Source organism: Homarus americanus, unplaced genomic scaffold, assembly GCF_018991925.1.
Source record: "Homarus americanus isolate GMGI-L3 unplaced genomic scaffold, GMGI_Hamer_2.0 scaffold31037, whole genome shotgun sequence".
NCBI classification, from domain to species: domain Eukaryota; kingdom Metazoa; phylum Arthropoda; class Malacostraca; order Decapoda; family Nephropidae; genus Homarus; species Homarus americanus.
In genome coordinates, this window is record NW_024722227.1 from 5886851 (window position 1) to 6031029 (window position 144179).

Consider the following 144179-nt stretch of genomic DNA (forward strand, 5'->3'; position numbering starts at 1 on the left):
AAAGCAGCAACAAAGGGGAGAGATATTTATGGTTACGTTTTGTATAGAATTATATTAGGGGAGATAGTCTACTTGTGCACGGGGTCCCTTCTCTGCTGAATGAAAGTGGAGTCACCGCAGTGAAGGGTTAATATAAAAATCAACAAGGTAGAAAATTAAATCAAAGAAAATGAACACTGCTTTAACGAAACACAAACCCAGCCACCAAAACTAACGAAACAAACACAACTGACAAGTAAAATAAATGGGAAAAGTAATATGAATGTGACCAAATGAATAACCACACTTGGCTGCCAGGAACTGAGTTGAAAAAGCAACGAAGGATAAGTTTTCAGCGTGACACCAGAGGATCTACTGACTAAGTGCCGGTAAATTCAGGCAGAAGTAAGCTTTAGTGTAAATCCCTGCCGCCAGGGATTTACGTCGCCTGAATGCAGGTTGAACTATTTTACGTTGTTTGTGATCTAAAGTGTGTGTGGTGCTTATTAAATTGTAAGCCGGCTCAGGACAACTAAGGGTGGATATGGGTCAAGAATGTGCAGTACATAGTACAGGTATACAATGTCCATAGCATAGACAGTGCCGGTATACAATGACCATAGACACTGCCAGTGTACAATGTCCATAACTTAGACAGTGTAACCGCCAATCAGAGGGTTAGAGGGTGAATAATACTTCTCACGTCGTACACGAACATTATAATTCGGTCAAACCTGTTGAATACAATTCATTTAGTATTTCAAATAAGTCATACATAGGCACTCTTACATAAATGTTTAATCCAATATATATTTACATAACAATCATGGCTATGTAATTAGTCTAATCTTAACACAAAAACAATGACACAGTCTACCTGTGTACACAATAAGTACTAGTTAAACTTACGTGTTGAAAGTCTAGAGAGAAGCCAGGGTAGGTGTTGACTCTAAGATATGGGTAGCTATACTGAAATGCCCACCCTATAGCCTGGCCCCCTGGCTGGTCAGCTATGGCTGAGTCAGGTGATTATAATTATACATAAACAAACTCCCTTCACACCCTCCAACCTCCTTCTGGGCCTCTCATCTTCAACCATCTCAACACTCTACATTGTGAGTTACAGCCTAACATAACATTTGTTTATATGTCATCATAATTATGTACCGCTTGCGGTAACAGACAGTGCCGGTATATAATGACCATAGACACTGCCAGTATACAATACAATGTACATAGACAGTGCCGGTATACAATGACCATAGACAGTGCCAGTATACAATGTACATAGACACTGTCGGTATACAATGAAGATAGATACTGCCAGTATACAATGACCATAGACACTTCCAGAATACAATGTATATAGACAGTGCCAGTATACAATGAACATAAACAGTGCCGGTATATATGGAACATAGACAGTACCGGATATACAATGCTCACAGACTGTGCCGGTACATAATGTAGATAAACAGTGTAGGAATACAAACAATGATATACAGAAGTGGATTCAACCAAGAACAGCCCAACAAAGTCATCAAAAGCATATTTCCAAAAGGGCAATACTCTCACTGCGTACCATATATACCTTAAGTACTTTCATTACCACTTTCATCCTATAAAAGACCCAATGTTACCCACCATCCTTTTATGCGCAACAGGTCAGTCACTCTCATCGTGGCCAAGTTCTCATATTCAAAGGTAAATGAAACTGTCCTAAGCCTGTGTTGTAAGTTATAGTATCTTGTTCGTGTGTGGGGAACGAGTGAGTTTTAACCCAGTGTCAATAAAAGATGGTATTGCCTCTCGTCTTACTCTCGTCGGACGTCAAGAGCACCGACAAGCCTAAACACAACATCATCCCGCCAATCGTAAAAAGCTGGTGGGAGGTAAACAAGTCATCTCTACTGAGCAACGAATCACCCAGCTCAAATCCAATCATCCAATTATAATCCTTCAAAACTAATCACTCAACTGTATTCCCCTAACACTAGCACTGGATTTCATTATAACCAATAGGTGTAACTCTCTTGATTTTTAGGTGTTGATTATTTACAGTGTATTTACTAATCTAGAATGTGCACTCAAAGACCTTAGTTGTTGAAGCACAGTGAAATATATATATATATATATATATATATATATATATATATATATATATATATATATATATATATATATATATATATATATATTTCATTAGCCCATAAAGCGGGCGGACTTCTACATATAATCAACAACCTCACCCTGCCAGAACTCGAACCCACGATCTTATGTGTGTGAGATCTTATGTGTGTGAGATCTTATGTGTGTGACCGGGGAATGCTTTTAGTGTCCAGGTGGTCTAGAGGTAGCGTTCCCCGGTCACACACATAAGATCGTGGGTTTGAGTCCTGGTGGGGTGAGGTTTTATATATATATATATATATATATATATATATATATATATATATATATATATATATATATATATATATATATATATATATATATATATATAATGTATATGATCACCTGAAGAATATCCACTCTAGCTTATATCACCTATAGATTAACCACCCTAAAACTATTTGGAGGGGGATAAGGTTAGGTTAGCGTTAAGTTTGGATTGGTTAAATTCGGTTAGGTTAGCGTTAAGATGGTTAATCTTTAGGTGAAATAAGCTGGGGTGGATATTCTTCATGTATGGTTTGGGTAAACGAGTGATTAGTGTTCGGTTACTTGAGGATATTCTTAAAACATTATTAATTAGTAAATCTTAATAGGGATATAAAATAACATAGGTATTGTATTTCAAACAAACTTTATGATTTTTTTTTCTATTTTGATTTCCCTGTTCAAGGTTTAAATTTTGTTGTCAGAATCTCCGTAAGTCAAATCAAACACTACACTATTTTACATTTCTATTCATAAAACATTCACTTATAACGTATAGATATATGGGCTACAGAATTCTTACTCAAGTCTACATATCTACTGAGGTATAGATGAAAGCAAAAATATACCATGAAAGTAAAAGATAAATAATCCTCTAAATACGCCTTGCATCTCAGTGACAACAGTCAGTGTACACAGTAAATGCACTCTTCCCAAACACACTCAGGAAATTTCAAAATAACATACCATGAGGTGTCAGGGTGTTAATTTGCTTTTAGGAGTCATTATTTTATTTCAGCAAATGTCAGAAGGCCCAACCTGTTCCTGTTCACTGGGTGGAAAGACAACACGGCCAGACACGCACAGTGGCTTTTGCTCACGCGATCACAATCTGTTAGACTTAGTGGGTATTATTGGCAACAACTTTATAACAGGAATAACTAAAATTTCGATTAAAATACATATTTATAAGTAGCAAGAGATTCTAAGATGAATGTGGAGGTAATGCGCCACTATAGTTGTATTATGAAGTATATTTTACCACATAAACCGCAAAAAAGATGAATTTGTCTTATTCTTATCACGTTGTTCAAGTTATCAAACGGTAAATTATAAACAAAATCGACCGTTATCATGTTTCATCCACTAGGCGGTGTGCAACTGAAAATTGGTTAGCTGAAGCCAAGTTGTCTTCAGAGAATACTTGGAATATTTCAATGACAAATTCATTAGCTATGATTAGGACAGCCATTTGTGAAGGTAAGGGAAGTTAACCTTTTAGCAGACGAAACGAAGTAACCAGTCTGTTTACCCTTCCCGCCTACGTCACTATACTGTTATGAGACGAGTTAATAAATACCTATCATAAATTTATGCTATATACGACTTTAGTTATGCCCTAGGTACAGTATTACAGCGCAGCATTTCTACCTACAGTACTGTATGTTCTTCACTCTGTAGTTGATGGAGAGTTCACTGTTATTTAGGGCAACAGTATATTCTAATAACTCGGATTAATTATATCTAAAACTCCCTAATCTGAACTAGTGTAGATGACAACTCAGTCCTCACTAGAGCACAGGGTTAAACTTCATACATGACTTAACTAGGACACATTTATGGGATTATATATACTGAAACAGACAGACAGTTTTCTTCTAAAATAAAAAATCATCCAAAATCAGAGAGCCTAAAGCACCGCCGCATCACCTTAATGACCCAAGTGTCTGATACAGTATTCCGCCCACAACTCAAGCCAATCCTTTGTACTGGAGGCACACTAGATTGTTTCCATGTAGTACCAAAACAATGAGGTAAATCAGACCGACATAATGGTACATTGTGGACTACAGTGCTCGAGACCTCAGCTGGGAGCCAAACAAATATGCAACATCTAACGTGGGATTAACGCCAGTGGTTACGCCCGTACAGTACAGTGAGGCACCGACGGCTCAACCCCATAAAAAAGTGACTGGATATATACACGGTGATAGGAGTAAGGTTAAAGGTGTTTTATCTCGCAAATTCCGGGAGTTGAAGAGGGAACAGCAAACCGTAACATCCGAGCACCAACAACGCCACTCCCACCCTTCAGTAGATAACTATAAAACGCTATAACTGAGAAGAAAAAAAAATGCTGTCACTGTGGTGGTTTAGTCTGGCAAGTGTTTTACATTTGGATGGTATATAAATTCTTCCTAAAACGCTAAAGAATGATTGATATTTGAAAGTGCATCGAAATAGTTTACAGCATATATCATACCTGACATATAAAACCAATAATGTTTTAGTTTGATAATTATTTTCATTTACATACCGTCAGAATTCCCGCCGGCGCATTGTATAATGTTCAATACTGAAAATTAATAAAAATACTGGACTGTACTTTATTACATACCGGTACTGTATTGTGTTATAATGGCATTGTTCCACCACTCACACTGTTTTAATCCGAAATTTAACTCAAAGTGAAAAAAAGTCATGTCTGATGTAAAAAAATGTATATAAAAAGGACAGTTGACATTAATAGAAAATTCACCGTATGTGACACAACGGCAGGTGCCAAGTATGATATAGTGGGTATAATGTAGATGGTAGTGTAGTGGGTATAGTGTAGATGACAGTGCTATCCCTCAAAAACAAACCCAGGTAAATAGTGATTGTCAGCAATGAAGCCTTAAAGCCTAAAGTAGTAGCTATCTTCTATTATTATCTTGTAAGAAAAAAATCCATTATGAAAGCAACCCGCGAATCCATCCACAAATCAACATTACGCACAGATGATTTTACACCCGTTAAATGCACACACCATTATCACACACTCTTACACCTACACCATTATCACACACTCTTACACCTACACCATTATCACACACTCTTACACCTACACCATTATCACACACTCTTACACCTACACCATTATCACACACTCTTACACCTACACCATTATCACACACTCTTACACCTACACCATTATCACACACTCTTGCACCTACACCATTATCACACACTCTTACACCTACACCCTTATCACACACTCTTACACCTACACCCTTATCACACACTCTTACACCTACACCATTATCACACACTCTACACCATTATCACACTCTTATACACACACCATTATCACACACACCTACACCTACACCTACACCATTATCACACACTCTTACACCTACATTATCACACACTCTTACACCTACACCATTATCACACACTCTTACACCTACACCATTATCACACACTCTTACACCTACACCCTTATCACACACTCTTACACCTACACCCTTATCACACACTCTTACACCTACACCATTATCACACACTCTTACACCTACACCATTATCACACACTCTTACACCTACACCATTATCACACACTCTTACACCTACACCATTATCACACACTCTTACACCTACACCATTATCACAAACTCTTAACTTGTATAAATTCTTCCATTCTCTTCATAGATTTTGTGGTTATTTCCTTTAACTGTATGAAAATGTCTAGTTGTACCAGTAGAGTCAACCTGGTAGAGACCTCTTATATAAATGACACATACTAACAAAAGGATCCATTGATGTGTTTCCCGATGAATTGGATTGATGATACAAGGTGAACAAAAATAAAATTACCCGGTATGAATCATTACATAATATACACATTTAGGTTAGGTTAGGGGAAGTTTTTATAATGGTATGTAACGTTATATTTTTCGGGTGATATAAACTACTCACTTGAGACGACGATAGAGGCTGTATCATATTTTCTGTTATACCTTCCTCGAGCCAGAGACTGTTCTGATTAACACTTTAATGTGAGGACCTCATAAAATATGAATGTCTCCCTCCCCCTCCCCCACCCCTGAGTATATTATTTGCCTATAAATGAACAACTGACATGTTTGGGATATCGTACAAGCAATACAGTATATGTATATTTTTTTTTTGTAAGATACGTACAGGATACAGGAGCCGAAGGGAACGAGAGAATGGAAAGGCGTTCTTATAAAAGGGAGGGACGCTCAGAACGCAAATCCTCGATACAATAATGGCTGCCAAACCACCCTCCTTTTAAACAACTGCGGAAAGATTTTTTATTTACATACTAACAACAGTCGAGTAAACGTGACACAGAAGCTTAATATAAAAGAAATCCATTCAACAATTGATGCTGATAACGTAAACTAGAAAGAAGAGAAGCTCCTTAAATCGTCTCTTTTGGCTGATAAGGAACGTAAACAGATGACCCTTCAGGCTGTCCCTTGATGGCGCATCTGACGACTGAGGAGTGTGTTGATAAAGTTCAAATCTTGTGTTGTCAATATAGGTTAATTGAGCTGAAGATCAAATTGACTGCTTTGACGGATCAGTACGAAGGGAATTTTGCTTTGCCCTCCCCTCAAAACATGCCTCGTAGCCCCACTTCATGCCTCGTAGCCCCACTTCATGCCTCGTAGCTCTTACCTCAATGCCTCTTAGCCCCACCACATGCCTCGTAGCCCTTACCTCATGCCTCGTAGTGCCCACCTCATGCCTCATAGCGCCCATACCACATGCCTCGTAGCCCTTACCTCATGCCTCATAGCCCCACCTCATGCCTCGTAGCCCTTACCTCATGCCTCGTAGCGCTCACCTCATGCCTCATAGCCCCACCTCATGCCTCATAGTGTCCACCTCATGCCTCATAGCCCCACCTCATGCCTCACAGTGCCCACCTCATGCCTCATAGCCCCACCTCATGCCTTGTAGCCCTTACCTCATGCCTCATAGCCCCACCCCTGCCTCATGCGCCCCCCCATGCCTCATAGCCCCACCTCATGCCTCGTAGCGCCCACCTCATGCCTCAGCCCCTCATGCCTCATAGCCCCACCTCATGCTTCTGTAGCCCCACTCATGCCCTGTAGTGCCCACCTCATGCCTCATAGCGCCCACCTCATGCCTCATAGCCCCACCTCATGCCTGTAGCCCTTAACTCATGCCTGTAGGGCCTCACCCAGCCCCACCATGCCAGCCCCACCTCATGCCTGTAGCGCTTACCTCATGCCACATAGCCCCACCTCATGCCTCATAGCGCTCACCTCATGCTTCATAGCCCCACCTCATGCCTGTAGCCCTTACCTCATGCCTCAGCGCTCACCTCATGCCTCATAGCTCCACCTCATGCCTCATAGCCCCACCTCATGCCTCAGCCCCCTCATGCCCGTAGCGCTCACCTCATCATGCCCCACCTCATGCCGTAGCGCCCACCTCATGCCTCATAGCCCCACCTCATGCCTCATAGTGTCCACCTCATGCCTCATAGCCCCACCTCATGCCTCACAGTGCCCACCTCATGCCTCATAGCCCCACCTCATGCCTTGTAGCCCTTACCTCATGCCTCATAGCCCCACTTCATGCCTCATAGTCCCTAGTCGCAAGTAACGTGATCACCAGTCTAGTTCCTCCTGATTCTCCCCTCCTCCCACCTCATGTTAGCGAAACACTGGAAGGAAAGAATATACATCAATTACCAGCTTTGACTTATACGTGAATGTCAATGGGTCAGAGACTACTTTGTACTGGTTCAGGAAATGTTGTTGTAATATTATTACTGCGATCCAACAACGAACGTCTTAAAGCTCGTAACATGGTTAATAATACACTAGTCCACCAACGATAAAAAATATGAGATAACTCTGAAGTGTAATTCTTTCATGCATGTGGGAAAATTATTTATTCATTTTAATTCACGCATAATTCGTTTCTGGAAGACAATAAATACCGGTATCGTTTTATACTTATACCAGATGAACATCGATGCCACAGAAAAATCCGACTGCGAGAGAGATTTAGGAGTAATGATAAGTAGGAACCTTAAGCCAAGTAAACAATGTGTTTTTACTCGTAACAAGGCTAATAAAGTACTTGGGAAGGAGTGTTAGTTACAAGACTAGCGAGGTCATCCTAAAACTGTATCTTGCTCTTGTGAGACCACACCTGGATTACGCAGTTCAGTTCTGGTCACCGTATTACAGAATGGATATAGAATCCTTGGAAAGAATTCAGAGGAGAATGACAAGACTAATCCCGGGCATTAGGAACCTTGAGTATAGAGACAGGTTAAAGCATCTTAATTTGCACTCCCTCGAGAGACGTAGAGCGAGGGGCGACCTGATAGAGGTGTATAAGTGGAAGGCAGGGCTAAACAAAGGGGACATTACAAAGGTACTCAAACTATCCAACCAGGAGCGAACTCGTAACAATGGTTTTAAATTAGACAAATTTAGATTTAGGCGTGAAATAGGTAAACACTGGCTTGGAAACAGAGTAGTGGATGAATGGAACAAGTTACCAAATATCATCATTAACTCGAATACGCTGAATAGCTTCAAACATAGGTTGGATGCTTATATGAGCAACAGGGGTTGGGTGTAAACGGAACTGCCCAGTATGGGCCAATAGGCCCGCTGCAGTTTCCCCCATTCTTATGTTCTTATGTTATGTTTCTCGCGGCCTAAGCACTCCTGTGGCCTATTCATCTTTCGACCTGTACGTCTTACGGCCTAGATTTGTGGCTTAACATGCTACCGGCCTAAATGTTCATAAATCATTATAGTGCAGGTGTACAATAGTAAAACAAAAACAAAAACATGATAAACAATAAGCAGATTCAATCAATAAATTTAAATTTAAATTTTGTGATAACCTTGAAGAAGTGCAAGTAACCTAAATATAATTTCCAACAGTGAAGATTTCTTTAATATAATGTGAAAAAATCCAATAAGCTTTTCTCAGCCCAAGTAGAATGCTTACCCCTCTCAAGTAAGAAGTCTTTTGAGGGAACACTTGAGTTCTCGCAGAAAATGGAACCATTTACAGGCAAACTAAATTCTTCTTCACAAATGATTCTTTTGGACCCTCTGTTTCTAAAAGAGGTAATTTACTCATAAAAATGTCCTTCCAAGCTAACATCATCGGAGGTGACGCAAGGCCACAGATGGTGGACATACTTTATTGTAAGATACCTCCCCAAAATACCTTATCATAATTTTCTTAAACTTCTAGTATAGACAGATACTTCACATACATGCTGGACTTTTCATATCTATAAATGTATGAAAGTGAGAGATGAGAGTACACTCACCAAAAAAAGTGTACATAAATATAAAATAGCTAAATAGTAGTTTTAATAGAAACAAAAAATATATACCCCTGTATTCACAACAGTTCAGTTTTCCACAGACAACAATAATATTCCGTCATGTGTTGCCTGAACAAACAACAGCCTACACTATTTCACCTGGTTTCTCTTGTATCAAAAAAGATTTTTTTCTATTTGCCCAAACAATCAATTTCACTATAAAATCCAAACACAGAGGCTAACTGAATACTGTATTCTGAGACACTAAAAAAAATGTATTCGAGATTAATTACATTACGCCCTTGTAAACCAACCCGGATCTACTTTCTCGTAACACGGGAGAACATAACACTTAACTAAGCCTCTCTCTCCTCCCCCAATCAGCTGTGGTCGTTACGGAGAGAAGCATTTTGTCAGGGCTAGAATCTCTGAAAATCAATCTATCTCCCCTTCATCTTCCCTCATCCCAAAGTCTCCCCCACACAGATGGCTTCCTATGTAGCAAAATTACACTTTTATTCCCACTCTGGCCAGTGAAGGATAGCCTCTAAATCCTTCACTCAGAATGCACCCCCCCCCCCATTTCCAGTTTCAATTTCAAGCCCAGTATAGGTACGGAGGAGAGTTGAAGAATATGAACTAGAGGTAGAGAGGGTTGAAGGCCAGTTAGTGGTAGACAAAGTGAAAAATTGGAAAGTGCGAGGTGCACCATAAGTAACTGCAGATATACTGCCAGACTGGGGGTCACTAATTCTAAGGGTAAATACTTAACTCTAATCTTAATTTCTAAGGGTCGCTGCCACCAGACCCCCTCTGGACAGCATGTAGCTCGTTAGGTAGCGTGCAGAGTGGACTAGGCATTGGGTTAGGTTTTTCATTGACCAGATCGATTAGGGGAAAGAAGGGTGAAACCATAACATGTCTTAATTAATTTGTTCCTTATAAAGCATACTGGTAAAAAACATACAACTGAATTGGCCTTCCTCAGAAGAACAACGAAAACGTTGGTTACCCCGCTCGGCACCAGACGTCTTACATTAATGGCGTGTCATCCACATACTTATTGCATAACAATCTGTGACCACCTTACCTCGGTCATTCCTTACACTACCCCTTAACACATCAGACTGCTCCACCTTTATGGAGTATAGCGCCGTGGATTATCATACATAGTAGCACCATCTCAACACACCTGTTACACCCCACACCTTGTAATTTTTAAGTATATATAACAGGCGCCTCGTTCGCACACCACCCTCGGTGGGTAAAGACGGTGGGTAAAGACGAGGGCTTCACCAAGAGACATACCAGTACTATTTCTACGCCTGGTATTATAGGTCGCTCCAAGTGACGACCGCGGAGTTTCTCACGGTCTCCTTATTTGTTACTACTCATTTGGAGTGGTGTGCTGGGAATCCACAGGTTCACAGTGGATTGGCATAGCTGGGAGTAGTCACCACCTGGTGGGACGCTCACAGGGATAATGGCTGCCGCACAGCAAGGCACTCCGACCGCATGGGACCTGAGGTGACGGTAGAACGGAGGGTACTGAGAAATAATGCCTGACGGGCGGTTATCACACACCCTAACACATTATTATTATTATTACACTTATACATCAGGCAAAGCTTTAAACTGTAATAACTTCTATATAAGCCTTAATTACAGGGCGGGATATAGCCCGATAGGACACTGACCTGAGGTGACGGTAGAATGGAGGGTACTGAGGGCAGAGCCCCGCTGCTCGGCACCGCGTAGGCCTACAGTTTCCAATCTTTAATTTTTACTTTTATTTCTTACGGATCTCACTTGAACACTTTTCGGTACATTGTCACTCATGCCATATAAACACATATTTTAAACCTAAATTACAAACTAAGGTAAGGTTCTGGTTTGCTAATTCGTGGGTAAATTCATTGGGTTATAATATCAACATGGCACACTCACACTCGAGGCGGGTACAGGGCGCTCCCTAAAACAAAGGCCGAATGTTCATGGCGTGGGTGTATCCACTTCACTTAAAACTGTAATTAGGGATCCTCCTCTCACACATTGCACTATTTGAACGCAGGCATAAGATTCTCTGATCACTGTACCTGTCGTGGGTATATGTCACGTGAGGATACGAGGTGTATTAAGTTCACACCGACACATACAAGATATTTCCTTTCAAGTATAGTTTCTGGGTCACTTCCAACACCTCACATAGTTCTGACACATTTATCCTTTTTCCAGATCATTGTTCTCATATATTTTCATATGATATCTGTGGAAATTATGTTCGCTACACGTTCACAGACGTAAATAGTGTGACTTTCAAATCATGATCCACACTTAGTCCTACAGTACTCTAGTCCAGCTCAACTGGACTTTCCCAATAATCTTATGGATACCCTGAGTTCTCCTTAATGCTATGAATACATACAATTAATATTATATAACTGTACCTGGGTACAATACAACACATGGTCTAGTAACATTGAGTAGGTGAGTTATCCTTTCCACAACTTACATTCTCTCACTTACCAGTTGTACTTCTCAATTGCAACACAAATATGCAAAACATCACTCTTCACCATGCACATCAACAACCAATGCATTCCAGTCAAAGGTCTACAACCCTTTAAAGAAATCTCGGCAACACTGATGCCAGTCTCTCACATAACTAGCAAGAGAGGCATTCCACACTCTTCTCTCCTTATACACTTCCCTGTCCATCAGCCCACACACCTGATGAAACAACTGGTGGTGAGACCCGGGTGTCATTCCTGTGAATGAACATGTCTCCACCCACATACTTCTCAACTTACTGGACATCGGTTCTGAGCTGGCTGCCCTGAACTGTCCTCTTGTGATGGCCATCATGCTTGGAGGTCACAACAACTCACTGTACTACACAACATGGGCACAGTGCACACCTTCAAAAACAACGGATTACTTCCTAACTGACCTTCTAATACACAAAAAACTCTTGAGATACTGTTCAAAAATACTGCTCAAATACTACTCAACTTATTACTCACTACCCTAGTGATAATACTGGAATGTGAACTTTACTTTACTGCTTCACTGATGAATGCAAGGGAAAAACATCACTGTACTCTTTGGTCACTTTTCAAGACTCACTGTGCACACTCAAAGCAATGGCACTTGTTATGGTCAATCTCTGTTGGGTGCAACACTGTACTCTGGCAAATCAAACAACTTAAAAAAGAACCAAAGACATTTCCATTACTGAGAGTCTTACTCACAAAAAATAAAGTGGTAATACTGTAATACTTTACGAGACTGTCCCCTCGGTGCTCAACAAGTATTCACCGTCTTTTCAACTGCAATGATTTTAACACTGTTATCACTTCACAATGTGCTCTGTTGTACTCACAAATGGGGGGTCCTTACATGTACTTTCAACAATCAATTTTCAAAGATTGCGTTCTTTCACATGTCCATATCACCACAGAGTCCTCAAACCACCAAAGCAATTGCTGAAATTATACATGCACTAGATCTCAAGTAAACATAAGACACACTTAATGACCATGCCTGTCAATCTACACTGCTAGAACTAATGCCCTTGGCATTAAAATCATACTCTAATAGAAACAACACAAAAATACCATATGCTCGGAAATATATAACACAACTCGTGTTATACAAATAAATTCACTTGTCAAAACTGACATTAACTGAGAACTAAAATAATTCCAATTGAAATCAAAACAAATACATCCAAAATATGTCACAATTTCAAATAACACTCAGCTACATAACCTTAGTACAATTATGGCCTTCCACTGCCACTCAGAAACAAACAGTTCCAAAACTCTTAACACGGCAGACATTCACTGTTCGCTCATTGTCTGTAAATATCAAAGTATTAACTCGAGTGATCACAACAATTGCTATGTTACCAGTGCAGAAAAGCACCCAAAAAAAAAATATTACCTTGGCATACAACCAACACTTTCCTGAGATTTCACAAAAAGACTGCAAAAAAAAAAATAGGTAGCTAACCTCTGTTTTTCAGACACTTTTGAATACTCTGAACATTACAAGTTTCAACATTTTACTGTACACTTTACTTTAAAACAGATTTCTAATTTCCTTGAAGCAATTGTTCTAACCTAACTTCAAGTAAAGTATTTACCGTGAACTGTTTCAACTTCGTATAACCACAGAAATTTTTTTTCACAGAATCACATACTCTACTGTACACTGGAAAAATTACAGCACAAAATTATTAGCAATCTGGAATATTCATTAGTTACAGTGAAATGATTAGGTACCTGTACAGAGAAATGGTTAATACAAATCACACTTAAACAAAAATTACCCACAGTATCACATATATTCCTCCTGACCTGATACCATGTGAATTACATCCCACAGCTGCGAACCAATGTAACGGCGGCGGTTTCTCTCTCTACTCGTACTCTGCCCTTTTCTTTTACTCTTACTTCTCTTGTCTTAGTTCTTTAAAGCAATTGTTCTGTCTACTTCAATGGTTACTGCATTACCTTAGTTCCTTTTTGGTACCATGTCGAGGGTCTAAGGCACATGGGTATTGTAATTCTGATATCAGGGTCACTTGGACGGAAATAACGGTGAACTACTGGGGGGAAAATGAATACAGGTACTCCTAAAATACTCTAAGAACAGGTTTATTATTATGAAATCAAAGGGAAAAAGAGATATTATTAACATATAACTTCAAGGTGCAACTCCTCGCTTATTCAACTGTAAACTCAGTATTTTCTTATTGCACACGACCTTACTGGTGTTACATAACATTACATAGCAGGACAAGTTCCTTGGCCCTATTCACAATACATAGTTACATGACAACTCCTTGCAGATTACTTTACTTCTCACACCTACTGGTGGAACGTGGTATTACAGTACAGTTACAAGACAAACTTACTTATGATATTTCACAGACTGTTGGTAGTGCATATGAGATGCACTCACAACATACAACACGTTAATACTGAAACCAGCAAATACATGGGTCCACTACTCAACATGGGATAATTATTTCCAATTAATTATCCCCAAGCATATACATCAAACACTGTGGGCCATAACTTCCAGGGAGCATCCCAGGGTAGGACACTGGGGCTCACGACTGTTGCTGTGATCGGTGGTAGCCAGACACATGGAGAGTCTGGGGTCTAGCTCACGAGGCGGACCTGCCGTCTCAATCATGTTGAATTACCGACATCAATGCATATATTGATCCCTGCTGGTTACCCACCGGCTCAGCAGTCGATGAGGTGTTCAGAGGACACCCTGGAATCTGTAGGACAACGAAGTTGACGTGAGGAGAGAGGGAGGCCAGGGACTGGGAAGCATGATGACAACACCATCACAACAAATCTCTCGTCTGGAAACGACAGACGACATTTACTTTATAATACTTCTTACACTGGGTGAATGATAATTCAACTGTTAAAGCATGAACACGGATATTCACTACAATTGACTGAATCAAACTGAATGGCTAGGGAACACTGCTACACACCTGTAGGAAAACGAAGTTGACGTGAGGAGAGAGGGAGACTAACTCTCCTCCTCGCACTGGTTTATATACCCCTGAGTTGCCAGTGATCGCTACTCACGCAGTGACAGAAATTACAAACAACCCAACTGTTACTCATTCAAAGAAGACCCTCAGTTGACAAAGGTCTGGCGAATTACTTGAGTTGATTTACACAGACTAATTCAAGATTGAGCTGGCCAGCATAAATGGAAAAGACGTATTGACAACTGTGTTCGAAGGCGGGACTTACTGGGAGGGATCATAAGTGTAAGCGTCGACGGGGAAAAACACATCTTCTCAGGGATGGCTAACCCACTCAGGTTTTGCGTTCGTGGAGTATAATAAGAACCATTAGTGTTAAAACAGACTAGCAGTCAACGTGACCATGACACTCGTCTTGTTGGAGGTGTTCAATTTTGGCGTGGGAGATCACTCCCACATCCAAATTATCTTCTTTATGTATTTCTAATTTGATTTTGGCGTCGTTGATGAATTTGACGTCCGCCACTTGCCTGGCCTCTCCCCATTCGGAGAAGGTGACCATAAGGCCACTGCTCAAGGGCCCTGCGGACGATCTTTGTAACCCCCTTGATCCCTGAGGAGTCGAATAACTTCCTCAGGACAAGAAGGTTTACTTTCTTGGGGATGAATTCGACCGGGTACAGTCAAACCACCTTGCCTTGGTCCCATGGCAGTGCCATGTCCACGTGGTACCTCAGGAGCAGAGAGAGAGAGGGGTGTAAAAAAAAGTGGCAATCGAACGATACATAACACAAAGTTTGAGCCCCAAAGCTGAGGACCTCCATTGAGATGATGATCGAGTGTAACGGTCATACCAAATAAATTTGCAAAGATTGTTATTAGCATTGAAAACAATGGGTGGTCCAGAAGAACCCTTATAATTTTTATCTGGTCCCCAAACTTCAAAAGTTTCCCCATCCTTGCCATACATATACTGTACAGTATACTGCACTGTACAGTATATAGATAAAAGGACAACTGAATTGTAAGTCCTAAGGATCTTGTTGAACTATGAAAGAGATAATTAAAGACACCGTTAAGAACTGTAAAATATTTTTATATTAACCGGTAGACTAACATAGCCAATAATTGTCATACCCCAAATTCCGTTTCATTCATTCTCTTAGAGAAAATTACTGTGAACAAGTCATGGTAACTTATTCAATTCGCATGTTATAAATTTCGTAATTTTAAAGTGTACGAGAAGGCCAGCAATCTGACAATTTGTAGAGAGATTAGCCACTATGGTAAAGTTTAATGGATCAGTAAGCTAATGATTATCATTTAGCTAGGCTGCAGACACTCTTAAAGCAGCAACGGTATGGTACTCGACTAAATATGTCTGTAAATGACAAAGTTAAATATACAATGATGGTGGGTGAGGTACTGCTTGACTGCATTTTGAAGTTGACAATGTCCCTATTATCAAAAACCTAATATTTTTGTGAAGATAGTATTGTAGCAAGCCTAATGAACACTGCTGGGGAAATATAGCAATTTTTCACAGTATTGCCTTACCCCGTTGGCTGGAAGGCAACCAAATTAAACTACACAAATCCGAGCAATGCAACATCGTTAGGCGACATGTCCCACTTATTCAATGGATGAGTTGTCGGTCATAATTTTTTCGTAATGCTATTTTTAAATAATAAATTGGGCCAAAAAGTGCAAAAAAATAAGGGTTAAAGAAGCTAAAAAGTCACGTGACTGGAAAATGCTCTGATTGGTTGTGACGTCACAGGTTGGCTGGAGCCGCCGAGCAGGAGCCTGGGCCCTGGAGGCATCTAGCTGTGGTGTATGTGTTGTTACCAGCAGAAATACAAGACTTATGGCCATATACAATGTTGATATACACAGTCATACCTTATTTTTAGGTTAAAATAAATTACTGCTCAAGTATCATCGTGTGTATTTTGTAATGGGCCCCTGTCTCATCAACAGAACATATTATATAAATGGGTCAATACATCTGATATTATATTCAGATTCACCACCCTGTAACTTTCCACTGTCTATGAGTAAGACATCAGTTGTACACGTGAATGGTAGCTTTTCCAAGAGGGACAAGCCCATATGTCAGCATCTTTGTAAGCGCGCACCAGCGACGCTCCATGCTCAGTTACTCAGATCAACTAATATCGAACGGACGTGATCTACGTTTATATTTACATAAACGCCGTCCTCTTTCTCGTTCACTCATATACAGTGGAACTTACGGTTGATCTACACTCAGGAATTATAGACATAATCCTTTTATAATAAAACAAAGGAACTTCGTTGGGTCTCGTTACTAAAACCCCAATATATAATTTATGTGAACAACCCGGTTAATAGGGGGATTAACGGACAGATTCAATTTACTTGCTGGATGCCAAAATGATGAAAAAGACCGAAAACTCCAACGTGGAAGTTTTCGTCACTGATGTCTATATTTAATGTTGTGGAAGGACGAGGGACGACCATGGCCAGGGGATGGGCTTGAGATGATCAGATGACAGATGTAAACAATAAAACACATTATCTCTACGGGTTTTCTGTTGCAAAACATTTTTCGATCGCATAAGAAAATACAGTACAGGTCATATGTTAAGTTAGGTTAGGTTAGGGTATGATGAGTTATAAGGCTAGCTAAACATACATCGGTAGGGGGGGGGAGGGGTAGTAACTCAAAACTAGTGATTTCTGATAGAAATGAAGGTCACAATCGTTCATAACACATCGCAAACCACCAGAAAAAAACATAGTCTGCATGTCTAAGTACAGGGATGACCAAAACTTAAAATTTACCCAATATAGTCTATCTTGTATCTAAACATCCAAATACTTATGGTAGTTAAAGTAAAATTTTACCCATTAATTAATATACATGATGATAATCCCAGTGGTTCATTAGTGAATCATCAAAACAATAACAGCACTATGTTGTCATGTTTACCTAGCATCAGGCATTCTCAAAACAAAGTCCAGACGATGTCATTACTTCTAAATTTTCTCATATCTCCATCTAGTACTGATATGCTCCGTAAATATACTGGAAAAGAAAAGAGTCTACCAGGTAAAGAATACATGACAGCTGAGCTGGTGTGAACATGGGAGTTTTTTATGTCCATAATCTGCTCTTCACGGATCATTTCTTCACTTACGAAATGTCCATAACTTAGACCATAAAAAAAACACCCTTAAAACTTACCTGAACGTGGCATTTGGGGTCTGAAGAGGCCATCTTTGTACTACCTCCGACTGCAGCGGTGAGTTTGTTGGAGAACTTCGTCTGCAGGGTAGGTGGTGACGTCATTACAAATGGCGGCCCTGTTTCTCGAGAAATAAACTTATCTCGACTATTATAGCGGGACTTTAAACTTTTATTACAAATTATATATACCGTATCACTCTACGAACGTGGCAGAGTGTATTTCTTGTGTTTACTCAGAAACGACAACTCGTCAATTGATAGTTGGTCAAGCGGTACTTCGGTGAAAGGAAATAAAGTCACACTTTTGGCCAGGAAAAAAGTCACTGTTTTAATACCACTAACAAGTTAGGTTGGGTTAGTTTAGATTGGTTAAGTAAGGTTATATTGAGTCGGGAGAGGTTGGGTTGGGTTGGCTTAGGCTAGGCTGGGTTGGGTTAGGCTAGGTTCTTAACTATATATTCCAAACCTAACCCTTATGTCTCTAGTTATACCCTGTGACTTTTTCTTGTGACCTATTTCCTACATTCGGTAATACTTGCAGTGCGAAATGTAAGCAAAAAAATATGAAGACAGGGCTGTTTGCAGTGTAAGAAAAAAGCACAGGCTGTTCTATACAGCACGTGACTTCAAAAATCAGTTGACGGTTGGTTTGTTTACGAAGGGTGGAGCGACCCGCTTGTTCCTAGCAATATGGTGTCTTTAATTATACAGTACAATACTCACCAAGTTTTTCACTTGTGTTCTATTTAATTTACATACATACAGGAGAAAGTCCAGTGGATATCATTCTAATGTTGCCAACAAATGTACAGTCACAGACGCATTGGATATCCATAAATAAAAATAAAAAGCTGGGCATCGATTGCATTTACACGAATGTGATAGTATTTTGATGAAAGATGCAATACTACAGCTGTACAGTATACTGCATTAACAATGTGAAAATCTTTCAAGCTAATAATAATTATATCAACTAAAAGGTTTCTAAACGGAAAACTGTTTATACGGCCAAAATACTAGTATTAAAATGATCTTACATTTAAAAACCTTATTAGTCAATCAGTGGTTTACATTATTATTCCAGAGCTTTGAGTAGTTATGGAGAAACTGTCGGCAATATACCATCAATTCCGTTTACCTCCAGTTTATCTCATCACTGCTGTACACCAAGTGCAGATGGTCCTACCACTCCATGTTGAATTTTACAGGTCTCGTGTTACCGTTCGATGTATCCAAGATTTTGTTATTGTAGTTAAATGATTTATAGTTACATTATTCTCTTTCGTTATTTTTCGTTGGGGCAAAGCACATTTCTTTCACCATCAGTGTTCAAGGTAGAAATGGGCAATGACTGAGTTTAGGACAATATTACGACAAGATGATTCTCCTTTCCATTTCCTCCTCTGCCCCTTTTCCCTTCTTTATGTATGATTTCAAATTATTCCTTATTTTTTTTTAATTTCCGCATTTTTTCATTAATACGTGTAAAATTGTGCATATTAACTAAGACCCAAGGAGTTTATAAACTGAACTAGGAGTTATAAATGTTTTATATTCTTACCTTAATTAACTCGTGCAGCGCAATATGCTTTTGATCGGGGCTGGAAACGACAAGATTTTATTCACATACCCAGCTAAAAATTTTATCTACACATCTAAGCTCTTTAATATTCATACAGTTTATCTCATAAAAAAAAATGGTTGTAACGTGAGATGATACAAGTCTGGGTACATTGACAATTTGGTCATTTAGTAATTTATCTGTATTTATATCTCGGGAATACATGGCCTAATTTATGAAAGGTATTTACGGAACACCATATATATATATATATATATATATATATATATATATATATATATATATATATATATATATATATATAAAATATATATATATATAAAAATATATATATATATAAAATATATATATATATAATATATATATAAAATATATATATATATATATATATATATATATATATATATATATATATATATATATATATATATACACTCAAGTTCCTGGGTTGTGGAGCAAAGATCGTATTCATAATCTACAACACTGTAGGTATGGTGGGAAGGAAGATCCATAAATAACAAATCAGAAATAAGGTAAAAGGCAAATTTTAACTCACTAAAATCACGTGGTGGAGCCCCTACCCTCTGAGCTCAACCTTCTGTGTGAACACCCAACAGTCGCCACAAGGCTGATGTCAACACTCGCATGTGTCTGTGCTCAACGGTTGTTAGAAAAATGCCGTAGTGTATCTTTTGCCCTTGTGGGGTACGGGATGTTTGGTTCGAGACTCAAAAATCACGATGTGCTCTCTGTATACATGTTGTATTGGGTGTACAATGCAGCTTGGTGCTGGGAAGGCAGCATGGTTACAAGCGTGATGTTGAGAGAGCTGGTTGGTGAGGGTGCTCAGAGGAGGACAGCTTGTGGGTGGCCATGCTCGCCGGCGGGAGCGAGGGCCGCCAGGCAGCGGCGGAGGAGGTGGTGTTGTTGGCTGCGGCTGTAGCGAGAAGAAGAGAGTTGTCACCACGAGGTCAGGTCTTTTATAGCGGAGGTAGGCGTGGCTTAATAGTTGACCTCCGTCATGTACAGTAAGGCGGCGCTGGTTGACCTAGACCACGAGACATACACTGGAGAATTCCCGGGGTCGGCTACTCGGCGACAAACAGCGTTTGTAGGGGAGAAATCCACTACACCCTGCGATGTAGCACTTCAGCCCTTTGTCCATTAACTTAAGTTTATTTGGGCAGATTCTTCTTAAATTGTGAGTGTTAAATGAGTATAGTATTAAAATAGATGTTGTGGGAGAAATAGTATAAGCCTACTCAGAAATGCATTCACATATACCTTCATGCATGTACAGTGTAGTGGATTTCTCCCCTACAGACGCTGTTTGTCGCTGAGTAGCCGATCCCGCGAATTCCCCAGTGTATGTCTCGTGGTCTAGGTCAACCAGCGCCGCCTTACATAACGGAGGTCAACTACTAAGCCACGCCTACCTGCCTACCTCCGCTATTTAAGACCTGACCTCGTGTGACCACTCTCTTTTCTACCTACACCAACCAGCCAGCAACACCTCCTCCTCCTCCGCGCTGCCTGGCGGTCCTCGCTCCCGCTGGCGAGCATGGCGACCCGCAAGCTGTCCTCCTCTGAGCACCCTCACCAACCAGCTCTCTCTACATCACGCTTGTAACCATGCTGCCACTTCCCAGCACCAAGCTGCATTGTACATCCAATACAACATGTATACAGAGAGCATATTGTGAGTTTCCATTCTCCATCCCATCCTGAGTGTGAACCAAACAATTTAGCCCCCACAACAGTATGTACAGTCACCCAAAAAAGTCCTGTCGCGAACCACGAACCCCGAGATTCAGACTCGTAAACCCGAAGCAATAGACACTGATACATTATTCTGTCCATAAATGAATCTCGGGGTTCATGGTTCGCGACAGGACTTTTTTGGGTGACTACCACCCACTAAAAAATTATACGGCACCCGTGTTACATTGTATCACGCCATAAGGGTGCCGAATAATTTTTTGTGGGTTGTACATGTATGTATCGTGCATATATACATTGTGTGTATACAAGTATCATTGTACACCCACTGAAAATTATTCGGCACCCTTACGGCGTGATACAATATGACACAAGTCGTGTCGCGGTTTTGTCCGAAGATTAAATATAACTCGTGAAGCATTATGAGAGCCCCCTACCACAAGGCAGAGCACACCAAAAGTTTACCCTTCGGCATGATTATGTTTTCACCAAATTTCACGACATGACTTTTGTCTTTCATTGTACACACACGTGTGTTCATGTGTGTACTTTGAATTGTTGCGGTTAAGATTCTGAAAAAGGCTAACCACGGAATTTAATATTGATTTGTATTTTTATGGAGGGAGATGGAGAAAAAGAATACTGTATTCAGCTTTACTCTATGGCGGGATAAGTCTGGTTTCTCGATCTGGTTAGGTTAGACTTTTATTATTATTATTTTTGTTTTTTTACTGGGATTAGCCCACCCGGGTACAGGTCACTGGCTCACATCAGGGCCTGGGAGGCGAAAATAATAATAATAATAATACAGTACAGTAATAATAATAATAATTAATAAAAATTTATAAAAATTATAATAAAAAATTAAATAAAATATTTAATAGACTAAACAAATGAACCCCCCAAAATAAAAATAAATTGGGTGGGACCGGTCCGACTAATTACCCAAATGTAGCTGCAATGAAGTCAAATAATGGTCCTACATGAATAAATCGGACTGCTAATCACTTCTCGACTAGTATTAGGTGTCACAAAGTCACAAAAAATTGGAAAACTTACTTTAATCTGAGTTGTGTTGTGTTAGGTTAGGTACATGCACTCGATCTATTAACTCATATTAAATTAAGTTTACCAATTTCTTGTGACTTCGTGACACCAAATACTAGTCGAGGTTAGGTTAGGTTAGGTACATGCACTCGATCTATTGACTCAGATTAAATTAAGTTTACCAATTTTTTGTGACTTCGCGACACCTAATACCAGTCGAGAAGTGATTGGCAGTCCGATTTATTCACGTAGGACCATTATTTGACTTCATTGCGGTTACATTTGGGTAATTAGTCGGACCCGGTGGGACTATTAAAAGCTAAGACAATAAGATCCTATTTGTGGCAGAAGAGGTAAAAATGAGAGCTGGGCAGAGTACGTAGAAGAACTATACTGTGATAAATATAGAATAGAGGCAAGAAACAAAAAGGAAATTATGATCGAATTGCCAATTTTGGAAACAAGTTGAGGCAGCTGTGCGTAATGAAAGATGATAAATCATGTGGGGTTGATCAGCTTCCAGCAGAATTGACAAAAACAATTGGGCAAGAATTGTAGAAAATGTTTGACTGAAATATGTAATTCTATATACTTTACTTTAAAGGAACCCTTCCCAGTGATTAAAAAACAAAATCAATAATTTTATGATTACCTTAAAAAAACCCAGGAGCATTAGTGTACCCAATTTAGAATAATTTGCTTAATATGTCATGCCTGCAATGGTGGTATTTTGGTTAAATCATTAGGAAAAGGAGTAAGAACACAGGACAAGTTGGCAATAAGGATTGAAAAGATATCATGAAACATAGGAATGGACAGGGAATTTTTAACTGCCGAGACTCACTGTACAACCATAGATTGTTGGGGCTCATACCACCATCTCTGGTTATAATATATACTGTATATATATATACAGTATATATATATATATATATATATATATATATATATATTTTTTTTTTAGGGTAGATTACTACCCAATATGGGGACTTTATTCCTCCATGGCATAGATATGTAGATGATGTTCTTTGTCTTTTGCCTAGAAACAGTGACCCATTGGAATTTTTAGACAAGCTTAACGATATTGCCCCAAGTATCACATTCAAAATTGAAAGAGAAATAAATGGATCCCTTCCATTCTTTGATATGCTTATCATTAGAAATGGCCATAACTACAAATTTAAGGTGTACAGAAAGCCTACACAAGTAGACAGTTTCTCCGACGTGTCTAGACATGGGGGGGGTCGACACGGGCAACTTACTTCCATTCCAGTAATGAGCTCCTATTCTCGCCGAGCTTCTAAACTTGGAACGTGTAGAGGCATTCAACCTGGAGGCCAGCGACACGCAGCACCTTTTCTAACGAAGCTCCTGCACAGCTACTCCCTTCAGCACGCTACTCACCCAACGTGACTTCTGAGCAAGCTTCTCACCACACGGCATCTGCCTAGCACTGCACTGTACTTACAATATATAAAGAAACCGCAATTGTGAGTTTCTCTCCTACCTCGTCCCGAGTCTGGGATATTTTCTGGCCACACATCCAGTACACAACAATACTAAAGCAATTTATTAATCAATTAGTGATCCTGTGACCACAGAAAAATTTAGATGCATTGAAATGCATTGTATGACTAGGCAATTTATTTATATGGAAAGATATCTAATCACTTTGCATTTGTTCTTCACAATGCTGGCAAAAATCTTATTCATGTAGAATAAATATTAAAAAAAAATGCAACGGTTTTCATTTATGCATAATAGGCAGGGCCACAGTGACTCAGACTTGCAGAGGTAATTATAAGAAGCGTATTGCCGACGGCTGTGTGTTTTTCACAAATCAGCTTGTAAGACTAAGGAAAACTGCCACACTAAACATGGCAAAGAATAGTTATGTACACAAAATGTTGGATAACTTTCATACCATGTTTTAAATGTGTAGCTTCCCAAGGGTACTCTACAACCACAAAATACAAAGATTTTGCATCCACTGTACCTCAGCCTTCTTGCAATAGAGATCTCCCCAGAGTAACAACAGTAATGATTCAGAAAAGGTCAACCAAGGAACTCTATATACTGTAGTACTTTCCTTAAGGCAGTTGAGATTTATTGCTTACATCCTGACAGTATTTGCCAAGGTCACCATCAACACATCCCCGATTCAATTTGTCACCAACGACTCAAATGCCGATAGAATATACGGTAGTAGAGAAATTTAAGAAATGGAAAGATGGAATCGAGTGAATGTGGCAACAATAAATGAAGAGATTAGTGGTGTGGGTGAGGGACGTGTGGTAGAAAGTGGGAAAATGGCCATGTGCAGTTTTTAAGAGTTTGTTGGCAGTTACAGTATGTGCACGAGTATAGTAGGTTGTATGCAAAAGATGCACAGCCAGTGGTGTAAATGGCAGACATTAGTGTTCTGAATGCAGGAAGCAGTGGATATTGTATGGATCTGCTCTGGCTGAAGATAATGCATCTCTGAAATGACGATTTCGGTAGTGATAATAAAGGTACGTAGTAGTGATGGGGGTGAAGGAGTGCGTTAAGTGGTGATGCATGTATTGACATCTTTGGTAAAAATGGCTGCAGCACTGCCAGACACTATTGAACAGCTAGTGTGTAGGACGCCACCCTCAGGAGGCTCCACATTGTCTCGCTGTTCAGTCCCCAAAACTTCTTCCATCAATAGTTCATTAACGGTGTATGCAAGTTCCACCATGTTTTTCACTACAACAGTACAACAAAGTATATTTTTTAGCATTAAACTGTTATTATTTTAATGTCTAATCATCACTACATTTAACATCCATTATCACTACATATAGCACCAGTACCACAACAGCAAGGTCTATGTAGGTCTACCTATATTGTCATGTTTCTGTACATTTTAAAACGAGTACTGTATAGTGCATTAAAATTTGCAAATACTGTATGTAAAATTAAACTTCCTGGATCCTTTTCCTTGTAATACTGTACCTATTACCATACAAACTTCCTTGCATTAATTTACAGGAAGGAGTGAACGACAATGTAACTATTTCTGTTATGTTATGTGATGTGATGGGGGGGGGGGAGAGAAAGGTGTAAGCAGTAGCATGATGTAAATCTGGTATAGCTTCCCTGGGTAACTAATACACAATGGAGAAAGTGACAAAATATTCATGTAGATTCAATAGACTATGATACAGGACTACATTAAAACTACCAATTGTGTAATTTGGACTACCATTTATTAAGCACTATAATGTGGAATGTACTGCAAATGCACAAACACAGATACAAACATTGGTATGCAAAAATAGACATTCAATTAAAGTCACGGCAAAATTAAATGGCACTTTATTCAAACGAGGCAAATGTCAAATATAAAAATTAGCCTTAATCCTCATTAAACTTTTCCACATTTACAAGTGCCTTTTATATGCTTTGCTAGAAGAAGAGCTATAAATAAAGGTTTCCTAAGCATAAACAAACACCAAAACAATGAAAGCCAAAAAAAATAATGAAATTTTGTCTGTGCAGGGGAGCAAAATCTGCACGAAAGTGTTACTATTAAGTTGACCCTTTCAAAAAAAAAAAAAATATTTTCCCAGAAGTCCCTGTAGGATACCTAAACATTGAGATGCCTTTGTCTCAATTTCAGGAGGAGAGATTGCCCATACTGTATTTCACTAAAACGTAAAGAATTAGGCACAACCTTGTACAGAAAAAAGTAAACATCAATTATCAACATCAAAATTTTGGGATAACTAGGAAATACACTACATATAATGCTCCAATCAAAAATAAAATGTTCTGTAAAGATGATGACTGCAGTGGAGAATCAAATTAATCTTATTTTGTCATTTTCTATTTTCACCTAGTTTGCTCTTTTATCTTTCACCAGTAAAGCCCTAAAGAACAACTGGACACGGAGCTGGTCTAGAATGAACCGAGAAGCTTCAAGTGCTCCTAGTCTGGATATTATTTTAAAAAGTATCAACTCTTTTTGGTTCTTCTTAACAAGTGGCACTGAACATGACAATTCCATAATAAAAAACTAGTATTTCTCTATGTTGCTGCTCAGCTATCAATATAATCTTAATACAATGACCAGGTTGTCATACATCTAGGTCTTGTGATGACTCAAGTGAGTTTGAATAATCAAAATTTACTGTAAACATAAATCAACAGAAGAGATTCCCACATAGCAAAATTTTCTATATTTGGATATTCACACTAATTATGGAAAAAAAAAATCAGCACTGGAACTATTATTAGATTAGGACATCAGTACTTTGATAAGCATACAGTATTATTGGTGCTGTCAACTAGCACAAACCTTACACTACATACATTCCTTATATTAAAATCCAAATCAAAATGTCAATGGTTGCTAAAGCATTCAAATTTGATTCCTTTGAACTAACTAAAATATTTTTACATAATGTACAAAGATGAAAACCAAAATCTGTATTCCTAGTGATACAAGGCAGTCTTAGAATACAGGCTTTCAGTTTCAATCTAGGCTAGAAAAATCCTTAAAAACTAAAGACAGATCACAAGACTCTTAATGTTAAATGTTTAATTGAGAATATCACTGGATATTGGAAACAGTTGGGAAGTCAAGGACACTGATGTACAGTAATGTAACTATTGCAGGAGGCGCTAAGGATGTGATTGCCGCAAAACACGAGACAGCAGAAGGCAGTATGGACAGGTTTTGGGAAGAAGTTTATTGGGTAAAGGAGGGGAAGGGGGTATCTCTTATCCTGGGACAACTACTGCATTGTTATGAGGTTAAAATAACTAAGGACCTCCGTTCACCATGTTCACCCACTCATCCAGCACCCTACACAACATTGGAGTTTATGAATCTTAATAATCTATATTCTCTACATCATTAATGCCTACTTCTGTTGGTCAGTGCACTGTCAATAAAATTATCAGAAACATGTGACAGACAGACCCAAATTATAAAATTGGCAGTAAGAGGCATTATCTTCTAAGTATTCATTAACCTTAATGTTACCTATCACTCGTAACCCAGCAGTAAATATTGAGACATTAATGTTCAAGCTGAGCATAGGCATCATGTACAAGCTAACATCACTGCATGTGGCATTATAGCAGATTCATTAGGAATCTACATCAGAAGGCAAATTAGATTTGGGGCGATTAGCTTCAAGGGGAACATCAAATCTGCGAGAAATCTGAAGACGATACTAACCAACATTCGCCCCCGAGGGCGAGACTTGAGGATTTCACTTGCTCAACTTCTGAGCCATGAGAGAAAAACAAACAAAAGAGAGTCTTCTAATGACCCACTGTCCTAATATCTATTCAAAATGGGCAACACTAGGATTGTGAATGGATGGGCAGGGACAGATTAATGGTATAATTGGCCAAAGCTTGACTTGTTCATGAAGGCGTGCTGTCTTCTTTAGCCTGTTGGCCTGCAATTCAGATCTGACCCTACTAGGATGATAATCTTTGCTTGTAGGCTCCTTAGTGAATGATCATCAATACAGTAGCCTAGTGGGTTCCTTGGGCCGAATGGGTGGGTGGGTGAGAGGGTTAGCGAGGTTTAAGGAAGGGACTTAACCAGATGAGGCAGTATCATGCTTCTCAGCAGCCATAAGTCGTTCCTTGTTAGCACGAACCAGCTCGGCTCTACGATCCTGTGGGTGAAAAAAAATATTGAGCATTTAGTACATACAATGAAACTACAGCAACGTGTGATGGACCCAAAAGCAAAGTAATAATATGAACCAAATAAAAACTAAAATTAAAGAATCAATAATTTGGTTTCAGGAACTTAGGATGTGTGTGGATAACCAAACAAAAACATTTTAAGTAATGTACAAGGTGTACCCAACAAAGGAGACAAATATTTTAGAAACTAAATATAAATTTTAAGAAACAATATCATTGCCAGTTTCACCCCACTCACACTTTCTTCCTTAGCCTTTTTTGCCCTTTCTGCCAACTCCATTCGATTTTTATCTGCAATTTCAAGCTTTTGCTCCAACCTTTCTGCAGTCTTCTTTTTTAATTCCTCTTCTTCCTTGCTGCGGTTTACTTGGGCAAGTTCCAACTTTTCTGTGGTGATCTTTAAGATCTCTAGCCGTTTTGCTTCTTTCTCCTCAGAAATTTTGCGAAGACGCTCTTCTTTTGCAGCGACTTCTTGCTCTCTCTGTTTCATAATTTCTTCATTTTTCTTTGAGACCAGTTCTTGTGCTTCACTGATTTTATTAGACTGCCGTAAAGGGAACAATATTATGTAACTTCAGATATACCAAACAAAATTTAAAGTCAAAACAAAATAACAAATGTAAAATTAAAAAGAAAACCTATTTAAAAAAATAAGAGAAACTAAAAACAAGAGGATAAAACCGAATTTGTTTAGACAAGTGATAAGTAATTATGACAAAATTATGTTGTGTCCCAAAGCTTTGGGACTGAAAATTAAACATGGTAACAATGGAAGACAGGTTTCGACTTTCTAATAACTTTGTACTCTCTGCCTGTCTTGGCATCAGCAATACAGTACTGTATTTAAAATCTTCAGGACCAAGTAAATTTAGCCCCAGTCAACATTATAACATACCCTTAAGGACAAGGGAGGGTACCGGAGGTTCCTAACCCAGTATAATACTGTGGAATTGCAAACATCAACTAGATAATCTCATTTTTATCCTGGGCAATAAATCTGTCTTAAGCTAATGAGATAAATGGAGGGAGCTGTAAAATATCCTGCAAGTGCAAACCAAGGAAATCCAAGTACACAACTACAGTTAAGGTACAAAAACTTTAACCAGCCAGGCAGTCCAACTTTAGTACCTCCTCTTCAAGGTTGTGAATTAACACGAGGCATCTCTGTAGAAGCAACTCCAAGAATATGTTTTTCAGAAGGCTATTTTTTTTTTTATATTACATCAAGAACTGCAAGAATGCAGCTTAACTTAATTGTGGCTAGAATAATAACTGAATCAACTTGCATATTTAAACTTGGAACCTCTAAGAAGTGAACTGTAACTTCAAAATTAGAGCCTGTTAATGAAACTGCTCTCCAAGCCTTAGCTACTGTATTTTATGACACACACCACCCCATATTAGCAGGGAGAATTTAGGAAAAACTTGTACTGCACTGCATTTTCCTCCTGTACCCATAGTCTTCTTAATATACAGTACCAGTAAATAAAAGCCAAATGAAAGTTTAACAGTTGCCATTTGCATATAATAATAATGGAAGCCCCTCAAAATCGAGGATGGCCGGTCCAAGGGCCTCCTAGTCGTGAATTTGTTAAGGTGTAGAAGCTGTCGCCAACAAAACAACCACACCCTAAGTTAACGAGCTGCACGACACAGTCACGGAATAGTCCGAGAAGACTGGACAACTCACCAACAGCACTGGCTATCCATTACTCCGGAATACAATCCACAAATCGATTAACATCCAGGTTCCCAGTTACTGCTGGGTAGACAGAGGCAAATGGCAAAGAAACTTGCCCATAGTTTCACCCTGCCCGAGGATCGAACTTGGGTCCGCTCGCTTGCGAGGATACTGGCCATTGCACCACAGGTGCATATACACCCTAGCAACAGATTCCCTAGCCTTGCCTCTTCCCACTCCCCCACTAAACCAACTAACTCCTATAGAAAGAAATGCATATTCCTTTTGTGTGTTTACTCTTAGGGCAATCATTTTTTTTTTTACTTTCACAATATGTATGTAGGATGGTGTGTGCTTGTAACGGAGTAAAAAATAAATGGAAAAAGCTATGTATATCTACCCGAAAATACTAGTTCAAAGACGACCATAACACCTCACAGCTTGGCCTAGTAGCCTCAGTAACAAGTCTAAGCCTGGCTACAATGCCGCCAGCGATGTTAACAGACGTAAATGTGAAAAGAAATTTATCTGGAAATCTTCAGTTGTATCAGGTATTTGTAGCTTTAAAAATAAATGTTGCAGGTATGACATTAATAAATAATAATGCTTGTTTAGAAATGGTTACTACCCAACTACCTCTGAAGAGTTGGGTGTCTGCTGTATTAATTGTCTCGTGTTATTATCAATACTGTAGTTATAAATCGAACTTTTATATTTACAAGAATAATTATTTTAATTAATAAAAAAATAAGTGTTTAAGTAAGCAAAAACACTTAATTTTGGAGTTGGGTTAGGTAGAATTTAGCCTATTGGAAACGCCAACTGGGGAATTCATGAACTTGCCGGAGACCTCAACTTCACATACAGGACACAGGCCAATTCGAGCCTTTTTTTTTTTTTTTTTTCAGAAAAGAAAATAGTGTCTTGTATGCCATAAAATAGGGGAATTACACACATTACTTTCACTTGACAATGGAAATGGTTAAAGCGATTCTCCTCCTCCCAGGATGAGAAATAAATGTCCTAACCATTGGTATCTAGGATTTGCCTGGTTGTGATCTATAGAGCAATTATGTAGAATTCATAATTAACAGATGTCATCATGAAACAAATCCTCTGCCAGTGGTACAGTATTTAAAGAAAAAAATATAAAGCAGGTACCAGTTATCATGAACCATTTATTGTAGTACGTTTAGTGAGAAGAAAAAGAAAGCGATTTTGATTTATATTGTTGTAATGCGACCTGATATTTAGGGAGACAATGTATGGCACTGGTAACCGAGTGGCAATGTACTGCTGTATAGTACCATACTGTGAAAAAATATGTCTAGGATTGCTGAAAGATTCACCTAGATTTATTATCCAGGTTGGATATTATCAGCAACTATTACTTTTTGAATGCAGGTTTAGAATCTTATCTATTTGAACCTTTTGAGATAAGCATGGAAAGAAGAAACACTCCAGGTGTGCAGGTAACAGTAACCATTTTTTTTAACAGTCAATTAAGGTAAGTGTTAAATATCATGCAAGAAAAATCATGACTACAAAAAATCAATGTTCGACTTCTTCGCCAATGCAATTCATCAACATTACAAAAACTATTTAATATCAACAAATTGAGAAAGGTAAATTTTTATTGATCTAGTCAAACAGAAAGGAAGTTCAAAAAATCAATCAAACCTACATGTTCCCGAAGGGTTTCAAGTTTCTTCATTATCTCTGTCTCGCGTTTTGCCTCTGCAACCACCAACTTGGCCTGAATCCTCTCCTCCAGCTGCCGAATGGCTTCTTCATGACCTAGGCGAACCTTCTGAGCATATTCCTCCTGTAAGACAATATGTATATGCAACTTCAATATTAGCGAATATTTTCCCACAAATGACTGTCCTCACTACATACAGATTAAATTAATTTTAAATTACTAGACAACAATGAATTAAAATTTGAATTTTTAAGCCAAGACTAAAATTGTACAGTATTGTTATGGCCATAGTTGTCTTCAGTACATATTAACACATTCTTATTCATCACTCACATGATCCTTCAGCTTCTCCAGCATCTTGCCCATGTTCTCAATTCGGTTTTCTTCAGCTGAGCGAAGCTTGTCCTGAATGGTTTGGCGCAATTCATTTGTCTGAGTTTCCAACTGCTTACGGACACCATCAACATTGTTCAGCTGAAACAGTTTTAAAATATTAAATACAAACCACTATACACATACATCTACTGATGGTTAGCAAGGTGTTGTACCTCACCCTTTCCCCCTCTCGATCACTCGCTTTAATGCTTACATAAATACTGTACTGTACATACATTCTTGTTCTGGTAAAGGTAAGTATTTTCTAGCTAAATAAATACAAATGAATTCAGTTGTATTCTTGACAAGTTCCAATACTGTATACTGTTTTATATATAAAGGCATATAAAGTACATAGATAATTAATGCAGATCAAAGGCAGAAAAACTAGCAATTAACACAGCCTAGTAGCAGAAAACGTGATATGGAACAAAATACTGTACGTATATGGCAAATGTTGATAAAATCACATCTGCATAAAATTTTGGTATACAATACTCTTGTTATTCTAAGCTAATAAGCATCTCGGATCATCACTTGAGAAGTCTGCCCAAACTGGGTCCATAGTAAGACATTCCCTATTCACAAACTTCCTTCTAATATTTGGTTATTAGAAGTCCAAACTTTTCCCAACCTTACACGTACAATACAGTTAAATTAAGACATTGGAACATCTCGGGCATGAGAGAGCAGTAATTCTGTACAGTACTGTACTATGCATTTAAGCACTTACAAGCTACAGTTTATACACCAACAGATTTGGACTTGACGGGTGAAGCTTAAAAGAATGCTCAACATACATTCTCTAGTAACTTGAGCCTTTTAAAACTGAGGTCTGGATTCCTTAATTCCCATTGTAACTACAGTACACTCATCCATGGTAATTATATGGCGATAGAAGTGGCCCTCTTATCCTGCTTCATTTATTAACTTACATTACTCGCAGCACTATCAACCTCTAAATAAAAGCAGTTATATTTTTCCAAGTACAGAATACTGCATTTAAATATACAGTATAACTGTAGAGTGAAGTAGGTTATTTTCCTTAATCATTTCCTAGTGCTTTTACAACATTGATACAAATTTGATCACACAGTTGCCTACTTTGTGTGTACTTGCACATGTGGACTGTACAGGTGTGTGTGTGTGTGTGTACAATGAAAAAGAAAAGTCATGTGAAATTTGGTGAAAACATATGCCGAAGGGCTAAACTTTTGGTGCACTTTACCTTGTGGTACGGGGCTCTCATAATGTTTCAGGAGTTATATTTAATCTTTGGACAAAACCGCAACACAACTTTTGTCTTTGATTGTACATGTGTAAGTGGGTTATATACAGTTGTGAGTGCACGTGTGTGGGGTCTGCATGTGTGCGACAGAAAAGGTACAAGGATACCCTTAGGACAGTAAAATTCACACATGCAAAATAACCTTGCTGTACATGAAATAAAGTCTAGGTACTCGGCTGTTCTACCTTGTCCACCACATATCAATCCACTGAAGTTCTAGCCAGAAATACATTGTAAAAATAGGCGCTGGAGTAAAATATATAATTAACTATAAACACTCACGTGATCAGAAATCTTGGCACGCAGTCCATTAAGGTAAGCCTCACGGTTATTGGAAGTAGTGTCTAGCTTGTCTTCCAGAGCAGTTTGAGTAGCAGAAATGAAATCTGCAGTGGACTGTTCTCTCTTACGGCTAGCTTCCTCCAGGCGGGTCATGCGCTCTCCAACACTTGCAAGGCGGGAGGCCTCCACTGACTGTAAAGATAATCGATCTCCTTGTAGTCTGTCTATTTACAATAACTTCTGATGAAGTGGGTCCATAAAATTATCTTTTACTACAAGTACTTACAATCTACCAACACTGTACTATTCAGTTGTAATTTTCAATTACATTTGGAATTTGTCTATATTAAGAATTTGCATGGAGAAATGTGCTTTAAACTTACCTTCCTACGTTCTTCAGCTTGCATAAGCTTCTGAGAAATTTCCTCAGCAGTCATACTCTTGGGTCGGGGAGACGTTAATGCAGTTGCAGGCTTGTCAGCAGATGGCTCGGCAAGGATGACCTCATAGCACATACCACCTCGGGACTTCTCCTCACACCTGATCTCGGTGGCTGTAAGAAAGCAGAATCCTGTTTAAATGTGCATTAGAAAGTACTACTGTACTACAAATACTTTACCATACCTAGTTAAATGTCAAACTTTTTCACATGATGGTACAAGAAATGATAATGAAGGCAATGTTCATTAATAATGAAGTCGTGAGATACTCATCTGAGACCAGCATGCATGGGTGGTTCCAGGAATATCAGGGAGGGGGGAATGTGTGTGAAACAGACTAATATGTGCATTTTGAGGCCATGTGCACTTGATCACGAAATATTTTAGTCAATATTAATTACTTCTACTATACAAAAACGCCCAAGTACAATACTGCATCAAATAAAAAATACTGGAATTTCCCGATGGGGAAAAAAAAGGGAGGGGCGACGGACCCCCCCTGGCATGAAGTACAGTATAGTATTAAGGTATTGATACTGTGTTGTGCCTTACACTTACCACGAGTGAACAGTGGTTATGTAACCTGCAGCTATTGGATTATCGAAATTACAAATACACCACCACCCATCTAACCTGCAGCTATTGGATTATCGAAATTACAAATACACCACCACCCATCTAATTTTATTTCGTATTATGTAGTACCGAGAACTAACCAGCATCAATAACATGTCCGAAATGGAAAGCAACTCTTCACACATTACTAGAGCATCTGTCTGGCATTCCCAAACTTCGAGCTCAAAGACTCCATATCTATGACCAGCAAAATAACGACGGGGAATAAAAATTCAATATGCTGGGCACAAGGTGAAGTTTAGAAGAAACTTTCAGGAAGTTGTGAACAGTGGTGAGCATGAGGCAGTTTCCTTCCACACCAGTTTTTAAATGGTGGCCTGAGTGTCACACTCAGTGTGTGCAAAGCTGACGAATTTAACGGTTCATGAGGTCGAAAGTGATAAATTTAGATTAATAACTTCGGCTCAGAGCAAACTATCATCAAGGGAGTCCCATGTAATAATAATATACTCCATTTCATACACACGGGCTCGTCACAGAACTAGCTAGCCATCGGGGAGTCGATATTAAACTGGTCTCCTGTTCTTATAAACCATTTGCAATTCCAATGATTCAATAAATTCTGGTGCTGGGTTCGTAGTTCAACTCGGTCGGTCTAGTTATTTCGTATACCAGAAAACTAGTGCAGTAAATTGGATTCTTTTAATAAGACGTTCTCCAAGTAATGAATAGGTAGTCAGGTCTCAAACATGGGTCGGTGACCATAGGGCTCTCCACAACTGGAATTACAGACGGCCCTGGGGTCAGCCTCAATTAGTCAAAATGGGAGAGCCCACACGGCTTCAAATAGGTGTTGCTGTTCACCTGACATTGAGCCCGAAAACATTTAATGCATCACAGTCACAACTGCCTCACTCGCTCTGCCAGTTTAACTTCCTTCCTCTACTACAAATTTTATTTTCCGTGGTCTTAACCAACTAAGTTTGACCGGGAAAACTATAAACCAGCGGCTGAATCATGCGTGACAACAGTTTAAATGGAGGAATTATTTTTGTTGGCAACAGGTACCAGTATTCAACAAGTGCTGTTGCCGAGTGCTAGTCGGCGTGCTGAGTTGACTAGTCCTTGTGTCGCCCAGACGGATCAATGCATATATCACTGACAACAAACCACAGAAAACTTTCCGTAAATAAAAAAATGAAATAAATAAATAAAAGGTTAGTAAACAAAAATCTAAATGGGGGTTAAGCTGCAGCGCAGTAGCTAAAATGAAGAAAAGAAATCCAGTATTTGAGTTTAGTCTAAGACGGGCGAGAAGTGACGTGACGGAAGTAAGGAAGGAAACAGCCGGGCCTACACCACCGCCACCGCCTTCACCTGCAATGCGACAGTGGCACCATGGAGTTGAGGCTCCCACAACACTCCACTCGTACACTTTATGCAGCCAATGGTCTTGCCACATTATTACATTACGTCACTACTATAAATTACAACTGCCACCATCAGCGTAAGATTAAATCGTCTGCTAAAATAACAGTGGCAGATGTATTCATTAACACAAGTTTCTGAACCTGTTGAGTAAGCGCCTCTGGGTTTGTTAGGGTATTTTTGTAAAAGGGACTTAAAAATAATTGGATAGTTATGAGAAGTCAGAGTTTAAAAACTAGTTGGCAAGGAAAGTAAAACGGAGGAAGACGGAAACTGGGAGGAGAATGGCGGCAGCGTGTGGGTTCACTGTCCTAGCATTACGTCATAGCCCCGGGTAAACAGTCCCATCCCCCGTCTGTGAGCCCACTACCACCATCCTCGCCCGATTCACCACAACCTAGATGGCAGTCTCTACATTTCGAGAATACACTTTAAACGGCGAAAGCTGTGGGACACGGCTCCTGCTGGTGGAGGAGACAGCCTGGCAGCAACATTGACGTCATTGGCGGGGCCACCAGAGCCAAGGCGGCGCCCTGCTCCTGACCTTGCTAGTCCCAGACAACCCCCCCTTCCTGCCTCGCCCACATCCCCAATCTTCAGTCTATCAAACCGATTTGCTACCTATTGCCGACAAAAAGCGTCCTTCAACAAACTATCAAGGAACATATTCCAGAATCAAACTTTAAAAATTTCTTTAATAATGTTAAATTCAGGTAGTTATAGCCAAGGAAAAAATACTAATAAAACTAGAAGCAAACATTTCCTCACTTATGTCTATAAAACGTAGATCACCAAAATTACCAAAGCACTTATCCTTTACTATCCTCACGGGATCGAAATCTAAGATAAAATATTTGGAGGATCTTAACAGCCACAACTTCATAAATACTTAAAGTGTCACTGATGATGTGCAGATGCCACTTCACCTTCCTTACACCCCCCTCCCCCACCCACTGTCTCCTCAGATCCCAGCGGCGAGACAAAACACTTCATTACTAACTACAGTAATAATTGCAGACATTTAGGCAAGTTTCACAAAAGGGTAACTCGAATGAACATTATACGAGTGGTAGTTAGTGTTTACACAACAAATATGGATGAATTATATAGATAAATATACATCTTGGCTAAATATTCCTGGTGATGGGTAAACCAAGTGCGAGAAATTGCACGTGTTAGGTAAAGGGAGTGAGACGAGGCGGCGGCGAGAGGGAGGGGAGGGATGAGGTGGAGGCGCTGAAGTAACGAGTTTAACTACCCTTAACTTCAGCCCATTACCTTGGTTATGTAGCTTCTCCCTCGTTACGATGGCGACGCTCGGAGGGACAGGAAACTGTGTCGGGAAACACAGGAGCAGTAAAAGGCAAAAGTTGTAGTATCAAGACAACTGTTCAGTGATAAAGACCATTAACTGAGAGAAGGTGCATTTGAGTGAGTGAGTGTGGTGTGTGTGTGTAAGTAAAACCGGTTGGTCAGGAGGCAAGAGTCAGGTGTGTGGAGAGGCGTAATTCAAGATGGTGTGGCGAGGCGTATTACGTAGTTATCATCAAAGGCCACCACGCCGATCTTCCCCCCCCCCCTTCCGGACCACGCCAACATTCCCCTCGGGGCCACCCCCCCCCCCTTCCAACTTCCACCAACATGCTCCAGCGGCTGACAAAATTTTACGTCCAGTTCACCTGAAAAGAAGATCTTGAAAATTGCGTGCCGAGAGAACAATCCTGCCGGGAACTGTTTACCTATAAAAATCCGGATACTTCAGGTCTGCTGAGAAACTACCATCACGAAGTCTGCATCAGCAAGGGCACACTTCCCCATGAAAGAACTCGGGATAAAGCCTGGGTAATATCCGTCATTTAAAACATAAGCAAGAATTATTTATAAACCTAGAAATCTCAAAATGGAAAACTTTTAAAGGCAAAAAGAACTCGTGAAAACTCAATTTATTAATATTTCGTCAGCCACCTGTCAAAACCTTAAAAAACAAAAAACAAAAAAAAAGGGGGCTCGCGCAAGAAATACGAACTTACAACGCAGACAAAATAAAAATTCATTTTGGAGCAGAAAAATAACAAGATTATGAAGGGAGAAAAAATAGTGAATGTAATGAAGGAGCTGGGAAACGAACCCTGGGAAGCCGAGACATTTGTTATATATACGATGGTGAAAATGTACGGCAGGGGAGGCGGCCTCTTGTCAACCCACCACCGACGACGGCAGCTCAAAAAACGACGAAGAATATTTTACACCAACACAACGGTCAACCAGAATACAACAAATGCCAACCAAGACACTACCACAACTAACCATCCAAAAGACTACCATAACTACCAATCAAAATACAACCACAACTACCAAACTTTCACAACCCCAAGCCCACCACACCCGCCATCTCAACCAATGAACTCAGAGATAAGAAAGGGGAACAATAACACACGGAGGAATTTGGGAGGGGGGAGGGGAGGGAGGGAGGGGAGGGGGAAGGGGAGGGAGGGGGGAGGGGGGAGGGAGAGAGGGAGGGAGGGGGGGAGGGAGAGGGGAGGGGGAGGGAGGGAGGGAGAGGGGAGGGAGAGGGGGAGAGGGGGAGGGAGGGGAAGGGGAGGGGAGAGGGGGAGGGGGAGGGAGAGGGAGGGAAGGGGAGGAAGGGGAGAGACAAAGGAGAGAGAGAAAGGGGAGAGAGAAGAGAGAAAGGGGAGAGAAAGGAGAGAGAGACATAGTAGACCACCACAACATTGTGCACCACCAAGTCACAACACGGGAGGGAGCAAAGCACACCCAGTTGCAAAGGGATGACCCAGCTTAAACAAGCAGTGAGGACGATGAAAAGTGCAGAGAGAGACCCGGAGTAGATAGTGCAGAAAACAAGAATGGAAAGGCGAGGGGAGATAAGGAAGAAGAGAAAAATAGTAGGAAAAGGAGAAGCGAGAGAAAGGGGGATGAAAAACCTTACGGAAAGAGGAAATAAAAACCAGAATTAACGGAAACCGAAAAAAAGTAGAAAAGCGTGTAAGGAAGGGCGACGAAAACAAGAAAACAGGAGAAAAGAAAACGAAAAACCTAGAATGAGAGAGAACCGATAACGTGGGAGGAGGATGGGAATGAGGTGGATGAGGAGAAAGGAGGCGGCGGAAGAGGGGAAGGGGACTAAGGATGCGAAATAACAGCCCAAGGGGTCGTTACTGTTGATACTCTATCTCTCAAACCACCACCATCCACAGAGCCATCACCACTACAACCCCACTACCACCACCACAATCCCCAGAGCCATCACCCCTACTACTACCACCACCTCCACCATCCACAGCAATCACCAGCTAAGTATTTCTTCATGAACATTAACACCATAGCGCTGAGCACCACTATACCGCACCATTGAGGACGTTAAACAACCCACAAAGACAATGAAATGGCTGAACGAATATACAAGTACAAAATAATGTGTACATGACCCGAGGTGTATCGTGGGTCGAAGACAGGAACACAAACGAAAAGGTGAAAATATGTGAAGGGGAGAAAAAAGACCCACATGTATACTTGAACCTGAGGAGAACACATCGCCTGGAGTAGAGAAGTCTTGACGGCTCCTTGATAGTAAGGGGAAAATAGAGGGGATCACAAGCACCACAGGGAGATCCGCCGTCGCCGATACTTTTCTTCTTCACCAGCAGGGACAGAAGCGCCCCAACTAGTGAGTCTTGGCATTCTGTCCATTACACCAGGCGAGGGAGGAGGGGAGGCAACAGACAAGGCCGGCAACAACCACAAAAAGTCAGTTGGTGAAATCACAGTAAAAACAGTGGGGGACTAATTTAACTGGATAGAGCGTAGGCTAACCATAATGGTAGACCTTTGTGGGGACAAAGCAACTTATTGAAGAGTGAAGAAGCAGAAGTCGGGGGGATGGGTAGCTGGCAATTTTCTGTGCTGTAGGCCTATATAACAACGTGGAGGGCAGGGTGGCAGGTGGCCCGCGGGGAAAAAGCACAACATGCGACAACGGGGGGACCAGGAATCACCCCCGTCCTTCCTTCAATCCAAGACACGACAACGTCAGGGAGAACACAGGAGGGAAGTAGAGGGTAAAATAACCTTAGCTGAAGGATGTCTTCATAATGTCATTATTATGAACAAACGAGTAACAAGAACAATGCATTAAACCATTTTTATTTTTGTAGAACATAATACATAATAAAACAAAGCGATACTTACCTTTTTTTTAATCCTCCATAATTGTGAACATTACAGCAAATTAGGAACAAAACAATGATGTGTCTATTGGTTGGTCAAAGTTTTAATGGCAGTGGAATACAACAAACATGCAAACACAGGAGATCAAGAGGTACAGCGAGGCGTGGCAGGGAGCCCCGGGCTACCATACTCACCAACATACTTCCTGCACTTCTTGGGCTGTTTGCACTTGGGTTTCTTCTGGCCCTTCTTGATGGGTTTCTTATGATACCGGCCTATAAGTAAACAAAGGGACAGACCACTTGAGTCATCACTCAACACCAATGTGTGGACTGCAGGTCGGAACTTTCAGATTTGAGGTGCGATTTTTTTTCTTCGATAAATTAGTTGCTAATAATTTGTTTCCGTTATACTGATCAGAAGTGGTTTTCACGATTTCGTTTATACACAAACCTACTTCATCGTCTGCTGCCAATGCGTATAGTGAGGATTCACATATTGTACCGAACATTATCATTTGTTATCAGTTTGATAACCTTTGCGTCACGTTAACATCCGACAGCTATCATCCCAGTGGACATTATTCACTGCAAACCTCACCAGAACGAATCCTTCACTGGGCATTTAAAAAGACATCCTGGTCTTGGATTCTTAAAGTTTGGTAAGTTGGCCCCGTCCCCCTTCCTAGATGATGCGAGGAGGCAACTGGTTGGCTTACTGTAACGTCGGCACAGGGATAGCGTCAAAACTGCAGCAATATATTTGACAATTATTCTGGACATACACTAAGCTCTAAAACCAATACATCCTCAATCTTTAACACGGAAAGAAAAAAGAAAAAGAAAAAAGTCAGATTACAGGACCCCACGACGACCAGGATCACATACTGTACTGGGTCTAATGCACCAATTCAAAGTCGAAACTAATGGGTGCTATCTGCCCCTCCCTCGTCACCTACAGCCCTCACCACCAATCCCTTGTCTTAATCCCCATTTACGTCAACCCACCGTGTTAACAGTTACCCAACTCCTGCTCCATAAAATACATCTACTTTTAAATGACATGTTCTTAACTTTGCTACATAAACGGTTTCCATATCAATAACATCTAAAATTCATTCTCGACAAATATGCACCAGTTACCGGGAGTCACTATGCCGAATACACACTTGTTAAGAAAATATATTGATGTTAAGGATTAATTGTATTACAACTTTCCCGGATATTCCACAATACTTCTTGAAACTCAAAACAAAACTATATAAATTTACTTTCGAAGTTGCCCGATATTTTTCTGGCTCTCCTGACCAGTTACAACCTCACTTCAATTATTCACCACCAATAATATTTAACCTGGGAACAATCACTACCTTGGACACATCACCCCTCCACTACCTGACTTCTTTAGTAAAATCTTTATCATGATATTTACTCCACTAAAGGTTAGATCTTCACACACACTTCCCCTTTCCCTGGTTCTCATAAATACCCCATAAAATCCCCGACTAATTGACTGAAGACTTCCAATAGTATTTAAAAATGATTTACACCTGACGTGGCTGGCTAATAAAATATCCAGCTTTACACGTCATATGGGAACTAAAGGTAGTTACAGAAACTTGGCTAAAATACATAGTTACATTCCAAGCAAGCTTCAATGTAAAGCAATACGGTTCAAGATGGGGTCTAAGCAGTTTCTTTCAATGTGTCGCAATCTGTTTAAGTTCGGAACAATCTTACTGAAGCTTGTACAATACTCGGCGCCTGGAAGACTACAGAACTCTCTTAACTGCCTTTCAGGTGGATTAAGAAACAAGAGCTGATAGAAGAGGTATGGTGAGAGCGCGGCCGAGGGTAAGAATGGTGACATGTGCGCCCCTCGGGTTTATGGCCACTTCCCAGAACCTGGGCGTGGAGTAGTCGGTCTGGTGGGGGGGCCCTGGCCACCCCCACCAAGGGGGAAACACACTGAATCACGACTGAAGGAGGGGAGGGAGAGGGAGGCGGGGAGGGAGAAGGGGGAGAAAGTGCAAGAGGGGAAGGGAAACCGGTAACGTAAAGCACCTACAACGAGGGGAAACCAGTCAAAATCAGGGTGGAAAGCGGGTAAGTTGTGGCAGGGCAGTAAAGCTGCGGGTAAACAAGGTAAGAACGGAGGGGGTCCAGTTATACGGCAACGAGGCGAAACCCACAGTGTTTGGGAGAATTCAAAAGGCTGGGATGCAGGGGAGGGCCCGCAGCTCTCACCGCAAGGAAGCTGCTTACGAAACACTGGCGGAGTGGGGTGGAGGGCCGAGCTGGAAGCAAAGTAGAGAGGAGGAAGAGAGGGTAATGCAAGGGGGGTTGGTACTTGATGGTTCCTTGAAGCTGTAGTAGAGGGGGGAAGTGTGTGGAGGGGAAGCAGCAGCACCTGTCATCATAAGTACAACAGCAGAAAATTGTATACACGATCATTGAGTAATTAACCGAACTATATCGTTAACTACAGATATTAAAAAAAAAAGCCCTTCAATTCCAATGCTCGTAAGACTTTGAAGTTATCAAATGTTTACTGAAAATACAGCAAAAATAATTTTATTTGCAGTGCACAACTACGACCAATTCAATAATACCATACCGTACTTTAAAAAAAAGTTGAGAAGCAATTTGATTAAAGTATAAATCTAATTCGACGGAAGAGCAAAGAGGAGGGTGAGATGTGAGGTTGTGTGCTAGAGTCGAGGAAGACAAGTAGGAGGGAGCAAAGACTGGTGTCAGCCGTCGTGCATACCGAGTGTGGGGATCAATAGCAACATCTACACCACAACCGCACCTGCTGCACCAACCTAGGCTGGCCCTCTTACTCCTCCCTCGCCTCCAACACATTACCATTTTTAGCTTGCATCCTTAATGAGCTTAACACGTATTTTATACATCACACTATCGGCAGAAACCATACAGGCCCGAGTTTCCATGTTCTGTCCGAAATCAAGCAACTAATATTTTATTCTGGATGTTACAAAACAAATTAAGTGTCCCACATTGTGGATAATTAAATCCTCGAGAACGATGATAAGCAAACTAATGTGTAAAAATGGCATGAACTCCCACCCACCACAACCGTGGGAACAGCGCACTATAATCAAGGGTACGAGTCACTACACTGTCACTACTACGAACACTAACAACAATAATTCAACAGTGCGCCAAATGTCTAACTTACCAATTGGTGTTTTAACACTCCTTAACCTCTACAATATCACTGACAGTTAGTAACCTTCAGAACAAGAACTGTTTGGGTATTTCAGCTTTAACTCGAAGCATCACCTCCAAATGCAAGCCCAGAGGTGCTCACACACACACCACAGCCAGTCCCTACCTACAACACCAAGGTGTCCCTGCCCACACCAGTACTCCCTGCACACAAAGAATGCACATTAGGAACAGCGGGTGGGGGGCGACATGCAAGGTGGGTCACACGACGACGGGAAGTGCGAGCTCATGGTAGTATCTGACGAAGCACTACCCTCTACCACCACGAACCACGCCCTCAGGAGCAGAAGGAAGAGCAGTAGCAGTAAAAGCAGGAACAAGAGAAACACAGCAGAATAAGAAAATGAAAACAGCAGCAGCACTGGTCCGCTTGTACTTCCTGTTACACATTTTCAGTAAGTTGTCCAGGAACGATAAAATTTAATACGTTTATAACAATTTACAGTGTTGTTGGTGTATATCCGATTATCGTATTCCCCAAATTAAGTCGTAACCACTCGACTCGTACACTAAAGTACTTCCCATTTAAGGGCAAAGGCAAACCACGATTCTCCCCACACCAAGAAAATTTTCATCACAACGAAACTTTCACCATAAAAAATAATTCCAATCTAATGGACAGATTTTCGTAATTGGGAATAAAAAAAATTACAGGTTAGTGTGTGTGTCCAATGTGCCTGATGTACTGCGCGCGAGCACACACAATCTTGCCGGCTGTGCCAAGAAAGTTGGGCCACAACAGGAAATATCTTCGTTATCCTAACATCGCCATGATCATCCCGCCGGCATTACGTCCACCTTAAACTAACATACAACTTCAACCATTATCCCCGGACGAATAACCAGGCGCACCGATAAGGAGATTTCCCGGATTAAGTAACCAAATCCCCCCTGATTAAGTATCTAGCTTACCGAGGTAACATAACACTTGAGTATGTTGCTGAAGGGAGCTTAACACGAAGGAGTAACATTTTAATACTCAAGACTAAAAACAGCTGACAGTTCAAGGTATCCTAGCAGCTGTGTGTGTGTGTGTGTGTGTCATCGCGGGGGAGCAGGTAGGCCTGTTGCCCTCATTACCTGCACTAATTATGACATGCAACTGATCCATTATCCAGGTGGAACTCTTCCACATTTTTTGACATTTCCAGCATATACAAGGAGAGGGGCTCGGCGTGGGGGCTTGTAAAGGGCTGGACATTTTACACTGTTCGACCTAAATGATAAAATGTCAACTTATGACAGGGTGGTGAATTTTCTTCCTTTAATTTGATGCAACATAATTTGTTAGTGTTACGGACATTATTATCGTAAATGGTGTAAGGCATAACAAGACATTTCCACAAGACGAATAGCGACGAGTTTACTGGGCTTACTTATTTATGAGAAGCTGACACGCAAGAAACAATCTAACAAAGATCTTTATCTTACGTTTGGTTGGCACGTGTTTGCTGCCATTAGAATTTAATGGTTAAACACCGTAGACTGAGCCGCTGCACATAAGCAAGGAAAATTTTTTTTTCTTATGGATATGTAAATTTGGTTCTAAACGTCTAATCATTAATGAAAAACTCCCTTCTCACACCATAGCGACAATGGGTTAGCAGTGTTGTTCAAATCTGCACGCAACCACCCAACTCACTGTGGCAGCTCGAAACCGCCTATTGAAGAATGAAGACCCACCCACCTTTCTGAAAACTCCATTTCGGCACCTACTGCAACCCTCCCCCCCCTTCAGCACTAACTCCACCAGACAGTAATAAACCAAAAGGTAATCCAAAGTTTCCCGTAATAAGATTTGTGGAGGGCGCGTCTGGTGTGGGTGTTATCACAGGGCAGGAGGCGACGGCGGGCGGGGCGGTACCGCTGACCTTGACACCAGCCAAGGTCGCTCTCTCCAGTGCATGGTGGCGGCGGCCCAGTCTGGCCTCATACACGGATATAGAACTACCAAGTGAAAGGGACATCCAGCATAGATTCAATAAAGTCAAATGGGCGCTTGTGATACAACTTCATACAAAAAACTTTCTTCCCTTTATCCAACAAATAATGAATATTAATGTTTGAGAAAAACACGTACACCAGTGTTATCAGTAACGTCATATGATCGTCGGGAGTTCAAATCAGTGAAGATTGTTATCCGTTGATTTCATTAGGTGTTAATGCGTGTGTTGTAAGAGTTCTGGTACCTCGCATCTGAATATCCTGGCACGAGATGCTATCGTGCCCCCACTGTTTCTTGTGTATTGGATTAAGCTTCTATAGTGTTGTGTATGACCCAGGGAGGCATACACAGCTTCCTATGGTACAATATTTTGACTAAATAACCATGTTACGTTGTCTCACTTCATGATGCCTTTGCCCGAGGTTTTGACGGTTTATTTACTATTTTTCTTTATTATCTTAGGCGATTAATGTCCGATTAAAGTATATCCAACGACAAACGAGCTATTAACTGGCGTGTTAATTCGTTATGATGATAGATTGAGAAAAAAAAAAGGGGGAGTGGAAATATGGGAAGGGGAGAGGAAACATTGGAAAGGGAGGAGTAAGGGAGGGGAAACCTGGGAAGGGGTGAATTATGGTGGGCGCGATGACAGGTATCCAGGAGGCGGCGCGGCGGCTACCAAATTACTGCATGACGTGACTGGAGTGCACGAGACGCCCCCAGCCAGACGTGTACACCGCCTCCAGGTCCTGCCGATACAAACCAGGGAGTGCCCTGGTGGGCGTGGTGCACAAGGAGAGGACAGGCTACTGGGCGTGGTAAGATGAGTGCCAGTTTTTAGCCGATGAAGACAATCACCAATGTATTGTGTACACTTGACATCGCTGAAGACAATGAAAGGTCTGATGCCAATGCCATATGGTAGCGGAGAAGACGCCGTGTGTGTGTAAGTATGTAGTTGCAGGAGGTCTTAAACTGTATGCCAGACCCATAAAACAGGGATGGGAGTGACAGGTATGAAGCTGGTTGTCAGCAACAAGGTGGTGGCGGCGGCGACGGAGCAGCAGCAGCTAGTGCAGACCGCGCCCTGTGCATAGCCCGCCAGAGATCAATACCTTGGTCGCGGGCGTGGGTGATACTGCCTCGCCGGCCATGCCTCGGTTATGTGGGCGGCTCCTTTCACTTGTGCCCTCCATACTAATATACTAGCACTCAGTGGGTGAACAGACGTGTGCCAAGTACAACAAAAGGGAAACCAACAAGAAGACAATCAAACGACACGAAGCTGACAAACACGTGGTGATGTACAGTGAGTCATCACTGAATAAATTTGTTAAATTAGAAAGAACGGGGAAAATATAGAGTAGGGCAGAAGGTGACGTAATGGGCAGACTAGTGAAGCAGGGCCAGAGATAGAAGAGGCAGTGTAAAGGTCAAAAAGCTGCCACCACACAGGTGCGGCCCCGCCATACTTGTCCATCTAAATAACATCTCCCACAAGTCACACCCTACTAAATCTGGAACAATACACATGTTTTCCCCGGCACTCTGAAGGAGCGAGTCAGGCGCAGGAAACTGGACGATATACTACCAGCAAGAATGTATCTCTGGAACAACAGCCGGGACACTCGTTAAGACCACAACGGATGTGTTGCTAGAACTAACGTCGTTATCTCTGTACAAACACATGAACGTCTAATGAAGAGGAAACTTGTGTTGGAGGGAGTGGGAAATGAGAGGCGAGGCTGAGAAAGACTGGAGGAATCCCCGTCCTAACACTAGATCGTCTCATTATCGTCTCAAGTAGAGGCCATCACGGCACCCCAGCGGCACCTAGGTAATACTACCAAACCACCTCTACTTAAATAAATAAATAAATTAATAAATAAAAATAAACTCCCCCTCGGCCACGCCAAAGTTAAGTGAAAACGGAACCGATAACAAAATAAAATACCTTTACTCCATATTTACACTTGTGAAAGAAACACGCCCACACTACACCGCACTGACTTCCTCCTCCCCTTCCTGTCAAGAAATCATTACTTCACTGATGAGAACAAAGGTCAATAAGTTTATATGAATGTGGTGTGTAGGTGAAGGGTAACTCGGTGCTCAAGAACATCTCCGGCAGATAAAGGTCCCAACACTGCACCTCCCTCTACTTAAAACTCTCAGCACCGACAACTTCGAATATCCAGAAATATCTCCCTTCACTAGTCTATTTAAAATGCGAAATGAAAGAGTGCAACCCGCTCTTTTTGCTCTCAGACTCGCTCGACACAAACAGAATGGCAACCCTTTTACCACCAGGAGACTAATGAAGACCCCATTTCAGTAATGTATCTCTTTATATCACTCTGATAATACCCGTCTTAAAATAGCAATGTCCTCTGCGTCAAAACAATGATTGGTAATGAAATTAACCCATTTATTCCCAGTCACAGGGTTGTCAAGTAGGAGCTTGCCACTATAATAATAATAAGCATTTAGTTCACTCCTAGGGTCCAAGATACTGTACTGTACTTGCCAGATGCGCCAATCAACGCCCATCATCCCAATAACTACCTTCACTTACGTAATTTCCGTTATTCAACAATTCTCACCCGAAATTGACCGCACAATTTGTTTAACATTTCTTAATACTGTCCCGCATTCTTAGTCTTTTACATCAGACACACCGGTGCAGTTAGCCAGCTTCTACACACTTGTGGCCACAAGATCAATAACATCACCTTACCATCTTCCCGAGCTCGCAAGATTACACGAAAAAATTGGGCTGGCAGTATACCCCCAGGCAACCCCGCTCCTTATACCAGGTCCAACTGACACGCTGGTTTAGTATTCATATGAAGCTTGAGGGAGGGGAGGGTGGCCTCCCAAAAGAAGAACAAGACGGGAGGCGGCCAGAGGTCAGGGCCACGCACGTCTGCCGCAGCCTCCCGCGGGAACCTTAACTGACGGCCGCAAACCCCACTACTGCTGCAGGAACGCTATCATTATGATTATCCTCATCCACCAAGTTTATGATGAATCGAGAGAAAAAACTTAAATTGTTCGTAACACAGAAAACCACAAGGTTTTATATAAAAGCGTTGTGGACACGCGACAATTATGGTAGTTAAAATATTTGGTAATTTACCATGAGTGGGTAAACACCACGAGAACTGGCGACAGCAAGAATACGAACTGCTCTAGCGTATCGTCACAATTATTTCCTTAACCAGTACAGTACCGAATATTAGAGACCAAATACAAAGTGCAAGAAACTATAACTACAGTCTATACTCTATAACATCCGCTTCCCCAAGATACTCAAAATGACACGTGCAATAGTGATAGAACCGAGACAGAACAAGTAACCATTAAGGGCACGGTCAACAAACATTAAAACCACACCCACTAATAATAACCTAACAGCAGTGGGTAAAGTGTATGGGGCAGCACCTCCCTTGATTTACCTGACAACTCTCCACACGACCAGGAGCCCAAGTACAGTAGTAATGGTCGAGTTGCACGTTGTAGCAAGTCTCAAAAAATTTAGCATTCGACTAAAAGAAGAAAATACTGTACAACTAATGTGGCTCCGAAACACACAAAACGTTTATTTCTCCCATACAATGAAACTCAAAATGCTTCATCTTCCCTTAACCGAATCTTAATGTGGATTGTTTTCTAATCTAGTAAAAGTTTAGACAGCGCATAGAAAATCCGTAGTCCAATATACTTCTTGTCGTAACAGGAAGAGAGCAAGAGGAAATGTATATCGTTGTCGCAGACGAGTTTCTCGACCTCATTAAGCGATCGTCCGACCTCATCTCTGAAAACTCTCCTCCAACACTGAAAAGTTTAAACCAACTTTTCACTTCCTGTTATCCGACGTGGATCACTCAGGCCGCCCCAAGTTAAGAAAGTGATGTATCGAGGGAAGGTGAGGGAAGACCAAGGGTGTGTGGGTCGACGGGTAGATGTACATGTTGCAGACGTTTATGTTACTTGGATGTAGAAGCACGTTGCAAAGGGAGGGTGGGTGGGTGGGTGGGTGGGTGGGTGTGTTGCAGGTGTGTCAGGTTCGCAAAACTACTCCGCCATAAGCCATAAAAGTGGCAACACGGGGGCTACAATTTTCGTATAAAACCTGGAAGGACGAGCCATAAGCCCCTCACACTGCCTCGTTCCTCACACTTCCTACACTTTAATGGCGGCCTCGCTCCAACCCCTCTACCCGTCCCAAACCAACGCCTGTCTAAAACACCACCACCTGTCCAAATCCGTAGCATCTGCCAATCACCCAATCCCGGGTTCTGGGGATTAACTAACTAGCAATCTGCGACACAATCCGATTACCAAGTCCCAATCGCGTATTGTTCTTGCCATTTACGGTATATTTTGCTGTCCTTTTAACTTTTATTCTAAGACACGAGGTTTAACGAGCGTGTGCGCTGTAAGTTCAGCGCATGTACGTGCCAAAACACACTACGTTAACCACCAGTGTGTGTGTGTGTGTGTGTGTGTTCAATAGTACCCTGTGCGTGCAACAGCTGACCGGCCACCTCTTAACGACAAGTCCTCACGCCACTGTCGGTACTACCTTTATCGTTACTCTCCCCTATTTGCCACATATTAAATACAGTAATAAACCCGCATTACAAGCGACGAAGTTGAGCATTACATCATCTGACACACTCGTCCGCAGGGGTGGTGTGGGGGAGCGGGATACGTGGCTAAGACTCCATTACTATACTGTTAAAATATCAACCCCCCATAACAGTAGATGGCTTACTGGAAACAGTCACTGAACACTGCTGGCAAATAAAATTACCTTATAATCTCTCCTTCACTATAATAACCAGACAATGATGGCACCCTGATTGATGATAGGCATAATTTTCATCTCTATACTCAAGTAAATGATTAAATAAACTTTGCACTGCTATACAACACTACCAGAAGATAACACGATAAATTAACTAAAGTAAAGCTCGCCCAGGTGTTGAGAAGCCAAGTGCGACCTCTCGTAATCTCACTGAAGTTAAAACTAGTATTTTATGCCGTACAATCTTTTCCATCCCCAGCCAGCCTCAGTATCTGGGCTATACCAGCGAATGGAAGGACACACTCCCTCGTTATTATTCAAAGCCTTTATCGAATTATTTTAGATACGAAGAAAAACCAGAGGGACAATACAATCTCATTTGTTCCATTTAGTATAGTAAAATTTTGGCCCCGAACTGGTCCTCTTGTACTGTATGTGCGTCATGGTAGTCGGTAATAACAGGTTGTGTGAATCCCAGTGTGGTACTCCTCGCCGACCCCGCATTGAGCTCCTCGAGTCAAACTAATAACATTCAATTCAAACCCAACCCAAATAGTTTACCACCACAACACCAAATTCTCCCCATAAAATGTCCAACATAATGCCAAGACCTAGTAATACTACCACTACTGCTGCTCTTGGCAACAATCTGAATATGAGGATATTCTGGTATGAAGGAAAAAAATAAAAATACTGCGGAAGGCCAGTGGCACGCCGCAACAGCCACCGGCGCCACCCTGTCTGACACTAATCGATCTAGCAAACTCCGCTGGCCTGACCCACCCGGCCCACCAGGTGAGCTGAACCTGCCCAGGTGATGTCCACTGCCAAGGAGAGAGGGGGGAATGAGCAAGCAAAAATGAAAGAACTGGAAGCAATGTCGAGGAAAAACTTAAATAAATACGAGAAGGGGAGGAAGAGAACAAGGAGTATGAGACAAGAACTTCAGTAATTATTTGGAGAAGAGACGTGGAAGGAATATAACCAATCCGTAGGAAAGTGAGAAATCAATACGGCGGGAAGGGGAGGTGGAGGGGGAAGGGGAGGTGAGGGGGGGAAGGGGGGAAGAGGAGGTGAGGGAGGGGGGAAGAGGAGGTGAGGGAGGAAGAGGAGGTGAGGAGGGGGAAGAGGAGGTGAGGGAGGGGTAAGAGGAGGTGAGGAGAGGGAAGAGGTGAGGGAGAGGGAAGAGGTGAGGGAGGGGGAAGAGGAGGTGAGGGGGTGGGTTAAGGGTATCCACCGAAGCAATATTTCAGAGTATTTAGAATGGTCGAGGAGTTCCACACAATTTTCCACTCCACACGTAATTGCAAGTGGGCTCGTGGTCTGTACAGTATATGAAGACAAGACCCATTTTATCTTACATGACGTTAAAGTGCATGAAGATAGTGTACTGAGGGGGAACAACAGAAACGAACGCTCGCAATAATAAAAAAAAAAAAAAAGAACGAAAAAAAAGACGAAAAAAGAAGAGCAGATAGAAAAGTAGTAATAGAGACGGGAGGCAGAGACGTGACAGAAGGGATAAGAGAAGAATAAAGGAGAGGAGGGAAAGAGAATAATAAGAGGGTATTACCAGTAGAGAAAGGACAGGACCCAAGACTGGATAATGGCAACAATAACGGGGCGAGGGGAGGCACAAAGGCAGTGACGGGGGGGGGCTCACATGTGCTGTAATAGGCGAGGCACCGCCTAACACAAGACTGACCAGAAACAAAAGACTGTGGGGACGTAGCAACATGACCTGAACACACACACACACTTGCTTCAGCATATCCTACACTTCGATCAGTTCACCAAGCCATTTTAGCCTTTATTATAGTTAGGTTGTGATTCGAACGGCCATCCAGCACTCAAGAAATTCCGCTAGACTTTAAAACTCCTAGACAAGTTACAACTAAAATATTATTTCAGGGGAATCCAAGTGTGTAGCGATAGGCTGCGCAAGTTAAAATATTAAAATATGCAAAGCCCAGCCTCCCATCACGAGGACGGGGATGACCTCAACGAGGCGACCTGAGCCAGTGTCTCCCCAGCCACGAGACCCCCACTAGTTTGGGGTAACAGCCGCCCGTTAGCAACATTCACAGCGCCCACACCTGTATTCATTGTGAAACTCCCAGTCTTAACACAGTTCTACGATTTATTTATCGGAAATCGAGGCTTTACGAGATATTCCCGAACTCGTGTCTCCAACGTTCCGAGAAAGTCGAAGAGTTAGAACCGTTCCAGTTGACACTGTAAAGCACGCAAGTAAAGCCAAAGTCAGTGATTTAAACCAAGCAGCAATTTCCTTCGTCTCCCCTTGCATATTTTTCGTCCTTTATACATTGATGCACCGAACCTATAACGGCTAGACATGTATTCCCACCAGGCCAACACGGAACATTACCCCTTTTGTAGCCGGGCCATGAGTGTGAAGTGGACAGTTACGACTGCTGCTCCACGCACTGGGGATTTCGCCTCAGTGACCACCTGTGTCAGGGTAGGTAACTTGCTGCCTCACCTGTGTGTCCCAGCGACCTGACTACCCGGGGACGTCACATGATTACGCTATAACCTCTCTTAATGTCCAGTCCAAACTTTATTTATCCAGAAATAAAGGGGGCGAAATCCTGCACTTTAATCTCCATATAACAATTAATATATTTTACAAAGTGTAGTCTTATTTATAAATATATCCATGTGTTCCCTTACAACTAGACATTCAAGGAAAACAATTCACATGGGCGAACATATGATACAACGCCCAAGACACGAGTCGCCAATAGTTGACGGTCGATCAACGTGCAGTGGTGCGCTCTTATCAGCCCCCACACAAGAGCAGCTGCAGCGCCATCACAACTTGTGGTGGCGGCCTCCACAACCCACCACACCTCAAATAACTGACACGTAAATATAGCAGTGCTTCAACTTCAGGCCAAAGTGAGAAAAAATAAAAATAAAATTCGACAATCAACATTTCTAAAATCCTAATTGTTTCAACCGCAACCTAAGTCTACGGATATTGCCATTCAGATTTCACTATCTCCCGATATCTTCACTAGAAGCATCTCCACGGTCTTCCAGTCATCCGGTTAAATTAAAGTGTAATTATCACGCCTTCCTAATACAAGATCGGGAACACTAACACCTTTAATTAATGACCAAAACCACTTTTCCAAGACTTTCGGGTCTGGGAACGTCTTGTAAATACCGAGCCAACGTGAAATTCAAGACTACTTACAATTAAAGCCTAAAAAGATAAAACAAGTGGACCAAGGAACCTGGAGACGTTTTCCTCAGTGTTCCATCTTGGGCGGTGTACGACCATGTCAAGACAGGGAAGAAGGTCGAGTGAGGAACATTTCCATCAAATGTCAACTAAATACGATTGGTGGTTCTGACCAATAATTCATTTAAACTTTCTATTTCCAGTAACGGCGACCAGCCTGGATGACGCACAATCATGCAAGAATTCCGAAAGGGTCTCACAACGGTCGCGAGATGTAAAAAAATGAGCAAACCTGAACCCGAGACATTCAATGGAGGTAGAAAAATGAACCTTTATCTGACGCGGGCCTTATCGCTAAGTTTCATTTAGACATAACCCAAGAAAACGCCAAAAATTCCTGCTGGAGAACATAACATAATTTGTTATATACAGAATCTAAGTGAATGAACTAAAATCGTTTCTACTGCAGCCACCGTTCACTCAGAACTACAGGCCTCGCTGCGTCAGCTGTGTTGGTATAATACGACCACGCCCAACACCACCTAACTCCCCGATGACTTTTTTAGCAGATTGAATGACTCGATACAAACTGTAATTTAAAGAAAAGAAATATTTTCAATTCAGTTGTCTTCACTTATTTCCGTAATCAACGAGGATCTTTTTTTTTTTTCGAACAAGAATTACAGGTAGGCAGAATACAGGGCGTAAGAGCTATGTATTACGATGTGCAATCTGAGTTACGTTTATGTAAAATATTATTATACAATCGTTAAAAATTCCATTTTCTCTAAACAAATACAGTACCAGTAATGTTTGCCAAACCTTTACACCAGTACGGCCGTCTCCCCAGTCTTCAAGTAGCCCCAGACATTAGACCCTCGTAGGGTCCAGTAAGCCAGGAGCTCGCCAGTCCAACAAGCAACAAGGCCCACTCTTCTCCAGCCGCCGCAACACCACAATTTATGAGGCCATTTCCCTCTCGGGCCCGAGAAATAAAGCCCTGGATATGTTTACTAAATCAACCCGCCAATTCTGGAGGCCCGCCCTCCATACCCAATTTCTTTTTCAAGATTAAACAGATTCAGCACCAAGGGAATCCGATCACGTTCTTAAGCTTCTGGTACCTTACCCTCACACACTTTCCTGTACAATTACCGAGAATCAATATCGTTATTAAACAGCACACACACAGTAGTTTATGAAAATACAGTAAATGAAGACGTGCATTGCTCTGGATATAGCGAGGACAACCTACATTATGTGCCTTTTCCCCCATTAGAACAAGGAAAGGTATTCTGCACCATGACCATGGCGTTCATCAAGGGAGGCGCTGTCTCCTCGAGGGAAAACCACCATAAATAGTGAACGTCACCTTCAGGAACACGTCATGCCTCCCTCCATCCCCCCATTGCTGTAACCACAAACAATCCTATCACGCCTTCCAGAAACCTTGTCACAATGTACACTTCATATCCGTATATTGTACTAATGGACAGTAACAAACAACGTAGGTGGTTTCCAAGACTTCTCTAACAGTACACACGTATATCTGCCTCTACAGTACCAACAAACCACAAAGTTCCCAGACATGCAAGTACAATATTAGTTTAGTCTAAATACGTATCCCACAAAAGCAACAAACTGTACAATAAGGTAGGAAGGTGGTGTGTGGTGGAGGACGGGAGTGAGTCATGATAATTACCCAGGCACCGTTATTTTCCCCATGTGTCAGCCATCCCACCACGCAGGAGATTTACCCGTCTCGCCGCCGCCGCCTCCCTCGCCTACACTGACACACTTCCTCCTCGACACACTACCGAATTATTCACGATTCTCTTAACACTTTGCCACTATTTCTTGGGGCCATAGTGTAAATCGTGTAATATTTAAGCCAATGAGATATCCCCATTTTTCCAGTGACACGACTAATAAATCCAACCCGTCGTGATATATTGGCCAAATACACCTTATCCAGTGACATGTATAAACCCTGGAAATTACAATAACTATTCCCAAATGAGGTAAACTCTTGTGTCTGGAGCGTTAATGTCACAGGAAGAGAAGCGTTCGTATTTATTTACAAAGGACTGTTTATTAAAGCAGACACCCTAAAACCTACTCTTGGTTTATCTAGATGTTAGAGTAATAAACGTCTCGACAATGGTCATGAAGGTTTCGTGGACGGCTGAGGTTGATGAAGAGGTGCTTAAGATTCTACAACGTCATCACAACATTTGGTCTAACACTCCTGTTTCAAACTTAAACCTGTGGAATCTGTCATTTCCCTCAACAAAAAACAAACACTGGCACTTTCCTCAACAAAAACCCCCCACAAAACCTGGACCAAAACCAACAATGGTACTTCCTTCAACAAAAACCACAAACACTTCCCTGGATTACAGCCAAACACTGGCACTCTCCTTAATTCCCGAGAAAGCCGCCACAGATACTTGATCGGTTCATCTTGTGCCTCAAATTCGCCGTCGACAGAAATACTCGGCTCCTCTGATCCAGCGGTTTCCACACAACTTTTTTCGCTACATATTCTCATCCACCTCAAAGAAACGCACCATCATTTTCATATCACACGAGTTTTGAGGAAGGTTGGAAGATTACATCTGGGTTTTATTCTCCCACCCTTATTTTGGTTTAGGCAAGAGCTGACTAATCCACTATTATCAAACGCCAATCCACGAGTATCAAGAAACCCTCCGACAACCAAGGAAGATCCATCCCTTCCTGGTTGTCCTCACAGTAACGCCTCTGGCCTGGTCCTAAAAGGTCCACCAGGCCCCCCTCCCCACCATCATAGTACCGTAACAGAAATTAGGCCTAGAGGGTCGTTATCTGCCATAAATATTATCACTGGGACATCTCCTGTGTCAGATTCTCTCCACTCTTCCCGTTCTTGTCCAATTTACATCATCTTCCTTCCATTAAACATTTATGGTCGGTATACCCCCGCCCCCCACGGCGTATCTACACCATCTCCCCTTCCCTAAACCATTTACACCCACTACACTCCTTACGCTTCCCTTATCTACACAATCTCCGCTTCCATGATCTACACTCTCTCCCCTTCCCTCAACCATACTCCATTATCTACACAAAATACACTCCCAGTAATCTTCACTCCCTCAACTCCCTTCACCTACTGCACCTCCTATGAGACAACCAACTCCACCCATGTCAACTCTCGACCTTTAATTATTATTTTCAACCACTACACCCCCTAAGGACCTCTAGTTTACAGTACAGTATCAACACACCCACCACTACACACCCTTTGACCTCCCATAGTACCATTACCACTTGGACCCTTCTGGCGGGCTACTTTCACCCCAACTATACACAGTTCACCACCCTCTTGCAGCTTCCCCCTCAAACACCATTTTCACCCTCCATAACCAGCGGTAATCGAGCCTTACAACAGCCATCAATATTTAATAAGCCATTTAGCGCGCCACTGCCTCAAAATAACCCATCACTACGGCGGTGTTATCTATCCTGTCCAAGGGGTGTTAATGAGAAGGGAAGAGATGATGGGGGAGGGGATGGGGAAGAGAATATTAGAGGTAGGGGAAGAGGGTAGGGGGGAGTGTCGAGTGAGAGGGGATGGGGGCAAGAGAAGATAGTTAGGTATTATTGAAGTTTCATTTAATAAACATTCTTTTATATATATATATATATATATATATATATATATATATATATATATATATATATATATAAACCATCACAGCCCTAACTGCTTCAGCGAGCCTGTCTGTACTCGAGGTGTGTTTACGTCGGGCAAATTACTGGTTTAATGAAGCCAGCTTAACTAACGTATTACCTAGAGACTTGGAGGAGGGAAGACAAAGGCATGGAGGTGATACAGAATAAAGAGGAGCAGGACCAAAACGAAAGAGGGAATTACTAAAGCGACTCGAAAATTCAACAAGGCATTAAATAACGTGATCGTGTGGGAACAATAACTTTCCACACACGAGAACTGATGGCTACTCATACAGATCTCATGGCGAAAGACTCCTGGCTCATTGCATCGCCATTATCCTGATGATGTCCTTGATATACACTAAATGCCCATCGAGTTATGTCAGTGATGTTACTACCACCTCGGCCTTCCCCCGAGGAAGACGGTGAATAATATAAAGCCCAACCACTAGGGGAAAGGCAGGGACACTCGTGCAGCAGCAACATGGGCGACGCGTCACCGCCGCCTCACGGTAAATATTGCCATAACGCCGCCACCGCTCGCCTCCCTCTTCCCCAATCTACTCGATACACGCAACCATATTGGAGACGGCTGATTTATGTTGCCTTCGTGCACGTCTAATACCTTTATAATCAGTAATACCCATGGGAAAAACTTAATACTTAAACCATCAAGATAATATCAGCAATATTTACAACAAATTAAAAGTCCATAATATTGAACCTGTGTATTTAAGGTACATCAGCTGACATGATTACCAACAATCCCTGTCACGTGCCGGAGTTCCACGTGGTAGTGACCCCCCCATCTGGGCCAAGGAGGACCCGTAGCACAAGGGGGCTACCTCACCACCACACTAGACTCAACTGTTACAGTATTTTAACCATCCTCCTCCTCGAAACAAGACTTTCACGGATTAGTATCATGCATTTATCTATTCTTTGATCCATACAACAATCATACTGTACTCCGTACGTTCAACCATTTACCAAAGACACAAACCTAACGACAACATTTTTCAATACAAGTGCAAGAGAAACGGTATTGACCTTTTCCTTCACTACTGATAAAAATACTACAATAACACAAGTCATCCTCACCCAATACTAAACTACTTATAATTGCAACATACACTAAGGCACTGGTATCAAGTGCTCCCCTGACGTTAACTTTAACACGCGAGCAATTCAGCCTGGAAATTGTATTTAATAATCCCTACTAACCCGGGGCCAGACTCGCCACCCACACTCACGCCTTTGTACATGTGAGGCTGAAGTCTTATTCCATGTAAGTGATTCAGCCCTAAAGACCACCACCCAATCTAATGTCATTCTATATCCCTACAACACGTCGTGCTCCAGAACCAAGTCCCAGATAATCTTCACCTCCACTGTTCCCGCGGCCATTAACGGAACCAGTCCCAGTTCCATCATTAAATACCGGTAGCATTAAAGTCCTCGACACGTACAGACAACCGTAATGTCACTAGTAATCCAATTTATATCAAGCCGCCAACGAGGTACGGGAGTTGACAGCCGCCCCCCCCCCTCCCGGCGACAGCGTGCAGACCCCGGCGAGGGAGGTCTGCCACACCCATCACCGTCCCAATGGTACCGGCGGCCCTGGGCGGAAACATAAGCGAAGTGGACCGTGATAACCTGGATCTCATCTTCCACGGTGATCTGCCCAAGTAGGAGGTCTTCACGTGCTGAACCGCTTACTAAGTCTGGACTACAATACCTCAGCTTCTGTTTTTACTCTAAATCCTCAACTCCGCATATCAATTTTTGTTTTACCAACTTGATTAGAAGTATTTGCATATACGTTTTAAACTAGTAACGTATTATGTTATCCACGCAAAGTAAACAAATTAATCCCATTGCTCAAATTAAAAGTGACGAGCTGCAAAACAAGAATTAACATACATTAATAGGATTATGGTGTCAAAGAATTTTAAAAAGTAAATATGCAGTAAAGCACAAAGCTACGAAATATATACAAGAGGATTAATGAATGTATTCTTCCCTTCCCTCAGACAGGTCAAGAGACAGGTATACTCATCAAAAGAGACTGACACACCCACCCGCATACCTCGTTCTCACACAATTCCCACCCTAGTAGTGGCCAGGCAGCAGATGACGCCAACTAAACAACTCAAAGTCCACAAAAAATAATTATTTAACAAGAACTTTCAACTGTTGACTGCAGCGTTAGGATTCCACGCAAGCAATCAAAATTCCTGTTGATTCATCCACCAGCGAGTGTGAAGGAAATCACCAGACTGTAACTACCAAGTCAGTGAGCACGTCGGTGTAGCGGCCACAAAAGTCACTGGTTGGAGTCCCTGAGTCATCTATGTAGGGGAGGTTAAGGGGAAGGGTGAAGCGAAGGGAGGGAAGGTAGTGGTTGGGTTTTAAAACCTCAGGCAGACATGCATAAAGTTATAAAGTTACAAATGACCTCCCCCGAGTCACCCAAGGAAGAGTGTTAATAAGAAGTAGCGGAGGGGGGGGACGACGACGGGAAAAATAAGGACGGAAAATGAGGGCAAGAAAGAACAAGGGGAAGGAAAGGGGAGAATCAAGTCTCAGGCACCAGTCACCAGCTGGAACCACCCACTGACTCACTCATGCAAGGGGAATTGGAAGAGGGGTAGTGAGTGGGAGGGGAGGGAGGGAGGAGGGAGAGGGAGGAGGGAGGGAGGGAGGAGGCAGAGAACAGTGTCAGGCACCACGTGTATTTCCAGCCCTGGGTCAATACTCTTACAATAAAAAAGTCAAAGGCTCCACATCGGCGCCTCGGTACCGATCTTGTGCATCCTCCCGTTAACACGTCGCCACTGACTGCCACGAGGAGCCGTCTGCCCCTCACACATACCCAGCTTAACACTTACATTGGCTAAGGTCTGCCTCAAGAGTACACAATATACGGATACAAAATGCATAATAACGTCCTATCGCTAAGTATAACCCCCTCCAAATATCTTAAATATGTAAAATTACCTTAGATAACTTTCGAGACAATCGTATATCATATGTATTGATTAAACTAATAAATCTTTGAGAATCGTGAATGAAGCCCAGCCTGGATAACCACCCGTACCAGGTTTTTATTCTTCCTACCGGTGTGTTCATCAGCGTCAGCACTAACTCGCTACTACTGGTGTATGACGTCAACACGAAAAAAAAATCTCATCCTTATTTTGAAAGCGGCCTCATTAATTCTAACTTCGTAATCTCGGGTAAGCTAAGAACTCTTTTCGACTTCCAAGATATTCAACAACTTAGCCTCGTAAACAAAAGGCAAAGAAATCCAAGACTTACCGATTTTAAGACTGGTTACATTAAATAATTTTCAACGCTGCAGTTCCCAAGTCTTGTGGGCACCATCGACTGTGATACCGCTATCCAATTTCACGGCAACAGAGAGGTTAACTACTTCCCGGCTCTCAGTAATCTGCTCCCCCGTGTCTTATATTAGTACATCACCTTAAATTATTACGATTCGTCTAGACTAGTGGTTCTCAAACTCGGGGTAATTACCCCAACTGGGGCAAAAACTACATTTTGGCTGGGGTAATATGCTTCTGTTGGCACGGTGGGGTAACCTAGTATTTAACACTTACATTTGCCGCAACTCGTGAAGTATTCGCCTCACTATAGATAGTCTATAACAGCACTAACTGTAGCACTATTATTGATTTTTGTACAAGACTATAATTGTATACTTGTGTTTTGTATAATACACTTTATTGGGGGAGTAAAATTTTTAAGTACATTTGTAAGCTCGTGTTTTGTATATTAAACTTTATTGAATAGAATTAAGGAGTAGCATTATGTCGCACAATTCTTTCCCGAAACTTTGCTATCCAGTGTAAGAATATATAAATATTACAAGAAAACCTAATTCTATAGAAGTGACCACCAGAAGACTTCTCGCATTCTAGAAACATATGTTTGGTTAAAGTAAAACCAGTGTGACGATAAAACCATTAAAATACATTACAAAGTCCAGCTTAAAGTTGGTCCAAGACTAAACATGCAGTAACTGGGATATCGTGATGTTGATGTTTGTGACAAGACACGGCGCCTGGGTGTCCAGTCCCCCTGGCACCGCACCGCACCACACTATTGTTCAGATCAATAACACCTTGAAAGCGACAAAAATGAGTCATCAGTGCCACTCCCGACGCCACGCCTGGGGTTCCTCAGTGGCATGACTGAACAAATTTTAAGTAAATGGCAATTTCCCCTTGGGTGCCTCACATATCCGGCAAATAAACAACTATTGTTGTATAAGAGTAAAAATAATCAAGAAAAACCAAATCACTAATACATAAAATTATTCGGTCTATTTTTTTTTTTTTTTACATTTGTAGTATTTTTAGAGTGAACAACAGCCGACACACAACTCCCCTACTTAATGTAACGGTAAAACTAACCGACCTCTAGTCCACGGCTAAGAACTTTTGTGTGCACTGCCGCCAACCCAGGGAGGTTTAGCGGTTTAACTCCCCACACTTTCTACCAGATGAGATACCAGGCAGATTCATCCACACAATATATAAAAACCAAGCCACACCCACAACATCTAAAAAAAACCCACACCATTCACACGTGGAAGAGGGAGGAGGTTAAAGCCTCTCAAAACCACACAAAGGAGACATACCTATTCATAAAGCATACTTCAAAATTCGGTGAACCTTAACGTTAATACAGCTCTACTTATCTGAATCCCCACAACTACACCTTCCATATCCAAGCAACCCAAGACAAGTCAGAGATCTGATAAACTATTTGTACTGGGGAGAGGAGGAAGGTCGACGAGTTCTAAAATGAACACTGCGACTCCTGTTGTCTCAGTAGGGTTGTCAAAATCCGTAGTCTGTTGTGTTAATGTCTCGACACAATTTTGTATAAGTAGTTTTGTTGAGCGACTTGAATTTCAAAAGCTTAAGATGATTCTGACAACCACGCTATATTCTGCTTGACGTAGTTAACATGTCCTGCTATACCAAGTCCGGCCTTCTATTGGCTGTTTGATCCACCTACAACACCCTAAAGATGAGTACAAGACAAAGGCGGTTTTATATATAATTTAGATTTATACAATGCTTTATATCCACATTTACAAGAAAATACAGGTCAAAATCAGTCCTAGAAACACTTTATATTAGTTAAGGCTAGTTTAAAGGCATCTAAATCAATACTTGGGACCAACACGGGCCCCTCAGAAAACAAAGGAAATCACAGTAGCAACATCCCAACTGTTGCTCCTTCAAGATGTTTTACTGTGTATATAACTACAAGGAATTCTATTAACCCATGAACACCCACATAGCAGTTTCACCCTCAGTATCCGTGTCAACAGCTGCCTTCCGTACATTACAAGGGCTCCCACCTAAATACCCTTCCACGTCACCCCCCCCCAACATGAAGCTTGTTTCCTATTAATATCCCGCCTCATTTCTTGTATAGGCTGAAAATAATCCCGGAATCTGGTAGTCCAATAACCGCGTGCCGCTTCCAATATGAGGGAGGCCTACACAACCTAATACTGACCTTTATACGGAAGCCTAACTTACAAGCCATGAACGCCTAGTTAACAGCAAATACAACCCCAGAGTACACGTAACACTTACAACACTATGTAAAATACAATAGCACACCACCGATTAGTACACTAGTCTTATATACAGAGATTCCCAGTATTTTACAACAAAACTATACAACCTTATTACTATACACGAGACTTATCTTTAGCAGTAATAGTATCCAATCTCCAAAAAACCTACCTGGTTCGTTATTCCCCTTCAGAGGATATAAAAGCCTCGTGTACACTCGCCGCCCCCAAGATTTCCTGCTACCAATAAATGTACTATGGCTGTATGTACTAGTACACCAGTTGTACCCTTAAAACCATGGAGCGAGTTCATAAAAGTAGATTTTGTAATGGTTTAATCGTTCTTGTATTCAGTTTAACAACTATAAATTCTATAGTAGTACACGAGACAGTCTACTCAAACTCGTGGCATCATGATGTACATGTGTTCGGTACTTGTTAGTGTAAAATGTATAAAAGCAGGTTGACAGCCATTCAGAATTTATTCACACGAGTCGATAACCTACATCCGTAGACGAGTACCATTACAGCAACATAATCTAGATTGCACTTGGGCTAGATGCCAATTCACGTCTGGCTACCCTTTTCCTCATACCAAAATGTTTAAACTTTTAACCCTACAAAACATGGCTCTGCTCTAGAGGCTGCCAAGTGAAGACTAGAGCCAAGCTTTCTTTTAGAGACTTCGATCCAGTCCTGTTGCTATAAACTTGTGGAGATCGGGGTTGTAGTGTAAAAATCACAAAAGATCATTGGAGACAAGAGGGAGGAACGTGCCTCACAAAGCAATCCCAACATGGCGGGAGGAGAAAAATAGGAACACGTCATTAATTTTCATAGAGGTTTTCTCGATAAACTCTACATACGATCACCATCCATGGCGCTCCACCACGGAACAAATCTAACCACTCGGCTGAGACCCATAAACATATTCCCATAAGCGAGCAATAACGACAAATTACCTCTACAGGTTCATAAATAAGCATGCAGCTATAACGTGGTAGAGGATGCAAGTGAGGCGGTGTGGAGAGGCTGACGACAACAACAGGAGCCAAGCAAGGCGGCGCGGTGGGTTCGCCTGGCCGAGCTGATACTGAGAAAAAGCCTTTTGCTGTTGCCTGGTCACGTCCGCTAGGCCACCCCACTCACTCGCTCGCTCGCTCGCTGCACCAACCATGGTGGCGTTAAGACCCAGCAGGAGAAACGAAGGAGGGGAGAGGAGATGAACGAAGGAGGGGAGAGGAGATGAACGAAGGAGGCAGGAGGGGAAGAGAAAGTTAATGGAGAAGACTGAAGTAGTACACATCAAACCTGTTTTACAACAAACCAGAACTCCACGTTAAGAAGATTGTAACTACGTAGAACGAAACGACACACCTGTCATGTTTTCTCAAACGTGACCATGAACCGACAAGTCCAGTATGTCACATCATAAAGACTATTATTTAACTCCAATTATAGGGAAGCGTGGTAAATTAAAGTAAATGTGCCAACTGGGAAAGGAAGCAAGATCAATACTAATCTCAACCCTGTTTAAGTAAATAACTGAAAACAAAACCCGCAGTACAATTGAATTATTGAAAATAAAAAAGGCTTCATTTTACATGGCAAGTCGAGATGTGTTGGTGAGGGAAAGGTCCCCCCCCCCCCTTCCATTAGTGAAAGGAAGGAGAGAATAAGATCTTTCTTCCCTTTCCACATCGGGCCCAAAAATCACGAATAATATCACTAAATCCCTCGAGACGTCCACGATAAGTGGAAAAAAGTAAAAGTGTCTCTCGTCCCCATCCATCGTGACCCCTGCAAGAGGAAGACGCTGGTCGTGGGAAGCAGACGATACTTCTCACACCCTTGAAAACAGCAAGTGGTGTCGAGTTTCTTTAAGGCAGACAAGAAGGGGAGGGCGAGCGAGCCTCCAGCTTCAAGAACCTGGCGGTGGTGGTGGCCCAAGGTGAGGCTCCCCATCAACCCCACACTAACACACTTAAAGTTCCCTTTCGCACTGTTAAGCCGCCTCAACCTGCCTCCCCACGAACACCTTAATGCAGGGAGGGTTATGTACCAACTTAGACTGTCCAAGTTCACAGGAAGCCGACATTTTTTTTACCAACTATCATTAAGCTATACAGCTTAATTATCATGCAGCATTAAATTGGCTCTCACTGTACAACTGACGCTGACTGACTGGTTTAGTGGGAAATCTCAGGTGTTGCTGCGCTCAAGTACCTGGGGAATAGGATAAGCTACAGGTATTCTTGTGCTAGTTATCGTGTTGTCAACTAAGAAAGCAGAAAATATCTTGATACGTTATATTTTAAGGGATGATTAAGTAAAAATAATTAAGATTCTAATGAGAAATAAAATATCCATCTGTTCCTCCAAAGGTTACTTCAGCTTGAACTAGTTCACAGGTGCATTATAATAAAACACCACCCATACTCAGTCACCACCACCTGCATGGTCATGACCCATCAAGCACCCCCCTAACCATGCGTCCACTACACTATTGATTCACCTGCATCACCACCAACTAACACCCATGCTCCCCTTACCCCCTTCCATTCCCCTTAAATACACCCCCCACGAGCCCCTAAAAACCATTTCATGGTTTCATGACTTGAAATTAAAAATTTACCATCTAAACGTCTCTTACTCCCCTGGTTTGGTTTTACTACCCTGTAAATATCATGCAAACAGTTACCTGACAAAATGAACAATGAGCAGTATTGTGGAACATGATAATGCTCAATTATTAGGGCGAGCGTCTCTAAAAGGGAAACTGGCAACAGGGGAGGGACTGCCACCCCAACTTTACACTTGACTGATGGTGGATATAACGCCAGTCTCACGGATTCCTCCTCAACCCTAAACAAACTCCACAATATCCCTAATCTATACTACATCTTCAACACGCATTTCCCTGGAACTGCCTCATCTGCGAGTTACAAATTGGGTCTGCTGCCTCTTCTGTCCAGTTTAACTCACAGTGGAAGCAGATAGTGTGCAATTTCCTGAGTGACTACTGGCGTTTACCAGGAACTGTGAGCATCCAGCTCCTGTAGCCTCGTGTGAGTAATGTCCCACTCAGCTGTAACTACCAGCAACCTTCATGACTAACCCTCTCTAAGAATACTTCAACTATTACGGTATTGCCTTTCTTAAAATTATCTTAACAGTCCAATGAACTTCAGTTTCTTGTGCTTTATGTAAACCAGCGTTAGTGTAAACATAGGAGGAACGATGCTGACCTCTACCGCCCAAACTACAGTTAAGGCTCGTCGTAATACTTTGTTAACACCGTAACGAAGCTAAGTTTTCCCTGGTGTATACGGACAACTTACTGTACACCCACCGTCGTCCGTCTCATCTCCAAGTTACCGTGCCCTGGTAGCGAGACCCGAGTCCCCCTATTATCCACACGAGCGCGGGTTCTCCCAAAGGAGGTGGCAGTGGAGAACTATAGTTCAGAGCGTGGGTCCTTCCATATGGCGTGACAGTGGGCTCTCCTACAATGATGGAAACTTGCCCCCACCACCCCCAAGTACTAAGACGAGACCCCCAAACAGTGAGCTAAGTGGTGGACAGGACCCCGAACAAATGAGGTAGACGGTGACGAAGGGCTCTGACAGGTCCAGTAGATTACATTAGCCAGACCCATCACCTGGTCATCACGGGAGACATACTGCAGCTAATTTCATGATCCGGTCCTACCATACGACCCACCATCCAAGATCCATCACTTAGGCCACCATTAAGCTAGACACGGAGCCGAGAGGAAGAGGATGATGCGGAGGGAATAGTAAAAGATAGACAGGGCAATTGGAGATAAAATTAAATAGAAAAGGGAAAATTAAAAAAACAAGGCAAAAATGACAATAGAAGAGGTAATATCTAGGTGTACAGTAAAAGGTGGTGAGAGACAAAGAAGAAATGTAGAAATACAAACCATATTAATTTCCCGAATAAGAATGATAAAAAGGAGAAAGCAGAAAACGAAGAAAGGGGGAAAATACCCGATAATGAACATGGACATTTAAGACGATGGTGGGGGAAAAAGTCAACTAAATACAACTAACGGAAAGGGGAAAGTTGAGAAACGAGGAAGGAAAACCTGCAAGATCCAAATATGAGAAAAGTATAAGAGAACAAGGAAGAAACCCACCGCTAGATATGGAACAGTGAGGAAAAAACCGGCGGGAGGGGAATTGGTAGACCAAGGAGGAGAGTAGAATGTGTGGAAGGAAACGGAAGGGATAATCTGAAAGAAAGGGTAAGAGGGAAAATAACCAACAAGGAATATGGAGGAAACAATGAAGTACGAAGACAGTGGGAAGAGATGGGAGAGAATAAGAAGATTAGGAATGAAGGAAGAGAAGAAAGATCGGTAAAAGGAAGGAATGGGATAAGAAAAATGCGATGTAGATCAAAAGTCGAGAGAAAAATATGAAAGCAAAGATAAAGAAGGCAACAGATGGGAGGGGATAAATAGGGCGAGATTGAGGAACGAAGCACTAAAGAACAGATGGTCGACGAAAATGGGATATAAACGAGACTAAGGAAGAAAACGCATAGGAGTGAAAATGAAGAAGAGGAAGGTGGTTGTGTCCAAATACAGAGGGGCAAGGTAAGGCCAACCCACTGTGGAGGATTACATGACCACAACACGTGAAAAGAACCGAGGATACAAACCATGGTCTATACGAGGATTCATTGATCACCTGCCACATGGTTAATTCTAGGACGTTATCCCACCCTGATGGAAGATGTTAAAGCATCACTAATTCTCTCATTCCTGGATTCACCAGCATACTGTTCTAAGCTTTCCCTTAAATCAACGACTGCTTGGGCTATTCATCGACTTGAAACCGCTGTTCCTGTAAGCTTTGTAACTTTCTCCAGTTGAAGTTTTAAGCTCCCATCGGTTTATGGTGAAAGGAAGGAAAACCTGGGTGGGTGGGGTGGGCCAGGGTGGAAGAAGTGGGAAGCAGTCATTCAGCGTGGTGGCCACCCAGCCGGATATTGATCGTCACTTTCATCCTCAACAACCCAAATAAAGATTAGTGGCACCCATTTATCTTCCTTGTCCGGGTACCTTCAGCATGTATTATCAATTATTCACCTCGTCTACCCCGTAAGTCCCACGACCTAATGGGCTGAACTACCCCCCCCCTGACTACAGCAAGTGAGGTAACAAGAGGTTCACTCGTAATACTAGGACGCGAGTCTTGCCAGCGTAAACTGCTACAATAGGTTGCTGCTACTACTACAACAAAAATGTGCTTGCGAGACACTGCAGCATTCGGCTTCCTGTCGAGCGCAGGAAGGTCGATTGGGACACTGCGGCCCTTGGGAGCAGCGCCCTTGACGACATGCAGCTCGACGATCGATCGGTAGTATGGGCGATGCTGCATTACAGGAACACGTAACGTTCGCCCTTATTTACATCCCGGCCAGTGGTAGTGGGCGCGGCTCACAGAAAACGGAAACAGAAAACGAGACTTTCGGCAGCTCCGAATTCTGAATGGGGCAGCGACTGAATCACCACTTCCTTCAGTCCTTATTTTCAGTTTTCTTGTATTCGCCTCAAAACCTTAAACTGTTTTGTTATCAAATACTATAAGGTAATTTCAACACCATCTGAAAGTTCCGACATTGCAGGCTTTTCAAGTCTTCTAAATGTAAACAAACCATTTTAGATATTATTCAACAAAGATTTACTTGTAATTCAAAAACATTCAAAACAGACTTGATTGACTTCGTTGAGGCTAACCTGGAAGAGCAGAGTTGACGGAGCAGGTCTGACAGAAGCAGCGGAGGAAGGAATCTCGAACAAGACCGATGATCATCTTGGCGGCGGAGAAGGTTCACCTTTAGGAGAAGTGTTTTGTAGATGGGATGGGTGGAGGGTCGGAGCGGCCTGGGTAGGTCCCCGGGCAGTGCTATAGCTACAAGACGCGTCTACACCACTGCTCTACACCATGTAGATTGCCCCGCAGGTAGGCCAGCTCGAGGGTGCCAACTGGGGGTATCGTCGCTGCAGGACCAAAACCTCGTCAGAGCCAGCAAGGGATAGTTCACATTACTGTCAACATCCCTATACCACAATGATGGCTAAACCTGGCAAGGTGTTGGCCCTGGTGCGGCGCTAAAGATATTATCCTCCACAAAACAACTACTGTATGAATACAAAGACTACACGTGGCCCTTAAGGGTTCTCTGAATGTGTTTGTTCTGCACAATCTTATGTTTAAAACTCAAGTGATAAGTTACAATACAACAGGGTCACGAGATGTCAAGTGAGTGTGACTTGCGGTGGAGGGTAAGATGTCAGGGGAGTACACAGTGCCTGCACCAATAACTGAATGCCAACTGGCTGAGGTACTCGTCACCACCAAGGCCAAACACGCCGCCCTGCACCGCCCTGTGTCCACGCCTCTGCGAGGCAACTCCAATCGTTTACCTGAAGACTTGTAATACTAAATAGCAGATGTACCTTTATGCTTAATCTCACAAACACAAGAGATGGCACTGAAGTAGAAGCATGTATAGTACAGGTTAAACTGATACTTTAAATGATTTAATGTAGTCAAATCACATGGTCCAACCTCTAAACAATATGAACTTTAACTATTGACAGTCCAGCAGGTATTGGGACTAGAGCACTGTGGTGGGCGTGAGATACAGGGCGCTGATGGCGGGCGTTTGGTGCTTGGTCCAAAATGCTTGGGTGGACGATATGCAGGCACTGTCAGTCTACCGCCACTATCTTGAACACCAAGAAAAGCCAACCACGTAATTTTACTCGGTACGTATGTACTGTGTTAAGAGTTGCCTCACCACTGAGGTGCTGTGGCAGAGCGGGAGCCTAAGGCAGTGTGGTGTGGGCGTAGAGGTGATGGCAGTGGTTGTAAGTAGTGGTGGTGGTGCGGGGGCCGGGTCGACACTGACTACCTCTGTCGTCTAGCCGCCGCTGCTTGGCTGGCCTCCCTGGGTGTGGTTTTCGGACCTGCGCGTTGCTGTCAACACTAGTTCAGCCCCTCCTCCTGCTATCGCCGCCGCCGCTGCTCATCCCAACACCGCCGCCGTCCCGTCCGCCACCTGCTCGCTTGTATGAACAAATGCTATTATGTAACGATGATTTGCAGACCCAGGAATGCATAACCTTAAAAGGATACATGAAGACCACACAATAAGCCACGTTATTGTGTACAAGCCATGAACGACATTCACACCCGAGTAGTGCACAGCCAACAGCACCATATGCCCACAATAAATTCAAAATTTCCTTCTGCCAATCCACATAGATGAGCGAACGTCCCCCCATCCTCTGCAATTACCTAAAAACTTGTGTACGAAATAAAATGTCGGCTACACCAGAGCGGCACAACACCCATCCCTATAGTATAGTTAGCACTCCAACACCATAAGTAGTTTAAGTAGTTAAGTCAATACAAATCACATTTCTTTTTTTTCTATTTACGCTGATTAGACGATCCATTCATTCTTCCCAGCTAACAATGCCAGAATACCGAAGTTAAAGCTTGAAAATTAACGTTTCATAACATTCGGCTCGTCTTTTCCAGTGACTGGAAGGAGTAGCATCAAGCTCTTGGCAGGCTACCAGGAAGAACATAAGCGTGGGCAGTATAGTGCTGTGGTTCCTCAATCTACTTTGTTGTTGCACACATGTCAACTCGCAGCTGGTGACGACGCCCCCCCCCCCCCTCTAGAACTTCCTTTCCCATCCAGGACAGATTTACATAAAATGTAGATGCTTTGTCCTGGTAACGTGGAATTATTGGCCACTTAAACACCAGCACTACATATACAGTACTTTACATAATTTCACTCGTACACCTTCACAAAGCCATCAGTGATACTACCATCAACCGAGAAGGAAAACAAAATTTACACTTTGGTAAACAATATTAGGTTAGAGATGTAGAAAGACGAGAAACAATGGAGATAAAAGGCTATGTGGGCCACCTTGAGATGGGTTGACCCACACGAGCAGTGCAACATACTGTAGCTCATCAAAACGTCAACCCCTCCTGCACCACGTGGCCCACCCATTACCGATTTATGGGTGTACAGTAGAGTAGAACTACATTGTGGACAAACATTGCTTTGGTGAAACAAAGCAGAATTTTAACAGCGATCACAATCTAGTTTTGAAGATTAATGTTCTGACATTTGCCAAGACTTAACCGAGTATTTTCTGCATTAAGTGTACACTACACTCTTATATAAGGTTGACACTTGTTTTGAAGCCGTATGGATTAGAGGTATATAAACCACAGTACAACCCTTTTAACCTATTTTAAGACTCAATTTTAAGCTATCCCTGTAGAGAACACCGGATTAGAAATTAGCATTTTTCTTTCCTTTCACCATATTTTTTAAGCCTATTTTGTCTCGGTTACACCCGAGACGAAAGCTTTGTAAGTAACTTACACATTTCGTTTCTTAGTAATTTTTAGGGTCACAGGTTTTCCGTAAGGTAGGTAAGGCTACCTTAAGCCAACATGCAGGTTTCGGGGCTCCAGGGCTCTACTTTCGTCCTACCCTGCATCTTTAATTTGCTTCATTCGTTACCTTAAGTAATCCCTACCTCAGTTACTGATACGCCAGCTTTGTTCTACCAAAAATAACTAGGCTAGTAAATCGGCAAGAGTAAAATACCGACTGCTCATCCCTACACAGGCATTTTCAAAGTCCTGAAACTGGGTGTGTGGCAACAAGGGTCAGACCCAAAGTCTTAAGTGTGGAGAACATGACCAGAACGGACCTACTGAATATGAAACTCCAACCTCTTCCAAGATAACACACTGTTGGATAACAAGTAAAAGCGAGACAAATAATCCTACATCAGTTCTAATATTTAAATTGTCCTTGGATACCTGCATACAGTCGTCCATCTGCACATTGTATCTCCATCAACCTTAATGACGGACAAGTTTTCATAATACAGACTATAGAGCAAATAAACATCTTGCTGTGGCTACCATGTATAGCTAACCAACTCTGACCTTTGGTACATGCAAGACGTCAGCTCTTATGTCTTGCTACACATGCACTATAAACTACATTGTTCCCAACATTGAATAAAATCTGATACTCCTGATGTTTCTGTTGTGTATGCCATTTACTTTACATTAAAGCTGCTTTTAATTTAGGGTAACAACGAAAGGACACAAACTGTTAATACGGAATGCTGTGTTAAGTCTCCGATGGTGAGGGGCTGTCTAGTACAGACCAACTCTTGATTTTTTTTTTCACTAATCAACATTATCTTCTGGCCAAGAGCCTGTTAACACACTATACTGTACGTCAGGAGCTCCGGTGTCACACGACGCACTAGCGTTACACCACGCCTCATTAACATTATTACCAAATATTTAGCACAAATAAAGGCCAAGTCAGTCAGGTACCCTCGGCTAGTCATCCAGGATAAGCCCACAACGGGTTGCCTTGTCGCGTTATTCAGATGACTCACCGCTATCGGAAAGCTGGTTCTCAGCTCCAGATACTGCAAACATCCGCCACGTGTATTTCTCCACAATCATGTAAACTATATACACGATACTTTTACATAAACGACGAAATAAATATGAATATGCACACACGAAGAATTTAGCTCATTACTTTCAAAATAAATAGCATGACTAAATATTAAATATAGTGAATATCAACAAAATTTCGATCAAACCTATATATATATATATATATATATATAACCAAGTCCATTAATTTAGTTATCAGCACACGACTCTGGAGTATTGTTTGCTGCACAACCCATTTAAGAGCGAGTCATGATATCTAATCCCGTTTATCCCCTCAAGTGGTTGTTGGCCCACTAAACTGCTCACCTACTGTAAGCTACATTAACAACGGCTCTAGTTCACATGTTCCGTCTCCAGAATACACTACTCGACTCCCTAATAATTAGTCGATCAAGAACTTATGCCCACTACAACTTCCTGACAGCACTCGCTAAAGTAACCCTGTAGGCTTCACTATGATGCTATAATTAACGACTTATACAGTACACCAGTTATTTACGTTTCATCTGGGTTTGGGTTTAATATAGATAACTGTCAAGCTTTAGAACAATTAGGTTCTATAGTTACCTCAGCGCCAATTATAGCGACTCCCTTCTACCAGCATCAGTTGCTCACTGGCCCTGATGCTTCTCATTATCCCACAGACCACAGTTGCTGGCATCAGTCGCCCGTCCAAAGAACGTAAACAGTTCGCGTGTTGCTCATCTCTAATCAAAACGGCCACAAATGACAGGTACGTGGAGTAAGAAAGGCGCAACCCGAAAAAGCAAAGGCTTAAAATTTTTATTTCTACGGTATTATTTAGCGAGGTTGAAACTGTTCCCCCACCCCAGAACAAAAAAACATCTACAAAACAACCAGGTTATGTAGATTTGTCCAACCGAATACTGAAATAAAAAAAATCGACCCTACGCTTCTCGCCTTGACCTTGTTGCATGAAGCTGTCCTATCAGACAAGTGCACACACGCGCTGTGGGATAATAGGGAAGCTTGCCTTTAAAAGTAGGCAAGTACTGCCTACTGCAGCACAATGCCTCAACTTGGCGCTTATTTTCAGTTACAATTGTCCCCGTGCAAAAGAACCATACTGAGCATTCAGTTAAAATTTGTGTTGAAGACAGTATGAAAACCTCGTGTGCTGACTTGGCATGGATCACGATCTCATTTTGTAAGCAAATCACAAGCAAAATGTGGCTGTGTCGTTCGCACTCTCCCAGTTCACACTCCTGCCTTGTGTCTCCAGCTTTTCAGACATTACAGTACCGCGTGTACACGGACCACAACGTGGATATGAAGACACATGGATATGATCAATCAGAAAATGATACATAATGATCAACAGTTTCCCCATTTGGTGACACTCTGGAATTGTGTCCTTCCCTCACTCAAAGGTGGAAAATTGTATACAAGCGCCCAGTCATTTTTTTTTAATATATATAAAACCATCATGAATACCATAAGTGCATTTTAACACGAGTGCCACAGGACACTGGCAAACATCCACGCCACGCCTCAGACAAATTCAGCGGAAATAAAGGATAAGGATTTGCGAGGGTAGGTCACCACTCTGCACAGTGACCCCTTTCCCAGCCGGCTTGAGATACTTGTAAGGTTGCAAACTAGTTCCTTGCACGGAGGAAGTACTTATTTGCTATGAGTGAATACTACTACATCCAGTTCACCTACAGTAGAGAAGATAACCTCAGTTATCTAGACATGTGTAAAAATGGTTTTAGCTAAACAAGTTTGAGTGAGCGCTTGTGCGCGCGTATGGTGTCTGTCAGTACAATCAATACCAGACACCGCCGCCACCGTCTGCTGTCTGGAGGGCGCTGCTCCATGCCTCTCCTCGCCCTCTCCCAGTTACTCACCACACACACAGATCTACACCACCATGCACACATTCTACAACTCGTCTAACAATTAGTCTTTATTACTCGCACGTTCTACCCTTACTTATACGTGTTATCCAAAATATAAACCGGTTCAGATCTCACTGGCGGGGGGAAGCAACAACACGGGAACTTAAAGGCGTATCACCAACACAACCTCTATTAACCAACCACGAAACAAATCACTCCGTCCTTCCATTAATGCGAATCGTGCAAGACAAGTATCTATGCAGTTATACAGGAGTATATGGGGGATTCTCTGCCCACCACGGCAATTGGCAGTTAATCGTGTTGGCCAATTCTCTCACCCCCAAGGTTAACCTGTTAAAAGAGGTTGAAACAAGGCCGGACTCCCTCTCGACAGCCAGACTATCTGCCGCAAGTCTGTTCTTATGAGGCACATAATACTTTACACATTATCATACATAAACTTGATTTCTAGTCAGTTGTGCACATAACGCTGACGTCTGGAGACACTCCAACTGCGGGAAGCCTCAAACACAGGTGGGGTGAAGGGCGAAGCCTCAAACACAGGTGGGGTGAAGGGCGAAGCCTCAAACACAGGTGGGGTGAAGGGCGAAGCCTCAAACACAGGTGGGGTGAAGGGCGAAGCCTCAAACACAGGTGGGGTGAAGGGCGAAGCCTCTAACAGGTGGGGTGAAGGGCGAAGCCTCTAACAGGTGGGGTAAAGGGCGAAGCCTCTAACAGGTGGGATGAATGGGAAAAGCCTATAACAGGAAGGGAGAAGGCAGGTGGCAACACAGGTGGGTGGAGAATGGATGCATGGGGGAGAGTGGTGCCACTCCTACAGACATCGAGGAGCCGCCGGAACAGTTTGTGGCCCTCAGGTGTCGCCAGGTAGGCACCAGTCACGAATACCGATATCGCTCCTCGCCACCAACACAAACCTGCTACAACTTCACAGTGCAAGGCGCTAGGTCTTCCAGCCGTCTAAATGCATAATCAAATCCTTATTCAAAGTTAATCGACGTTAATAATGCCCTAGGTTAAATTATTGACTATCAAAATATTCTCTGAAAATATATTTAATATACATGTATGAAAGACTATTAAAAAGCTATGAACTAGACATATGCTGCGAGATTCCCTGACGGGATGCGCTACCGGAACAGACAAGTGTATGGTGTGGTAGGTGTGTCCTGGCCAGGGATTGTTTTAGCGGCGGATTATCGTACCTCGACCAAGTGGCGGCACTGTGGGATGAGTCATGGGGCGGCCCGCGCCCGGCTGCTCACAGCCCATCTCCCTCACACCCACACACCAGGAGGCCAACACAAGACTAGAAATCTAAAAAAAAAACATGCCGTAGACCAAAGACCGACACTCACACACGCATACAGTGGACAAAGGTCCAAACGCCCTACACACAAACACTGAAGTCAAAAAGATCCGACACAAATCGACCAGACATACACAAAAGCCAGATACAAATATACTAAACAAAAACACCAAATATACAGAACAAACACGACAGGCACACACAAGATCAAACACACACACACACACACACAATAGACAAAACAATCAGATACACACCGACTCATCAAGGACATACTTGTATATCGCGCTGGCCAGTAAACACTAAACCTAAACTACGTCAGATTAACATGATTCACAATGAAGAAGGACTCCACGTGCCAGATTAAAAGGGGAGGGGAAGAGTGGTCATGAAATGAGATTTAAGATAATGGTTAGGGAATTCACCAAGATGCATAAAGTACTCCTGTATAAGTATGCCGTTTAAGAGTCAAGTGTATAATTTGAAAGGCGGTGAGCAGTAATAACTTCCTTATAATTAATGGAGAAGGTAATCTAGCTTCGATCACAAAAAATTTTAATACTAAAACATGACAAATTAACTTAAGTGTCCTCTTAAGATGGATCACATTACCGTATTCGATCTCCACGAACTAACCTTTCCCCCTTTAACTGTACTCCTTAACGGGATAATACTGTACGAACACGATATTACAGAAGGTTTAAGATGTGGTCCTGTATCGTCAAACTACCAAACTACATCGAAGTATCCCAATACATGGTGCTTAAAAGTTCTCCCCTTATCTTTACACTTAATTCTTCTCACGTACCAAGACTCATAATACCTTTGGGTGAACACAACGGAACCCGCCCTTGAACCGTGGCTGTCACAGGAAACTTCACTCCATAGAAAACGGATGGCATCGATTCAAGTGGAGCAATGTGGGAACGTAGAGTTTATAGTCCTGATTCCCCACATACTAACTCACTCAGTCTATTCCAGTAGCACCACTACAGTAAGTTCTCGGCTAAATATATCACTATTCTTTACATTTGAATAGACCATGAACCGGCTTCGCGCTGTATACGTGAAAGCTTACATAATCCCATTCACGTGCCTGACAGCATCTGTTGTGAGGCTGAATCACCAGCTCTTGGAAACTGGGGAGCCCTACGCCAGTATTCAGGGAAAACCCGTTGGTAAGAGATGAAACGGGGTAGAGCAGGACGGCTGGGGGGATAGTTGAAAGGGGGAGGGAGTGGCTGGACGTAGACATCACAGGAAGGAGAACTTTAGTACAATACAGTTTATATACCAGAAGTGTAAGAACTGTGTGGGCGTGGCATACGATCCATAACATTTAATATATGCGAACATGTGTAAATTGCAAATAACATTCTTGACAGCTTCCCATAAGCCTCAAAAGAAAAAATATATAATGAAGAACAGCATCCACCAAGTATATACCAGTGATTATCTAGCTTAGAAACTATTATAAAGATGTGGGCCGGGCGGCTTATTAATAATTCAGCTAAGATAAGAAATCATTAGGAAGTTCATATACAAGATAAATTTACCAAGTTAAAGTTGAACCGTTACAACTTTTATCAACCAAATATAACCACTAATTGTTTCCCGTGTGATATTTGAATTAATCCTTTCAACACTATGATGCTAATGATGAAATGCTCTCCTACCTACATTTTAATTCATTCAAGAAATACTTTATCTTTAGATCTGTAACGAAACAAGTACGGTGACCAAGCTGGTTATAAAAGCATCGTCTCGAGAAATCAACCTTATCCCAAAAGATAATCATCAGAAATTTGCATACTTATTTTTGCTGGAATACTTTAAGAACGTTAATTCACGATATTTTCAAGTCCTGTACAGATATACGTGGAAGTTCTCGTGTATTAAATATTGTATATAATAAAGCCAAATGCCCAACTCTACAAGTATACAACCACTACTTCCACTAAAGTAATGAGCAGCCACTTCAAGCCACCTTCACAGTAACCAACTTTCGCCAACAACCCTGGCAACATTGAGGCCAGCGCAGGCGGTCGCCACAACCTTCGCCCACACCTCGGCCTCATCTCGTCAGCTTCTCCCTACTCGCCTATCACAGTCAGCAAGGTACACCCATCATGCCAGGTGCCCGTCACAGTTTTTGGTCAAATCAAGGGAACAAACTTTTTTTTACAGCTTCAAGTTTCACTACTGCTTGGATAGCGGGTTATGTTACAGTCCTGTACTTGTACTGTATACAGTACATCACCTTTATCATGCACGAAGTAGCAGCCATTTTTTTGTGAAAGTTTAATACAGTATCCCATGCTAGCCGCAAAGATTATCATTATTTTATTATATTACTTCAAAGGTGCTACATTCCACCTAAACCGTACTGTTTGTTACATAAAGTGCTTCAATCCCATGTGATGAGTGTCTTTATGATCAGGCTAAACTACACCCAACAAATAAAAGGGGGTTTCAGTACATCCTGAATTATTTTTTTTAATATAAATCTTCGATAAAATATTGTTTTAATGAGCACTTTGTATCTATTCTTAGTTGTCATCTCCGGCATCTTCAGTCGCTATTTACCCAGGGCATTTGTCATACTTCAGAAGTACATAAAAAAGTTAACATAGGAAGCGTTACAATATTAAAGATAAAATCTTAAGTGTACATTGTTTCTATTGCATCATACTCAAACTATATTACTCTACAGGAATAAGAATGTTCAACGTTAATGCAAATTGACGAGGCAACGGTCACTATATTCGTGTTCATACTAACCAGATTCACTGCCAATTCCGTCCAAAACCATGAACTCCTGTCAGCACCCTCCCCGTTTATCTCGCCTCCAATAGTTTAAGTATTCTGCCCAATGACATTTCCCTAACATTCTGCCTAAACCACCACTGCCTAATCGTACTAATCATGTGTAACACCATAGTATTGCCACCTCTTCCTCATTCTCTGACTGTTCCGCGAGATTAAGGCGAATTATTCACGTTTCCGGGGGACAAAGACATTAACTCACAATTAAACCAGCGACCAGGAAATAACCCGAGCAACCCAGTCACCCAGGGAGAGTAACCGTATGGTTTATTCAAATACAGAAAACACTGGATGGAGAGGAACATCTAGCTGGACTAGGTCAGTGGATGCCTACATGGCCAGTGGCAACGGCACTTGTGTAAGAAAAACTCTACCAAGATTCTTTTGTCAAAACATTAAAACACTCCCGCTGTCTATTTAAATTAAATAGTTTTGACCTATTGGAATGTCTCCCCTCCCGAAAGAAATATATTTGATATTGAGGTAACATTGAACAATATCGAGATAGAAACGGTCTAGAACTCTTACACCAACATCGAAAGAAATCCTTCAGGCACCTCTGCTATGGAATATTTCAGTCTCGGTGAAACAAAGACGAACAGGTCTACCAAAGGACATAGCACTCCCCTCCTGATTAAGTGTCTGTTGTTAGGTCCCAGTCCACCCTACTGTAAAGGTGTCCCTAACTTTACAGTTGAAGTGAAGGCTGTCGAGTGCAATGCCGGCCACATCGTTTCCTTGCGTACCAAATGCTTAGTATGCACACTCCAGAACAGCTCTTGCCTATTAGACGTTTCCCACCGAAAAAGTGACTAGATTCAGCAGGTCCTTCACAAATTTCATATCAACATCCGTAGTGAACCCCTACGATAGTCTACGCTATCCTCTTGGGTCTGTTTCTGGCCATTGCCTCCCAAAATGAACCCGAAGATTCCAATGTACAAAATGCTCGCCCATATACAATACTGTAAGGGTCTACTATTTGAGCACCGGTGTTTCACAAGGCTACAGGTCCTATCATTTTAATTTCACGCACCCGTTAATACAATTTCCAGCACTAACCAACCTCTCAATCTAATTATCTAATTAAACCACCTCATTCGCTCAAGCAGAAGCGGATGTACTGTTTACAGTAATATAAATACTTTACTAGAACTGAACTAATTGTGTAGCAGTCTGAACGCCATCAGTTGCATAACCTAAAACACTATAAAAATACTAAGTTATATTTCAAAAAATATTTTAAATGGCAATAGTATGCCACAACCAATAGCACATCAGCAGAGTTACTTTCCGCCTCGTCAAGCTTTCCCTCAAATAAGACTTGTTACCACTTGACCTCACCGCAGCGTCCTTTTCACCCTCGGTCAACCCTAAACGTCTCTACCATTACGAGACCTATTCCACTATATACCTTCCAAACCAGCTACTGTACTCCACTACCTTTGATACCGACTCGTCTCGACATCATTCATCCGAAAACGCGACCTAATTCTCCCCGTGCGTCACCCCCCCCGGGTTCCTCAATGCGGCGGCGCCAACTCTGCGCCATATAAGGCAGACGGGACCGTTGGCTGGGCGGCTCTCCTGCCTTGCCCGCCGTCTTAACCTTGTGGTGCAGGTCAGCGGGCTCCCTGGGTTGCACTTCTCGTTTCTTTGAAAAAATTTCCAAAAATTGTCTCGTCTTGCCTTAAATTCTTTATCAATTCACACTTCTTGAGCTTCTACATACGAAATACGAAAAGCAAAATATTGATCTCTAACAATATTTTATTACATTGCAAATTCCATTTTTCAGTACCTTTCGTAAAAAGTTCTATATAAAAACGTTTCCCCTCTACCTTTAGCAGCGAGGATAATCGTAAACTACGATATTTTGAACAATGGAACAGGTCACTTCCTGATACAGAGGTAGAGTCGACATGCCTTTGGTTGTGGCCGAGGTCGTCTTCCTTACGGACATTCATGGCACAACAACACGCCACCATTACTTGGAGGAACTCAAGTTACATAACCTACCAAAGTTGCTCAATACAGGAGGATCCTAAATGTTCAGGAACTAATAACACGCATATTACTCGAGAAGCTTCAATGCACCATTATACAAACTTGTTTACTACTGATGGACCCAATAATCCCATAACCGTAGGCACAATCGTTATTAGACTCCTAACGGCTGCATTACTAAAGAAAATAGATAAGTCACCATAACGAAGCTATTATACACCAGTTACAATCAGTATGTTAAAAATAATTGCAATAAATAAATAAAATAAAGAGCTTATCGTGCAGCCAGAGTACCTTGGTTACCTTATCGTCAAACCGAAATCGCCTTCTCCAAGGCCAGTCTCGCGTTTCATCTGTCAACCATGTTCATAATTCGCTTTTCAAGAACAGTCTTTTATAGATAATGTTTATCGATTCCACCATTCCAAGAATACTATAAACAAGCTAGCTACAGTATATACAGAGTAAGCCAGCAAATACAAGTAAAATAAGCTGACTGGAGAAAAATTGCAAAAGCGAGATAGCCATATTTTTTTTTTCCAGTTTAAGAATTCCAAATCTTCAATAAACTGATAACCATGAAAATATGCCTTCACAAATATTAGATCCAGCAAGATAAAGAGAGACTGCCTCCTCCACTTACCAAAACCTGGATGGGTGAAATTAATAATCCATTAACCATTAACAAATACTCTATATACGGTACGTTTAGAGGCGCTCCCTTGTGTATGCTTAGTTTAGCCAGTTTTGGGAATTCAAAGTTCCATTACGGTTCAATACCAGTTTTACACTACTATAGAAATTTTAGTAATGTTTAGTATTTTCTCTATTTTTAAGGCACAAACCTCTGGGTGGGTGGCTGGCTGGGAGACAGACAGAAGGGGGAGAGAAAATGAGACCCCGGCCTCCCCTACTACGTAAATCTCCCCTTTTCAAACATTAGCGAAAGCCCTTTGACATGCAAAATAAAGCAGCTTGGTGCTTTAAATGCGCGACCCCAGGTGAGGTCTGCCACCAGGGCAGTCGGGTACATGACTCGTTCACCATCCCACCCGAACCAGCCTTAAGGTGTACAGGAGTGGAGATAGATAGATAGATAGAGATATATATATATAATAGATAGATAGAGATATATATGATATATATATATATATATATATATATATATATATATATATATATATATATATATATATATATATTACTGTACATAGGATAGGGCAGTGTGTGTATCTGGAAAAAGTAGGCCGTTTAACCTTCCCACTTACAAGTGTTCCTTCCAGTCCAATACATCCCGACGGAAGCATTAAGCTGAAATATACATTTAATAAATTCTCTACACCACTCCTGTACGTATTTCCAAGATTTTGCCAGTATCTAGTTACAGTCACTGTCTCCCTGTAATTAAGTTACACCCAAAGCCTACCCATGTATCGAAGTTACGGCCACATGCTCTGTATTTAAGCTACAGCTACATGTTGCTCTGTACCTAAATTAAAGACATATTGCACTGTACCTAAGCTACAGCATGCCCTGTATCGTATTCCGTAACCTCTTTAAATTACAGCCGTATAACTGCCTGAGTAACAGCCATAACCTCCTCCACATCTAAGTAACCGCCATAACCTCCTCCACATCTAAGTAACCGCCATAACCTCCTCCACATCTAAGTAACCGCCATAACCTCCTCCACATCTAAGTAACAGCCATAACCTCCTCCACATCTAAGTTAAAGCCACATCCTCCCCTGTATCTAAGTTACAGCCGTGGCCTCGTCACCATCAATGCCAATAGTAAGTCCACCATGAAGGTCGGGAGGTGAGGAGTGCCGGGCCAGACCACAGTGAATCAATACCCGTGACCAGCAACAACCTCCACCCCACCCGATGCCAAGTTGCAACTTTAAATCAACTGACCGTGGTCAGCATGTCCAACCTAGTTGCAAAACCTTAAAACTGGATTTCGTTCGGACGCCTCGGGAACAGACGGCGCAGCGGGTACAGACAAACTTTTTGTGGAAGGACATAGGGTCGCCTGGCGCGACATCAACGGGGAGATAATATGAATCTGATGGAAATGATATGCTGGCGATAGTATGCAATGATGGACATTGATTGACAACTACCGGTATGACAATAACATTCAACTCGAGAAAATGGGTTTAGTACTCACATTCCTTATCGGCAGCGTTTGAAGACATCTTGGTTGATTTGTCTGAAAAAGAAAGAGGAATACAGTTTTCATCTCGGATAGCACCGTCAGTCCATAACCTTCTACCATACTATCAAGTTAACCAGTATATTTACAACTTAATTAAACCATTCTCAACTGGACAGTGAGGTTTTATCCCTGCTGATACACTGTACCTCATACACTAATCTATATCAAAACAAACCATCACCGTTATTAAATGACAACTACAAATTACCACCATATATTAAGAGAAACTGGCCAATATTGGAAAACAAAATCCATCTATAAACTTAAACCACAGCAGGCAGGAAAATATTAATAGGCAATACATGTAAATCATTAAAACCCACCACGTCCACAAACCACAACACTATAAAAAATCAGATTTTAAACAAAAAATCTTTAGAGGGCAGAAATGTACATCGACTCTCACACAAATAGCTAAAATCACCATAAACAAAAGGGCACAACGAGGTCTATTAGATACTGCACCAACAAAAATATTCCCGTTTTCGGTGCCCGAGCAGCTGTCACGACCCTCGACGACTGAACAATAATTTGACACTAGTGCAACACACGTTTCCGTCCCACGGTAAAGTCCACGGCGGCACACCACCTGCTTTTGCCAAGTGTCAACCTTCACTCGGAAATTCTAAGACTGAAGACTATCACACTAAATAAAAAAAAAAATAAGACTTCTACTAACACTGGCGACCATCGCACCATCTAACACTTTTTGCTGGTGACGATAAGTTACCTGTATCTAAGACAACGTCTACTCGCAACGACCTGCTAAAGTCGACCACCTGCACTAGGCGACCACCGTCCATGACTGTTCGCTTTATTGGGCCCCCAGCACGTGGTCTTAGCCCTCTTCCAACATGGCGGCGCTACAACACTATCTCGTTGTGTGGACCACGCTATTTTTTCCGGTTTATATCCGCTTAACAGGCGAAAGATTTTCTAACTCAAACAAAATTATTAAAAAAATAATTACCTACTCTAAAAATATTCCCTTCCATCACAAAATGTGGGAAATAGTCTGACAACTAAGAATATACTAATAAGCGGAACGTACTGTACCTGTGATGCGGAAGAAGAAGTTGAGGGGGAAAGAGCGCGAGGGAGGGGGGGTGTCTAGATATGCCAATAAAGACTACAAGAGTTACTGAAGATCTTGAGAGCTGTTCTTATCGAGCGTATTAGGTGATATTAACAAAGTACAAACTGGTGATCAGGTTTATGCATAGAGGTAGGAGGGAACAAGGGAGGGGTTGCTATGGAGGCGAGCTGGGGTATTCCAGAGGCAGAGGGGGAGGGGCTGGCGGCACTGCGGCAGGAGAACCGGCACCACGTCAGGAGTAGCAGAAGGCGGGGCGCTTCTGTGGTAGGCCACACGCCCCTCCCGGTTTATATACAGTACCCCGGCCCGCCCCTCGCCCCCCACACGATACACCTGCACATGACCCACGCGGGCTCACATACCTACACCTGCTAGATTACCCCGCAAGGCTTTAAGCGACAAGTGCTGTCCGCTACCACGATCAATTAGTCGTGTAGGAATTTCGAGACCGGCTTTACGTTGATCATTAGTTCCATATAACAATAATAAAAATAAGTAATAACATCATTGTGTATGGGTACATAGCGAGTGCCCAATATCCAAGAATGAACAAATTGCATTCATTCTAACCTAAGTACTTTTAAATTTTTAACTTTCAACATTAACCTAATGGCTTCTCTAACCACTGCCCCCACCACCACATACTACATGAATATCTATACTATCCTAGACCACCTCTAGACGGTGTTCGTCACATGCTTGCGGTACCTCCTCCATGATCAATACAATGGGGGCAGTATGCAGTCAAGCCCAAGGGATTCACCTGCCCCTTGCCACACCTGCAACTACTAATCTAAGACGACCGGCACCAATTACACCTGCCGGCACACATCTTCACACCACACAACCAGTAACCTCACTGCATGCTGTTGAAACAGATTTTTCTTTCGATGGAATAGTTGTACAGGAATAAAACTATTTTATGCCAGATATTAGAGGAAAAGAATGGCAAATATCACCATCGTTTTACGGCCATTTTCCATCCGCATAAAAAAAATTACCTGCATAGCTTTGTAACTGACAGTTTTCTGCTCACTGCTGGTTTCTGATTCGCTTGTTACTTGATACAGCACCGTACTTACAGTATCATGACATCCCAGACTTTGACATAAATGACCTGGCCCCAATGTAATTACCAAATCAGAATACTGTAGTGGTCTTCCGTAGCTAACAAAGAAAGAACGATCGACTTCATTCAATATCTACTCGGAAGTCCGAACTGCTCTATATAAAAAAAAGAGTATTTTCACTAACAGTGGTACAATAAAATTTAGGCCACTATATAAGCGAACAAGAAGTCCCGAGAACCTGTATGGTTCTGCTGGAGTATGATCATACCAGAACCATGAAACCTGTCTGAACAGTCCACAGATCTGAGAACCCTAACCCAATTACTGTACATGCGAATGAAACGGCTATCTAAAACCAAGTCCGTCTTAAGCTTCGACACTGGCAATTATAACGGATTAAAGTCAGACTAAATATAAAAAAGCTTGCTAAAAGCATTCACCCTTTATATATATATATATATATATATATATATATATATATATATATATATATATATATATATATATATATATATATATATATATATATATATATATATATATATATATATATATATATATATATATTATATATATATATTTATATATATATATATTTATATATATATATATTTATATATATATATATATATATATATATATATATATATATATATATATATATATATATATTTATATATATATATATCTATATATATATATATATATATATATATATATATATATAATATATATATATATATATATATATATATATATATATATATATAATTTACAAAATGGTATATATTTTTTACTCTTAACTCAAACAATAATAGTGTAATTCCTAGCTTCATTGATATCCTACTGATTTCTGTCGCAAGAATTTCACCCAATGAGGGGAAGCCCGACTGCCTAGTCTGGGTGCCTGAACCTCATTTACCATACGGATGTTGTTAATGTCATCTAAATGTACACTCGCCAACAAAAGTCCTGTCGCCTCACCTACCTCGGGGTTCATGTAGAGGCAGGTGAGGCGACAGGATTTTGTTGGCGAGTGAACAGCTATGAAATTCTGCTGCTTAATAAACTTGGCTTCCAGTTTAGATTTACCCAACTAGGAACCAGGGTGCCTAACCATCATGCGTATATCCACCTCATTACATCATAAGCAGTTAAATAGTTATACATGCTTGAATCCGATGTTGTATTCAAATTCACCGAAATACCCCAAGCTATACCGTAGTACGAGAAATTTCTTAAAACCTCAGTAAAAAAAAATTGCTGCCACAGCGACCATACTGGACATCAAGCACAGGTCTTAAGCTTCATTAAATCAAATCAACCATTCATATAAATACAGGTCACGGTTTCAAATAAAATAAAGCAAGCCGAGCAACACGACCTTGACTTACAGTCAATACTGGTCACATACTAAGGAGACAACAAGCATATCCCAATAGCTATCGTCCGTCGTCTCCTTGTTTCACACAGTAAGCAGGTACTTTTTTCAGCTACTGCACAGTACCCTTCACTAGTGGGTTTACAGGGGCTCGTCAGGTTTTGTGACGTGTGGCAGCGGTGTTTTACACTCGACAGCAGTCGAGCAATAGTAAACACTGTGGCATCTAAGTAAAACAATATTAAAACAAAGTAATGATTTGACGACCCCCTGAAAACGCACCAGTAAAGGAGACAGAAATATTATATTAATCTACACAACGCAAATGTCGGAAAACCAGCTATTAACACGCCTTACAACATGTAGAAACGAGATTAGTCTCGATAGAAAAATACATCACTAAATATTAACTTGTCCTTTTTTGTTTTTTACTTTTGATTAACCACATATGATCTAGTACATAATCGTAATACAGTACGTAATTATAAATTAAGTTAATTTAATACCTCGCCTAACAATTTGGCTATCATGGTGGTAAACGATGCCTTAAATGCAGCAAACATTACCTTATACAAATTAATTTATTTTAAGTTGTAGCAATAAAAATTTCTATCGTTTTCCCTCCTTGTGAGCATTTAGTCTAGGACACCCCTCGTAACACTCAAGGCCACCACAAAATTCTGACGCCCAGGGTCGCAAAATCCATCTATTTTTATTGGCCTTCAGTTTTATAAAGACCAAGGGTTAATACTTCATTAGAAAATATGGACGCTATTCGGGTAACAATGTGTTGAACTTGTTGATTTATGCAAATGTTTTAAAGGGGGGCGAACGTCGACGCGAGTATGAAATCTTACTCCACTAGACAGAGGTGTCAGTCAAAGATATAGTCACACCTAAAATGTACGGTTACAAATGAGAACTACAGCACGTACGGTAACTCAAAGAGGTTTCATCATGTGGTCCACGAAATACAAGCTAAAGTATCTACGGTAAATGCCGAAATATTATTAAACGACAATGACTGCTAAACGGTGCAGATTAATTAAGTGTAAATATGATTCAGAGCCTCAACATTTGCCACGACTGTGAATGAACACGTTTTAGGCGGGTGGCGGCTGCGATACAAAGATCGGCTGCAGGGAGGGGATGTCAACCTACTCACCGCAGACTGGCGGCTGCTAGTTGCCGGCAAGCCCTGCAAGGGTTGCTAGGATACAATGAAGACGTTTCAATACCAATTCACTATACTAGCACCAACTTACTTTAAGGTTTTTTAAATTTTAATATACAGTATACACATTGCATAGTTGCAAGTAGACCGTAAACTTAGCTACTGTTCACTGCTTCAGCATTTAATTTATAGTGCATTATCCTACAGCAATTTCATTAACTGCCCCAAGTATAATTTTTTTAATGCATTCATCACTCGCAGTCTGGCAAGACAATGTCCATCTAAACTTTAGTCCAGTCCTTATTCTTCAAATGAGCTAATTTGGGAAGTACAATGTGATTAGTTAATTCTGCTTCCACCCATTTCTTCACATCCACTAAATAGTAAATTCCACCATTCATTAAATGTGCCAACAACAAAAGATTACATGAAAGAAAATTAAATAACACTCCATCGTAAGATCAGGGGGAGGACAAATGCTAGATTTTACGGAGTATCGGTGTACGGTATGGCCAAGATAATGTATGAACAGGGAGTAGAAAGGAATTGTGGAAATTAAGTATAATCGACAGCTAGGACAACTGTAAGGGATTTCTTACTGCAGTTAATAATCAAAAGTCAACGCTCACTGCATTCCTGCAGTTGCCGATCAATGAAGGCTAGACAGCAGCGCATGGTGACTAACGGTCCTAATGCAGCATCACTACAATGAATGAATACAAATCCACGTTAGAAAAATAGTTAAAACTACGACGCATAACTTAAAAGATCGACAGTATATATGGCTAATGAAAGGTAAGAATAATTCACCTTTACGAGAAGTGGAAATGATCAGTTAAGTAGAATTTAATGAATGACGCCTATAAATGACGAGGCAGGACGTGGCTATGTGTTACCATGCAGCGTTTCTCCCGGGAGGGCATCAAGGTGAGTCAATAAGGTAAGTGGGGAAGAAGGCGGTGATGGTAGGAGAGAGGGAGGAAGGTCAGACAGGGCAGACGAGGCCAGAATCTCATGGTGGCGGCTGTGGGCTTGGGTCATTCACCTCTCCAACCCGCAGTCTACCTTCCAGTCATACTTTACCTGCTTCACAGCCACCTAGTAAACCCCTCTAAGTCCTAAGAATATTACCAGTCAGTTTATGCATGCATCCATTAATTTTTTAGACTGCATTTATATATAGGTTTAAACCGGAAAACTACTCCAATCATTAACTTATCTAGTAATCATTAATTGCACAACTCGCATTAAAGATTATCAAGGTTACCCGCAATAGTTCAATGGATCGGTATCAAACCTATTACACAATATTCTCTTTATAACTGGCCAATAAATTAAGGAACTATCAACCTAACCATTCCCTGTACGTAATGGTGGAACTGCAGCCCAATATTACACGTAAAAACCTAGCACCATCAGGTACCAACACACTTAAGAACCCCCGAGGAGGTCCACCAGTGATATACGCCCTGGGGCTGGGAGATCGCTCACCACAACTTTCCCCCAAGCACCACTGTTGGAGCACCACCATCCTCCCACAACACACACTTAACGTTTACCTACACTAACATCACCCAAGTTAAATATATTTGTCAAAAGTGGTAACCTATGAAACAGTCTACATCTCAAGCTGTAGAAGTGCCAACAGTACTGCGCTTCAACAAAGCCCAGGACAAGTCATCAAGAATGGGGGGGGGGGATGATTCTACACAGGTCATCGACCTTCCCCCGGCATAGCCACTTCTAGCTGGGATAGATATTAGGTAGGAAAGGGGCAAATTTCTACCGAGAATGATTTGCTGCGAAACCATGGAAAGCAGTTGCCTCCTCGCCCTAATAGGCACTTTTTAATTTCGCCATCGACCCTACGTTGACCAATAAATCATTGCATGATTATCATCCTACACAGATCTAACATTTATTTTATCTCCCATCAATGCACTTAAAGTTTAGCCAAATATTTTTTTTCCTTTCACATCTCAGAAAAACATTCAAGAAATCTTATAATAAATGGGTAAAGGCTATCAGCCTGAATAATGTTCTCCAACAAGATGCACTTTCCACCGACACATTCAGCGTTGACCCCAAATTACCAAAATCTATCTCGCCAATGGGTTCGACAGTAGTGTCCCCCACCAGGTGGCAGCAGCACTAAATGTCTACCTCTAAATTCAATAGCACACAGATCCTCCATCTTTCTGAATACCTCCTTTACTCTACCTGTGGGTTGCCCTAAAATACTATGCCATCAATTGAAGCCATTAAGGCTCCACAAGAGAGCAAAAATGTGAGGCTACTCACCGATACGATCCTATGGAACGGCAATTACTGTAGTTTCAAACAAATGCATCTAATCTCACAATAAGTATTAATCACATTTCTTACTGATCTATAACTGTCAAGAATACTAGACTTTTGAGTGAATACAACGAGTAAGATTTTATACACTTCTGATTTTTCGTGTATAATAAAAAAAAAGAGGGTATAACAGTCATTTCACAAATATTAAGCCTAGTTCTTCCGGACTATAACGTAGCCCTTCAACCCTTCGTTCGATTAAGCTGGAATACTGTATTATCTAGGCATTTTGAATTTCGCACGTTTGGTTTCGTTTAATGTTTTCATAAAAGATAAAATCCCTTACCTAGCTACCCGGTCTGCTACGAGTCATTTGGATTTTAAAGCTATTGTTAGTTATTATAAAATAACGTCCTACATCCTGAAGCTGGTATAAAACAAGGCAGTAATTAATTCAAGATGCTATTACAGTACATGTAGTTACGCTAAGACCTTTGCATATTAGGCATTGAAAACATGAAAACTGAACTGTAATTATTTCTAACTTCAGAAGGTTTGATTCTAATACCAAACAAACTATAATGGTTTCCGTTCCCATGCCCGATATAAACCACATTTTTAAATTCTTCATTTTTTTTTGTAAATAAATGTAAATTGAATACACAATTAAGTTTATATAAATTAGATATTACAAACAATTTTCTAAAGAAAAATACGAATGCAACTCAACAGGAAGCTAGTACACTCTTATAGACGCGTATATTGGTAATGTTAACTCTTGCTTTATAACCCGATTACCTTAAACGTGTACGAAAAATTATTAACTGGTCACACGATCGTAAGCCGGCAACGTTTCCTCCCGTCAGCTGCAGTATTTCAAGGTCAAAGAAATTCTCACCTGTTCAAGCCGTGCTGCTACACGAAAATCTATACCTGGTTTCCCAAAGGGAATACTTTATGGAAATGTTAAAAATCAACCAGGATACCTAGTCATGACCTAAGTTACCCCCCCACCCACCTCCCAGAAATACTATACCCAATAAAAAGGCCGTACAGTATTAAAGGCAACAAGCCAGCAGCATGAACTGAAGAAAAATTAACAAAGCCCAAGTACAGTAATGTTTTTTTTTACTCGTGAAGAATATACTTCGTTAAATTTGTGGACCCTCCCCAAAACCTCCATTTCTCGCCAATTCTTAATAAAATGACTACTTTTTAAGTTTTGCATCTGTTGTTGCTACAACTGAACGGATTTCCGGTCCACTATAAGATAGTACTTTGTAGAATAGTGCATACCAATACAAAAAATATTGATGGCAAATTCCGAAAGAGCAAAATGCTTTTTTATACATACCATAACTAAATCATATAGTTTTAACAAGTGAAATTTTTCCACTAATCTAACCTTAAATTTCACAATGACAACTTTTCTACGAATATGTACTTAAGCAGGAAATGTTTTGCACTAATACCGTTAGGCTTTTATAATGCATATGGTCTCCTCTTGCATTTTAAGTAATCAATTATTACTACAGAAATAGCACATTTTATAAATCTTCAACCAAGTATCACTAATTCATAAGCTGTTGCGTCGCCAGGGATGTAATTATCACATTGTGTTTGGCAGACACTTATCCAAGTTGTATTTATTACAATACCAGTGGCAGCAACTATCGCAAGGCTAATACAATGGCAAAACTAATTTCTCGTTTCAAGACCGAACAGGTTTCTCTAAAAATTTCCAGTCACTCAAATGCAACATGGTCTGTTATTTTTAGAGAAAAAATGGAGGACCCAATCTAAAGCACAAAAATTCAAATACGTACAGAATAGTGAAATTTCACCATAATAGACTTACCTGGTCATGTTCACTTGCCACCTATTAGGAAGCAATGAAGGTAGACTACTGTATTTGGAAAACTACTTTAATCTTGTTCCTAAATGGTGGAGGGTGAACGTCTAGATGGCGTCAGATAACTAAAAATATTACAAAAGCAAGTAAACTGGCAAGTCTCAACCTTGTCCATGTTAACACTTTACGGTAATTATATATTGGATTAACCCGCGAGTGAAATTGACAATTATAAAAACGCCAGATTATCATTGTTGTAGTTTGTGATGTTAAAAAAAAACATTTTTTAAATAAACGCTACTTAACATTTGAGGGTATGAAGAACAGACCTAACCAACCAAACCTACTTAACCTTATCTTAACTTCTCCGGTATATTAAACAAAGAACTTACTATAATATGGTGAAATTTTTGGCATTTTCTGGACGCGAGAGGATACAGCCGCATCGGCGCTCTGCAGCCCTGCCGGGTTAGTCCTATATATTAACCCACTTTACTTCAATGAAATCAGGTGGGAGCTAATGACTTGGACAACCGATGTAAACAGCCTCAGATTAGTAATAGCCTAATGTATTTTAGGAAGAGTTCCCTGTAAAATTTAGAGTATGAATTCTACAAGTATTCTATTTAAATACAGAGCATTTCTGGATTATTCATATCAACCAACTATAAAATACTATTCCCAGAGGAAAAAGTTCCCACAACAACCAAGTACAATACACCTCTCGAGTGAGTGTAGGGAAGATTTCCACCCGGAGGCCGTGGTGAAAACGTAAATATCAGTTGGCAACTGTGAGAGAGAGAAGGGAGGGGCGGGGGGAGGGGGAAGCCAGTGGTGTAACTGGGGCCCAACAAGGGCAGGTGGCTATACCTTTGTTATTTCACTTGCCTCGCCACCAATCGATAAATCTACTGGCTATATTTCCAGAGCATCGTGAATATTTTTATTTTTCCTAGAATTTTTAGTTTCTACTGTATAAGCATTAACATCACTTCTACACTTAGCTTGTACCTAAATTAAACATTCAAAGTCGAACGTGTCATGGGAACGTAAATTTAACTAACGATTTACCGTTGATAATGTAACGTATTCCGGAACTCGTATCAGATATTAGTCTTATTAATGAACCTCAAAACATGTAATATAAAATCGAATTTTAAACAAGGAATTACCAGCAGGATCAATGCTGGTTATCTGCAACTCGCGTCCTAAATGCATCGAACAAAATTCTGTCCCTCAGGCAAGGCTTCAGAACTACACACCAGCCTGACGACATACTCAGTGATGCACCTCTTTATTATACATTAAAATGAATAACTAGTCAAGTAAGATATGTTACACTAAATACAGGATACTAACTCCAACAAAGACAAGCATACTCTCTACGTTACAATATATTTACATCAAACGGGTCTCGAGGACAACCAAACTACCAATGGAAAACGTCCGGTGTGCTCCACGCTTTTCTCTCTCAACCTACAAATATTTACATACTTCACACTGCTTCAGCTTCACCTAACTCACGACAAAGTCTTTACTAACTTAATAACACAACTCTATACTTACAAGGTTTAGGGTAACTGGCGAGCGTCAGTGGTGCAAACGACACAAAATTCAAGCAAACTGTGATGGGCTCAGTGGTGGCGACGACGCATATATGCCGCCAAAACAGCCCCAACAAAGCTCCCAAAGTTAATATGTAAGCTGACATCTGATTGGTTCTCACTCTTGAACTCCGTATAACGACGGCTCTGGTTGGCTAATCCGAATCTTTCGCGCCAGGTTTAAATGTCTATATGGTCATGCAGTGTCGTCACGTATATGTTCGTTGGATTAGGATTTGTTTCAAATTGATTCATGTAAAAGTTATTTAATATAAAGTATTTCAGTTTCATCGTTAGATTTAAGACTTTCTCCAAACATATGAAGTACATTTAATTTGATTATAATTATGTATAATATGGATATACATTTTCGAGATAAAGCAACGTTTTTGAAAATTGATCACTACTCACAAAGAGAGTGATCGATAAATATGACTAGACGTTACCATCCCGCATCAGGTTTACTAGTTTTGTTGAATACGTCCCTCCCACACTCCTACTTCACACTTTATCTTACAAAAGCGGACCTTAAATTTGTTGCTTGATAATATTAATCGTAATATTAGTAAAAAGAGTCCGTGTGAAACGCATAGAAGACGAAAATTGTGGTTTATTTACGCTTACTGCTTGGCACTTCCTCCGGGGTTGAAACACAATAATTATTGTTTCTTCCACGTTTGAACGTTTTAAGAGTATTTTTGCCATACTATGATTAAAAATATCTTCACTTTATCATTTAATAAGAAATAATATTTTTATTGTTTACAGTTCACTTTTATCGTCATGATCTTATGTCTTATTTTTATGTTTCAAACTGTAATTTCTTTCAGCTATGCATATTTTGATCATATTTAGACACTAGTTTCTTTAGACTTTGTCCTTCAGTTTTCGAATTTAATTATTATCCTTTGCCATAAGACGTCTCAGGTTAAAAACTGCCATAAAGTTTGAAGCGTCTAACTTACTTTTGTCGGTCAGTTTAATCAGATTATTGTTTTCGGTTTACTTAACATAATAATAATAATAATAATAATAATAATAATAATAATAATAATAATAATAATATGAAGAAGAAGAATGATAATAATAATACATCAATTTCCTATTTTGATGACACACACACACACACACACACACACACACGTCACTTTCACCCATCTCAATTATGCAGTGTACGTATTCATGTGGGCATTACAAAAGTTTAGTCTATAGTTTACAAAATTCTTGAAGATATTTTATATGCGACAGCTTAATAGCATTACAATGATCAGTTAATTAAGAGAGATTAGTTTCAGAGGATGAGTGGTAATTATCGTAACTCCACACACACACACACACACACACACTAGAGATGCCAAGTAGTGCAAGATTGTTCGCTACCCATATCTATTGTGGATTAACCTCATCCCTGCATCTCCTCCCATCACAGTGATCACACTCCTTCCCATTTCTATCACACACAGTCATCTCTCTTCCTTATCATTTATGTCTCATACAGCCCTTTCTACCTCCAACTTCTCTTCCACCTACAGCTGCCTCCTCTCCCCCACTCTCCCACACACAGCCATTTCTCTCCCTTTCCCATTCCTCTCCCACACAGTCCTCTCTACCTCCCAACTCTCTCACCTACAGTATTTTCTCTCCCTTTCCATTTCTCTCCCACCCACAGTCCTCTTCCACCCCTCCCATCATATATGTATAAGAATTAATTGTCCATGATACTCATTGTGTTATCTTCGGTTACAAATGTTTATGTATGTAGGTAAGCATGTATGATTTTTACCCAATATAATCATCCAAATCATCTATCCTGGCTCCCGATTTTCTAAAATGTGTACGATGAATATTTCTCGTAAGTGGAGATGTATGGAGGCACTTATCTGATTGGCCTCAGCTAAGAAATAAAATCAACGTCCAAAATAAAATAAAAAAAATACCCGAGAAAAAATTATGGTAAGGAACTTTGGGAAAAGATGTGTACTTTAACTCTGTCCCCTTTCTGGTACTCAGGGAACGTACCTAGTAAAAGTGGTCTCAAGGTACTTTTCAAACCATTTTGAAGAAAATGTTTTGTTCCTGAACTTAAGTCAACCAGTTATGCACATTAAATATTTTCAGTGAAACACAATTGTAAAAAATATAAAAAATTCGAGCATTATTAATGTAAGAAAACTGTAAGAACGGAGCCAGGAGCCCTTCGACAATAGGTAGGTGGCCTCCACTTCAGTACTCGACCACACAGAGCACGTCGGCCTCGTGAAGCCTATTCAGACCTAACCGTGAAATATTTTGTTTTCAGAATGAACGTAGATAAAGTTTAGACTACAACCAGCCGAATGTTATATCTGAAACAATATCACGTAAAGTAAGTTGGTTTGTTTTTTGCTTATTTTATCATTGATATGGAAGTGCAAATTTATAGTATAATTTCCACCCCTTGAGAACGATTCGTGACAATGACATTGTTTTCAAGGAATTGGGTCTTCGTATTCAAAGGGTTAAGACATCATACTCAATGAATTGTCATCATACACATGATATTTTAAATATATACGATAATAAACACAGTTATTTAATGATCAAACCCGGTGTTTTTCTAATTTGCCCCGCGAGGACGCTAGTTTATTGTGCATCCCCCTTGCATCCTGTGCAAGGTGAAGCGCAAAAGCGTTTACAGCGCCCAACTGGGAAGCATGCGTAGTTCATGCTTTCCTTCATGACTCATGCATTAAGGGCGTAAAAGCCTGAAGGGTCATGGGTTTTGTCAGCAAGTTACATAAAGTGACAGAATGATGAGTGTGTGGGGGGAAAATTCCCGGTACAATTCATGTTTCTGGCAAAGCGTGGCAGGTCCCTAGTGCCAGGCCTGTCTCTAGGAGTAGGGATATCTGGTCAGGGAGTGACGAGGTGTTGGTAACAGTTGGGGACCTGTAGGATGAGGTCATAGAGCAAGTGAGGATGCAGTGAGAGTCGGGTTGACCACAAAGTTTACAAACAGTGCGGCCAGGCTCATGGTTGCCAATTTTTTCCCATAGGTACCTGTACTCTAGGCGCTGTCTCATGTACACAATGTTGGGTTCGAGTCAGTGATTGATACTCTTTATAGTGGCGGTTGTCGTCACCGGTTACAGCGTCATAGTGGAGTAGTGTGGCGCTGCCACGTTGTTTCAGGTGTGTCCAATGTTCGTTGAATGCTTCTCGTGCGGCATTTATGCGAGATTTGAGATGATTTAGGAAGAGGGCGAGGGTGGCTTCAGTGTCCTCTTCTTGTGTCGCTTCTTTGATAAGCCGATCAACAGTGTCACAGGCAGTTATTCCTATGTGTGACGGGATCCAAATAAACTTGACACCGATGTCACCAGTTTGCTCTAGCCCGGCGACGGCGGCTAGGGTGTGTTGGGCGGCAGGGGAGGTATATGAAGTATATTAACTCATCTGGAGCCTAGTTACAACTAGTAAAAAAATTTATAGACCCAGTAGGCCTTAACTTCTTTCAAGGATGACAAACGCGTAAGTAGAACTAAAATTTGTAAGAGGACCAGCCAAGGAGCATAATTGGGCAGTTTCAAGCAAAGTCGAAAATGTGCAGTTTACTTATAGTGGGGTGGACGGTGGGTCATAAGTAGGGAAAAAGTCACAAACGTAACCTAACCTAACTTTATTTTGGCTATATAAAGCAATGTGAGTTGTGGCTATTTCCTGTGACTTTCATAACCAAACTGACTTGTAGGGATACGTGATATTATGTTGTCTAGCACTCAGGATGGGATTGATGGAAACTCTAAGGTGGTGGTTTTCTTATATAAAATATATTATATGAAAGACAGTCTGGTGCTGGAGATGCCGTGTGGTGAGAAGCTTGCTCAGAAGACACGTTCAGTGAGTAGCGTGCTTGAGGAGGTATCTGTGCAGGAGCTTCGTTAGAGGAGATCTTGCGTGTTGCTGTCCTCCAGGTTGAATGAGAGCTGGACAGCAAGGAGCTTGCTTGGAGGAGGTGTTGCGTGTTCAGGAACGTAGGGCAGAATGAATGTCAATGGAGAATGGAGAGACTGCGAGCTTATATACACAGCAGCCGGAAGTAAACCCGTGGGAACTCACGGGTTTCTTGACTCCGTTGCTAGGGTAGACGTAGCAGCTGGTGACCCCCCCCCCCCTGGGTAGCTCGCTTGGTTGCTAGGATACTGTCGTATTGGAATGCGGATGTAGTTGTAGGAGAGAGATCCACTACAGACTTTTCTGTATGAATTTTTCCGGACATGGGTCGACCATAGCCATTATCAATCCAGGGGTCGGATTATCAAACATTCCTACGATGAATATTCCTCGTAACTGAAGACGTAATAATGTATCGTACAGTCGAGGCCAGTTTCACCCAGTACAGTGGCTGGCGCGTTTTGTGAAATGTGGCAACGGCCGAAAAGAATCTCGCAATAGTAGCCAGACTAAGAATGCAAAATAGCAGTTCTCCACTATCTCTAAATGCATTTTTTTTGCCTGTTTATAGTTTTAATACACATAACCAAATAGTACGCCATTGACGAGTGGCGAGGTGTTGTGACGTAATAGGAGGGGAGGGAAGAAGAGTCCGAAGACGCTTGGGAACAGGTGCACCAACATATCGTCTTTAGTGAGCAGTTCCCAATCTGTTTAAATGAACATTGAGATAAACCAATAAAACGTTATTCCACTCTGTCTGCTGTATTATGCGGACAAATTTAATTATCTTCAAATTAACTTCAGGGATAACTCTGGAGCATGACGATATGTGCTTATACTCCAGGAGAAATATTATTTGTGTTTATAATATAATACATTACTATATTGATGGTTTACATATGCGTGTACTGATAAGAGTTAATGCATTTGCATCGCTTAAGTGATATATGATAAGGTGGTAAATTGGGTGAAATGACAACAATGCTGCCTGTTCTAGCCTCGCACCGTGTCAAGCAGAGGTGTGCATCACTAACCATTTAGTGACTCGTGACAAGGCATTTTCGCTTACGAAGTATTTTGAAAAAATATCCTAGTAACTACTGATAACTCATCTGTCTGTTGGGAGTTAAATACGATTCATAAGCATTTTATTGGAATCCAGTCATAATATATAATGCAAGACAAACTTATTATTGTATGACATTTCCTAATATCTTTAGTGTAATCTATGACTAAATAAATTTTTTTGATAGTTTCAGAGGTAGTAAGGTATGCATCATTCAATGTGTTCTGGTCGTTTCTGACCCGTATACATTGTATTAGTTTTATGCCGGTGTAATTGTGCCTGTATCAGTGACTATTACTACTTTTTCAGGAGTACAATGGAATATCGATTCCAGTTACACAGTTTTATGCTCGGGCCTTGCTTGATGAGGAAAGTGATGAATTGGACTGAAAATGACGATAGTAATAGTGACTACATTTCAATTAACAAGGAATCCAGCAGTGACACTATAACGAAAAGTAACATCAAATTCCTAAAGCCACAAGTTTCACCTTCAGACTAGGAAATACAAGTATTTCGTAACATGGGTAAAGGAGAAGTGCTTCAGTTGGTAGGCAAAATCTACACAGACTCAACCTAAACAAGGCTCTTTCATTTTATGACAGTTACGAGCCAGAATTAATTACACTTTCCCAAAATTTTAATCTACCTTAACTCTATTTCCTCTCTGGGACTAACTATACATTCCTAGTTAATTGGAGTCTCAGTACAAATTTTATATTATTTATTTGTACACTCTTACATCCTCAATTAGGAACGTATGAAGCATTGAGAGTGAAACCTCAGATAAGCTATAAAAAAAAAAACTGGGACTGGGAGCGTGTTGTGTCATGCAGGAGGCGGGGTGCTGACATTCGCTAATTAACTCTAACATGATGATGGTACAGGCCGGGGTCCCTTGTTGCTACGCGATGCAAACCCTGCCTTCTTGTTCACGCCTTTCTTATATATATATATATATATATATATATATATATATATATATATATATATATATATATATATATATATATATACAGTATTGTCGTTGGTTAATGTATAAAAACGGTTAAACGTTACCCGATTCGACATGTGTAATCATAAAAAAAAGTCATAAACGTAACGTAAACATAACTTTATATCCTGGCTGTTTTAAAATGTGACTATTTATTATGAGATGTGTCTTTTTTCCGGGTATGTATACTGTAAATGTTCACATAATTTAAAACAATTACACAAAAGTCCATTTCATAAGCATTGTAAAAAAAAAAAGCTGCAGCCTCGTACAAAACTAATTTAACAAAAGTGAAACTAAGTAAAGGTAACTTGTTTTAATATAGCATGGACTAAGTGAAATTTACTGATGCTAATTTCGTTTTAATCTAACATATACTAATTGTCTAACCAAATCTAACAACATTAATGCGTTACCTCGTGAAGTTTAGTCTTGAACTCTTGCTGTACAGTGTATACATTAATGTACTTATCAACTTTAATATAGGATAAAATATATTTACATGTCGTAGAAGAGAAGAAACAGAAAGAGAAACTCGCTACTACAGGGTAGACAACGCCATATTTTTCTTCATAAGGCTAGCTGAATTAGCACTACCAACGCCAAGATCATGATCAAAGGTAGCTTTCGTTTCACCATAAATATTAAACTCATTAGATAATATCAAAAGTAATCTCTATCTCTCCTATTATTCTCATACTCTCACAGGACACACTATACACCATACTCGTATACAAATATTATTCAATATAGTCACACGTACAACTTAATTATCTGCAGAATATCATGAAAACATGATATCATTCAAAGTAAAATCATGTTTGCATAAATTATTCACTGTATAACTACATGTGATTGCCTGGTGACTGAGAGATACAATATTGTGCACTGAAATGAACGCTGACACACAGTTATGATGAATGTGTGTATGTGTGTGTGTAAACGTGTCTTTGTATGAGTGTGTGAGTGTGGGTGGGTGTTTCTGTGTATATGCGTATGTTTTTTTTTTGCAGCTCTGTGTTTTTTCGTGTGTAAACCTGTCATTGCGTATGTGGATATATTCTTCATTGGGTGGATGTGCGTCTGCTGGTGACGTGTCCACAAAAAATAATGTAAACGCCTTGTTTCTATGTTTTCGGGGTAAATGTACGTGTATAACTGTATGTATATGCTGCTGATGTATGTGTGTATGTATACGTGTATATATTCGCATTTACATACTATAAACATGTGCGTATATCCCCCGGGTGGTCTTCCGGTTCATACTATTATATCAACAGTTCTAGCACTAGCCTACTACAACACGCCCGGGCAATATCTTCTTCCATTCGTTAACATCTTCGAGCAATTAATATGAATACAGGTACAGTCGGCCACTAGAATAAGTATACACCTACGGTTCGTGTTTGAGACAAAATATCTGGTAACACTGTCTTGAACAGGACAGACAAAATTACAAAATGACCTGTAATTTGTTTTATTCCTACATATATGTTATAAATACATTTTTGTGAATGTTTTACTAGTGTCTTGTGTTTATATTACAAGTAATATATTGTATAGAATGGTAGTAAACTTGTTGCCGAATGGGATTGCAGTTATCGTACAGCTCCCTTCTCCACCCTCACTGATGTTTGGATTAGTAAAAGAAGGAAGAGGAGTAAATACTAGAATAAAGAAGGGGAAACAGAAAATAGTTAGAGATAACAGGTGAGGGGAGCTGAGTTTCATCATGCGTCTGGATGCGCAGTTTCAGCGTTACCAGACCATTTTCGGACCTTAAGACTACAGTGTGTAGATGTATACTTATTCCTGTGGCCGACTGTACAAAGAATCCACAAGAAAATAACACATAACATTATTCATGGTGAACGTATACTGCATCATATAAACTTCATCTCAATACAGAAATACATGGAGTTACAGGTAGTTTTAAAATTATAGCCGAATGCAAAACAGCTATTTAAAATAATTGTAGATTTATATTTTTTTATCCCGCAACAGCTTATTATTTTATTGTTAAGTTAGAAGTAACTTGAAATACGATGGCACGTATAGGCCCAGATATGATATGATGACGATTTAGCCTATTAAAAATTAGATATGAACTTTTGCAACAACTTATATTCATCTGTGCATACAAATAGCAGTGCTTTTTAGCCTATATAAGAAAGAGATCTAATTAAAATTGTCTAAATCATCCATACACAATGATGACAATGATATAGTTTACATACGAATAGAAACTTAATTACAACTTTCCCAACCTTGTCGTACACCCAATACTGTGGCGTCGTTGGCCTGCCCCACCCCCTTAACCCTCTTCCTCACGTCTGTTTTGATTCTCTTTCTCTACGTTGCTTCTCATTATTACCCTCTCCCTCATCCCCTTCGTCTCAAGTTTCTCTCACGTGTTTGCTGTTGTTGTTCTTGTTATTGCTGTTTTTTCGCGGCTCGTGTGTGTGTGTGTGTGTGTGTGTGTGTGAGATCCTCGCTTATTTTCGATGCAATTGTCTGGACATTTCGCCTCGATTTTGAATTAGTTTTGTATATTTTTATTATTACATGTATTTTATTTCCAGTCTCTCAGTATCTTTTTTTATTCTGCAATAATCTATTGTTTATTCTTTTCTATACATATTTTTCTTTTTCATTAGTTTGTTCTCTCTCTCTCTCTCTCTCCGTTTTTCCCCTCTCTCCCCACGACATTTTTTCCTGTCACTATCGTTCCTCCTTTGTTTACACCATTGTCTTTACCCTCCCCACCTCCTCCTCCCCTCCCTTGCTCCCTCCTTTATTCTTCTCTTTGTCTCTGCCTACTCATTCTCTCTCTTCCTTATTCCTTCAATCCTCCCCCCGTGTCTTCGCCTCTCCCTCCTTGTCCTTTATGCCTTTCTTTATCCTTATTTTACATCTTTCCTTACCCCCTCCCAGCTTTCATTCTTCTCTCCTTTCTCAAATTCTCTCTTCCCTCCCCTCCTCCTCTCTCTCTCTTACTCCTTCTCTTTGCTTCTTCCTCCTCTCCTCTCTGCTTCTTCCACTTCTCTCTCATTATTTTTATCTCATTGTCTTCCTCCTCCTTCTCTCTCTTTCCTTCTCTGGTATCTTCATCTCGTTCCTTCTCTACTCTCTTCTTCTGCCCTCTCCTTTACACCCTTGTCTCACATTTCCTCCTCTCCTCTCCTCTCCTCTCCTCTCCTCACCTCTCCCTTCTTTGTCTCACCTACCCCCACCCCCCTCCTCCCTAGCTCCTGTGCGTGTTCAAGTGTCGGGTGTTTTATTACATGAGTCAGAGGCAGTCAAGGTGGGCAGGGCAGCTCCCCCTATCCCTCCTACCAACCCACCCACTCCCGCCCGTCCATCCACCCACCACACCCGTGCCCTCCCTCCCATTTTCACTTCCTCATCCACCCATTTACTCATCCATCCACTCCAATCCTGATTCATTCACTTAATCATCCAGTTTTTCACTCATTCACCCACGACTTAATCATCAACCCTCCATCCCCCTCCTCCTTACTTCACACACTCAGCCATTTCCTCATGTACATACTTACTCATTCATTCACCCAAACACCCGTGAACTCACTCATCCCACCCCACGAGCATACCTATCCACTCAATCACTTACTCATCTATTCCTTCCATTCATCCATCTTCTCATCCACCACCCTGAATCAGTTATTCTCTTTGATACCGCCAGTCAGTTCAAACTAACCACTGTATTGGATGTCCAGTTACCCAATTAAACCCCCAGTTAACTCCCTGGGAAGACAATTTTAGTGTTAAGGCTTCAGTCAGTCAGTCAGTTACTAATGTTAAATGTAGCGAGTGAGACTGAACAAAGATGGTCAGTGAGTCCGTTAACAAGATAGCGTCGCTGTTTCTATGTTTGGCACCTATGACTAATAGATAGATAGATAAATTGATAGAGAGGAATACAGATCTGTAGAAGGGAATATATATAGATATAGATAGGTGGGGGAATATGTACATAGATAGATATGAATAGGTAAGGAGGAATATAGCTTGATAAATATAAACAGATAAAGGAATATATATATACACTATACTGTAGATAGATATAAATACAGCAGGTAGAGAATATATATATATATATATATATATATATATATATATATATATATATATATATATATATATATATATAAGACCATCGATGAATATATCAATAGGTCAAGGAATAACGTATAGATAGATAGGTATACTCGTATTCTGTATATGAATAGGTTGATTGTCAAGAAAATAATATTGATTGTGTTAAAGGAATATCCTTCCTTCCTTAGGCTTTAGTAAGCCCCTTTATAATATTTATACTGTATATACTTGTCACACTTGCCAGATGCTTCTGGTGTCATTGTACAGGGGTACCTAGTGACAGCACTAGGATCCCGCTTCCTCTATCAAGGAATAAACAATTGAAATTGAAATTGAAATTGAATTGATTGTCAAGCGCTTGTTCTGATATTCTGAGAGAGAGAGAGAGGGGGGTCAGTTGGGATGCCCCAAACACAATCCGCCATGAGTATGCATGACCGTTTAAACCAGACCTCGTGCATATGACTCATACCTTGCCCCCACCACACACACACACACACACCGGTCCTAGAAGCGTTACATTCAAACAGCTGAGGCAGGCAGTGTGTGGGAGGGCCAGCCTGCGTCGTTAGGTTTTAAATACAAACTGTTGCCCACATCACCCACATGACTGACCTATATATACTGTTAATGAATATGATGTATTTCTTTGTGTATGAACCTCTGTCCTGCATGGCAGTGAGAAGTGATACTACCCTCAGTGTCAATAAAAAAAAACTTCTCTCCCGTGGGTCACGGGGGAAGTCTGGGCGGAGGAGGCTGTAGGTAGGGGAGACTGTGGGTGGGGGAGGCTGTGAGTGGGGGAAGGTGTAGGTAGGGGAGACTGTGGGTGGGAGAGGTTGTAGGTAGGGGAGACTGTGGGTTGGGGAGACTGTGGGTGGGAGAGGCTGTAGGTTGGGAAGACTGTGGGTAAGGGACGCTGTGGGAAGGGGGGATTGTGGGTGGGGGAGGCTGTGTATGAGGGGGGCTGTGGGTGGGGAGACTGTGGTTGAGGAAAGTTGTGGATGGGGAGGCTGTGTGTGTGAGGGGAGTATGTGTGGGTGAGAAATTGTGTGGGTGATGAGGCTGTGGGAAGTACAGTTGAGTGGGTAAGGGTAAAGTGTGGGTGGGTGAAAGATTGTGTCAGTGTGTATGGGTGAGTACGGTTGGGTGGAAGAGTGTAGATGGGAGAGTATATGGGAAGAACTATGTGGGTGGTTAAAAGAGTACGTGGATGAAGAACGGTGTGTATGAGAGGAGACTGTGTGGGTGGATGAGTGTGTGGATGAGAGTGAGTGTGTACGCGAGACACTGTGGAAGGGTGAGAGTGTGTGGGTGAAAGAGCAGGTGTTTGAAGGACGGCTGGGAGAGGATGAAGAAGAGAGCAGGAGAGGGTGAGTGGAAGCTCTTCAGGTGCAGTAGCCAGCAAGAGTGATACCGAGAGTGAAAGTGAGTGTAATTAATACTGATGCGGGCTGGAGTGTGGACACTAAGTGAGTGGAGGGGGGGAGGGAGGGAGGGAGGAGGAGCAAGAGGTGGAAAAGGTGATGGAGGAAGGGTGGGTGGAGGGGGAGGAGGAAGAGGGAGTAATGAAAGAAGGGTGAGTGGAAGGAGGAGGAGGAAGAAGAAGAGGGTGTAATGAAGGAGGGGTGGGCGGATGGAGAGGAGGGGTGAGTGGAGGGAGGTGGAGGAAGAGGGTGCGATGAAGGAGGGGTGCGTGGAAGAGAGGAGGAGAAGGGACGGGTTGAGGAGGAGGAAGAGTGTGCAATGGAGGAGGAGTGGATGTAGAGAGGAGGAAGGAGAGTCAAGAGAGTAGAATAAAGAAAAGGAGTTAGAAAAGAGGGATCACAACACACTTAACCTAACCTAACCCTGACCTCTCCATTACCTAACCCATACTTAACTATAATTAACTTTCCCTTACGTAATATTTAACCTTGAGATAAATGTAAACATAAACAATGATATTTCCTTTAAGATCTGTATAATATGTGTACAAAACCTTAAACCAATACATAAAGGAGCTGGTGTAAGTTTCAATATCTAATTACGAAATAAGATGCAGCAGAAACAGTTTTAATGACAGCGCGTCGGGGGTGGTGCAGGAGCGAGCCCTCAGTTTTCAGGTCTCGTTGAAGGGGTTTACATTTCATTATAACCCAAATTGAATTCCCGAGAGGGGTGACCCACGCCCACATGTGTGTCAGCTTCCATAACGAGACCTCCCATTGCTGCCGAGGTGATCGATGGCTACCACAGGCTCCCACAAAAATTTATATACACATTCATATGCATACATTCACATTTCCATATACAGTATGAGGATATCCATGCTTACATAATTATGCACTATATACACCTAAGTATTCAACAAATACAACAACAACAATAATAATAATAATGCCGAAAAAGACAGAATATGGTAAATAAGAGAAGGAATAGGTGTTGAAATTTATAATAATAACCAAAGGGAAGGAGAAAAAACTGTGACGCAGCATAACACGCGGAAGATGGGGAAGCAGGAAGCGGCGACGCCAAGAGACCAAGCGAGGGAAAATCGTGACTCAGGAAGCTGATTTTTTCTCCCAGAATGAAAAAAGACCTACATCATTATTAGTGTGGTGAAATGTGGTTATTTGAGTATATTACTCAACTATATATGTTATTTAACAAATTCAAATACTGATCTAAAGCTTTAATGCTAGTTAACGTAATTGTAAATAGTTTGTGTACTTTGTTGTTTAAGATTTATAAGGATTACGATGAATTCTGTAACTGAAGGTTGAAAAATGCACATAACTGTTTGACCTTAGCATCAGTTAAGCGAAAATTAAAGTCTAGAATCTTTCAAAAGTTTCCTAACTGGTGTGAAGTGTACTTATCAAGTTAAGGCAGTCTTGATGTATTTTTTTTTCATAGTTAGGTACATCATTATATCTTTAGTTACGAGGAATATCCATCGTAAGAAACTTTCATAATCTGAAGCCTAGTCATATTCAAGCACATCCACATCGTCCTGAGGAATATGATGCATATACCCGCAGCTCCTCAGTTCCCGCCAGAACCCTCAACCTTCCCACACCGGGAGAGAAAAAGTTCAAGGGCCACTCGCTTGTGAAGGTTGTTTGTAATTATTGTGGGAAGATATATTGCAAAATTGTTTTTGGTTTAGTCAGCCCAGTGTGCGCCTTTCCTGGCCTTATTGACGCATGCTTTTTGCGCGTTATTTATATTTTATATTTTTGCAAATAACGCTTAAAGTAGGCAATGATAATTTTTTATCAACTTGAATGAGATGGGCTGGAAATATATCGTAAGATATCGTACAGTTTCACTTGGGAGTAATAATAATAATAATGATATACCTAATATCAAATAAACTGCTTTATAAATAAAATTAACCTCGTAATGAATGATAAGAAGCACAAACCTTTTCACATAATTATGCTGCCAGATGGTTGAATAAACTCTTTTTATGACCCAGGTGGTGACAGACAGCTAGAGGATGAGTTCCGGGGAGTTTATAAGGCCCTGACAAGGTATTCAGCTGCTAATTGGAGGCTGCCAGGTTGAATCAGGGAACAACACAGGTTGAAATATGCAGTAAGCCAGACGAAAGAGGTAGGTAATCTGAATAGTAATGGCAGAGATGAGATGATGGAGGAGGTGGAGAAGAGAGAGAGAGAGAGAGAGAGAGAGAGAGAGAGAGAGAGAGAGAGAGAGAGAGAGAGAGAGAGAGAGAGATATTATTAAATTAACTACATGCAAACGAGAGAAAAACTGACTATACAGGAAGATATCACCTGTATCAGTGAAAGAAATCAGAGAGAGTAAACGCATGACCCGCTTAAGATCTTTCCCAGGCAAGTGCGAGCATAATAACCGTGTCAACTGCAGTATCTTGACGGTCAAGCGAAACTTAACCTCTGCTGGCCTGACACTGACAATAACACGGCCAAAAATGCACGTGTATAAGATCATCTCTATCACTAGGTAAAACTGAGGGTAGAAAGGACAAGGAGATGGTAGAGACGGATAAAATAGCACAAAGGCAGCCTGTAATTGCTTGGAGTGGAGTGCCATGGTCTCCAACTCTCACACAGCTGATTGACTGTTTCAAACCTGTCCGATTTTGTTCTAAAGTAATGATGCATTTCTAAACGAGTTTATTCATAAGCGTTGGAATGGCCGTTCCTGACGAGAAAGATATTTAGCTAAATTATATAAAGATACATACATTCATTATTTCTAACATAAGCACGTAGGAAGTTTATCAGAAGTATTATACATGAATTAACTGTTAAACTCTGGTAGCAAATTCACGCTTCTGGTGGATGCATTTAATATACTGCATACTTATTTTTACCCACAATAAGGCATACTAAGACAAATTACGTATCAGTAATACTTCTGTACATTATGCAAAAACAAAAATTTTTAAAGATCAGAAGCACATTGAAATATTACACGACCGTTAGCAGAGGCGGGAAAAATATGAAGTTGTTCGCAGTCATATTTCCCTCCATATATATATATATATATATATATATATATATATATATATATATATATATATATATATATATATATATATATATATATATATATATATATATATATATATATATATATGTATATATTATTGGTGGTGTGAGGATATGAGTGACAGTATTGGGTTTAAATCTTCATCTTAACTTCTTTACGAGTAAAATAGTTCGTATATGCACACCAGTATGTTATCACAGGCTAATAAATCTTTATGGCTCACGTTGTGTACTGAAACTCGAGGCTGACAACAGAGAGTGGAACACTCAGACCAGTGTAGGACACAAGTTTTTAAAAACAAAATACAGTATATCAATTCACTATGACTCCTGGGGGAAAACATGAAATATAAACCACATGTGCTGCATGTTTGTCACCCAGTACTAGGTATGTTTCGTTACAACTATATATACTTGAGCTGTACATCACAACACTCCTTGTTACAGTAACTACAACAGTGTGCGTGGTTATTTCATTGGCTTTTCAAGAGACTACAGCTTTAAAAAAGACCCAGCCATTTTAGTAATAATGATATTAAACAATCTACATCTATAAATTCTCTAAGTAAATAAACTGTGTTAATTTTCATTCAGTTTGAGTTATTCATTACCTGGCTGCTGCAACACCCTCAGTCAAGCACAATCAATTACGTCACGAATAATCTTCATCCCAAGATGGCAATATGTCAAAACTATTACTCTGTCTGTACTCACGTTATATCTGTACCCACATCAAACTGTAATTCTGAGCTCAATTTCCTCTCATATCTGGGTTCAGGCAAATACTTTGAACTTTGAACTAACTTAAACTAGCCTTCCAGGATAAGTTTTTTGGCTGCCCGCTTTACTGGACTTGACTGATGTATGTCGTCTTGTAGCGCCTGAGGGATATTAACGCAGCCCATGTCGAATTCTTGGTCACTCTTATTTAATTATGAGTATATATTCTACCAAGACGGCCTTCCCCAGGTGAACGAGGGAGCTGGTACAGGTAATTAGTCGTAACTAGCAAACCTTGATGACGGTCGACTGTGGTTGAGGGGACAGTGTGTCATATCATGCCTGACGATTCTCCAGGTTATGACGTGAGAGGCAGTGAAGAGAGGGGGAGTAAGGAGGAGGGGGGATAGTGGAGAGAGGGGGAGTAAGGAGGAGGAGAGTAGAGGAGAGGGGATAGTGGAGAGGGGGGAGTAAGGAGGAGGGGGATGGTGGGGATAGGGAGAGAGGGGGAGTAAGGAGCTGGGGGATAGTGGAGAGAGGGGAGTAAGGAGGAGGGGGGATAGGAGAGAGGGGGAGTAAGGAGCCGGGGGATAGTGGAGGAGAGGGGGAGTAAGGAGGAGGGGGGATAGGGAGAGAGGGGAGTAAGGAGGAGGGGGGATAGTGGAGAGAGGGGGAGTAAGGAGAGGGGAGAGAGGGGAGTAAGGAGCCGGGGGAGTAAGGATAGGGAGAGAGGGGAGTAAGGAGGAGGGGGGATAGGTGAGTAAGGAGGAGGGGATAGGGAGAGAGGGGGAGTAAGGAGGAGGGATAGTGGAGAGAGGGGGAGTGGAGAGGGAGGAGAGAGGGGAGGGGGAGGAGGGGATAGTGGAGAGAGGGGAGTAAGGAGGAGGGGGATAGTGGAGAGAGGGGAGTAAGGAGGAGGGGGGATAGTGGAGACAGGGGAGTAAGGAGCCGGGGGATAGGAGAGAGGGGGAGTAAGGAGGAGGGGGGATAGGGGAGACAGGGAGGGGGAGTAAGGAGGGGGGATAGTGGAGACAGGGGAGTAAGGAGGGGATAGTGGAGACAGGGGGGGACAGGGAGAAGGGGGAGTAAGGAGGAGGGGGGATAGTGGAGAGAGGGGGAGTAAGGAGGAGGGGGAGGGAGAGAGGGGGAGTAAGGAGGAGGGGGATAGGGGATAGTGGAGACAGGGGGAGTAAGGAGGGGGATAGTGGAGAGAGGGAGTAAGGAGGGGATAGTGGAGACAGGGGAGTGGGAGGGATAGTGGAGACAGGGGGATAGTGGAGAAGGGGAGTAAGGAGGGGGGATAGTGGAGACAGGGGAGTAAGGAGCCGGGGGATAGTGGCGACAGGGGGGAGTAAGGAGAAGGGGAGATAGTGGAGACAGGGGAGTAAGGAGGAGGGGGATAGTGGAGACAGGGGAGTAAGGAGAAGGGCGAGATAGTGAAGACAGGGGGAGTAAGGAGAAGGGGGAGATAGTGGAGACAGGGGGAGTAAGGAGAAGGGGGAGATAGTGGAGACAGGGGGAATAAGGATTTGAATGTAAGTGAAACAGTTTATTTAGCCAGAAAAACACAGATACAGAGTGGATAATAATAACAATATTATCATGGCTTAGCCAGTTGAGAACCTGAGCTCTCTTTTAGGCACCTGATATATACTATACATTTATCTCAAGGAAGTATTATGTAACATTTAGTATCATCTGGAATAGTACAATAGCATGGTGGTAATAAGAACATCTCATAATGTTACTACGGTTATCACTTCAATATTTATTTATTTTAATTATTTATGATAATTTTTTTCTTATTTTTTTCTTATAAGTATTATACCTAAGTTACAGTGGAATTGAAAAACATAAGTATAATGGGGGATCAGTACAACACGGGTTGTACAGTAATAAGGTTGAACAAGAGGACAGAGTTGTCAGGATTATGTCTGGTTGGCAAATATATTTATTGCAATGGTAATTTCTCATCTATTTCTGATAAAACGGTTTTGATGGTACAATAAAAGCAGGTACTGTAAATATAGTATGTGTTACAAGAAATATTAATACTTAGACAATAGATATGGCCAGATATAATGTAAATAACATTGATTATGTGTTAAAGGAATATCCTTCCTTCCTTAGGCTTTAGTAAGCCCCTTTATAATATTTATACTGTATATACTTGTGACACTTGCCAGATGCTTCTGGTGTTATTGTACAGGGGTACCTAGTGACAGCACTAGGATCCCGCTTCCTCTATCAAGGAATAAACAATTGAAATTGAATTGACAATAGATATTTTTAAGAGATGGTTTAAAGGAAGGGAGCGTAGTCTTTGCTCGGATGGGTGGGGTTAAGTTGTTCCACACCTTCACAATGCGATATTTTATGGAGGTCTGGGACTGGGAGGAGTGCATGGGGAGAGATAGTGGAGACAGGGGGAGTATGGAGGAGGGGGAGATAGTGGAGACAGGGGGAGTAAGGAGGAGGGGAGATAGTGGAGACGGGGAGTAAGATATGAGAGAGAGAGAGAGAGAGAGAGAGAGAGAGAGAGAGAGAGAGAGAGAGAGAGAGAGAGAGAGAGAGAGAGAGAGAGAGAGAGAGAGAGAGAGAGAGAGAGAGAGAGAGGTGATGAACGAAAAACAAGCAATATTAAGAAACGCGAAGAACAAAGAAATAAGAACAAGACGAACGGAGAGAAAGGAGGGAAAGAAAGAAACAAAGAAACGGACTGAGAAAGAGAAAGAAACAGACAAAGAAATAGACGGAGAAACAGACAAAGAAATAGACGGAGAAACAGACAAAGAAATAGACGGAGAAACAGACAGAGAAGCAAACAAAGAAACGAACAGAGAAAGCCAGAAACAAAGAAACAGGAATAAACAGAAACAAAGAAACAGGAAGAAACAGAAACAAAGAAACAAGTAATGACAAAAATAAACAGACATAAACAAAGAAACAAGTTAAGATAGAAAAAGACAAAGAAACACAGGTAACGCTGAGACAAAGAAACAAGGAGACAGAGAGGGGGGGCAAGGAAAAGGAAGACAAAGAAACAAAGAAATAAGATAAAAATAAATATATTAATACTGAGAAATGAAAACAAAGAAAAACAAAAGAGGAAACGTTAAGATAAATAGGAAAAAGAGAGAGAAAGGAGGAGGGAGGAGAGAGATAAAGAGAAAAGAGAGAGAGAGAAAGGAGGGAGAGAGATCTACATAGAGAAAGAGAAAGGAGAGTGATATAGAGAAAGAAGATAAAAAAGAGAGAAAAATAAAGAAAGATGATAAAAGTGAAAAAAAGAGATAAAGAAGAAAGAAAAAGAAATAAAGAGAGAAAGAGAGAGAGAGAAGGAGAGAGGTTGGAGGTAGACAAAGCCACAGCCTGAGGCCCAAGGGAGGGAGGGGAGGAGGGTACTGATGTGTGTGTGTGTGTGTCGTATAAGGCAGTGTGTGGGCTGGTGGCGGCACTTCCCTCCACCAACACTCACACACTGACTCCCTGCACCCTCTCACACACTCCCTTGTTAAGAGTTTACTCCCCTGACTGAAGGGAGATGTGACAACGTATCTAACTGGTACATATTTACTACTAACTAAAAATAAGAAAATTCATCTAGATTACCTTAGAAAAAAAAAAACAGGGCCTCGTGTCTCGGGGAAACTGGTTCATGATTCTCAAAGTTTCATGTTAAATTTCATCCTTCAATTTACGACACATTAATTGATCGTTTAGGATTCGTACGTTCAAGTTTCCTCCCTAAGTGTGATGACATTGACACATCACCAACTGCTGTACTATATTCTATTAAGCTGCTGTACTGTACTCTATTAAGCTGCTGTACTGTACTCTATTAAGCTGCTGTACTGTACTCTATTAAGCTGCTGTACTGTACTCTATTAAGCTGCTGTACTGTACTCTATTAAGCTGCTGTACTGTACTCTATTAAGCTTCGAGTCAAAGTTGGTGGTCATATTAGTACTGAAATTGGGATCATCCTCAGGCTTAATTTAACTGATGATTAAACACTCTAACCCTACCTTGGGGGTGAGGTTAGATTAAATTAGGTTAGGTTAGCTGAATTAAATTAGCTGTTAGGTTAGGTTAGCTTAGTTAAATTAGCTGTTAAATTAGGCTACGTTATGTAACATTGCATTAGGTTAAGTTAGTTTAACGTTAAGGTGCTTAATCATCAGGTGATAAACTGGAGTGCCTAATCTCCACGTAATATAATCCTGAAACATATTAACCCTTATTTTACCCCATGATAAAAAAAAATATGAAACAAACACTCTAACACTTTGTAGATGCATTAAGTCTCTACCACTGTCATGAGGGTCTTACGGGGGAAGATTAATCTCTCAGAATTCAGAGGGAGGGAGAGTCACCGGCCGCCTCCCACTACCATCACCACCACCGGTTCTTTAACGTTCCTGGTGCCCTTATGTAGGCAGTGGCAGCCTGTCGCCCTGGTATATCGAGATCTAGCAGGTCGGTATTATGAAACACTGTCCATGTCCTACCTAATATATTCACGTGGTGTTATATTTTTGTCACGAGTATGAGAACGTATACCTGATGGATATACTATACAGTAATTAACAAATCTAGGGTAATCGAGTGAAGATTAACCCCCTAACTTAATTCACCTGACTATTAAACACTTTTAGATTAGGTTAGGTTAGAATATTATAAGTTTAGTTAGGTTATATTAGGTTCAGTTAGTTTAGTTTAGAATATTATAAGTTTGCTTAGGTTATATTAGATTAATTTAGTTTAGGTTAGGTTAGGATAAATTAGTTTAGCTTAGATTATAATAAGTTAAGTTAGGTTAGCGTTAGGGTGAAATAAGCCGGGGGGGAGAGATCTTAAGGCAATCCTCAATTACCCCTACGATAATGAGACTCTCCAGATGATAATGAACAAATATAGGTTAATGATTATGATGATTGTCAAGCCAGTATCTGACGGGGTACACGAGGGCCAGTAACAGCTCCTCCCTCGGTGGGTATATTAACAGTATTCGTCAGGGTACGACTTTCCAGACACTCGCAAGTCCTACGCACTCTTGACTCGGGGTAAGGGAGAGGCAGACAAAGAAGAGAGGGAGAGGCAGACAAAGAAAAGAGAGGGAGAGGCAGACAAATAAAAGAGAGGGAGAGGCAGACAAATAAAAGAGAGGGAGAGGCAGAGACAATACAAAGAGAGGAGAGGCAGACAAAGAAAAGAGAGGGAGAGGCAGACAAAGAAGAGAGGGAGAGGCAGACAAAGAAAAGAGAGGGAGAGGCAGACAAATAAAAGAGAGGGAGAGGCAGACAAATAAAAGAGAGGGAGAAAGAAAGGCAGACAAAGAAAAAACAGGAGAGAGAAAGGCAGACAAAGAAGAAAGAGGAAGAGAAGCAGACAAAGAAAAAGGAGGGAGAGAGAAGCAGACAAAGAAAAAAGAAGGTAAGAGAAAGGTAGACAAAGAGAGAGAAAGGGGGGGGCAAATAAAGAAAAGTGTTAATAAAGTACTGGGTTGCCATAGTGTTAATATGTTAATAAATTACTGGGTTGCCATAGATGTTAAATATGGGTTAAAAAAGTACTGGGTTGCCATAGTGTTAATATGTTAAAAAAAGTACCATAGTGTTAATATGTTAATAAATTACTGGGTTGCCATATTGTTAATATGTTAATAAAGTACTGGGTTGCCATAGTGTGTTGATAAAGTACTGGGTTGCCATAGTGTGTTGATAAAGTACTGGGTTGCCATAGTGTGTTGATAAAGTACTGGGTTGCCATAGTGTGTTGATAAAGTACTGGGGTGCCATAATGTGTGTGTACAAATTTACGGCAAGTGCATTCGTTAATTGTACAGGTGTATGTATGCGTCGATGACACTTCTGTGGTCTACACTTATGATGATCACATTTTGGTGGTGTTATAAAGCATTGCAATGAAGTACAGAGCCTCAAGTACTGTATACATGGTTAGGTTAGGTTGGGTTAGGTTGGGTTAGATTGGGTTAGAATATTTTAGGTTAGGTTCGGTTAGCATCAAGGTAGTTAATTATATTATCAAGTGAAATATGTTGTGGGGGGTCTAATCTCCAGGTGATCCCACGACATATACAGTACTATTAAGTTATAAGGACATAAGAATGGAGGAAACTGCAGTGGACCTATTGGCCCTTACTGAGCAGTCCCGTTTACACCCAACCCCTATCGCTCATATCCATCCAACCTACATTTGAAGCTATCCAACGTATTCGAATTAAGCTGCCCAGCGTGTTCGAAGCTATTGCCAACCTCTCGTTTCTATAGGGTCTGCTCACAACCTACTTGGAATAACGAAAAAAAAAACTGGTCTGTTGTTTAGATGTTAGAAATTTGCAATGCAGTCCACGTGCCAACCTTATGTTGCAAGTTGCATACGTGATTCATTATTCATTGCAGACTTGTGCATATGTCAGTCGTATGGTCAACACCTATGACAGTAATATGTTACAAGTGTGTAAATTCGTCAGTTCTATGTTGTAGATGTGAATATGCGTTAGTTTTGTTACAGGTGTGTACATGCGTAGGCCTATGTTACAGGTGTGTACATGTGTTAGTCCTGTTACGAGTGTGTACATGCTTTAGACCTATTTTACAGGTGTGTACATTCATTGGTCGTATACTACAGGTGTGTACAAGCGTCTGTCGCTTGTTACAGGTGTGTACATACGTTAGACCTGTTACAGGTGTGTACATGTATTGGTCGTATACTACAGGTGTGTACAAGCGTTTGTCGTATGTTAAAGGTTTACGCACATATCTTCAATATATTCCGTACCATTGTTCTTGCCTTGTTCGAATTTAAAAGAGCTTATCAAGAATCGTTGATATTATGCAAATCTGAGCTTCATTCACCCCTTCCCTGGCCGCCCACTGCTGTCTGTCTCCTTCGCTCGCTGCTCTCATTACCAAGGGCTCCTACAATACGTTACATATTATCCTTAAGTTTAGATGTGAGAACCACCCTTAACTGTATCACTTAAACACAATATAAAAATGGTTCCGTGAGTTTAAATTTTGTCTTAATTGAAGATGTGAGAAAGCCGTAAACTGAATCACTTACGCTTCGATACAAGGATGGATTTTCTAAGGTTAGTACGTTAGATTGTCTCCTCAAATGGAGATGTGACAACGCTTTAAGAACATAAGAACATAAGAATGGAGGAAATTGCAGCGGGCCTATTGGTCCATACTGGGCAGTCCCGTGTTCAAGTTAATGATGATGTTTGAACCTTATTCCACTCATCCACTACACTATTTCCAAACCAATGTTTTACCTTTCTCGCGCCTAAATCTAAATTTGTCTAATTTAAAACCATTGATACAAGTTCGCTCCTGGTTGGATAATTTAATTGCCTTTGTTGTATCACTTTTGTTTAACCCTGACTTCCATTTATACACCTCAATCATATCGCCCCTCTCTCTACGTCTCTCGAGGGAGTGCAAATTCAGGTGCTTTAATCTGTCTTTGTACTCAAGGTTCCTAATACCCAGGATTTGTCTTGTCATCCTCCTCTGTATGCTTTCTAGTTGGTCACTAGTACGGTGACCAACACTGAACTACATAATTCCAAAACTGCACTGCATTTAAATTAAGGTAAAAAGGTGGATTCTCCAAGTTCAATAGTTAGTTTTCTCACCGTGACCAAGAGTGACCAGACATATTTAATTAATGTGAGACATCGATGTAATTTTGACCCTATTTTTGGCGGCCATAATTGCTTAAGAATTTACGCAAACTGGTCAGAAACGTTCCCACGTCTCCCTCCAGCAAGGAACAAAAAATTAACCCAAGGATTTGGGGGAATCCATCTTTGTACAGTAACTTTTAAAAACCAACTAAAAGTGCTCTCAACATTTTTAGTTACAAGAAAATTTTATACGTAAAAATCTCTCATAAAAATCCATGTTTGTACTGCAGCTTAATTCAAACAGTTGGATTCCTTCTTAGCTCTAAAATTAGGGGAAATATTTAACGTGCGAATCAATCAGAATTTATCATTGAACCGTAGCTTTATTGTCACATAAAGTGTTCTTACGTCTTAAGCGAAGATTGTGACGTAAGAGGCATTGAAAATCCAATATTATCCCATAGCTTAAGTGGGGCAAGACCTGCCGATACTGTCAGCAGTTCTCGGAAGTTGAAAAGAGAGAGAGAGAGAGAGAAGGGAGACTGCAGCGGTCCAGGGGGGGAATATTACACCCTCAACCACACCACACTCACGCCCACACCCATACCTCTCTCGAAGCCGTTGTACCTGCCACAGGAAATTACTGAGACACACACACACACAAAGACACAAAGAAACTGCTATCAAAGGTATTAGTCAAAAGATGAACATAGATTTACACAAAGTAACGCAAAAGCTGTCAGCTGAGAGGCAAAATAAAAAAGAGAGTCCAGCTGCACATCCCGAACAGGTGCCAGGCATCAACTAGCCACTGACTTCAATACACAAACCACAGTTTCCTCTCAATGTCGTCCTATCTCTGCGGAGTGAGATAGGCAAGTCAAGGTCACTGCCATGAACTGATGCGCTATTGTTTTGCTCAATCCGTAAGAAAATAAACATTCGAAAAGCGTCAATACTATTGGTCTGTCACGCTCACTGCCACGTAAGCGATGCCGTTTGATTTACTGAATAAGAGCGTTAGACTCTGAAAGCTATCTGCATGTCACGCTCACTGGTACACGAATGGTGCTTTTTTGTTTTACTCGACACCTTTCTTAAGGTGTGCATGTCACTCTCGCCGCCGCTAGACTGACCCTCTTTTGATTTATTAAAAAATAAAACAAATAATAAAAAATCTAAATATGATGAATACTATAGAAGGGTGCTATAGCATTCAACATATTCTGCCAAAATTAATAATAATCTTTAGTTTTCTGGTCTACAAAAATAATCGTCTATTTTGAACATCTATACAACAATCTTAATGTAAACATACGTACGCTATTTATTTTATCCTTCCATTACAAGTTTGATTTCTCCTTAATGTGTCATAAATGATGCCTGAAGATGCGTTCACATAAACTCTTCACAGACATAAACAAATGAACATATAATTTAATGCATGTGACCACGCATTTACTCAAACTAACACATACTACTACTATACTGCTACACACACACACACACCGTACAGGGACCCGGGAAGCACAGAGCCGGAGAACGTATACATCTGGTGTATTTTCCATGAATGTGTACTGTACAATACGGGATGGGAGGGAAAACCAGGCCTGTTAACCCATGCTGGAGACGTTTGATGACAGGGGTCTGAGTTGAGTATCTGGAAGTGCAACTTTCTCATGAAGTTGGTGAAAGTAAGATGCTTAGAAGGAAACTTACCTTTCAGAAACTGAAAGGCAGACAAAAAGTGAGACAGACATACAGGAAAAAAAACCAGACAGACAGACAGACAGACAGCGCCATCCATTATACGCTCCTCAACGCAGGGTATAAAAACTGAACACGTGATAGGAAATAGATATATGGATTTACATGATTTGTTCTTCATAAATATGGTGGTGTGAGTGCTGTACAGTTGGGGTCAAGGGCTCGCTCCCCTCCAGAGTGAAGCAGCATCAACCCAAATGAGATAAAACAGCACAACCTCACCGGACGAAAGTCAGGGTAAGTTCGGAGACTCATACCCATGACTCAGTTTCACCACGGGAAGCCAACTTATGTCCACGATTGTACCTCCTCCACTATAAAACCCATCAACACCCGCCTTCTATTACTACTACTACTACTACTACTACTACTACTTATTTTTTTTTTTTTACGTGGCCTCCAGCCTCCCCCAATAGCCACACCTTCGCCACCATTTAATTACCTTAATATTAAATATCCTAATACATATGTAGCTATCCTATCTGTGTTAAATTAGTTGAGCCGCAGATCTATGCGGCATTCAGTGACAGTAGCCTCATAGTCAATATCTGCAGCAGTTGTCGTAGCAGAAGCCTCTCGTTCCCCTGAGGCAGGCAAAGCCGACCGAAGGAGAGAGAAAGACAGTCGACATCTCATCCAGGCTGTAACATAACTTCTGGGCTGCTGCTTCTGTTCGGAGATCACCTCCGCGAGTCTGGCGTAGAAACATCTTGCACTTGGTCCCATCCACCAGAGGTTGAACACTAGAGGTGAAGCTGCCTTGATCAACGTTTTGAATTCTCTCCCCATATGCCCTTCTCTTGTCGTTCTCGTTCCTCCTATGTGCAGCATCGAAAGCTAGGTTACGGTGACATGCGGCCATGGGATCAAAAATCCTGATGTCGAAGAAAGCTCGCTGTCCCCGGTCCAGAATCCTCGAGCACTGACGTCCACACGGGCTTCGTTAGATGTGTTTGAAGTCCTGTGTTGGAAGACCTCACCCGTCCAATGGAAGGAGGGTCGGTTCTACCATGACATCCCGGCAGATTTCCTTCAACATATTTGCTGTGAGATCCCTTACCTCGTCATGCCGCATGCATATGAAGCCCCCCTTCTTGCACACCATGGCATGATCGCCATCATAGGAGGAGCCACACACGCATTGGGAGGGCACACCTTCTACTGGCCGACCGTACCTTAGAGCAGTGGCATACTGCTACTACTACTACTAAATAAGTGATGATCTATTATTAATCACCTAGACGAGTCCTGTTTTAGGATAAACTGAAAATTAGGCCCCCAGCTTATTTTAGGGGGCGCTCTTTCTTTTGATCCACCCTTATGTGCTGTGTCGTCAGTAGGTCCTACACCTTCAACAATCTCCCGTCTGACGTGGCTTTAACAGTCGGTCATCTTCGGCTAGGTGAAGCAACCACTGTTTTCATTATTAACACGTGGTCAGCGTCACAGGTAAGGCGGTCACCTAAGACACAAGACGTTTAATACACGGGTGTGGGCAGACGTCCTCTAGGTCAAGGTTATATCCCAGAATATCCTAAGCCTCCCCCTCCGCCCTCCTCCCGCCTCTCATCCCAGCTGACCTTCACACACCTCAGGGAAGATTAGGCACCCCCAGCTTATTTCACCTGATGATCAAACACCCTTAACCTAATCTAACCTAACCTACTCTAGCCTTAGCTAATGCTAACCTAACCCATAGTTAACCTATCCTAACCGAATCTAATCTAACCGAACCTAACCTACTCTAACCATATTCAATCTAACCTAACGCTAAACTATCCTAATCTAAGCTAACCTAACAATAACCTAACCTTCCCTATAAGTAGTTTTAGGATGTTTAAGCATCAGATGAAATAAGCTGGGGTGCCTAATCTCCAGGTGATCCCGGCACTGCATCATTTATTGGGTGGTCACGGGTCGAGTGTTACACCTGCCTCCCAACACAACATTATCTGGGTAAAGAGGAACTACCATACCGATACAGCCACGTATAATGCCGATCTCTCTCTCTCTCTTTCTACCTCTAAAATACTTCTCTCACTCTCTCGGAAACACCTAAATATCTCTCACTCTCTCCCTTAAACACCTACTGTAAATACCACTCACTCTCTCTTTAAAACACTCTCTGTATAATATCTGGGAGGCCATGTCTCTCTCTTTCTCACTCACTCACCCTCTGTACAATGCCTGAAAAGACATGAACTGCCATGACCCCCCTCCCTCCAGGACACACTAAGCAGGCCATCCACCTCCAGGACACACTAAAACCCGGCCATCCACCCCTCCAGGACACACTAAAACCCGGCCATCCACCCTCCAGGACACACTACCGCCATCCACCCTCCAGGACACACTAAAAGCCGGCCATCCACCTCCAGGACACACTAGCCGCCATCCACCCCTCCAGGACACACTAAAAGTCGGCCATCCACCCCTCCAGGACACACTAAAAGCCGGCCATCCACCCCTCCAGGACACACTAAAAGCCGGCCATCCACCAATGTTACAGGAGACCAGGTGAACCCGACAGGTAACACACATCACCTCCCAGCACGATGTTGAGTATATACGTGGAGGTCACCTTAGATAACATGGTCTAGATCTCCTCAGCGCCGCAGTAGTATATACAAAGTCACATAACGCTGGACAGTAATGGTAGAACATGATGACTACTGAACATGTCTTTAAGGTTTTATTGTGATATATTCAGTTGTCAAGTTGGGTTAAAATCTAACACTTTCCTGGATACTGTTGATAAGCTTGTTATCATGCAGAACGAATATAAGGAAATACTTTCTCACAGCCTGGTAGACCTATAGAACGGTCTACCAGCCCAAACTGTGGAATCCAGAATGTAGTGGGCTTCAACACCGCCCTTGATAATATTATTAAGAACTGACCATTAGATAAATAAATATACTTTTTGTATACCTGCACTGTCCATGGAGTACATTGTTTGTATACTTGCACGGTCTAAGTACATTCTTTGCATATCTGCACTCTTTGTAAATGCTAAATCACTGTAAACTTGTACGACGCTATTACTGAATCTCTCTCTCTCTAGTTGGTGGCGGCGAGATCTCCCGCCATGACAGGGGAACTCTGGGCTTGAAGGTTCTCTCTATGGCGGCTTTGATGTGGTTCTGGTTCTCTTGGAGAGATAGTTGTGTGTGTGTGTGAATTTATCTATCTATTCGTGTACCAAGCTTTCAATGTGTATCTATCTATTCGTTTGTCTGTCTGTCTGTCTGTCTGTCGTCAACTTTTCACATCTTAAACGCCATTAAATATTTCTCCACCAAATCTGACAGAAGCCAATTATATTTTTTTTAGATTTATTCGAAAATAGCATTGTCGGCCATTTTGTTTTCCCTTCAATAGTGTATATTCAGTTGCCGGCCATTAGTCACAAACCACTAAAGATTTTCCATCACACTTCGCTCAGATTTAGAATATAATAAAAAAAATAATATGTTTCTTATGATTTTTTTTTCTCGATAAAACTAAAAAAAAAGTCGCCTGGAAATAGATTCAAAAGGGCCGACCAGTGGAAACCAGGAAGGGCGTTGCATCAGTTTAATGTGATAATGGTTGTTCTCTTTATCTCTTCCCGTTAATCTATCAATTTATCTATATTTTCTTTAATAACTCTATATATCTACCTTTTCCCATTAATCTCTCTCTCGCTATCTACCATTTCCCGATAATTTCTCTCTCCGGGAAAGTTTACCGGCCAGTCTTCCCCCACCCACCACCCCCACTCCTTCCCTCCCTCACCTCCTCCACCATCATCCATGGGTCGTTTCCCCGATTACTCCCACAGCCTCGAGGAGCGCCACGGGCCACGGGAGGAGAAGATGCCGGGAGGAAGGAAAGAAAGAATAATAATAAGAAGACTCTCCCAGTAGGACTGTGGTATGTGGGTGATGTTGCTTGACAATTTGAGCAACCACATAGTTCTGGATTAACAGGAGTAATTCTACAGCCTATGTCTTTGCCCACCCTCGCTCTCTCTCTCTCTCTCTCTCTCTGTCTGCCAATCTCTCCTTTTCCCTGTAATCTGTCTCTCTCTGGGAGTTGGTATCTGGCAGCTACAGCAGAGACGCCATGCTGTCTATAATAAATACCCAGTGATAATTATTCACCATAACTTTTTATTCTTTTCCTGGGACTGTGGACCCATGCGATGTGTGTGTGTGGTGCGTGTGTGTGGTGTGTGTGTGTGTGTGTGTGTGTGTGTGTGTGTGTGTGTGTGTGTGTGTGTGTACCGGTCCAGTTAGCCTTTATAAATTCTAAAAACATTGGCAGAAAAATAAGAGCTGCATTCATATATATATATATATATATATATATATATATATATATATATATATATATATATATATATATATATATATATATATATATATATATATATAATGTGTGTGTGTGTGTGTGTGTGTGTGTGTGTGTGTGTGTGTGTGTAAACTCCCAAAATAAATTAAACAACATCATTCTGCATGACACGAGTAGAATCACTGAATTTTAACTAAGTTGGTCCTGTGTTTCACTTTTTTGTCATGGTCAGAGTGGGCGGGTTGATGGTGTCCGGTACCTCGTGGATTTCCAAATGTTTTTACGTTGAATTTTTCTGATCACGTGAAGGGTAAACACCCAGGCTTATTTTCCCTGGTGATAAAGCTGCCTGACGCTAACCTAACCGAAATTAACCAAAGCTAATCTAATCTCCCCCAGGTAACGTTAGGGGTCTTTAATCATAAGGTGGAATAAGGTGGGGGCCTTATCATCAAGTGATCCGTCTGCCAAATTCACAGCCACCCAAGTGAGGTCTTACCACAGCAGGTTTCGACGTCTCAAAAGCGCATAGATCAAATGCACGCTCCACTGATGAAAAATGGGGCCCTAAGTCTCCCTCACGCATTAGCTCAATCACTACCAGGCTGGATATGAAATTTTTTTATTCCGTTTATTAATATATTCAATTTGGGTTAAAGTTTAGAGTATTTCACCTTATATAACACTCACTGGATCACACGAAGATTAGCCCAAAAAGCTTATTTCACCTTATGATAAACCACTCAAGCGTTAGCCTAACATAATATAACCTGAAAAGTAAAAATGGCTCCCATAGGCATGTCTGCTCGTTAGGGACAGTGTGGATACAACAACACATTTATACTAGCCTTCGGTAACAACAACACACTGTATACTAGCCTTCGGTAACAACAACACACTGTATACTAGCCTTTAGTAACAACAACACACTGATATACTAGCCTTCGGTAACAACAACACACTGTATACTAGCCTTCGGTAACAACAACACACTGTATACTAGCCTTCGGTAACAACAACACACTGTATACTAGCCTTCGGTAACAACAACACACTGTATACTAGCCTTCGGTAACAACAACACACTGTATACTAGCCTTCGGTAACAACAACACACTGTATACTAGCCTTCGGTAACAACAACACACTGTATACTAGCCTTCGGTAACAACAACACACTGTATACTAGCCTTCGGTAACAACAACACACTGTATACTAGCCTTCGGTACACAAGGAGGTAGCATGGCCGGTACTGCTCTCGACCGCCTTCACTAAGTTGTAAATTTAGGGATATATTTACAGTTGTGTGGAGTGGGAGAGCCCCAGGAATGAGCCACCGACCTAACCTAACCTAACCCCCCTCCCCAACCAGTATTAGGGTGTTTCATCATCAAGTGAAATAAGCTATGGTGTTATTATTAAGGTGATCCCATTCATTTGTACGCTCGAAGGTACAGTATATCGTTTAGAGAGAGAGAGAAGAAGAAAAAGGGGATTTGTAGGTTACTGAAATATAAAGATTATCACACTAATGGATTATTTCTATCTGTTTCTGTCGGTCTGTCTCATTTAACTATCACGTTAATAGAATGGTCGATGCCTCTTTGAATAATATACACCACCACCACCACCACCACCACCACCACTACCACCACCACTACTACCACCACTACCACCACCACCACCACTACTACCACCACTACCATCGCACTACCACCATCACCACCACGCGACCTTCACCACCACGCTGCTGCCGCCTTATCTGGTGTCCTTCCTCTACCACATCCTCCTGATGCTGCACCGTATTCACCACACCACGAGTCCTCTTTGTCTCCCGTGCCTCGATACAGAAGACACAGGGCCCCTCAATAAAGACACAGGGCCCCTCAATAAAGACACAGGGCCCCTCAATAAAGACACAGGGCCCCTCAATAAAGACACAGGGCCCTTAGTAAAGACACAGGGCCCCTCAGTAGACACAGGGTCCCTCAATAAAGACACAGAGCCTTTCAGTAGACACAGGGCCCCTTAGTAAAGACACAGGGCCCCTCAGTAGACACAGGGACCTTCAGTAAAGACACAGTACGATAACTGTGAACCGTATCTTAACTGTTCCTCAACCGTGTGTATAATAACTGTGAACTGTCTGTTGGAACCAAGAGGATGTTACACTCTAAATACCATAAACTACTAAAAAAACGATGTTTATTACTACAAAAAACAGCACTACACAAATAGGTACTGGAATATCAAAATAACAATAGTACTCGTACACTAATCACCACCAAATACACATACACAGTATAATATAAACAAGGTTACGCCCCTCTTGCACTGAGCATTATTCGGGGTGTTGATATGCAATTAATCTAATTATTTAAAAATATATATAAAGAAATAGTATTACAGTTGTTGATATGGATATTTATAAGTGATAACAGTACATAAACACGACTCAGAACGAATGTACGGTTGTGGATAAAAATTCCCTACACAACTAACCTAACCTAACTGAGGGCCATGCCATGTAGGTAAGTGACATTAAAATTTTAACGTCGATTTACCCAAACCTTCTATAGTGTTTTTCATTTAATTAATTTTTACATCTATAGTAATACAATAGCCAGTGTGTGTGTGTGTGTGTGTGTGTGTGTGTGTGTGTGTGTGTGTGTGTGTGTGTGTGTGTGTGTGTGTGTGCCTTCATCACCTACAAAGCAATCAGTCACATCACACGACCCACAAAGAGTTACCACTGTAAATTATCAATAAGTCAGTACTTCTATTACACTAGTTTATTCTTCACCTGTCAAAGTGTACCATAATTAATGTACTCTAATTGTCTCAAAACACTCAATTACAGCACATGCAATAAAACAACTTTCCAGGTACAGTTGTGTCAAAATAATTTACAGTACCTAAAGTAACTACCGGGTACAGTATTAATACACTCTGGGTTCAACGGTGACCGGTAATAAAGTCACAGGAAAAAAGTCACAATTTTGGCTAGGAAAAAAAGTCACAAGAAAAAAAGTCACATTTAAGGTAATAAAACTAAAAATATTAACTGACAATACATGACTTTTACATATTGACAACACAATTTATATGTGATGCACGTAGGTTAGGTTAGGTTAGGTTAGGTGACTTTTTTCTGACTTTTTTTCCTGTGACTTTTTTTCCTGTGACTTTTTTTCTGTGACTTTTTTACCTGTGACTTTTTTTTACCTGGATTCGGGTCAACAATGCATAATTTATACCCTCCCACCCTCCCCCACCAGACACATAATAGATCACCTGAAGATTAGACACCCGAACGCTACCTGGGAGAGTTAAGTTAAATTAGGGTAAAATTTATGGTTAGGTAAGGTTAGGTTTGTTAAGATTAGGTTAGGCTAAGTTTGTTAAGGAAAGGTTAGGGTAGATAAGGTTAGGTTAGGTTAAGTTAGGTATTGTTTGGTTAAGCTAATTTAGGTTATTATTAGGTTGGTTAATCTTCATACGATCCCAGATATAATTACCCACCATTCAACCATCTTGTTATTTACGAGTCACTACGGTAATTACGTTCAACAACATACAGTAGTTATTAAAAAAAAAACTATCCTTTACTGTCTGCTGAGTCAATTGTTGGGTTAGTTACGTACTGTCCTTAACTCAAACTATGAAAGAATAACCCAAAGAAACAGTACTTAGCGAAAAGAAAAGAGAGAGAGAGAAAACAAAACTAACATGCCGTGAAGAGTAACACATAGTAGCTAAGTAGTACGTTCAATATTCACCGCCCACCCATGTCACGCTATGAACAAAATGAGCCAAGAGAGAGAGAGAGAGAGAGAGAGAGAGAGAGAGAGAGAGAGAGAGAGAGAGAGAGATACGTTTTAGCCTAAGTACTAGGTTTACAAAATGCCTGAGATATCGCCGAACAAACAATTAAACAAACAAATGGAGCAATCATCGAGCAACTTCTTTTTCGGAGAATGGAATGGTGAACTGGGGATACGGAGGGAGGGGGTTCGGGGGGGTTAATTTGTACCGCAAGATGGATGCTTTTACTGAATGTGAATCAACTGTTTATATCGTGAGATTATTCTTTCTATATTTACCTCCAGTATTATTCCAGTATTCAATAGTTTGTTTACCTCCTGTGTTACTCTGCCGTCTATTCCCCCTGGCTTTGTTAGGCTATATCTTGGTCGAATTGACTTATTTTTTATTAGTTTGCATACTTACATTGTCTATATACATTTTTTTTTATTTACACTATCTATGTATAATGTTTGTATACCTACATTGTCTATATACAATGTTTTTTATCTCTGCACTATCTATGTATAATGCTTGTATACCTACATCGTTTATATACATTTTTATATTTACACTACCGGTGCATAATGTCGTTCACAACCAGACACACAAAGGCCCGTCATCTGAATTTTCTCCCCTTAACTGATGACGTGTGACCGCATCTACGTGATTTACTCAAAGCACGACAAACACACACACACATAAGGATACACCTATAATGGCGTCAAATTTGTCCTAACACTCTAAAGTAACTTAAAGTTGGAGAATCTGGATCCAAGACCTTTCCTTTTTATTTATTAAGCGAAAATTTCTGCCAGTTCACGGAAAAAGACATTTAGAACATGATGTGTGTGTGTGGAGATGGGGGGGGGGTGTGAACGCTGTGCAGGTGAGGCTCACCGCTGCACACGTACAGTTTATACATTATTGAGCACACGTCCGGCGCCACACACTCTAGTGCTACTGCCGCTGCATCGACCCGACCCTCACTTTGTTATTCTCCTCCTACCTACCTTAATTCAAACGTGAAGCTCAGCACGGATGAGAGAGAGAGAGAGAGAGAGAGAGTAGGGGAAATTAATGAAAAGATACAAAAATAGACTGAATGTATTTAAATATAAGTGGAGAGAGAGAGAGAGAGAGAGAGAGAGAGAGAGAGAGAGAGAGAGAGAGAGAGAGAGGAGTTACTAAAAAAAATCTTTTTCATGTTGATCTACGAAGTTTCATAATTTATTAAAAGCTGGTGACCATAAAAGCCAGGGACGAGAGCTCTTGACAGTATTCTTCCAATCTCCGGCTCTCCCATTGACTCACCGACCCCATTCAAGTCACCAAGTGGTTAATCGGTGCCTTAACTCCTCCTCCTCCTGCGACTACGAAGCAGCTTCTTCATATTATAAACTCACGAATGTTCACGTTGAGGAGAGCGGTGGATGTTCCCATGGTAATCCTTCAAAAGTCAACACAGAGTCCAGCAGGCCACGCAACAACAACTTTTAAACTCCCGACGACAACTTTTTAAACCATCACTCCCCCTTCCCTCCTTGCTTTTCCGCCCTCAATCAGCAGAAAGTTCAAATCTCTCATATTTCACTCCGGTCTGTCGTTTGCAATACTATTTTACAACAATGATACAGTTTAGTCAACATCATTAATATCTTCTCTTGCAGTCCGGCAGTCTCTATTTATATTTACATTCACAAGATACTCAGCAAACAGTTGCAATAAATCAGTGGCCGTAAATCTCTCAACTTTTTTTTTTTTTACCTCCGTGTCTACTTTCTCTCACCTTGGTAATGGGGACAACGCTGCCCCTACACACCCGCACCACTCACGCTCGCAGTTTTTGCTGCCGGGCTGACTTGGCCGAATCAATCCATCATCGGCCGCAGTCACAGGTTATCCGTTTCCAAATAACAACACAACTGGGGAAAGAGAGTTAGGTAGCATAAGTTGCATATACTCGTATTTTTATCTATTTATTACTCATTATGGTCTTGTAAACGTTAATGATAGCGGTTTCTCCCCGCCCTCACCTCACTGCCCGACTTTCACTCTCCTTGTGCATGAACACACCCAATGCCACCATATATGTTTAAATCACAGTAAATAATGTGGCTATGAAAATAGGGTTCAATTCTACTATGAAAGAAAATTAGCTCAACCCAATTTTTCAGGTGTTAAATTAACATCCAAATTATTCGGAATAAAGAAACTTCCTATCTTAAATTAAATAATATTTTATCTAATCATTATATCTTAAATTTCTCACTCAAACAGAAATATACTTTTCAAGTACTGAGAGAACGACAACTTAAGACCGGATATTTATTTAACAAGCAGAATATGGCTGGCGCCTTGAGGTACGCAAAGGAGACGCGGCGAGGTGCACCGCTGCGGGCGGTTAATATTGTAATCCCGAGTGAGTCATGCAGTGAGGCTCCACCAACTGTGATTCAGGCAACACCACTCCATGTCCTACCTCCTTACCGCGATATAATAATAATAATAATAATAATAATAATAATAATAATAATAACTTCCATAACATCAATCAAAATCAATCTAATGATAATTTTATTTACAATTCACATCCATATAGAGTACACATACACAAAGGCACATTATATAAAAACGAGCAATTAATCACACAGTTACAACTTATGTATTCCATGATCGACTTTTAATCGAACGAGAACATATAATAGCAACACTCATGCACTATCCACGTGCTGCTTTAACCAAGGAGTGAGTTAAGCTGAGAACTGAATTTCGTTTTAATATAAATGCAAATTGTGCCGCTCCAACGCCACAAATATTAGAAAGAAACATTTAAAATGAAAATAGTTTCTTTTGCAATCCTGATATTTCCAGTTATTATTATTATTATTATTATTATTATTATTACTTTTCTTCTCGCTAACAATTACGCCATTTGTCACCTGCAATTCTAGAACAATCAATTTGAACCTTGGCAGGCTTTTACCTCAGTCCAATACGCCGTGATATTTTTTTATACCTTTGTGTTTTAAAGCTAATGTTCGATCATATTTACACTAATATTAAGATGAAAGTTGGTATATATATATATATATATATATATATATATATATATATTGGTGAATACCCCGCAGTTTATGAAGAAGTGAAATTCGTACTTTCTCGGTTATTATACAGGAGTCAAGGGTCACAAGAATGCCTAATATGTAGCTTTTTTTGGCCTATTAGTCAGCCGTAATTCAACCACTGCAAATAGGATTTGGTATGCTTTACACAAATGATCTAAATAGTATTGAAGTTTGTTTATATTTGATAAATGAAAAATCTGAGGATATGGGTAAATTTTTTGGATCAGATTACCCCTCCTAGTTTATGTCACCTTAAGATTAACCACCTTTTTTTACGGGATCTTCTCGCCTGGCATAGTGAAGGGTTTAATCACTCTAACGCTAACCTAACCTAACCTTAACTAACATAAAATAACCTCACCTAACATAATATAACATAACCTTACATAACATAACTCTCTCTAACACAACATAACTTTACATAACATAACCTTACCTTGCATAATCTAACCTTACATAACCTAACCTAACCCCCAGATAGGATATAAGCTCAGGGGGCTAATCTTCACATGATCCCAGTTTTCCACCAGTTTCCCAGAGCTTCGGTATAATGTTGCCTTACTCCAGCAACCAACAACGATATGGGTAATGTGGAGTTTTGAGTGTTTATGACCATTTTACTGGGGTCAAGGTCACCAACTAGTTATGAGGGACTGAATACTATATGGGAAACGTATCAATTTGTGAATGTTGATCTCTTGAATTGCCTTTACACTGAGCCATATATTTTACACTTCTTATTGGAATTATAATATATAGCTTATTCATGGGGCTCCGTTAAAACCTGAAATAAGACATATATGAACTCATTCACTATATTTCACATTTCAAGACAATTTATGTGATTCCTGCTTTCTCCGCCATGTCATTTGATCGTGTGACCCCAGAGAAATACTATTGGTGTCATATTGTAGTAAACAGTATACACCTCCCCACGAAACACGTGACTGCGGTTTATTGCACTGTTTGGCCACTAGAGAACCAAACGTGGAACAAAAACAGTCATATCTCGCTTAATATTAATTGGGTCACGTTCAAATTTGTTACGGGTATATAACGTTATTCTCTACATATAAATCTACCTTGGCACTTCTTGTGGTACTTTCTCCGACAGGTGGTATTCATGAGAGTTGTCATACATAAAGTTGTTGGGTCGAGGTCTGGCTGGTGACGGTGTAGATGTAGTCAAGGTCTATAGAATATAGACCTTGGATGTGGTGACCGCCACACTTTTCACGAGGAGATAGTGCACGACCATCCCCTTGGCCACCCGCACCTCCCTTCCAAATTTCAACTTTCTATCTTCAAAACTTTGGACCGACCAGCTGAAGGGGGTTCGTGGAGGGACAGGAGATAGTGCCTCACCATTCCCTAGGCTACCCGCACCTTCCTACCAAATTTCAGCTCTCTCTATATAATGTTGGTGGATTGCAATCTGCATGTCAACTCCGTCCAAATGAAAAACGATTACAATAATGGAACTTTTCCCTCGAGGAACTGCAATGTTTTTTTTTTTTTTAATATTATTAACACAGAAGACTGAGTTGCGGGGATCGTGGGAGTTATTTCATACACTAGATAATGTACTCAACACTAATATATACATAATTATTCATCATCGTAAAAATAAAAACAATTCAAGTGCAGTACCCACGTAAATGCCTGAACCATTAATTGTTTTAGAGAAAATTAAATACAAATGTTTTTCCCAGAGACGCCAGTTGTTTACCTCTATATGAACGTGTAGTGGAGACAGGCAAGTAGAGGGGCAGGTAAAGAGTAATGTAGACAGAGGCAGATAGGAAGCAGAAAGGCAAGCAAACAAACAGGTTATCAAACAAGAAGGCGTACGAACCCAGGCAGTCATGAAAACAAACAGACAGGCAGGAAGGCTGGTAGGCACGCAGGCAGAGAGAAAGACAAGCAGGCACGCAGGAAGCAGGAATAATCACAACGTGGCACCCTCGCCCTGACCCCTGGTGGTGGTCGCCGCTCCAGAAATCGATCGTCTGCCATTACGACTTTGGTGCACTCTCGGGAGTGATGAGTACAGTTTGGGATCACAGTTTGTATTTCATTCAGCATTACGCTGCTTCCACCAACAATCTTTTCTAATTTCATTTATTTACTCTACTAATTTTGTAATCTTTCTAATTCTAATTTCTTCTTCTTTCCTTAATTACGTGTTACTCAAGCTTTCAGTCTTTTTTCTTTTGTTAGTCGCTCCATAATATTTACAGTTCTCAATTTAAATTTAAATTTCAATAGTTTATTCCTTGATTCATAGTTCTCTACATATTTTAACACTTTATCTCATAATTTTCAGTTATTTATCATTTCAGACAGTTTTCGCGATCTTTTATCAATACTACTATTTTTCGAATTAGACTATGCAGGCGAAGACTGAGTTTAATTTGGCATTTAATCTACAAAATAATTTAAGATAACGGTTATTGAAATGATAAACTATTTATGAAGTTAAATGGTAAAATAGGAAAGAAACAAGATATTAACGGCGGTGAATGGTGATAATTGTACTTTTGGGAATAATAGGCATCATATACAGTAGGTGATGAATAAGGAAATAACGAAGATGGCAATGAACACTGGAAATAATAATAATAATAATAATAAAGGATAGATAATATTGGAATCATACAAAATATAAAGGGAGAATTATATTAATGATGCTTGAAGTATAAAGTTTAAGTGAAATGCAAGATTAAATATTTAGCCTTTAAATTATTGCTTGAAATTCCTCCGTGGAAATCATACAAGATACGAAGGAGAGAATTATGTTAATAGTGATCAGCGTACAAACTTGGAGCCCTCATTCGCCCGCACAGCAGCTCAACCTCCTCTTCATTCTTGTAAATTCCTACTCTAATTTGTTTCCGTAGCTGGGGATAAGAGAACGTATTTAGTTACGGTAGTCTCAGCATAATTTCAACGTCAATTTGGGAGACATCTTATGCTACAGCGTAAGTGAGCCAGTTAGATGAGTTCTCACATTTATAGGAAAAATACTGTAAAACGTACAAAATCTTGAGAATCCAGGCCCTAAGCACCGGAAGTGCGTGGATAAGGATCAAGGGTGATATTTGCATCTGAATCTAGTTTTATTTTTAGATGCTACAATATCTGAGACAAATTATACTATGTTATTCATAGCACAATTTCCATATATATGGGGTGATATATTTGACAAGATCACCTCACATGCATAAAATTCATACACCTCTTGTTATTTTCTTTTGGGTGCTTCAGCAGACAGTTATTAAGCAACAGCTTTCTAAAGTTTAAATTTTATAACATAATTATCTTAGTCAGAATTCTTACATTTTCTCAAGAAATTTTCAATTTGAATACAATATAATTAGAATCAACAACCACAAAGACTTCTTGACCAGACTTACCTGGGTCCCAGGGATAATTAAACATCCATGGCAAAGTACAGTACTGGGTGTGCTCTCGACCTCAAGGGGAAAGATTGATATTTAATTTTTTAAGAATCTACCCATCTCTTGTGTTCAACCTTTGTTTAATTCTCTCCCCTCCCCCCTTTTTCACACACACACACACACACACACACACACGGTCCAGTATCTCCAGTAGTCCCCCCAACATCGTCTCCTGATATACCGAGGTACAGATACTCAGAAATTCATACATTTACTCTCAAACAGTGAATAAAGGATCGTATCAAATTACTTACATCAAGTCTCGGCGCAATTTCTAAAGCAATTTGGCCATCAGCTTTCTCCCGTAAACTTAAGTGAAACACAAATTCATTTTTATATTTTTTATTTTTCGTTTTTGTCTTAACGATAGCATATATATCCTAACATTCTAGTCACCATATTGTACGATCCACTGAGGTACAGGCAAACTTTTATCGCACAATTTACCACTACACGAAATCCTACTATCAAAATAATAAAGTGGACACAATTCCATCAGCTAAAGCAGGGGTTCTCAACCGGGGGGGAATTCCCCCCAGGGGGGGGAATTCAGGTTTTCAGGGGGGGGGGGAATGTATATGTACTAATATGGAAAAAATAAAGGATTTTCAGTATTATATGCATATTATTTGGAATGCACTTTTTGAGGCAGACAATCTTGGAAAGGAGGGGGGGAATGACATTCTGACATATGGTGAAAGGGGTGCATGGGGCAAACAAGATTGAGAACCACTGAGCGAAAGGTTTTTTTCTTCTAAGTTCTGATACCCTTTTAGGTTAACAGAGTTTAGATAAGATTTTGCAATTCAACCGTATCATTTTAAGTTTCATCTATACAACTATGCAATAATGATTTATTTTGCACCCACTTTCTGTCACTTCTATTCATAATTGCTGGGGTACCCGGCGCTGCCCAAGGACTAAAATAAATAATGGTTGCCTCTCGTGTAACGAGGATAGCTGGCCCAAGGGCCACCTAGACGTGAATTTGTTTAAGGTGTAGAAGCTATCGTCAACACAACAACCACACCATGAGTTAACAATTTGCATGACCCAGTATCAAGGAATAGTCCGAGAAGACCGGACAACTGGCCAACTGCACTGGCTAACCATTACCCCGGAACACGATCAGCAAATCGATTAACATCCAGGTCCCCAATTACTCCTGGGTAGACAGAGGCAAATGGCGTACAGATACTTGCCCATAGTTTCACCCTGACCATTACACCACAGGTCGCCAACCTGTGTTTATGATCCTTGGCGCTACCCGGGGTTGTTTTTGACGAAGTTAAACACAATGAATACTCTCTAGTATTGGAGACAATTTGTATCCTATGTTCCTCTTTGGCCAAAATTAAATGCAAATACAACACACACACACACACACACACACACACACACACACACACACACAAACACATATATATATATATTTATATTACATCCATCTCAGCTGTTAGGTGCCCTCCTCCTTAGACGTTCGTGACCACTCTCTCGGATTATTTACAGTACATTTACATTCCAAATTTCATATCTCCATTTTAAAAACCGTGACCATGCAGAATGCAGATGTGTTTTTAATTAGGAGGTTCCAAGGGGGAGGGCAGACACCCCCAATACTCCACGTTCGCGACACTTATGTGGTGCAGGCGCATCTCAATAAAAAATTTCAACTCCTTATTTTCAAAACAATAGCCGTGCATAACGAACATCCACACAGTCAAACAAAAACGGCTTTTTATAGACAAATCTAATTTATTCTTTTGGTTGCTTCATTGTAGCACATTATCAGGTTATCCGTCTCGTAATTGATTTATCTAACCTAAGAATTTCGTATTATATTGTTTTCGAATATAGATGTTCAAGAGGCTGCAGTTATTTCTTATTTCCAGTTCCCTCTTTATTTTCTCAGAAAATAATAATAGTAAATATAATAATTGTTCGATAAATGACCTCGAATAACATATTATCCAGAAACGCTTAAGAGTTGCAGCTACTCACACAGCCAATCCTTTATTCCCAGTTAATTACAAAGGAGAATAAGGAATAAGAAGTCACTTTAACCCGGTGAAAAGTTGGACCAATCACTTCATTATGTAAGATCCTTTTACACTCCATACGTAAAACTTCTTCGCACTTACGATGGCTCTCAGAACACCCAAAACTTTTGTGAAGTTATGCCATCATTACCAAGCATTGCTCCTAAATATTTCCAAGCACACCCGATTCAATGTAGTACTGGGGGTGTCCTCAAGCACCCCCAGTACTACATTGAATCGGGGGTGCTTGAGGATATTCTTGCTGTTTATCCCAAATTTGCTAGCCCACACTCATTGATCTTCAATTAGAATATGACGTCCAATGTATATGAACCACTGTCTTGCTTGGCAGCGAACAGTGACATCACCCACATGACTCTGACCTATATATACTGCTAATGAATATGATGTATTTCTTTGTGTACGAACCTCTGCCCTGCATGGCAGTGAGAAGTGATACCACCCCCAGTGTCAAGACCTGACTGAATAACTCAGAATAAGCAAACTGTACTCCAAGCTTTGTCAATAAATTTGTTAAACTAAAAACATTCACTCACATCTTTCTGCTCTTCGCCAGTAACGATAAGTTGGGTCTTACTACCTCAGCTGAGTCACTGGTATGTCTTACCTTGCCAGGTAAACATTCACATTATTGGATAATCGGAAATGGATTAACACATCCATTCGACTGGTAAGTTTTCTTCACACCAACATCGTCCTTTTCTCATTTTGACCTTTCAAATTCGTAGTTCTTTCTATTGTAAATACCTGCTCATCTAAGCCTCACCTGCTTTCTCCTATTCTTTAAACCACATTTTCTACATCATCACCTCCATGAATTCTTTATAAATCTTTACATATCCAACGAATTTCCTGCTGTCTAGCCACACCTCAGCCAAGACTTGTCTAATACAGTCACATTCACCACATTCTCCCTGAAAATCTCACCAGTTATTTTTTGTCGTTTCTTGTATCTGCAATCACTACTTCTGTTATAATTCATTTTGTAAAAACATTGTTTTATAAAAAAATCGTATTATCTACTAGTCACAAGTTTGTAAAGGGAACAATTTAATCAAATAAAGCGAGTGATTATGATTGAGCCTAATATTTCGTTTAATCAAAAAGTTTATCCTAATTTATTCAATGCTAAACTGCTTACTCAATTACTTTACGAACGTTTTTTATTATTGCAAAATAACAAATGTTATTACTAACAACACAAGTAGTCCCTACAGTCCCAACGTAGGAACTTAAATCCACTTTTGGGATACAGTTATTAAACCCAAGGTCTACCTTAACTGAGTTTGTCAGCAGCGACCAATGTTCCAGGTACTTCAACCTTGAGATGTCAGTACCGATCAATGTAACACTTTAACCGTGAGATATTCTCAGTGATGACCTTTATTCTGTATCTGTGACAACATTTGACCGTATTAAATAGGTTAATGTTTCAAATCTAGAAGTCTAAATTTTGAGGGCCACTTTCGAAGTAAAACAACCTATATAATCATCTCAATATGCAAATAATGTTGAGTTTTAAGCAACAAATTTTTATTATTTATTTTTTAAATTTGCGTTTCGTGCTTACATGTGTGTAAGGATGAACGTCTGTCAATGAAAATGAATGTTTTATGTGGAGAAGAGTGTAACCTTGAGTAGTGGTGGACAAGATCAATGTCTGCAGCAGGCCACGGCTGCACCACTGCTAAGGTACGGCTGGACCTGCTGTTACTGGCGCCAGTCTCTGACACTCACGCTACACACGACATCTCAATTCTAGTACGTACAGTGTTTGATTTACCCATGTATATAGTTATTTCCTCTCTTTGAAAATGGAAATTATATTGCAAACGCTTTATGGATGTAATATTGAATATCGAGACCTTGCCAAGGTGAAAAAAGCTATCGTTAGTAATAGGCTAGAACTTTTTACTGAGTTTTTTAACACTTACGAGGTGGAATTCGAAGTCCTTATGACAAGGAGGCATAGAACATACTTTTCATAAGTATACTCATAATTTGGCAGTATTCTTAATTGCAGGTATTCGTATGTGTTTTTTCTGGAATTTTTAAGGGGTATGTTGTTTTTCCCAGGACTTAGCTCTTTGATAATAGGACTAATGCTTACTTAACCTCGGAATGTCAGTAGGTATGATCCTACTTCACGTGGAATTTTCCTCAAAACTGTTATTACCAAGGTTTTTGTCACAACAAATTGATGCAACCTAATTCCATTGTCTGAAGCCCCCGTCCGGAAGCACGGACAAAATCCCATCATTGATAATAGAGTGAATAGTGATATTAAATCAAGTGAGCTCAAGTTTCAGTATCTGGTTACTTTACTGCACGCTAGGTTACATGGGATTTTTCCTAACATCCCCGTGGACCAGAATATAACTATACAGTCAAGGGGTCAAGTTTTTACCAAATGCAGCCTCCCCTGAACCGACTTCAGGTTCTTCGAAGTTTCAGGCAACATAATTAATCAATGGACTAAAGAGGGAAGGAGTACCTGGGGGACAGGCCAGCAGTTGTCTGGCTGACGAGGATGGAAGACATGAAAATCCTCAATAAACTTAAGCCTCTAACCTAGGCCAGGAGTGAGGAAACTCTTAAGGTCGTAGGGCCAGAGTAAAATTATAAGAGATCTTCGTGGCCACCTATTATTTTTAATGTTAATAATAATTTATGCAGATTTAATGGGTATGACTGCTCCTCTGAAACACCATCCCAATGTAGTTTCGCTGTTATAAGTTAGTCTTATAATGATGTATAAATATCATTTAAATTTCATCCAAATCTATAGATAAATTCTACCCCCATGAGCCTCCCTGTAAAACAACAACAATAACTCGAGTACAGTATGGCTGCCAGACACCCTGAGACCCTCGGCGGGGAAAAAAAAGGCCCGGGGCCTTGTTCTAGGCTAACCAAACATAATATTGCTTAATAACTCTGTTGTGGTTAACCCAAACTTAACCTCACTTTGCCAAATTTATCTAACCAATCTTAACACAGAGAGACTAAAATTATTCCGAAAGTATGTCATCTCAAGTATCCAAGTAGTCTGAGGGTTTTAGGACTAACAACCCTTCAAACAAGACACAATAGGGCAGTTATCATGCAGAACGGACAGAGGGAAATACTTATTGGGGGGCCGGTGGTAGAAGCAGTATCGCTTTTGCTTCGCAAGCCAGATGTCACGGGTTCGATTCCCGGGCCGGTGGAAGTTGTTTGAACATACTTCCTAGCCCCCATTTGGCCCTGTTCACCTAGCAGTAAAGTAGGTACCTGTTGTAAGTCGAAAGTTGCGAATTCGTATTCAGGGAGTTGTCGGAGCTTCGAATAACTTGATGACATAAACCATTGACTCTTCAGGCTTCTACGCCCTAAACTCATGAGACATAAAGGCAAGCATGAACTTAGCATGCTTCCCTGTTGGGCGCTGTAAACGCTTCTGCGCTTCACCTTACACAAGGATGTAGGGGGTGCCCAATTAAAAAAAAAAAATACTTATTCTTAGAGGGTGGTAGATATATAGATAGAATGGTCTTCCCATGGTCATCCAGCTCAAGTTAAGGAATCGAGAACAGCCTGGGCTTCAAAATAGCCCTTGACAATATTATCAAGAACAATGGAGGGATCCAACACGGCTGTTGGCCTCCTTCCCTCGTCATAGCCAATTCTAGTGGGTGGCCATTAGGAAAAAATGGAAGGAAAATTATGTACTTCAACCAAATTTAACCTCATTTTACCTAACCTAACCTCAGCTCACTTTACATAACCTAACTAAATCTAAACTCACCTTTCCAAATTTATTTCAACCAACAATAACTTCACCTTACGAAAATTGATTTAATTTGACGAAACATCCTCATCTTTCAACACCTAATTAAACTTAACCAAACCTAAGTTAACTTATTCCGACCTGATAGCCAAATGGGGTTTCATGGTTAAAGTCACCAAACTTAGCTTATTTTGTCTTTTTCATATTTCGATGAAAATATTTCACACTGGGATTTTATCCAAAGAGAAATAAACTGGAGGGATTTTGTCCATTCACCGGGTTATTGCTTGTTTATATGTCTTTCTTTACTTCAACAACTTAAGTCTTTAAGCACGTACTCGAAGTAGGTCCATATACAAGACAGCGACTACTGTAAAAAAAAATTAAGAAAATTCTTCTACGTTCGCCGGCTGCCAGTGTGGAGGTTGCAGTCTGCTTCAACAGCTGAAGTGTGGACCGGCAGGAGGGGGACATTATTCTGTTTATATTGTCGTACTGTATATATAACTCTCCTCACAATGATCTTTGAATTTTTAGTATGGCACTTCTATGACCCATTTGGAGATTTGACACCTCGTCTTGTATAGTTGAGGACAAAATACCCTGGACACTTTTGAGGGACTTCTAGTTAAGAAAGATGGGGATTTTAACGTTTATGTACTCACATATTCTTTTGTTATTATTATTATTATTATTATTATTATTATTATTATTTTATTCTGATAAAATTAGTAACAAAAAGTATTGCTCACAAGCAAAAAGCAAAGCCATATATTATGACCCACAAGTACACGTAAATGCCGCATATTGGTAAGTGTCGAGCGAATTCTGTCCGAAACTGCATAAATAGGTGTACTTTTTTCCCTTGGACGCTTGTTAAGAATCTTCACTATCTTGTTATATCCAATAAAACCAATTTAGTATCTATACTCCCTTATAAATGTTGTATATATTGTATACCAACAGGTTTTAAGTAAGTCAGGAAAGTGAAGTAAATAAAAAATCTTGAATCTATCTTTGCACTGGGTTGAAACGAGAATTTGAATAAACACTTTACAAGACGATGCCATTGGTCTTCCGTTGTATTAATAGTTTACGTTATATTATACATAAACGCGAATGTAAAACAAATTAAGAGTAACATCATGAATGGAATCCTTTATGTCACATCGAATTGTCCTCCACTACCGGTACGGTACATAAATGGAAATTTCAACATGAATGAGATGGCCGTTGAACCAGATTCAGCATTGCATCATATACCTGTCTCTAAGGGGAAGTCTAAATAAACGAAAAACTTAACATTGCACAGCATAATTCATTACTGCAAATGAGAGCCCCGCTGTGAATGAAAGCCTCAACTTTATACTGTATTATACATTGAAGTATAAAATAAACCTAGCCATGAATGGAAGCCTGGATGTTGGCTTCCCAAGGTGAAAGTATTGGAAGGCTAGCGAGTCGCGATCCCCAGCACCTCAGGGCAGCAGCTCTGAGCGTACCCTAGTCTTCTGCTTCAATTTAATCAATACTCTCACACCCAACATTCCCTAAAGACTATTAACGACATAGACCTGACTACAATTTAATTATTTCTAAAAATATTTAAATATTTCTAATATATAATGATGAATGGCAGTATTTAACAATTACCAGTAATATCTGATATTGTCTGATATTAAACTTCATTAGAACCTAAGCGCGCAGACAAATTATATATTTAGAGGTTTATTTACTGTAGGTTCTTAAAAGCTGAGATTCAGAGGATGACATAAATCTAACTTGACGACAGAAAGTTCCTACTGAAGTCAAATAAAGATTTCGGTAAGAACGCACGACCCGGTGTGGATTTTCGCTGAGGGGATGAATTGTAACAAAGTGTAGGTGTTATGACAGAATATAACAGTGTAGGTGGTGAGCTATGATGGTATATAACAGTGTAGGACTGTAGGTGGTGAGCTAAGTAGGTAGTGGGCTATGATGATATATAACAATGTAGGTGGTGGGCTATGGTGATATATAACAGTGTAGGTCGTGGGTTATGGTGATATATAACAATGTAGGTGGTGGGCTATGATGATATATAACAATGTAGGTGGTGGGCTATGGTGATATATAACAGTGTAGGTAGTGGGTTATGGTGATATATAACAGTGTAGGTAGTGGGCTATGATGATATATAACAATGTAGGTGGTGGGCTATGGTGATATATAACAGTATAGGTAGTGGGCTATGATGATATATAACAGTGTAGGTAGTGGGGTAGTGGGCTATGGTGATATATAACAGTGTAGGTAGTGGGTTATGATGGTATATAACAGTATAGGTAGTGGGCTATGGTGATATATAACAGTGTAGGTAGTGGGTTATGATGGTATATAACAGTATAGGTAGTGGGCTATGGTGATATATAACAGTATAGGTAGTGGGTTATGATGGTATATAACAGTATAGGTAGTGGGCTATGGTGATATATAACAGTGTAGGTAGTGGGTTATGATGGTATATAACAGTATAGGTAGTGGGCTATGATGATATATAACAGTGTAGGTAGTGGGCTATGATGATATATAACAGTGTAGGTAGTGGGCTATGGTGATATATAACAGTGTAGGTAGTGGGTTATGATGGTATATAACAGTATAGGTAGTGGGCTATGGTGATATATAACAGTGTAGGTAGTGGGTTATGATGGTATATAACAGTATAGGTAGTGGGCTATGATGATATATAAGTGTAAGAAGTGGGCTATGGTAATATATGACAATGTAGGTAGTGGGCTATGATGATATATAACAGTGTAGGAAGTGGGCTATGATATATAACAAACATATAAAGCTTAGGCAATGGGCTGTATTAGAATAAAATTAGCAGATAACGTGTAGGATGTGGACTGTTATATTACAACTAACAAATTGTAGGTGGTGGGCTATGATACTTAACTAATACAGTATAGGTAATGGCTATGATAGCTTATAACTAACAGGTAAAGTGTAGGTATGGGCTGGTGAGGGGAATAACGAAAGTTAGAGGTGTCCTTGTGTTGAGGGAGCAACTCAAGAGACGAGCGGAGGGCTGTGTGGGTTGTTAATGACCCCCCAGAGTCTGTTGTGGGCGGGGGTCGGTGTGTATGGTCGGGCTGAGCGGACGAGCAAGTCGAACCAGGATTGCTAGACTGCTATGCCGTGAAGTGGTGGGGCAGGGCGGGACGGAAACTACCCCCCCACACACAAGACTTACAGCAGCTGGGTTAGGTGGGCCTGCTGCAACACCTTCATCAGGATGGAGTTCACATGAATTCATTACCTTTAAAAAGATCCCTTAGCATGATGTGTGGTAAGATGACACAACACTACCGAGGATTTAAGGTTACATCACTTCACTCACCAGGAACCTCGGTCAGCGCTGCAGGAAAATATCCACATTACCCCAACCTAACACGATATCAAGAAAAAAACTTGTATTATTAGGATTTCATCTCCATTATTTTGGGAGTGTTGACTTTCTCTGATGACAGTTGCCCATTGGGGACTTGTCCGTGCACTAAATTACACTACAATATTTACTTAAAATCTCATTACAGTTATGTTTTCACTTCACTTATTTCGTGTCTTCTGTGTCACCGATTTTCGTATTATTTGTCAACATAACTGTTTACTCCTGTAGACATCCCCCACTTTCATTTTATTTGTAAAAAATTGAACTCGAATACAACGATTCCTTCATTTACGGACAAATATTTTTTCTTTGATTTTCAAACTTTAGTGATATTAAATTTTATATGTATTTTTTCTGTGAAGCAGCCAAAGAATGCGCGTAGAAAATTCCGTTGACCAATATCTTTTTCCAGAAGGGAAGGAGAGGGCGGGAGGAAATGGAAACTTCGATGTTAAATTTTCTTATTCTTAACGAGGTTTGTCAGTTACAGATTCTAATCCCTCATCTTTTTCTTCATCTAGTAAAAAATAATTAAGCCTAATACTTTTCTAACTTGGCGTTTATGATAACTCTGCTTTCATAATTTGCGCATTGGACTGAATACAGTACAATAGGTAGTACAGTACTTGTTATTCCTAAACGTGAGAAAATTATCCAGGTTATCCCCTGATGGGAAGGATACTAAAAACACCAGTGGAACTCATGAGATCTGTCTATTAGCTGGCCGCTGGGCGAACCATGATCACATAAACACGGACGTCATGATACGTATTTTTTTTCCTTTGCTGGGGACGACAGGGTACGTTTAGTTACGACCTAGACTTCGTTTGAAATTTCCATGCACTTCAGCCCACACCTTTATGACGCAACTTACATGAGTCACTCTGATGTACCGTATTTTTGTAAATCTAATTAAGTTTTAAGGTATTTAAATTGAGATTCCAAGAACTAGATAACGGTCGCCATTATTTTTCAGTGAAAAATAATTGTTTATAAGTTTCAGGACTTCACGAAGGTAACGGAAGAAGAGATCTGTAAGTGGTGTCAGGGGAAGCAACCACGTGACACATTCGAAGAAAATTTTGGAATTTTTTATTTTCTTTAGGTACAATTATCTTGCATCTGCCAAGACCATCGTCAGTGTCGTGGAAAGTCACACCGCGTGTTACCTTTAAGACAACGTTCATATGAAATGAGTCACAATTTCTTACCAAATATAAAGGAAACTACACCTGTAGCACGCATTTTTAAGTAATTTTTTCAACTGAAGTTGCAGTGCGTGTGAAATGATTACTTTATCCAAGTTGATAGTGTAAAATGGGGTCACCCACACGTAGATTCAGCTGGTTTATTTTTATTACGTGTCCTTATCGTTTCCGGTATACTAAATACTAAAAATAACGAACACATTTACTTGAGATTTATCACATATATACTTTCACATCTAATATTCATTTTACCGCCAAGAGGCAGATTTTTAAAAACAATGAGTATTACTTGCCACTCTAACATCACATATTTTTTTATGGTAGGATTTCATATGTATACGTGAGAGTCATTACAATATTATTATAGTTTAAGTTGGTAGATTATTTCCCCAGAATACAAAAAAAGCATATATTATTCCAACAGTACATACCAAAGCAAAGGCTTAGGGAAGCATGTTAACCAACACCATACGGCCTGTGTGGAATACTTCCTTCGTTATAAAAACATAACTGCTTCAGCCACACCACTGACTATTGACTCTAAACACCAAGATTATCACAAGTGTAAGTCAAAGGAATTTTCCGGATAAATATGTACGACGGTTGGTGGTGAGGAGTGTGTGGGCGGTGGCCGTTACAGCCTGAATACATGTGATCACGCAGCTCGCCCACCTCCTGTGTTACCTCGTGCAAAACATTTAAATAATCAGTGTTTATCCACTAAATAACTTACAGGTACTGTAAACGTATTCCTCCATGTATTATAGTTTGTGCCCCCTCAATTTCAATGAGTGTATTCCCCCTTAGATATATATATATATATATATATATATATATATATATATATATATATATATATATATATATATATATATATATATATATATATATATATATATGTACACTGTAGGTGTGATAGGTATATGCTGATATTCCCAAGCGCTTTCGTGTAATTCACATCTTCAGGGGTGAGTACAGTCTGTACTCACCCCTGAAGATGTGAATTACACGAAAGCGCTTGGGAACTATCAGCATATATATATATATATATATATATATATATATATATATATATATATATATATATATATATATATATATATAT

At 40.8% G+C, this 144179-nt stretch overlaps 1 protein-coding gene across 9 annotated transcripts; it reads right to left on the reverse strand.

Moving 5' to 3' along the window:
* Nucleotides 1-25795: 25795 nt before the first annotated feature.
* Nucleotides 25796-93209, reverse strand: LOC121862335 (capping protein inhibiting regulator of actin dynamics-like). Of its 9 annotated transcripts, none has more exons than XM_042360545.1 (9): nucleotides 69642-69791; nucleotides 68575-68838; nucleotides 40436-40516; nucleotides 33993-34162; nucleotides 33610-33801; nucleotides 31998-32138; nucleotides 31647-31787; nucleotides 28520-28825; nucleotides 25796-28247 (listed from the first exon to the last, which is right to left on the reverse strand). In XM_042360545.1, exons 2-9 carry the CDS (start codon nucleotides 68648-68650, stop codon nucleotides 28167-28169), a joined length of 1188 nt encoding a protein of 395 aa, XP_042216479.1. In that variant the 5' UTR covers nucleotides 68651-68838; nucleotides 69642-69791; the 3' UTR covers nucleotides 25796-28166. The 9 variants fall into 9 exon arrangements, with proteins under 9 accessions (XP_042216479.1, XP_042216480.1, XP_042216477.1 ...); XM_042360546.1 differs by having other exon boundaries at nucleotides 68575-68672; nucleotides 69642-69780; XM_042360543.1 differs by lacking the exons at nucleotides 40436-40516; nucleotides 68575-68838; nucleotides 69642-69791 and adding exons at nucleotides 82565-82606; nucleotides 93050-93209.
* Between the last annotated feature and the right edge of the window lie 50970 nt (nucleotides 93210-144179).

Bases quoted from the DNA above. Each gene is read 5' to 3' on its own strand.
- LOC121862335 (XM_042360543.1), bottom strand. From the start codon at position 93,194: ATGTCAGCTTACATATTAACTTTGGGAGCTTTGTTGGGGCTGTTTTGG. The intron at 32,139-33,609 runs GTGAGTGTTTAT...AAACTGTTTCAG, and splicing joins GTGCCAAGATTTCTGATCAC to CTGAACAATGTTGATGGTGT. The intron at 31,788-31,997 runs GTGAGTGATGAA...ATTGTCTTACAG, and splicing joins TGGAGAAGCTGAAGGATCAT to GAGGAATATGCTCAGAAGGT.